Here is a 143,606-nt window from a genome sequence, read left to right on the forward strand (position 1 = left end):
AGTGGCGTTGATCGGTAGGCCAGAAGGCCTAGCCAGAAGTCGTGTCGTGCGTCTTGAGTCTTCTTCATTATCCGCTTGACAATTTGCACACCTTTTTCGGCAAGGACGTTAGACTGCGGGTAGTGTGGGCTAGACGTGACGTGCGCAAAATCATACTCTTTAGCGAAGGCTGCGAACTCTTGGCTTGAGAACTGTGGTCCATTATCAGTGCACAGTTCGATAGGAATGCCGTATCGAGCAAACATAGCACTGAGAGCCGCAACAACACTTCTTGCACTTGTGTCTGGAAGCCTCTCGACATCTGGGAAGTTGGAAAGAGCATCATATACGACAACGTAAGAATTTCCCCCAAAACAAAAGATGTCCGCTCCGACCCTGTACCACGCACACTGCGGCACCGGGCGCATTATCAGCGGTTCTTTGGCTTGCTGGTACGCGAACTTTCTGCATGTAGAACAGTTTTGGAGAAGCACTGCGATGTCGTTCAAGCCTGGCCAAAAAACGAGAAGTCTTGCTCTTTCTTTGGATTTGTTTAAACCAAGGTGGCCGGCATGAATTCTTGATAGCATTTCTTGCCTCATGCTTCTCGGTATGACAGCTTTTGTTCCTTTGAACAGAATTCCATTGATTACGGACAGTTCAGATGAAAACGGCTTCAGCTCACCTTGAATTGGTTTTCCTGCTGATAAGTTGCTGACGACAGTCTGCAAGTAGCAGTCACGAGCAGTTTCCTTTGCCAGTTTTTGCTGCGTTGTTGACCATGCCGTTCAGGAGCTGTAGTGCGTGAACTTCGACGTCTTCTGTGGCACCAGCATTGTCGACACCCCCGGGTGTAGTCGGTCGTGAGAGCATGTCTGCCAAGACCAGGTGCTTCCCTGGAACGTGCTGTAGAACATAGTCATATCTGAGAAGTCTTTAAAAAAATCTCTGCAATCGTGGGGGCATGTCACAAATTCCTTTAGCAGCGATTGACAGAAGTGGCTTGTGGTCGGTCTCGATAATGACCGTCTGTCCATACACAAACTGATGAAACTTCTCGCAACCGAACAGAATGCCCAGCGTCTCCTTTTCAATTTGCGCGTAACGCTGCTCCGGTGGTGTTAAGACTCGTGAAGCATATGCCACCGGTCGCCAGTGACCACCGTGACACTGTAAAAGCGCCGCCGACGCCGTCCTTGGACGCATCGCGTTATTTTTGTTTTCTTTTTGGGGTCAAATATTGCTAGCAAGGGTGATGTCGCAAGTGCCTGCGTGATGCATTTCCATTCCTTCGCGTGGTTTTCGGTCCACTCGAACTCGACTTGCGGTTTGATAAGCGCTCGCAGCATCGCTGTTCGTTCTGACAACACTGGCACGTATTTTCCGAGTAGTTGATCACTCCTAACATGCGCTGTAGATCGGTTTTGCTTTTTGGTGTTGGCATTTCCAACAGATTGCGCACAAGCTTCGGGTTCGGGGAAATTCCTTTTTGTCCGATAACGTCACCCAGAAAATGCACCTCTGTTAAACCGAACTTGCATTTTTCGGCGTTTAGTGTCAATCCTGCTGCTTCGGCAGCTTTCAGAACTGCTACTAGCAGTTCATCATGCTCTTGACGTGTAGTGTCCCACACCAAAATGTCGTCGATATACACGTGAACTCCTGGCAGCCCGTCAAACATCTGACTCAGCATTTTGTGAAAAACTTCCGGTGCCGATGAAATGCCAAACGGCAGGCGCAAGTAACGGTATCGACCGAAAGGAGTGGCAAAAGTGCAAATTTTTGATGTTGCGTCGTCGAGGGGTATCTGGTGAAATCCAGAGTTTGCATCTAGGCAACTAAAGTAGCAAGCGCCGGTCAATTCTGCTTCAATATCTTCTCGCCTGGGAAGCTGGTAGTGTTGCCTCTTTATATGCTCATTGATCCTTCTCGGGTCCATGCACACCCTAAGACTGCCGTCTTTCTTTTTGACCAAAACCAAAGGGCTTACCCAGTCGGTAGGTCCATCTTCTTTTGTGATGATACCAGCTCTCTCCATTCTTTCAAGCTCGTCGCGAAGCGGTTGGCGCAAAGACAGGAGCACCCGCCGCGCTGGCTGGACGACTGGGGTAGCATCTGGCTGTAGTACCATGCTGTATGGTTGCTTTAAGCATCCTAAACCCTCAAAGACGTGCCTGAAGTGCTTGATCGCTTCGTACTCAGCAGAAGTGCTGACAGTGTCCACTGTGCGCTGCACAAGGCCTATAGAGCTTCGCATGCGTGAAGCCCCAGTATTGCACGACGTCCATTTTTCACCACGTAGAATTTCACTGTAGTTGCAGTATCTCCAACGGTTATTTTTTGGACTGTTGTTCCGAAGTTGGTGATGATGCCTCCATTGTATGCTCGCAGCACAGAGCTCGTAGGATTCAGTTCGGCAGTTTTCAACTTGCGGTATATTGAAAATGGTAAGAGGCTTGCTTGTGCTCCGGTATCCACCTTGAATAATGCTTTACGACCCCCAACTTTGGCTTCGACAGTCCGATCACCAGTAATGCAGCTGTCGATGCAGACGTCAAGAGCATCAAACTCATCATTGAACTGTGCGCCGACTTCGTTGACGACCGCCCTGGCCGGACAACAAATCGCAAAGTGATGCAGCTTTCGACAAGTGTTGCATCTTTTTCCGTAAGCAGGACACTGCCTCGGCTCGTGCCGTCGGTTGCATTTCGTGCACCGGTACGAACTACCGTTTATTACACTGGTCTCTTGCCGGTCTACGCAGCGGTGGCACGATGCCCCACTGCGAGAGACGGAGTCAATGCTGTCACCGGGCCTGGCCCAGACCTGATTTCTTTGTGCCACTGATTCCGCTACCCTGCACATTTCTTCAGCCTTTAACAACGTTAAGCCCTTTTCCCGCAGCATTTTTTCACGCAGTTTGGAATTATTCGTCCCAAAAACGATCTGATCCCTGATCATTGAATCGTGCAGTCCTTCGAAGTTGCATTGCGCTGCTTGCTTCTTGAGGTCTCTAATAAATCTTTCGAACGGCTCTCCGTCTTCTTGTTTTCTCGAGCGAAAAACATACCGCTCATGCACTTCATTGCTTACCTCGGCACAGTATGCTTCAAACTTCCGGACCAGGGTGTCGGTAATCTTCCTTGTCTTCCTGCTCACCAAACGTAAACGTGTTGAAGACGTCAAGTGCTTCGTCTCCGGCAACGCTCAACAGGAGTGCAGCTTTCGCTGCTCCGCTTCTTGGGTCGTCCTTTGGCGTGGTCGCCTTGATGAAGAGTTCCAGTTTTTGCTTAAACCGCTTCCAATTCTGCGACAGGTTACCGGAGAGCTGCAAAGGTTCCGGGGGCTTCAGTAGGTCCATGGCGCTCCGAGCTACGCCTTGCCCAACTGCCCACTTCTGACACCATGTATCAGTTCGCAATGACGGCACTCGACATCATGAAGGCCAGAACAAGAAGAACAAAGTTTATTGCAGGGCATTGATATATATAGCCTTCGTGATAGCGCAGTTTACGCACTGCGCATGTCAGGCACATTGTTATCGTGTTATCATGCAAACCCGATACACTCTCTACCTCCCTCCCCCTCTGGCACCCTCCTATCCGATATGTACTCGGGCGGACCTAACCCCGATCTGGACCACTCCTTCACTCCCCAAGAGCTCGAATCGGCTCTGGCTGCGAATGCTACACGCTCGGCTCCCGGTGACGATGCCATTACATATACCCCACTTCGCAACCTTCCTGACTGCGCCAAAGAATTCCTCCTTCAAACCTACAATGAGGCCTGGAACAGCGGCTGCCTGCCGAGCTCCTGGACCTCCTCCCTCATTTCTATGATTCTAAAGCCGGGCAAACCTCCCTCTCTCTCTAACCTCCGCCCAATCTCCCTGACATCGTGTGTTGGTAAGACCCTTGAGCGAATGGCCTTGACTCGCCTCTCTAATTTTCTCGAGGCGAGGGAGTTCTTCCCCCAATCTCTCATCGGCTTCCGACGCCGCATCTGTGCACACGACATGTTTCTGATTCTCCAGCACACCTTCCTGTCACCTACCCCCCCTCAAATTCACGCACTTGTGATCGTCGATGTTCGCAAGGCCTTCGACAGTATTTGCCACGACCACATCCTTTCCCAACTCGACTCCCTAGACTGTGGCCCCCGCATGTACTCTTATATCCGTTCATTTCTCTCTAAACGTGTGGCTAGCTTTCGAGTAGATACCCACTTGTCTAACCCCCACCACCTCACCCGTGGCACTCCTCAAGGTGCTGTTCTCTCTCCTACCCTTTTCAATCTTGCTATGGACCCTCTCGCCTCCCAGCTAGCTGAAATTCCCGACCTGCATCATATATTTTACGCCGATGACGTCACTCTGTGGTGTTCGTCGGGCTCTCCCGGTCACGTACAGGACACCCTGCAACGTGGCCTAGATCTCATCGGCTCCTTTCTCACACCGAAGGTCTCTCTCCTGCTCCTAAGAAATCCGAGCTTCTCCTTCCCAACCATGCCTCTTACCAGCGCTCACGCAACCACTTCGTCTCTCTCCACCTTTCTGGCTCTCCCATTCCTGTCGTCACGCAGTGCAAAGTTCTCGGCTTTCCTTTGCATGCGGCCAAAACGTGCAAGCCCTCCACCGTGCTGTCACCACCTGCCACTCCGTAACTGACCTACTGCGGCGCGTGGTCACTCGGCGCTCAGGTCTCCACAAGGCTCACGCGTGTCGAGTTGCCCACACGCTGGCCCTCAACAAGGTCTTGTACTTTGCACCCTACATTTCCTTCAATCAGACTCAACTTAACCCTCTCAAGACTGCCCTTGTGGGCCCCTACAAGGCAGCTCTCAACCTCCCTATCACTACCTCTACCGCTAAGATCTTTGCCCCAGGCCTCTTTCATTCTCTCCGTTCTCTTCTCATTTCATTTCATTTCATTTTAATACCTTAAAGACCCACTGGGGGTATTACATAAGGGGTGGGTACATACAGTCACATGAACAAGTGTTATGTTGAAAAATGGTTGGTAACAGCTTCGGCGAATGTGGATGGGCATGAGATGGTAGCGATGTCATTGGAGAGGTCGTTCCAGTCTACAGAAACACGGTGAAAAAAAGAAGCGGCACAGGTAACAGTACGGGCACGGGGGCGAAACACTTGGAAAGGATGAAGAATGTGGTGGGATATGCCGGCTGGCAGGGCAATGTAGGGAGCGCAGCGCAGCGAACTATGTCTCCATCGTGACTCGCAGCTTGCCCGCCTTTCCCTTACCCGTCAGGGTCAGTGGTTACTGACTCATGCGGGTATCTCGCCCATTCCCATCGCCCCTTTTACCTCTCCTATTCCAACCCCGGCTCCCAATCTAGTAAGCATATCTGCGTGTTTATTTTCATAACTAGAACAGAACAAGGGCGCAATTTATTTATAAAGGAGCGCCGTGTTGAAAATCTTAGCTAATCTAACTAGAGGAACCATTCCCAGTTCACCCGCAGTGGTGGCTGAGTGGATATATGGCCTCGGCAGTCGATTTCGATGGAGGCAAAATTCTAGAGGCCCGTGTACTGTGCGATGTGAGTGGACATTAAAGAACCCAGGTGGTAGTAATTTCCGGAGCCCTTCACTATTTCATCCCTCATAGCCTGGATCGCTTTGGGACATTAGACCCTCGAAAATTATAAACCACAATTCCCAGTTCCACCACGGCGAACAAAGTGAGTTGAAATCACACGAGGCATACAAAAGCCGTCGAGACGCAGTGTTTTTGGCGCGGAAATGTTACTGTCGTGAAAATAAACGCTTCATCAGTCTTGAAATGTCGCTTTCTTTTTTTGGAAAACACGGCCGAATCTTGGACCGGAATGCCTGGGATCCGTCCCTGAAGCGAATGTGTCGAAGACAACCGTAGCCGCTGGTGTCCGCGGCTGAGCGGGCGTCCGAAGGTACGCGACGGCATGCATTCGCTAAAATTTGTACAATGGTGTCGAAGTGAAACTTTCCTGATTTCAACAGAATTGTCAGCGTCGCTGTTCTCACAGACCTCCTTGGACAGTGGTTTTTGCCACTTGTTGAACACATTTGCTTTCGCATCGAGGGATACGCGGCGCCGCGACGTTTTCTGCCGCGCGAATGTCGTCGAAAAAAACGTCGCATGTATCCCGGCGGCGTTGTAGAGGCGCAGTACAGCCTGCTGAGAAATCCCCTGGCCCCGGGCGGTGAGCTTGTGCACAGCGGCTGTAGTCCTCTTCATCTGCTGGCAGGCCCTGGTCGCCGCGGGGCGGAAGGAGGCGCTGGTCGATTTCCAGGCCGAGGTACCGCACGGAGCTCTTCCACGGCAGCGGCGTCCCAGCCAACGTCACAGGCGCCAGGCGGGCGCATCTGCGAGCTCCGCAGGCCACGGCTGCAGACTTCTCCGCGCAAAGCGCCAGGCCGAGGCCCCGCAACCGGTCGCCGATAGCGTCAAGGGACCCCTGGAGGCAGTCTCACACGCCGGAAGCCTCGCCCGGTGGTCCCAATCACCACAGAGCGATGTCGTCCGCGTATATGGAGATGTACACGCGGTGCCGGTTGCCTGTGGGCAGACAGCCCGGCACCACCGACATCGCCACATTGAACAGGAACGGGGACAACACGGACCCCTGCGGCACGGCTAGATCCACCGGGCGGGGCTGAGAGAGAGCCGCTCCCAAGGCCACGCGAATAGTGCGCGCGTTGAGGAACCCCTGCACATAACGCAGCAGACGACCCACTACGCCCGCCTCTTCCAGCCTCGCGGGAATTAACGCACGGTGGACGTTGTCAAACGCACTCGAAACGTCTAGCAGCAAGAGCAGTGCTACCTGCCGCGCCGCCACGGCGTGCTCGAGTGCGGAGACAACGTCGACGTCCGCACTCCTGTTTCGTCCATTGTTCCTGTTTCATCCTTTTTTTGGCGTACGACATTCTTTCAAGACGATGTACCAACTAACCCGTCAAAAAGTTCAAATACATGTCTTGCTCGAGTTCTTTGCCTCAATCTAACGTAAAGCTGAAACAGCTGATGAGTTGCACTCAAATTTCGCATTAGGGAGTAACGTAACCGTCGGCAGTTTTTTTACCCTTTCAGGTAGAGGCAGCAAGCATTTCTATCTCCGCTATACAACGTGACAGAGGAGGTTGAACGCGTCCGCGACTGTAGATACAGTGGGAGCAAGGCCACGAGCTTGCCGCGCTTTATTTATACGATGATCCATTGGGCTTGTACAGGTGAAAATATGGAGTGGGATTCCAAATGGTCCCACTTGTTTTCAAGTGGTTCAACTTCAAAGCAAGTGGTTTTACAAATGGTCCCACTTGCTTTCAAGCGGTCCCACTTGAAAGCAGGTGGTTTTGCAAATGGTCCCACGCTTTCAAGTGGCACCATTTGAAAGCAAGTGGTTTTTACGAATGGTCCCAGTTGCTTTCAAGTGGTGCCATTTAAGCAAGTGGTTTTCAAAGTGGGACCACTAGACTGCAATTGTGGCCACAGCTGGGCATCAAGTGGAACCACGATCTGTGTGAACATTTGCATATTAAACAAACAAGGCAGAACTATAATAGATTCTTAAAATAGAGCTGTTAGCAGTTCAGCCTAAATTGTATTCATCATTTGCTCAGTCACTGTGGTCGAAATTATATGAAATAACTGCGCTCAATAGGCAAGCGCCACTGGCCCCAGTATGAGAGTCTCACAAGTAGGGTATATCTATAGGAGCAACGCAAATGTTCTGTGAATGTGTACACATAAGCTACTGTTATCTGTGTGTCTTTCTACGGCAGATCGCCTGGCGGCTTGGGGCGTGGCCCCCTCCTCCCGATGTCCACAGTGCGGACTTGTAGAGACCTTGCCACACGCGATGTTTGAGTGTTCGGTAGCTAGGACATTTTGGGTCCTTATGTCGCGAATGTTCGGGGCGACCCTTGGCCCCAATTCAAGGTTCCGCGACCCTTTTGTGCGTATGCTTCTTTGTGTCGGGGCGTTCGTACTGTGGCGCCAGAGAGGTGCAGCGGCTCTACAAGGACTACCGTAGAGGGCCATGTACCCCATGTTGCGGCGGTTGCGTGCGCGCATGTTCGCCCAGCGGCCCCTGCCATATTAAGTGTGGCGCGCGTGTATGGCGCGCGTGTGTGGTGCGCGTTGTTCGTGCGCGGGTTTTTGTTTCAACCCGGCGTGCTTCCCCCGCGTATGGACCCACTAGAACTTTCTTGGACACTTACGCTCCCTGTGAGTGTGTGTGCATAGGGCGACATCAGTTGCCGCAATGTATCTTTGTTTTTGTAGAGGGACGGATGTCCCTTTTTGATCGAGAGTCCAAATAAACTTCTCTTATGTGTCTTTCTTCTGTGTGATGTATGCTCGTGTATGCGTCTTGTTTTCCATGACAGTATATACGATTATCAGTTTCAATTCTCCTGTGAATATGTTGGCACCAGGCTCAACGCCGCCCTGCAGTCCTCACAATTCTGTTTTCCTTTTGTACCTTAACAATATGCAAATGCACGACTGGAATCAATTTCAAAACCCAGTTGTAACCATCTGAAATATCGAATTTCATGGTTCTAATTAAAATTTCAAACAGTTTTTTAATGGTTCTGTTTGTCAAGTGGTTCCATTTGCTCAAGTGGTCCCACTTTGCCAAGTGGCCTCTGTCCAATAACCCACTTTAAGTGGCCCCACTTCCGAAATTTCCACCTGGGGCGCGTATATAGGTACAGGGCACGGAACTCAAGCCTGCATGTTAACGAGCAACTCTCCACCACAAAAAAAATTAGCTTCGGTTTACCTACTGTTGAACCTGGTAAGAGAACACAAGCTCTATCTATAAGCGGCTCTGCGCGTGTGACGTTGAGTGCGTTCCGGACACCGGATAGGCTGCACGCCAACTCTGCCACCTTGGCAGGTGGCAGTTAAATCGTGAGAGTTTGCTCACCCAATGGACGCTGCGGCCTATGCTGCAGTGCCGTGTATCTGCCACAACGTTCCCAGTAAACCATAAAACGTCACATAGACATCGGCGAGATATTTACGCTGAACATTAGACAACTCCATTAGACATTCCTTTTAGTACCGTTTACGAAAAATCTACGTACCTACAACATGAAAATTGTGGTCCAGTTCACGTTGTAAGTACGTACTGCAGACAGCACGCTCGACATTTATCAGATATTTGTGAACATGTAAGTACGCCCAGTCTACGTAGTCTAGACATCTATATAGAGAGAATATGACTATACATAGATCAATACCCAGGTGAAAATTTCTAACTGGTTCCAGTCCAACTGTTTTAAGGGACACATTTCCAGTTGTTGCAATCGGAAATTTGTTCCTTAAACCAGTTGCGACTGGAACCAGCTGCAATACGAGATGCAGCTGACACCAGTTACAATTCCAGATGGAACGGAGACCTACTGCATCCCAGCCACAGACTTCACTATGGAGTCGTCGGGACGTCCAAGCACTCCAGCTAGCTCAAATACAGTTGAGTAAGCGAGTACATGGCCATCACGGGAGCCCAAAATACTGCAGATGACTTCCGAGTGCGTCAGTGTTTTATTGCGCTCGGCGCTTTCACTGAATCTTCTCGTTGAGCATAATCATCAGGTTTACAGCTGGGGTGGCATCAATACTCTTCTGCCGAGTCCAATAAGTCAGGGTTGCTGCAAAAGAAAGCATAATTGCTCACTTTTATACGTGACAAGAGAATAGCACAGCAACCACAACAAACAAACCCAGTAATTTACGCCACTTTTACCGACGCAAGTCTATGAAGCGTCAAAGGTTGCCCTTGCAGCACTAAAAGGCAGTCGCGCTGAGCGGAGTGTGCTTGCACACGCACTTCGGCACACCATCCGAACGCATGCCCACATTTAGGTAGTAGAGGCCAGTTGCATACATCACCAGCCTTTGTTTCAATACACAGTCTGCAGAAGGAGGATCGACGGGATAGCGTGACAGGCAGTCTGCATCTTGATGGAGGCGACCGGACTTGTGAACCACGGAAAAGGTGTATTCTTGCAATCGCAATGCCCACCGGCCAAGACGGCCAGTAGGGTCCTTGAGAGAGGAGAGCCAACACAGGGCGTGGTGGTCGGTTATAACAGTGAATGGGCGGCCGAACAAGTATGTGCGGAATTTTCCAATGGCCCAAACAAGAGCCAGGCACTCGCGCTCTGTGATGGAGTAATTCTTCTCGGCGGAAGAAAGACGGCTGGCGTACGCAATCACGCAGTGCTGGCCGCGTTGTCGCTGAGCAAGGATGGTGCCAATTCCGTGACCACTTGCATCGGTGCGAAGTTCAGTCGGGGCAGACGGGTTGAAATGGGCCAATACAGGAGGGTTGGTGAGGATGGCGATAAGGCTGGAGAATGCAGTAGCCTGCTCTGGTCCCCAGGAAAAAGGAACGCCTTTCTGCAACAGATTGGTGAGAGGGCGAGCAACGGCTGCGAAGTTCGGGACGAACCGGAGAAAGTAGGAACAGAGACCGATGAAGCTGCGGACATCGCTGGGCGAGCGGGGACAGGGAAAAGCACTGACGGCACGAACTTTATCAGGGTCAGGTTTGTGGGGACGCCTTCGTCCCCTGCGTTCGCTTTCCCTCAACGCTCTAGTTCCCTGTAATTAGCTCTCCCGCAACAGACCCTTCTCAGTTTGGTTACTCTAACTAACAGGGGAGGGCGCTCGCGTCGCAGCGACACCAGCGCCACGGATGGCGTTTTGCTGCGCGCTCACGGGGAGCGACGGGGTCTCTTCTGCTCGGCACCGGGATAGCTCGCGGACGTTTCCGCGCGCCGCTCCGCTCTTCGCCGCGGGCGTCTTGTGGTTGGAACTTGCTCCCGCCACCCAGTCCCGTCGGGCCTCGGATCTTCCCTTTGCCCTACCGTGGGCGAACGTTCGCTCGTAACCGTGCTGGTGAGTCGGACATCCTCGATTCCTCAGTGTATTTTGTTGCTAGCTGGCGTTATTGTTGTTATAGCAATAAATGCCTTGTTGTGTCAGCCAGTGTGTCGTTCCTTTGTTCCCGTAGAGCAAGGCCCGCCGTGGTCGGCGTGCGCTCGGAAGCGTACGCGACCACGGGGTGTGGTCCGCGCGGTTTTGAACTATATCAGCCGCGGTTAAACGGGGGAACGCATTTATCTCCCCCATTTCAACCCCACATTTGGCGCCCAACGTGGGGCCTGCTCTTGGAACATTGGACGACTGTCAGTTCGGTTCGAGGAACGCTCTTTGTCCGTACTTGACAAGTGGTAGGCCTAGTGTGAATTTTGATCGCTAGGAGCTGCGGCATGCTTTCTTGAGTGCGAGGTGTATTGCGCTACAGCATGTTTGAACTTTTCGACATGCTCAGCATGTTTTTTTGTGAAGTTTTCTTCCTGGAGTTGCTTCAAGAACCATTTGGTCCGCATCGAGGGAGCGCGAGGCCTAGCGCCCGCGGAGTTGCCGAGCCCGAAGCGAGTGAGTACGGAAGCCGCGTGGGTGGTCCGAGTTTTCTGTATATATTTTCTCGCTGTCTCTTTTTCGACTCTCGGAGTCGCGGCTCCGGGAGCTGGGGCCACGGGTGCCGCTACGAGCTCGCTGGTATTGCAGCTCGGCACCGGGCGTTCCGACACCGTCCGATACGGTGGGCGCCGATCACTCAGAAGCTGCTTCGTGCAGTGAGTGGGGTAGGACCATCCCACAACGCTGATGCCTCCTCGCGGCTGCGCGCACGAAACCCGTTTCGGGTCCTTCTTTTGTTGGAGTTCGTCGACCGTCACTATGGTAGTGAGGCCTAAGGCTATTCATAGCTGCCTGCACCTTGTCAAAAGTGACACGACCACCGGACCGCGGTGTTGAGAGGGGGGCGCACTTTGCTGGCCGCCCGTTTTTTTTTAACCTCGCATGAACCGAGCATTCTCGTTCAACTCAAGAAAGGGCTTTGTTCACTCGAACTTTGTGTTGCACAGCCGCCCGACACGTTTTGCTAGCGAGTAGAGCATTGAGCCAAGGGGCCCTTGTGTACGCCGTTTCCCCTCCCGTGACCTACGTTAAAGGCATGCGGAGTGTGTTTCACAGATCTGGAGCCACTCCGGCTTGCTGTCCTGTGCACATCGTCTCGCTGCCGCCTGCTGCGACGGAGCGGCCTGTATCCTGTTCGCCGCCTCCATCCGGGGCAGCCGTGGCGGGACCAGACAGCAGCCACCTCAGGCTGCTGTTGCCCTGGCGACTACTGCGGAATCTTGGCCTGCAGTGGTCAACCGGCCCTCCTCTTCGCGGGCCTGCGGACACGTAGTCCGCGGGCCATGCGAGTCGTCCCAGCGGAGACCTTCACGCCGCCTTCGGAATACCGCAGAAGATTGCGTGCACGCCGTCGGCGTGACCTCCGCTGCACGACCTGCCTCAAGCGCATGAAGACCAGGAGACTCCTGCATAGCATGTAACTTGCAGGCGCGTGGGTTGGGGGGATGTGGGGACGCCTTCGTCCCCTGCGTTCGCTTTCCCTCAACGCTCTAGTTCCCTGTAGTTAGCTCTCCCGCAACAGACCCTTCTCAGTTTGGTTACTCTAACTAACAGGGGAGGGCGCTCGCGTCGCAGCGACACCAGCGCCACGGATGGCGTTTTGCTGCGCGCTCACGGGGAGCGACGGGGTCTCTTCTGCTCGGCACCGGAATAGCTCGCGGACGTTTCCGCGCGCCGCTCCGCTCTTCGCCACGGGCGTCTTGTGGTTGGAACTTGCTCCCTCCACCCCCCGTCGGGCCTCGGATCTTCCCTTTGCCCTACCGTGGGCGAACGTTCGCTCGTAACCGTGCTGGTGAGTCGGACATCCTCGATTCCTCAGTGTATTGGTTGCTAGCTGGCGTTATTGTTGTTATAGCAATAAATGCCTTGTTTGTGTCAGCCAGTGTGTCGTTCCTTTGTTCCCGTAGAGCAAGGCCCGCCGTGGTCGGCGTGCGCTCGGAAGCGTATACGCGACCACGGGGTGGGGTCCGCGCGGTTTTGAACTATGTCAGCCGCGGTTAAACGGGGGAACGCATTTATCTCCCCCTTTTAAACCCCACAGGTTGTATGCCACTCGCATTCACCAAATGGCCGAGGACTGAGTTCGCGGCGGCCGAAAGTACATTTTTTTTAGTTGAAGACCTGCGCGGCGGAAAAGTGCCAAGATGGACGAAAGGCGAAGCAGGTGGGTTTCAAAAGAGGGCGAGAAAACAATTACATCATCGAAGTAACAAAGACAGGTCGTCCACTTGAAGCCCTGGAGTAACGAGTCCATCATCCATTCAAATGTGGCAGTGGCGTGACAAAGGCCGAAGGGCATGACCTTAAATTGGTAAAGGCCATCAGAGGTGACGAAAGCTGTTTTCTCGCGGTCTCTTGCGTCAACAGAGATTTGCCAATACCCGCTACGAAGGTCGATGGAAGAAAAGTAGCGGGCGCCATGTAAACAGTCCAGGGCATCATCTATGCGCGGAAGGGGATAGACGTCTTTCTTCGTGACTGTTGAGATGACGATAGTCGACGCAAAACCGCCAACTTTGGTCTTTCTTTTTCACGAGCACGACAGGAGATGCCCAAGGGCTGTTTGAAGGCTCGATGATATCGTTGGCCAACATCTTGTCGACCTCCCGCTGGATGACCTGGCGCTCTGGTAGCGACACACGATAAGGCCTCCGGTGTATAGGTCTTGCATCGCCGGTGTCAATGCGGTGAGTCACTACCGATGTTTGACCCAGAGGAGCAGAAGCGAAGTCAAAAATGTCGGTGTAGGACACCAAAAAATTGTGAAGATCCTGCGCATGTTCGGGGCTCAGGTCAGAAGCAATCATCGCAGAAATGGATTGCGGAACGTTGGCCGGGATGTCGGGCGCTTGAGAGACAGTAGAAGGCGGTCCAGGTGAGAGAGCAGTGACGGTACAGTCGGTGAGAGAAGACAAAGTAGCAAGCGATATGCCTGCAGGAAGAACTTGAGGTGACAACCTGAAGTTGAGGACAGGAAGGTAGGTGCTATTCTTGGTGACGCTCACGATGAGGTGCGGAAGAACAACATTGCGGGAGAGAACGACATCGGCGAGTGGGCAGGCAAGATAATCCCCATCAGGAACCGCAGGCAATGGTGACATAGGCAGATAAACGGCAGAGTCGGGGGGCAGGCGAGCGTACTCGGTGGAGCGAAGGCGGGGCGTGGAGCTTGAGGGTGTGTCGGCTGAGCTGAGAGGCAGGTCCAATCGTAGAAGGCCGCTGGAGCAGTCGATAAGGGCAGAGTGAGCGGTTAGAAAGTCTAGACCAAGGATCACATTGTGAGGGCAGTGTTCGAGGACGGTGAACAAAACTGGGATATGATGATCGGCAAGCGTGACGCGGGCAGTGCACAGGCCAGTGACGGCAGCAGTGCTGCCATCGGCAACGCGAACGGTGGGCGAAGCGGCAGGGGTCTGGACTTTTTTGAGGCGACGGCAAAAGGATGAGCTAAGAACCGAGACTTGGGCACCAGTGTCAATGAGGGCAGAAACAGGAACACCGTCCACAAAAACATCGAGCAGATTACAGGGCTAAGGCTGGGTCAGTAGAGGATTTTCAGGTCGGGGCACCAATGCAGCATCTCCTCCGGGAGCTGCACTGGCTAGTTTCCCGCGAAGCGGCCTGCAGAGGACGGTGAGTAACTGTGGTGCGGAAGAGGTGAGCGGGAACGGTGGGTAGAAAGGGAACCAGCGAAAATAGACGCAAGACAAGAACAAAGAAGGCACACACCACAATACCAGCATTGTGGTGTGTGCCTTCTTTGTTCTTGTCTTGCGTCGAATATTTCGAGTTTGCACTCGGGAACGGTGGGCTGTCGGGGAGGGAGAGCGGCTGGTTGTACGAGGAGGCGGTGGGGACTCGGCGCTGGGTGGGTCATTCCGAGGCGTGAAGCGACGGGGTCCATAGTCATAACAGCGGCCAACGTAGGGCAAAGGTCGGGGAGGTGCGGACCAATGGCTGCGGCAGTGGCGAGAGATGTGGCCTACGCGCGAGCAGGTGAAGCAGATCGGCCGGTCGTCAGGGGTACGCCACTCATCTGGATTGCGATATCTTGTGTAACTTGGGACGAAGGTGTTGCGGGCCGTAGCGGTAGCGACCACGGGAGAGATGGGGCTCGCACTCCGAGGTTCGACGGGACGATGGCTGGAGGACATGCCCAAGTTGGCGACCTCCTGGCGGACGACAGCTTGAATAAGGGATATTGTGGCCAGGGTGTTGTCCGAGAATGGCGCGTTGGTCGTAACAGGATGCCAGGGCCTCCAGTTCACGGCGCACGATGCGAGTCACGTTGTCGGGGTTTGAAGGCTGCCTCAGTGTCGGCAGATCCACGCACGTGGAACTGGCAGCTGTGTTAGGCAGGCGGTCAAAGCGGTGTGCAATGCGCCGGTGCTTGGCCTGCTCGAAGCGTCGACACACCTGCAGAACGGAGTCAACCGTAGAGCAGTCCTGGAAGAGAAGGTGGAATTCGGCATCCTCGGCAATGCGTTTAAGAATGTGGTCTACCTTGTCGTCTTCGGTCATGTTGGGATCGACCTTTCGGCACAGTGCCAAGACGTCTTGAATGTATGTAATATATGATTCAGTGGCCGTTTGGGCGCGAGCTGCAAGTTCTTTTTTGGCAGCAAGCTGACGGCCAACTGGTTTCCCAAACAGGTCGCGGAGCTTCTGCTTGCAGGCATCCCACGTGGCAATCTCTTCTTCGTGGGTTTCGAACCAGACGCGTGCGGTGCCGGCCAGATAAAATATCACATTGGCCAGCATCAGCGTGGCGTCCCACCTGTTGTGCTGGCTAACATGCTCATAAAGCGAGAGCCAGTCCTCGACATCCACGCCATCTGTACCGCAGAATGTGCCCGGATCGCGAGGGTGGGCTACGACGACAGTTGGCGTGGCAGGCGCAGACGGAGGGGCCGGGTCGGTAGTCATTTCGCCGGTTCGGCCCGTCATCTCGCCGGCATGTCGGCTCGAACCCGCGACCTCCACCAAAAGATGTTACGGGGATGTTACGGCGGTAAGTCTATATTGGCGGCTGCTCTGAGATGGCCAGCACTCAGCTCAGACTCCGAGGGCCCAGCTACCCACTGTCAACGTCGACGTCGTTCAGCGCACCGCCACTTCTTCGTTCACGATTCGTCCGCTTATTTAGTAACCAGTTAACCGGTAACAATATGTTTAATACTCTTTTTATAGCGCCTATCAATGCCTATTTTTGGTGTCAGTGCCTATAAATGCCTACTTCCGACGTCGGTGCCTAAAAATGCCCTATTTTACAGAAAAGGGGCCAGAATACACTGTCGTTTTGCTTTCAGATTCTGTTAGCTTTCGAATCCATTTGGGTTTTGAGTAGAACACACTCGTGGCAACATTAGATGACCTCGTCACTTGACTGTGGTGAACACTGCACCTACGCCGGCTGTGTACACAATACCAACCACGTCAGCCGAAAATATCTAAGCAACCTTTTTCCCATTTTCTGCCATTTTACCGTGGCAGCTTATTGATGACTTTGGCTGTTAAAGTGGTAGTTGACCAGATGGCACCACATTTCGGAAAGTACACGGAGTAAGTTATCGGTTCGTCCAAATAATTCCAGTTGGTTCCAATTGAAACCAACTGTAAAATGTTCCATAAACCTGCTGGAAACAGTTTAACAGATTAAAATTTCCACCTGGGTAACCTGCTTTATTTTAGTTCCTTGTGCCCCAGATGGTGTTTGTCTGCTACTGCTGCCATAGCTTTAACAGTGATTTCTAGATGGATGATGTTTATTTTACCATGGATCCTCGTGGATGTACGTAGGCCCATGCAGAACTACGATTCTTTTCGGCATATTCCGCATCAAGCAGCACTGTGTGTCACATTTTCTAGCATCTCGTATTTATGGTTTCCAGACCCTTCTAATGGAAAGTACTATTTGATAGTCACGTGGCTCCAGACACGTGAAGCCACTAACTATAAAACACCGTTTACACAAATGACAACATATTTTTTAATGTTGAAGCATCGTGTATGACTGCAATAAATAAGTTTAATTCCTGTGTGAGCGAAGACTGAACTCATTTGTCAGATCCTTTGAATTGACAATGTTTCTATCAATTTCTAAATACATGGCCTCCTGTCAAGGTGTTCATTGCTTCTACTTTTGTACACGACAAGCGAATTGTTTGTTTCGAGGTAGACCAAAGTGTTTTAAAAGGTTTGGTAACTGTCCCTTTTGCTCTGCTGAAGCATGTGTATTGTACAAAAAGTTGCGCGACAGCCTTAAAAAAAAACGGCTTATAATGTTCGCATTTTGCTTAAGGTCCCAAATCATTCCTGCTGTGTTTTTGTTTTATTTTACTGCAGATATTGCGCGCTGAAGTTCGGAACTGTGTGCACTTTTGATAAAGTTTATAGTGCCAAAAGTTTATAGTGCCTATTTTTCTCCGTTAGGTGCCTAAAATGCAATTTTAGCCGCCTATTTATGGCGCCTAAAATGTGCTTTTTAGTGCCTAAAAATCTGGCCTCTAGCGATTAGACAAGATAGTCGACTGTACCATATGCTAAGTGAAGCCTTGGCTGAAATTCAAGAAAGAAGCACAGAAAGGCACTGAGGTTTAAGTTTTTCAGAACATTTTTCATTTTTGGGCAGATGTACAATGCGACAACTATTCCCTTCCTCCCGTGACTTTTATTTACTTAAAACTTACTGCAGTCATTGAAGACCAAGCAGTGATAAAATACCATATAAAGGTGTGTAAGAGCCACACCGTTTTCCCAAAGGAAATATTAAAAAAAAAAAGTGTAAGGGCCGCACCCGAACTTTCCACAACCAATGCGGGAATAGCCTACTAAATGCATGTGCCGTGGTCTCTGCGATTAGCTCTGGCTTCGAGCAACAGTGTGCTCGATAGTGGAGTTCGCGCACAGGAGCATCCAGGTGTTGCCGACGGATGGCGCCCGAGACCAAGGTCACCATCATCATCAACTTTTTCCTCTGCCCCCAGCTCCCACTAACCGTATCGGTATCACCAGCTATTGTGGCTGGGAGTTGTAACATTAACTGTGGCTTTGTGGCTTTTGTGTGTTGCTGCTGTGAGCGTAGCAGTTTTAGCCCGATGGGCAAGCACCTTAACACGGCTGGAAGTTTGCTCTCAAACATGGCAGGCGTGTGGGGGGGGGGGGGGGGGGCAGGAAATTTGACGTGCAGAGAAGTGCGTCCGATGAAAAAAATGCATTCAGAAACACAAGCTGCAAAAAGCGCACTTTTAGATGCAAGCCGTGCGAGTTTCCCGAACTGGAAGAAGCACTGTTCTGCTATGTGATGGAAGTGCGCAACAATGGCTACGCATTGACAGCGGACATGCTGTGTGACTTCCTGTGGGATGAGCTCGCGCACACCAGAGCACAGCACCAGCTTGGAGTCGGATTACTCCGCAAGTGACGATTCAATGTAGCATAAATGCCCCTCATTCCCCGATTGGTGTGTTTTTACTTCAAAAAATTTTTTTTTTTTCGCACATCGTGTATGGGCTGCACCCCGAAAATTGGACCCCAAATCTGGGAAAATAAAAGCGGCCCTCACACACGTTTATGTGGTATATAAAAGCAATGCAATGCGACCATGAGCAAGCAACAACAGGACCCTGTAAATAAGATTAGAAAAATTGAATCCAAACCGAGAGACAAAGTGCTGTTTTTCCCCCTAGCAATTTCTCACAAAACTTATTACTGCAAGATGTTGCACTTTCTTTTTTCATTATTGCTAAAATGCACTTATGCCGTGGAAGTCACTATGTGGAAGTAGCTTTTTTATTTTTACTATCCAGATGAGAGGAATGTTCTGCTCCAGTGACTATGGCCTGCGACGTATGTCTCTTGCTGCCTCTTGACTTTGTACAGTTTCTTTTTTTTCCGGTTCATAGTAAAAGTGTATTTTAATGTTTCCACAGAGAAAAGTGACCTCTTTTTGAGTCTTACCTGATGTATATGACAAATTCTGCCTCAATTTTTCTTTGTAATATTCTTGACCCCCACTTTCCACAGTATTGCCATGTTGGTCGTACGGTGTAGTGATAAATATAGTCAAACCTTGATATAACGATCACTGATATTACGAATTATTGGTTACACCGAACTTTACATAAATACTTTTGACAAATGCATGCAATTCCTACTTTATATTATATCGGAGGCGGTTGGCCATGAAATGGCTATACTGAACGCCCCACTGCCAAACTGTGCCCATTCGGATGGCAGGCTTAGCCGCAATGCATAAGTGACTGGTGGTGGTGCGGCAAGCGTTTGCGCCAAGGTTTGCACTTTCATCTGGCACTTTCATCGGCGTGTAGGGTTGCAGTGCGGCTGACAGCATGTGTTCACGCCCCTGGCATCCGTCGACAGCGCCCTGGAAGCAGCATAGGTGGTTGTAAGCTTGCACTAACAATCCTGCAATGTCAGGTGTCGCGGAGGGGGTGAAAACGGCGACAGCTTTTGCTCTGACGTACCACTTTCCACGTGACACGGCTGCGACGCGGAGAACCCACAGCAGCCGGCGCTTAACCTGCACTTGCGGTGCTGTGCGGTGGAGCCAACCTACCCTAACTGACGCTTGGTTTTTTGCGGTCTTCGACATAGCTGCGAGCGTCTTCAAAACGCCGCCAAAACCTGGGAAAACATCTATCCGCTTCTCTTGTAAAGATCGCCAGAATTGCTGTCCCTTCAATTGCGCTGCTGTTGCGCGCATTTCTGACTAAATTTTATATTACGAATTTCGGCTATAACGAACTATTTTACGGTTTTTTACTTGTTTGCTATAATGAGGTTTCACTTTAAATAAACGGGAGACACCGGGCCAGAGCAGAATAATGCGATTCAACAACGCTGCCAGCAGTGCTCCAGGATGCGCGACTTTTGGTGGAGGCGCATTGTTCAGGCACTGAGGGTACTGCAGTACTGCAGCCAGGTATTTTATTGCAAGCAGCAGTTGGTACACGCCACTCCTGCAGCTCAGAATAGCATTTGGGAAGGGTCGGCTGCGGGCATTTAATATTTAGCATTGTAAATGCTAAACCAGTGCCTTTACTCAACAGACAGGGACAGTACTGCTTCCAAAGAAAATTTCAAGAACAATTCTTGTGTTATGGAAGTCCAAGAGCATTGTTCATGTCAGTCCCATATTTTGTTTTTTGCAAACAATACTGTCCTTGCCCTTCTAGCAGTTCAGCAGCCCACCATTTTCACTTTGCAAAATGACATCTCCCAATACAACAATGCGTGTCAGTCTACACTATCAGCCTGAGGCCCCCTAAACAAGCCCATTTTGACGTGTCCTAAGCTTTGCAGCTGCTACAAGAAACAAACGTACGAGTACTTCCGTGCACGGCTCTAACCATAGCGGACTTGGATCAGCCAGACTCATCATAAGCTGATGGCACAGAGAGTCCAGCTAGTTGAGTGATTTCTAACACCCTGTGTCCGGTCGAAGGTGAGCTGGGCTTGTCAAAAGGAGTTTCTTGGTTTCCTCAGAGATGGCAGCAGGGTACTGAATGATGATCTTGGTACCATATTCGAAAAAAATTATGTCCATCTCGGGATTAAGCGCCACCATTTTATGGCAACACTTCAGGACATGACTGCTTCCTCGATTCGGCAATCCTCTTCCTTGTCGTCTTCACTCTCTGCAGGCACCGGCTTGGTCCGGTAAAACTCGGCCACGTCTGCTGGCATCTCCGCGTCTGCGATCAGGTCTGCAAGAGCGTTGCAGTGCACCGTCAGTGACCAGTGCAAGTCGCGCTGCACCAGACTAATCTGGTGTACTTTTGTGCACTTTGGTACGAAGGCCGACTGCCGCCTCAAAAGTCCGTGAAGAAAGCACGCCAGTAATTTGTCAAGCAGCAGATACAAATGAAGAAATGTGGTTGGCTCCAACATCAGCTGAAAACCCTTAAACCCAAACAGTGCCTCGTATGAAAAAAAATATGGCAGTGGGTTAACTCGGTTAGACCAATGGCAGAGCAATAGCTCCCATTTTTTTGCTTCACAATGATTTTACTTTCTTAAAGTGATTTGCTGATTCTTTTACATCTTGCTTGAACATTGGATTGAGCACTCGGTTTGCAAGTTACAATCACTTATTCCATCATGCATTCTTTTCCTTTCTCTATATGTACACATATTCTGGCAAACACTGTTGTGGTCCATGAAGTAATTGGCTATGGCCTGCAGATCAACTATGCTCATCTTGTTACAGCATGCACTCTTTTGAAGGCAAGATCTATTGCAGTGCCCCACTGCTTCGTGGAAACATCAGGGTCTGAACAGAGCACGAAACTGAGTTTTCTGATGGCGTTTATGAAATTGCAGTCACATTTGGCATTCTTGTGGCCTGATTTCGGTGCAAATCAGTCAAAGTCAAAATTTGGATATGGGGGCGGGGCAAGTTTGGAGACGACCATCGTGTTGCCCATGGTCAAATTATCATGGACACTGATTTTGGTCCAAATCAGAGGAAGTCAAATTTGGAGGTGGGCACGGGCCACATATGGTGTTGGGGTGGGTCAACCTGAAGGTCACCATCGTATTGAGCACATTCAAATTAGGCAGGTATCAATTTTGGTGAAAATCGGACAAGGTCAAATTTGGAGACCACCATCGTGTTACCCATGGTCAACTTATCATGGACACTGATTTTGGTCCAAATCAGAGGAAGTCAAATTTGGAGCTGGGCACGGGGCACATATGGTGTTGGGTGGGTCAACCTGAAGGTATCGTATTGAGCACATTCAAATTAGGCAGGTATGAATTTTGGTCAAAATCAGACAAGGTCAAATTTGGAGACCACCATCGTGTTACCCATGGTCAAATTATCATGGACACTGATTTTGGTCCAAATCAGAGGAAGTCAAATTTGGAGGTGGGCACGGGCCACATATGGTGTTGGGGTGGGTCAACCTGAAGGTCACCATCGTATTGAGCACATTCAAATTAGGCAGGTATCAATTTTGGTGAAAATCGGACAAGGTCAAATTTGGAGACCACCATCGTGTTACCCATGGTCAACTTATCATGGACACTGATTTTGGTCCAAATCAGAGGAAGTCAAATTTGTAGCTGGGCACGGGCCACATATGGTGTTGGGGTGGGTCAACCTGAAGGTCACCATCGTATTGAGCACATTCAAATTAGGCAGGTATCAATTTTGGTGAAAATCGGACAAGGTCAAATTTGGAGACCACCATCGTGTTACCCATGGTCAACTTATCATGGACACTGATTTTGGTCCAAATCAGAGGAAGTCAAATTTGGAGCTGGGCACGGGGCACATATGGTGTTGGGTGGGTCAACCTGAAGGTATCGTATTGAGCACATTCAAATTAGGCAGGTATGAATTTTGGTCAAAATCGGACAAGGTCAAATTTGGAGACCACCATCGTGTTACCCATGGTCAAATAATCATGGACACTGATTTTGGTCCAAATCAGAGGAAGCCAAATTTGGAGGTGGGCACGGGGCACATATGGTGTTGGGTGGGTCGACCTGAAGGTATCGTATTGAGCACATTCAAATTAGGCAGGTATGAATTTTGGTCAAAATCGGACAAGGTCAAATTTGGAGACCACCATCGTGTTACCCATGGTCAAATTATCATGGACACTGATTTTGGTCCAAATCAGAGGAAGTCAAATTTGGAGGTGGGCACGGCACACATATGAAATGGTGTTGGGGTATATCAATATATGGTGCTGGGGTATATCAACCAGGAGGTCACCATCGTATTGAGCACATTCAAATTAGGCAGGTATCAATTTTCGTTAAAATCGGACAAGGTCAAATTTGGAGACCACCATCATGTTACCCATGGTCAAATTATCATCGACACTGATTTTGGTCCAAATCAGAGGAGGCCAAATTTGGAGGTGGACCTGGGGCACATTTGGCGTTCGGGTGGGTCAATCTGGAGGTCATCATCTTATTGAGCACATTCAAATTAGGCAGGTATCAATTTTGGTCAAAATCGGACAAGGTCAAATTTGGAGACCACCATTGTGTTACCCATGGTCAAATTATCATGGACACTGATTTTGGTCCAAATCAGAGGAGGTCAAATTTGGAGGTGGGCATGGGGCACATTTGGTGTTGGGGTGGGTCAATCTGGAGGTCACCATCGTATTGAGCATATTCAAATTAGGCAGGTATCAATTTTGGTCAAAATCGAACAAGGTAAAATTTGGAGACCACCATCGTGTTACCCATGGTCAAATTATCATGGACACTGATTTTGGTCCAAATCAGAGGAGGCCAAATTTGGAGGTGGGCATGGGGCACATTTGGTGTTGGGGTGGGTCAATCTGGAGGTCACCATCGTATTGAGCACATTCAAATTAGGCAGGTATGAATTTTGGTCAAAATCGGACAAGGTCAAATTTGGAGACCACCATCGTGTTGCCCATGGTCAAATTAGCATGGACCAGTTATGTTCCAAATCCAAGGAGGCCAAATTTGATGGGGTGGTCCAAATTTTGGGGGTGGGGTGGATCACATCTTGGAAATAACCTGGGGCAAATTTGGAGGCCACCATTGTATTCATGATCATCATTATCATCAGCCTGACTACGCCCACTGCAGGGCAAAGGCCTCTCCCATGTCTCTCCAATTAACCCTGTCCTTCCCCAGTTGTGGCCACCGTATCCCCGCAAACTTCTTAATCTCATCCACCCACCTAACTTTCTGCCGTCCCCTGCTACGTTTGCTTTCTCTTGGAATCCACTCCGTTACCCTTAAGGACCAGCGGTTATCTTGCCTTCGCGTTACATGCCCTGCCCAAGCCCACTTCTTCCTCTTGATTTCAACTAGGATATCATTAACGCGAGTTTGTTCTCTTACCCACTCCGCCCGCTTCCGATCTCTTAACGTTACACCTATCATTTCTCTGTCCATAGCTCGCTGCCCTGCCCTCAACATAAGCTGAACCCTCTTTGTTAGCCTCCAAGTTGCTGCCCCATAGGTGAGTACCGGTAAGATACAGCTGTTGTATACATTCCTCTTGAGGGATATTGGTTAACTGCCATCCATGACCCAAGAAAATCTGCCATATGCGCTTCACCCCATTCTTATCCTTCTAGTTATTTCCCTCTCCTGATCCGGATCAGCGGTCAGTACCTGCCCTAAGTAGACATACAGTAATCCCTCGTTATAATGAAGTCAGCGGGACGGCGAAAAAATTCGTTATAAGCGATAATTCGATATAGGCGACCGCTCAAAAAAGCTAAAACAGTCGAGATTTAATTGCGCCACAACTGCGAGGAAGCTGGCGGATGACCTTGAGCCGTTGCCTAGCAACCGCTGCAGCTGGCGGACGCTAGGCAACGGCTCAAGGTCGGTCTCTGTGCCTCCTCGGAGCACTGCCACAGCGAAATCGCAAGTTCGTGGCCAATGTAGCTTTCACTACAAAATTTTCTCGTAGCACATTTGTTCTACCAGCAACTTAGTATTGGTCAGCGATCCTCAAATATGATACAGTTTTCAAATTGCTTATACCAGAGTTTATTATCTATATCAAGACCAAGCTTTAGCTCATTTTTGTGATCCAGACGGGATCCAGGCTGATCGACAGGCCGGCAGGCCACGGCCGGTCTCGACGCGCGCGAGCGAGCGAGCGCGCGTCGAGACCGGCCGTGGCTCAAAGGAGCGCGCCTTACATCATCATGACGCTGCCGCTCTCTGCGCTCGCGTTGGCTCCCGCTTCCCTTCATCGCGTTTGCCGCGGGCGGCCCGTCGTTGAATCTAGCAGGTTGGACGCAAGCGGCGCGCTGCGACCGGACGCTGCGGCGCCGTTAGCGACCTCGCGATTTAACGCGGCGCCGTTCGCAACCTCGCGCCGCGTTGAATTGCGCTCGCTTTTCGCACATGTGTTCCCGCCGTAACAACAAAATTCAGTGACCCTGACGCGCATTTAGACCGTCTGTCTAGTCGAATGGCGCGAATCAAGCATGACCGGTCACTTTTCCGCATTCAAGACACCGCGGTTTTCTGGCATCGCAAAGCGCGAGGAAAACTTTATTGAAGCGAAAAGCTTCACTAGGCTCGTCAACATCGCGCTTCGCGGGGGCCACCCGTGGGCGCCGCCGCGGCGCGCCCTTTCCCCTCCTCGCCACCGGTTTACCCTTCGCCGTTGCTAGCGGTTCTTATCGCGTTCTTATAGCGTTATCGCAAGGCGTTGTGATAACGCCCGAGCGGCAGCGGCGGACATAAAAGAGGCCGCGCGCCGCGTGCTCCATCGCCACTTCTCCTCCTCGTCACCGGTTTACCCCTTGCCGCTGCTGCGCGGTCTCGCCGCGGCCCCAAGAGAAGGTTCTTTCGCAAGGCGTTGCGGGAACGCACGTGTGAGCGGCGGCGGCGGCCGTAGAAGAGGCGCAGACATTCGCCATGGAAGGAAGAAAAGAAGACCCAGAAGTGGTAGCGAGGGAGTTGGCTCAAAATCTACACCGCTACCGTGGTGCTCCCAGTGCCTTGTGCGCAAACTGCAAAAGCCATGAGGTCAAACAAAGCATAAATGCAGCTTTTCGCTTGTATATCCAGGCTTAACCGGAGCTAAGCCACTGCCATTTTTTTTCGTGTGGATTCTGTCACGGGGAACACCAGGAATGCGCTTCCGACCGAGATTAACGGTTCTGGCGCGCTGCACCATGGAATTTGGTACCGCTGAGCACGGGACACTCGACACTCTCTTGGTGCCGGTTACTAGGCAGGTCATCGATCGTGGGTTTGGTACTTTTGTGGCCTGTTCTATGCCTGCATGAGTTTAATTCGTCGGCGGTATTAATTTCGCACTGCATGCGCAAAGGGTCGCCGCCACGGTGGCAATGCCTACGCTCGGCGGCGGCAATGCCTCTGCTCACCACTTCGCTCTAAGCGGGTCAAGCTCTTCGTGCGCTTCGAGTAATGTGGCTTAAAATGCAGGCGTTTGGGTCGGGACCAGAAGAAATTTCGAATAAAGCGATATTTCGAGTAAAGCGATTTCATTATAACGAGGGATTACTGTACTCTCTTACTACTTCCAGGACCTCGCTACCGATTGCGAACTGTTGTTCCCTTGCTAGCCTGTTCAACATTACTTTGGTTTTCTGCATGTTCATTGATCATGCTTTGCAGTTCATGTCGTGAGTGACATAGCAAGGCAATGTAGCCAGCGAATTGCAGATTACTTAGGTATTCTCCATTAACACTTATCCCCAACTGTTCCCAATCCAGGCCTTGGGACACCTCCTGTAAAGAGGCTGTGAATAGCACAGGTGAGATCGTGTCTCTTTGCCTGACACCATTCCTTATTAAAATTTTAATGCTGACTTAATGAAGGACCATAGTAGCTGTGCATTGGTTAGATATCATCTGTATTTTCATATAACACTCTTGCACACCCCGATTCTGCAATGCCTGTATGACAGCTGAGGTTTCCACTGAGTCAAATGCTCTCTCGTAATCAACGAGCGCTATATATAGGGGCTGGTTGTATACTGGGCATTTCTCTATCACCTGACTGATGGCGTGAATATGGTTCTACTGTTGACTATCCTTTACGAAAGCCCCCGTGATCACTTAGCTGACTGAGGTCTAAGGTTGCCCTGACTCCATTCGCGATTACCTTAGTAAATACCTTGCAGGCAACGGACAGCAAGCTGATTGTATTAGCCATAGTGAAATGAGGCTGGACACAGGCTGTTGCTATGCACTTGGTAAGTCTGGAGGCCATTTACACATTAATGGAAATAAGTGTTGTCCATGCTCACGTGCTGGGTCGTAATGGATGTGCGCCAGGTAGAGCCCACAGGCGGGCGCCACCCTCACTCCCCCCGGCCAGCTCTCCTTGCAGGGGTTGGCCAGCAGGCTGTGCACCAGGGCCAGGGAGTCTGCTGCGGGTGCCTGGGGGGACGCAGCGTGCAGCACCACGCTCACCATGCGACGCACCTGCGCCACACACAGGCCTGGCATCACTACACAATGGCAGCAACACACTGGCACGGCCAGAAAGAACGAATGCACTGAACCCATTTTCACTGGAGCATTCGAAGATGCCATCACCAGTGGAGCAAATGAATTTCAAATGCATCTCTCCCACATTGCAGACTTTCCACTGATGATCAAAGTCTGGATAAAAAAAAAAAGATTTAAGTAAATAACAGTTTTTGTTCATCTTCAGGTTCGAGGAACTAGCGGGTATTAAATGGGATATGTCATAGGGCTCAGTGAGGTTAGGACAGATGAGGCGTATACAGTACTAAGGAGCGGGCACACACTGTGCTACCGTGCATTAGCAGATAGGCGAGAACTAGGTGTGGGATTCCTCACCAATCAGATATAGCTGGCAACATAGAGGACAACTAAAGATTCTTGAGAGGCTAGTTGGCACATATTCATATTTGATAGGCTGTGCGGTGAAAAGACATTCACAGAAAAAAAAAGGATAAACATAACAGGAAAGAAGCGCACCTTTCCTGTCGTCTCTATCCTATTTCCTCTGAACGTCTTTTTAACACACAGCCTATCAAATATGAATATCACATAGAGGAGAGGGTGGTGTCAGCTATCGTAATTAGTCTTAATGGTACAAGCTGAAGGTGGTGCAGGCCTACGCGCCTACATCCAGCCATGATGACCAGATCACTGAAAGCTTCTATGAAGACGTGGAATCGCCAATGGACAAGGTAAAACCACAGTACACTGTACTGATGGACGACTTCAGTGCGAAGGCAGGCAAGAAGCAGAGACTACAGACCAGGCAGTAGGAGACTATGGCATAGGCTCCAGGAATAGCAGGGGAGAGTTATTGTAGAGTTCGCAGATAGAAATAATTTACGGATCATGAATAGTACCTTCTTCTGCAAACGAGAAAACAGAAAGTAGACATGGCAGAGCCCCAGTGGTGAGATTGAAAATGAAATACCGTATAAACGCGTGTAAGGGCCACACTTTCTACTCCAGATTCGGGGGCCAATTTTCGGGGTGCGGCCCATACACGCGATGTACGAAAAACATTTTTTTTTAAGTAAAAACACACCAACCAGGGAATGAGCGGCACTTATTATACGTTCAATTGTCACTCGCGGAGTATTTCGACTCTGAGCTGGTGCTGAGCTCCGGTGCATGCTCGTCTAAAAGAAGCCGCGCAGCATGTCCGCTGTCAACGCGTAGCCGTTGTTCCATACTTCCATCACATAGCAGAGCAGCTCTTCTTCCAGTTCGGGAAACTCGCACGGCTTGCCTCGAAAAGCGCGCTTTTTGCAGCTTATGTTTCTCAATGCACCTTTTTGGTTGCACGATCATCGGACGCACTTCTCGGCCACGTCAAATTCCCTGTCCGTCACACGCTTGCCGTGTTCGAGAGCTAACTCCCAGCCGTGTAGCTGATAAGGTGCTTGCCCATCGTGTTAAATCTAAGTTACTCGGCGGCAGCACGCGAAAGCCACAACCACCACAACTGCGATAAACGCTCGAACACGCCACAAAAGGCTGGAGCTGGCAATACTGATGCCGATGTAGATAGCGAAAAGTCGCGACGCATGAATGTCGTGGCGGAAAAAAAAAACAAAAAAAATGACGATGATGATGACTGCGGCCTTGGGCACTATCCATGGACGGTTTTTGGAAGCTCTTGTGCGCGTGCTTGGCCTCCGCAATCAAGCCCTCCGCGATCGAGCACTCCGTTGTTCGCAGCCGTAGCCGATCGCGGAGGCCACGGCGCGTGCATTTAGAAGGCTACAGTGGAACCTCGATTATACGTCCCCGGTCATGCGACGACCCGCATTTTACGATGAATTTGTGCGGTCCAGGCAAAACCCCCATAGAGACAATGCATTAAAAACCTCGGTTATACGAGGCAAATTTTAGAAGGACCCCGCTTCGTACGACGGCTGGCTCGTACCGTCCGTCAAAAAAGGTCGTCAGCAAACGCAGGCCGGGATGTACCGTATTTTCGCGATTCTAAGCACCCCCCCTATTTTCGGAAAAAAATTTCTGAAAAAAAAACTTTGCATGCGAATCTAAGCACCCCCGTTTTTGCGCGGAAGAGAGCGTTGCCGAGGCCGCCAAGTGCACTTGCTCTCTTTTTCGTCGAGCCTGTGCAGTCAGAGTCCCAAGGAGGCGCGGCCTGCGTGTTGTTGCAACTGAGAGAAGGATGAAAAGGAAAGCGCACGGGCCCGCCTACTGGCGTGAGCCAAGCCACCACCGCTGCCGAGGAGAGTTAAAAGATCAGAGGAAAGATAAAGAGAAAAGATAAGACGCGCGTCCCAGCAACAGATGCGTCCGCAGGAGCCGACGCTGATGAAAAAACAAATAAGCGGGCGAGGCCGCGCTCGCCCAAGCGAGGACAGCGGCGTCCACGGCGCTTTTTGTAATGGAAGTAATGGATGCTTGTGCCCCGCGATAAAACTTGCGAAGTGGACAACGATGCAGAGGTTTGCGCTCCCATTCCTAGTTACGCGGACGTGTTGCAGAGCATCGACAACATCTGGCGCTTTGCTTGCGCGCGCGACGATGTTGGCGACCTACTGCCGGACGTGGCAGCCCTTGAAAGAAAGTTGATGCGCCGAGGTTGGGCAAAGGTGCAAAAAAAAAAAATTACCGATTTTTTTTAAACGGTAATAAAGATTTTTTTGCAAATCTGTTTCAAACAAATGCTGGTTTTTGTCTTTTTTAATCTGATTGGCGTACCTGCCGCGGGCTTGAAGCCGGTCAACAGTTTTCGGCGCAAGGCCGAGCGCCACTGGCCGCATTCTTTGATTTTCAATTATACGACACCCGGATTATACGACGGTTTCGCGCGGTCCCCTGAACGTCGTATAATCGAGGTTCCACTGTATTCCCGCGTGAGTCATGGAAAGTTCGGGTGTGGCCCCAACACGGATTTATTTTTTTTTAAATATTTCCTTTGGGAAAGCGGGGTGCGGCCCATACACGGGTGTGGCCCTTACACGTGTTTATACGGTAGACTTCATACTGTGCGCTCGGCCTAGATCGCGCAGGATGTGGAGGTCTACGGAAAGGTCCGTTGTAGCGACCACAGATGAACACGAACACAAATTAACACAAACAGTTCAAAAAGAACAGTTTAAGAGGGTGCTTTCCGACAGTGAGACAGAAATGGTAATAGCGCTGCAATAAAACGCACACAAGAAAGACTGACACACGACATGCGCTAACTTCATCTGATTTTATTTACTGCAAAGCTAGCAAATATATAGAAAATTCAAGGCATGCGCAAAATACACAGGTACAGTAAAACCTCGTTAATTCGACCCTCGTTAATTCGGAAAATCGGATAATTCGGACAGCCCATCCGGTCCCGTCAACCACATATGGTTTTCTATGGCGTAAAACTCCCGTTAATTTGGAGAAATTTGGCCGTCCTTCGGTTAATTCGGACAGGAGGCGGAGGTTGCATGTGTACAGGGAGGCCATGAGCGCAGCGGAGGTGAGATGATGATGATAGCGAGAGCGGCGCTGGTGTGAAACCGAAATGTAGAGGCGCCATCCGCATCGCTGCAGACATCAGCCAAGGCAGAAGCCTCAAATCCAATCCAATCCAAGGATGGGTTTTCTTGTTTTTTTTTTCTTTTTGTTGTCGTTGCCCTGCCCTGCCGCGCCGCTGCGTCTCGCCATTTTTTTTTCCCCTTTGTGGAGCAACGCCGTGGAGCGAGGTGTGTGCGTGCTCAGCGTTTTTCTCCGCTACAATCTCGATAACGCTGCGTTTCTCGGCTCCTGCGATGGCTACCGAGGCCCCAGCGAAGCGGCCGAAGTATGTGACGAAGGACTTGGCACAGAAAGTTGAAATATTGAAGGCTGTCAAGGAGGGAATTCCGCGACAAGCCATCATGGCAAGATTTAACGTGAAGAGGAGCATGCTGAGCTCGTACGTCAAGAATGAAGCGCAAATTTTGCAAGCGTACGATGGGCAGCAGTTCTCCGACAAGTGGAAGAGACTCCGAACGGCAGCACATCCGAAGCTGGAAGAAGCACTGCTTCGATGGATTGCGGACGCGCGGAACTCCCAGCTGCCATTGAGCGGACCCCTCATCTGTGCACAAGCAGAAAAATACGCCCTAATGATGGACATTGGAGGTTTCAGTGCATCAGAAGGGTGGTTTGACCGCTTCAAGAAGAGGCATAATTTGGTCTTCCGCAGCGTCTGCGGCGAGAAAGGTGCTGTGGATGCAAGCGTGGAGAACGATTGGAGGAGTGAGCTTCCGAGGCGCCTCGCTGCTTATGAGCCTTGCAACGTATTCAATGCCGATGAGACGGCACTGTTCTACAAGGCCCTGCCAGATAAGACACTTGCTTTTAAGGGAGACCCTTGCGTCGGCGGCAAGCGAAGTAAGGATAGGGTGACAGTTTTGCTTGCTGCGAATATGACCGGCACGGAGCGGCTGCCGCTGCTGGTTATTGGAAAATCACAGAAACCGCGGTGCTTCAAAAATATAAAACAGCTTCCTGTGGACTACCGATCCAACAAAAAGGCTTGGATGACATCTGAAATATTTCAAGCCTGGCTACGCCAACTAGACCGCAGCTTTTGTGCAAAAAAACGCAAGGTACTGCTTGTAATCGACAATTGTAGTGCACACAACAACATGTCAGGGCTGGAGGACATCGAGCTGCTCTTTCTGCCGCCTAACACCACAGCTTCCCTCCAACCCTTGGACCAGGGAATAATTCAATATGTAAAGACCCGGTACCACAAGCAGGTGCTCGAACGCATGTTGTTGTGTTTAGAAGCAGGTAGAAAGTACGATATCACGCTTCTCAGCGCCGTGCATATATTAGTGCACGTGTGGCGCAATACACCACCTGCAGTTATTGCAAACTGCTTTAAACACAGTGGCTTCACTCAGAGCATCGGTCCCATCGATGTGGATGAACCTGATGCCAGCCGCGAGGAAGAGAGCGACTACGAAAGCATTCTGCCGCCGAATGTTGAGCTGTGCGATTATGTCGCTATCGACAGCAACGTTGCCGTTGCCGGCCATCTCACCGACAGTGAAATTGTGGAAGAAGCCTTAGGAAGTGAGCAGCCGAGTTCCGATGATGACGACGACACGCATGATGAACTGCCGCATCACACTATGACGGAGGCTGTTGATGCCCTAAGTGTTCTAGAAGACATATGTGCAGGTTCTGCAGACAGCGTGCGCGCACTGCATCATTTGGCAGAAGTGCGCAAAGTCGTCGTAGCGATGAAAGTTTCCCGCACAAGGCAGTCAACGATAACAGATTTTTTCAAAAAATAAAGGTATGTTGATGTGGGGCACTTTGTTGTTTTTTTTCTGGTCCTCTCGATAATTCGACATTCGGTTAATTCGGACATTTCTTCCGGTCCCGCGAAATCCGAATTAACCGGGTTTTACCAACAGGCATCAACAAAACCGTTCAAGATACGATATCTCAGTCTTGAAAAGGCGGACGAGGTATCACTCACACAATCTAATCCCCTGTCCCTAATGTGGAATGCTTCCAAAAGCTCCCGCACCTTCGTGTCTCCACTTCTGCCCAGAATGTTTATCTCCCGAAGCCGTGGCTCACACTTCTTGCATTGCTGGCATCTTTCTTGCCCCGGCCCATGTCCTGCTGCACGATTACACACGAAGCACTCAGCGCAGTGCTGCGAAAGATGTGCACCTCCTAGATTTGTTAGCGATCGTGCGTGCTCAGCCGTGCGGTCATTAACGCACCGCCCCGTTTGGCCCACATAGGCTTTTCGGGAGGTCAGTGGTATTTCATACACCACACCTGTGCAGCACTTCACCTACTGCTTGCCATGCTTTTTGTTGCAGGAGCTCTTTTTATCGCTCCCAATGCGCGCGCAAGCTTTCGGCCAAGCTTTCGTGGGGCAGAAAACACGACCAGCACGCCATGTCGCTTTGCCACTTTCTTCACATTGTGCGCGACCCTGTGCACATAAGGCACCACCGCTGGTCTCACGGACTGTTTGTTCGGCTCAGTCGACTTGTGAAACATCGCACACTTGATTTTTCTTAGGAGGGCTTCAGCAACTGCTGTGATAACCGTGCATGGGAACCCCGCCGAAACCAACCGATCAACTTGCCTATCAAAACTGGCCTGCATAGCATGGTGACACGACTTCATGAGAGCCGACTCAAGGCAGAGGCGAGCAATCGCACGTTTCACAGTTTTTGAATGTGCTGATGTGTAAGGCAATAGCTCCTTCTGGGCTCGAGGGGAGTAACGCCAACAAACATGATCCTCGCCCAGGGTAATATTAAGATCCAAAAACTGTAAGCACCCCCCTTTAAGTAGCTCGTGAGTGAACACTGACCCCCTCCCCTCTTTTTGGAAGTTGGCTAAAACTGTTCTTACAGCATCCGTGTAGGTCTTTTTGTTTTTTAAAAACAACTAGATAATCGTCAACATACCTAAATACTTTTAGTACTCCCTGCCCTGTTAAACTTAGTTCTAGGGCGTGGTCAATAAATGCTAGAAAAATGTCTCTTTTTCTAACATTTTTCTAGCATTTATTGACCACACCCTAGAACTAAGTTTAACGGGCCAATGCCGTCCCGCTGTTTAAGTCTGGTCTGGTCATTTCCACTTGTTGTAAGCCTCTCGAACACATTATTCACAAGCACATCATTCAGTACTTGACTCGTCACATTCTTCTCTCACAGCACCCACATGGATTTTGGACCGGTTTTTCAAAACACTATTCCACAGCTCATCCAATTTATGCACGACATACCTTCTGCACTAAATAACTATGATCAAATCGATGCCATTTTTAGAGATTATTCTAAAGCATTCAACATGGTCTATTCCTGTTTCCCTCTTCGTGCCTAGCCATTTGTGCAGTTAAAAATCAAATGCCAATGAAGACTGGTTTTTGAGGAAAGGAAATGGCGGACATAAAGCAAGGGAGGAAGGAATTTTGACCACAGCACACGGGCGCCTTTTGTATTACACTGCCATCGAAATGCGGCTGCCGTGGTCAATAACAATATGCGTTTAGGTGTGTCAGTTTTCACCACTGACTGTGCAATGCACAGAACATGCTGTTGTCTCGCTGCATTCACCGCAGCGACAGCGGCCTTTGCCCAGTCACCTGTCGGTAGAGGAAGGAACGGGAGCGGATGTGGAACTCCCAGAAGTCCAGTTCCTCGTAGAGTGGGTCATCGGAGTCGATGGGCCGCGCACACGGCTGCAGCCGGAAGTCGGTCACCTCACGCACCGTGCTGCGCTGTTCGTCCTCGGCCGTGCGGCTGGCGCCCTTGAAGGAGCGGAAGTCGTGCTCCCCGCTCAGCAGCTCCATCACCTCGTGCGCCCGGTCCAGCTCCAGGGGCCTGCACATTCGGCACACTGAGGGGCCGCTCTGAGGTTACCTTTGGGATGCCCTGGAACTCCATGGTCCCCAGGCAGCTCAACCCATACTTTCAAAAGAAAACCAATCCTCAACTGCAACCCAACAGGTTCACTTTAGTATGCCAGTGAGAAGAATTTGAAGCTGTGACATTTTTCGAAGCGCTAAAACAACAAGGACGCAGAGGGAACAGACAGGGACGAGCGCTCGTCCCTGTCTGTTCCCTCTGTGTCCTTGTTGTTTTAGCGCTTCAAAAAATGTCGAAACTGCACCAAGTAGCCCGATCCGCTACCCTTCTGAATTTGAAGCAATACAGGCCATGATGCACTCCAACAAAGCACTACAACGTCATCAGACGAGGTTGCCCTCCTGCGCAGCTCAACAACAACTGATATGCCCATTTGCGAAAACAACGTTACGGCCAGTTTCACAGCTCCATCAAAAAAAGGGTCCAAATGGCGGCCACACAAAACTAACAGTGCTGCAGTCGAGCCTTGCCTCCGGCCCAGCGCACCAGAGAGGCTGCGCACATGTGTGTTTCATTTGTGATACCACTGCTTTTCGAAATGATGCAGGCAAGTCGCAACTGCTTGTCCATGCTGTGTGGCAGGGTCAATAGGCATCAAGGTGTGCTAGAAAAGAACAGACAATAAAAACAGCCTCATAGTCATTACTGTAAACTGTCACAGCCTGAAAAACAAAAGAAAAGAGTTTGCTTCCCTTTTAGAATTGGTGAAGCTCCACGTGGTGATTGCTAATGAGTCATGGCTGGACAGCTCAACAAGTTCCAGAGAAATCTTTCCTCCTAATTACTCTGCATATATAGGATGGCACTCCCTTAAACCCAAAATAAACACTACATCTCTGCTTTATACCACTTTCTGTGAAACGACTGATGCCCACTGCCTATTCCAGTTTGTGGAATGCCCTACTAGAATAGTGCCAATGTACTTTTCTGCAATCATTGCACCATTCTATCACCATGTTGCCAGGTTTAAGCGACCATGAAACTGCACTGCAGAACGTTGCAGATATCTGCCACCATGCACTGTGCTTTAGTATGACAGGGGTGATTATGTTTCAATATCGCATGAACTCGATGCCTTTCTGCCAAAATTTGATTTCCAATCTTGATGTGCATTCCGCATGGCATCTGCTAAGAACAAAACTACTGTCTTTACTACAGGCACAAGTTCCATCATGTGTCATTTCGTCAAAACATCGAACGGATAAGCCTTGGATGAACAAAGCCATTCAAACTTTGCTAAACAAAAGATGCCGCTTACATCGCAGGTACTGTCAATCCCCTGAGCCTTCTCTGTACTGTAATTTGAAAGGGCTGAATAAGATCATAAAGCGAGAGATGCGGAGTGCAGACAGTGCCTATCTTGGCAACCTTGGTGAAAAGATTAAAAATAACCCTCAAGAAGTATGTAAAGAGCAAGCCATTCCCGATATTATAGATGACGTCAACTATAGCACTGGTTTGGAAGGAAAAGCTGAAAAATTTAATCAGCATCAATCTTCTCTTTCTCAGCTTGCCCTGCTAACGGCCTACAAACAGTAAATGAGTTTAAGGAAATGGCTGACATAAATTTTTCAGATCATGGAATAGTGTTGCTATTGCAGAAACTCAAGGTGAGTTTGGCACCTGGCCCAGATCATATGCCAAGTTGCACTCTAAAGAACTGCGCTGCTTCTGTTGCACCGTTTTTAGCAATGCTCTTCCAGATACCACTTGATACCGGCGCCTTACCTGAAGACTGGAAAAGCACCAATGTAGTCCCTTTTAATAAGAGTGGCAACAAAACAGAAACTGTAAACTACCGACCAATCTCTCTTACAAGTGTAATACGTAAATCGTTACAACACATTATTTACACCAGTTTAGTCAACCACCTTCAAGACAACTTTTTCTTCTCCATGCAGCATGGTTTTAGAAAGGGATTTTCTTGCGATACGCAATTGACAGAATTCACACATGAAGTTGCTGTGTCAATTAACAATGGTAATCAGGCTGACTGTGTGTTTTTGGATTTTCAAAAAGCTTTTGATTCGGTCGCACACAATGTGCTGTTACTGATGTTGTCTACACTCAAAATTCCACCTGTCCTGCTGAAATGGCTGGAAGCATATCTTGTCGGGAGACAGCAATGCATGATTACCAAAGGGGAACTCATCGGACGTTACAGTCTTATCGGGTGTCCCCCAAGGATCAGTTTTGGGCCCTCTTCTGTTTTTGATATTTATGAATGATACAGCTGGTCAGGTTTCTAGTCGTGTGAGACTGTATGCTGACGACTGTTGCATCTACCATGACGCCACTTCTGTCACCGACTCCCATCCATTGACCTCAACTCTGTCTTAGCATGGTGTAATGCATGGAACATGACATTAAACTTTTCAAAATACAATGCTGTTCAATTTACAAACAAAAGGCACACCTATAGCTACCAAACATTTTCTATCTAACAGAAAAATCTCAGTTGTTAAAAACTACCCGTACTTAGGCGTAATCTTTGCTAGCAATCTTTCCTGGAACGAATACGTTCACCACATCGCTGCTAAAGCTAGTGGTGTATTAAATTTTTTAAACAGCAATTTCAGGCAGGCGCCCTCTAAACTGAAAGAGACATTCGTTTTGACAAATGTCCGTCCCATTTTAGAATATGGCTGTGCGACTTGGGACCCTGAAACAAAAACGCTTATCAGCGAACTTGAATCGGTTCAGAAACATGTGGCACGATTTGTATCCGCAAACTACCATTTTACCCACAGCTCCTCTCAGATGTGCAGAATTACAGGACAAGACGGCTGAAGCTGCTCCACAGTCTCTTCAGCACTGAGAAGAATACATGTGCCGTATAAGTAATTTCAAGGTCCATTCTTTCCCAAGGATGACTGGAATAAACTGCCAGAGCAGGAGGCTGTATCAGCCCCACCATCTACTTTTGGCAACACTTTGGCATGTCTTTTGCTTAAATAGTATGTCTCTCGCTGCTATGAATTTTGCCCTACCGTGAAATTCCTAAACACAGTTTTTATTCATGATTAAACTGCGCAAAAAAAAACACGGACAGAGACAGAAAACATGTGCACACATAGAGCTCAGAACTACCAACTTTTATTCGAAAAAGGCTTCGAGCATTACCTTTTACGTATATGCTCTAAACAACCACCACCTGACACAGCCGGGATTAAAACAGATAAGTATTGACAGTTACGTGTCCATGATGCGCAGACCCGCCAGAGCGCCAATCTAAACAACACCAGTGTGTGCAAGCTTACGCACCTTTGATAACTTGATAAAAGGAGACGAGAAGATAAAGATCCTGAAAGTGAAGATAATACCAATGCCATGAATGAGGGCATCAACAAAAACACTGTACTACTAGCGAAACTTACTCAGCAAAATGGGATGAGACGCGGAACCAGCAGTAATAACAGTAAACGAAGAAGGTGCAAAGCCACTAAAAAACGTAAGCTGAAAAGAACTAAGAACTAAACTGAGAGTGAAAGATGGAGACAACAAAAAACAAAGGTAAAGGCGACACGAGCAATGAAAAGGCGAAACCAGGCTAAAATCTATGAAGGATGGAAAAAACAATTAACCAGAGTACGGGTGCAGGGTTAAAAAGGACAGCTTAAAGTGTACCTTTCTAAAAACGAGATTTCTTTACCAGAAAGCATAATGGGCGGTGTGCTCACACAATTCTTTGAATTCTTGGCGATCAGGAAGGCCTCAATTATCTCCCTTTCCGTTTTGGTTCTAGCCGTAGCGAGGAACTCTGTGCTTTCGAGAAACGGGAGACAATTGGTTTTTTCGCACTTCGTACAATGTAAAGCTAAATTTCCTCCTGAGTTGTTAGAAAGATTGCGAACACGTTCATCCGCCCTCTCCTTAAAACATCGCCCAGTTTGACTGATGTACATCTTTCCATAGGATAATGGCACCTGATAGATAACTTCTCTGGCACATTCAGTGTACTCAAGGCTGTCATTTGAGGTGCATCTTTGCTGGCTGTCATCTCGGTTCATGATTGCACACAGTTTAGCGAACTTACACGGCGCTGCAAACACGAGTTGGACGCCGTATCTTCCTGCAACTTTCTTTATATTGAGAGACACTCGGTGCAGGTAAGGCATGACACACACTGGTTTTCAGTCTTCGTTCGTTTGGCGGTTCGTATTCTTCATCCTCTGTAGCAGACTCTCACAAACACAGGCTATCAGTTGCGGCGGATACCCGGCAGCATACAACCTCTCAGTCTGACGATTAAGACTTGAACTCATTCTGTGCTCACACCACTTCTCTAGGGCTGAACGGCAGGCAAGGTGAACCATCGCTCTTTTAACCAACTTTGAATGCGCACTGTCAAAGGGTAGTAACTGCTTGTTCATTCTGGGGTTGTAGGACCAACAGATGTGTGAGGGCGTAAATTCCAGACTAATATCCAGAAAATGGATTTGGTTGCCTTTGGGCAATTCATGTGTAAAATTAGGCCCTTTTCCTTCACGCTTGAAAACATTTAAGGATAGTACTAACTGACTGAGGCAGACTAGAGTTAGAAGAGAGGTTTAACATCACGAGATAATCATCAACGTACCGAAAAATGCACACAATGCGTTGGTTGGAGAGACAACTTTTCAAGCGCTGGCCCAAAGAAGAGAGAAATATACCACATAAAACAGGTGCCACAGATGAGCCTATGCATATACCACTTTTCTGAAAGTAAAACTGTCCTTTGTGGCAAATTGCGGTCGACGCAAGGTAAAATTTCAACAGTTCAAGGAATTGTTCCAAAGACATGCTAACAGCGTTGCGGAAGCTGACTTCACCGTACTCTTCTACTTGCTGTATGAGGGCTGCAAACAAGGCTACATGTGGAATAGAGTAGAACAGGTCCTCTATGTCTATCGAGAACGCCATGGTGGCAGAGGTAATGTCACCTAGAGTGGTAAGAAATTCCTTCGAGCACTTCACTAAAAACGGGTCCGGTCCCACTACTTCGTTCAGGTCCTTCTTTAGAAAATCCCCTACCATTCGCTGCCAACTGTCCTTCTCTGACACAATGACGCGAAGAGGGCAATTCACCTTGTGGGTTTTTTCTGTGGGTTTTTCCTGGCATGTGATGACTGCAATGAGCGATGCACAAAAGGTTGCAGCTTGATCATTGCTCGCATCGCCTTTATTTACCTTTGATTTCTGTTGTCTCCATCTTTCACTCTGAGTTTCACAGTTTTAACCTCGGTGTTTTTCTTAGTTCTTAGTTCTTTTCAGCTTAAGTTTTTTAGTGGCTTTGCACCTTCATCGTTTACTGTTATTTCTGCTGGTTCCGCATCTCATCCCATTTTGCTGCGTAAGTTGCGCTAGTAGTTCAGCGTTTTTGTTGATGCCCTCATTCATGGCATTGGTATTATCTTCACTTTCAGGATCTTTATCTTCCCGTCTCCTTCTATCTAGGTATCAATGGTGCCTAAGCTTGCACACACTGGTGTAGTTTAGATTGGTGCACTGGCGGGTTGGCGCATCATGGACACGTAACTGTCTTCACTTATCTGTTTTGATCCCGGCTGTGTCAGGTGGTGGTTGCTTAGAGCGTATAAAAGGTAATGCCCGAAGCGTTTTTCGAATAAAAGTTGGAAGTTCTGCACTCTGTGTGTGCACGTGTTTGCTGTCTCTGTCCGTGTTTTTTTCGTGCAGTTTATTCATGAACTAGGCCGCCAGAAAACCCTTCTTGAACAGTTTTTATCCACGAGCGACATAGTACGGTCCCATTTGTAGTTGACTGTTTTCGGATAAGCCTGTACTACATTTGAGTTTTAATTGCTGGCGTATGACAACCTAACTTTACCTTCTTTTATTTTTTTTTTACCCTCTCTTAGTACTTGTTGTTCTCAGATTAGGATGCTTAGTTAGTTAGTTATATTGATTTTTATGGCGCAAAAGCAACTGAGGCTATGCTGCGCCAAACACAAGGTTAGAGTTTTTGTTAATGGTGAAGCTTTCTAAAAATACTAGAGTTTGTTTAAAACGTTGGCTTCCTTGAGAAACCTAAATATACATGAAATGTCAACCAGTGCTCGATCACCTAAGAGTAGCATGGGGTGTAATGGGATGCTTTCCCTGTAAAATGTTGTGAAATATTTCTTTCTTAGTTCTTCTAGTTTTATGCATGAAATTAAAATGTGGTTCACTGTGAGTTCAGCACCACACATTTCACAGAGAGGTTTGTTTTGTTTGGCTAGCAGAAAGTTGTGCGTGAGGTGGGTGTGTCCAATGCGGAGCCGACATAAAATAACTTCGGTAAAACGTTCTTGATGCCTACATGATTGCCATTCCCCTAAAATTGGTTTCACAGAATTTAATTTGTTGTTTTCGTGATCTTGCCATGCGGCCTGCCACTTATTTCTGAGTTTACTGTTGATAAACTTTAAGCAATCCCTGTGCGGTATGCTCACTTGTTTTATTTGGCCATTCCGGGCTTGTGCAGCGCATACATCTGCTTTTTCATTACCTACGATTCCAACATGGCTAGGAACCCAGCAGAATTTAATGTTATGTTTTTGTTTTGTGATTTTAACAATGTTATGTATGATGTTACCTATTATGGGTTCAGCAGCATTTCTGGAGTGCAGTGCTTTGAGCATACTCAGGGAATCGGTGTAAATGATGCTATTTTTGATATTCTCTCTTACTATTTTTTCCACAGCTACAAAGATGGCATAACACTCAGCAGTAAAAACCGATGCGAATTCTGGTAGTCGCATTAACTGTTTGTTTTTTCCTTGGATTACTGCACTTCCAACGTGACTTTCTGTTTTTGAGCCATCGGTATAAAATTCAATGTAAGTGTCATACTTTTCTTGTAGTGCAAAGAATTCCTGTAATATGTACTCATTTGGCGTTTGCTTTTTATCTAAATGTGTCATTGTGAGGTCACGTACTGAAGGCAGGCTGTACCATGGTGGTAAATATTCATTCCTTTGTGCAATATTCGGTAGGGCATCTAGTACTGTTAGCTCTTCACATTTATCTTCAAAGCGCAGCAGTAATGGTCTGATAGAATGTGGTTTGTTGATGAATAATCTTTTAGATGGGCACTTGGTGACAACTGGATGGCAGAGATGTTTCGGAAGAGAACGGATTTTTAAGACATATGAGCATGTAAGGGCGATTCTTCGATCCTCAAGAGCGGCTTCATTAGTTTCAACGTAAAGGCTAACTACTGGTGATGTTCTGTATGCTCCGGATGATAGGCGCAGACCAAGATTATGAATGGGGTCTAATCTTTTTAAGTAGGATGCTCTTGCCGAACCATATACTATGCACCCGTAGTCCAGCTTGGAGCGCACCAGAGAGCGATATATTTGTAAAAGGCTTGCTCTATCGGACCCCCACCGCTTCCGTGAGAGAACTTTTAAGATATTGAGGGCTTGAGAAGCTTTCTTTTTAAGGTTGTTAATATGTGGTAGAAACGTGAGTTTCTTGTCGAAAGTTACGCCTAAAAATTTGTGTTCTAGTTTAATTGGTAGCGCAGTGTGATTCAAGTATAGATTGGGATCGACCTGTAGGCCTCGTCGCAATGAAAAAAGAACAGCTACTGTTTTTTGAGGAGAAAATTTAAACCCATTTATGTCTGCCCAAGCACCTAGTTTATTTAGTGTGATTTGTATTTGTCTCTCACAGGTTGATATGCTGGAGGACGTGCATGCTATTTGTAGGTCATCTACATAGACTGAATACATTATGGACTTCGGTATTACTTTAGCTAAGGAATTCATTTTTACTATGAAGAGTGTCGTGCTTAGAATGCACCCCTGGGGTACGCCGTTCTCTTGGGTGAAAGTCATGGAGAGAGTTGCTCCTAGGCGGACTCGGAATGTGCGGTTAGCCAGGAAGTCGTTCAAGCAGTTCATCATCCTGCCGCGGATACCTAGCTCTGCTAGGTCCCGGAGGATGCCGAACTTCCACGTAGTATCGTAGGCCTTCTCCAAGTCGAAGAAGACCCCAATACAGTGCTGCTTGTGGATGAACGCCTCCCGGATGGTGTTTTCTAGACGGACAAGGTGATCTGTGGTCGAGCATGCTTTTTTGAACCCACATTGGTATGTATCTAATAGTTGCCGAGATTCAAGTATGAAGGTCAATCTAATGTTTATTACACTTTCGAAAGATTTAGCAATGCAGCTGGTGAGGGCTATTGGTCTGTAACTGCTAGGACTTGTTGGTGGTTTTCCGGGTTTGAGAAAAGGTATTATGACTGCTTTTTCCACTCGTCAGGTATATTGCCAGTTATCCAGATTTTATTAAAGAATTTTAACAGTGCCTCTACAGCAGCCTCGGAGAGATGTGCAAGCATAGCGTAATGCACGTTGTCTGGTCCCGGTGCTGTCTTTTTGCCAGAAGATAGTACCTTATTTAATTCTTGTAGTGTGAGAGGCTGGTTATAATCCTCATGAACACCTGCTCCAGATGGAAATTTTTGTTTCTCAGCTATTGCTTTGTGTTTTTGAAATGTGTTTGTGTAGTTGGATGAGCTTGAGATCTCAGCAAAATGCTCGCCCAGTATGTTGGCCTGTTGTTCTAAAGATGTTTGTGTCCCGGGTGCTGTCAAGAGAGGAAGTGTGAAAGGGGTATGGTCACCAGTAAATTTACGCACTTTTTCCCACATTTTCTTTGATGTTATTGAACTATTTATTGAGGAGACATATTTCTGCCAAGAGGTTTTCTCTGCATTTCTTCGCACATACCGCGCTCTGGCTTTTGCCTTCTTAACTCTTTCGCTACCGCGCCATAGGCGATCGTTCGCATATGATCGATTCAAATCGCCCGCGCAAAAAAGCTAATTTTGGAGCGTTGTGGACGTGCTTCGCCATCTAGTTAGCGAGCTCAACAACTGCTCTTTCGATTGCAGGCTTGGTTTCAGTGTTTTGACATGAGGGGGCGCCGTGAAAAATAAAACTTTGAACAGCCGCAGCACCGTCAGCCGGAGAAAATGGCGTCCGCGTCGCCGCGCGCTCCTCGGAAGCGAAAGCTGACACCGAGCACGTCGGCCGGTTTCGGTTCCGTTTTTTGCGACGAACGCAGCGGTTATTAGTCGGGCAACAATGTACAAACGTTGGATTTCGGTTTCGGCAGCGAGACTTCGCCTCGGGAGCCTGGAACGTCAGCACGTACTTGCATGTAAGTTCTGTTTTCGTTCACTGTGTGTTTTCTGCGGTGCATACGGTTTGTAATTGATGACAGTGGTTTATTTTTGTGCTTGAGGGTCTTGACAACGTATGGCGAAGACAGTTTGCCAAATGCTCAAGGTCGCGTCGCGTTTTTCAACCAAGACGACAGCTAGGTGTCCATATCGGCACATCGCTGCGGAGCGGCGCTCGGAGGTTCGCTCGAGTTCTCGACTTTTTTTTTATGCTCTTAACGGCGGAAATGATGAAGATCGTGTGCGGAAACACTAATAAGTATGCATGGATGAAGATTTTCAGCAAATTCGGCGTGACGGCTCATGGGAAGACGTGAATCTGTTGGAGATTCTTATGTTCATTGGAATCATCATATACATTGGAATTCTTGACCTGCCACGACTGTATCTCTACTGAAATACCAGAATAATCTATTCTGGCCCTCTGCCATCAAAAATGTTTTCTCAAAATTGGTTTTTCGCTTTTTTTGGTTTTGTTTTTTGCACGTAACGGACCCGGATGATTCAGTGGCAGCAGCTTCTATTGGCAACACTTGAAAAGTGTCCTGGCTTTTGAACCACATCGATAAAACTTATTTCATCGATCCTGATGTTTTAGAGCTTGCCTAAAATGCCAAATTTTATCAGCTGGCTTTCAGGGAGCAGCTCATTCAAGAAATCTTCGGGTATGATGAGGGAAAAGAAGTCCACGCCCCAATCCTCTCATAGAATCCATTCAACACCAACCGAAAAGAATGAGAAAAAGAAGAAACTACAAGCTCGACTATCAGAGAACAAGGGAGGAACAAAGATAAAACCTTATGTGAAGCACTTGTCAGTCTACCTCTACTTCACATCTTCACCTCTGACTGCTCTTCACAGTGGCACCACAGTCATGACCCCTGACTTGACAAGCCATGGAAAGTGCAGTAAATTTTTCTCATAGCTGAAACTGTGAATAATGACAGCTATAAACATGTGCAACAGTTTGTATATTCCAGTTTTCCTCTAATCAAGTTCGGGCTTAGTGCAGCCGGTAATTTTTGTTTTTGCTATTTACTTTTTTTGTGTTTTTAGCAAATTTCACAAATAAATGTTCATTTACTTTTGCACACACAACTCTGGTGTTTGTTTCATTCAGAAGTGCAACTAATAAGCTACAATTTCATGCATTGCAAAATGTGCTGGGTGTATTAGTTCTTGAGAAAAAAAAAATTCTTTCAGTACGCTCCAAATCGTGCATTTTTCCGCGGTAGCGAAAGAGTTAAAGGTGAGCAGGTTCTCTGCAGTGGGATATCGACGCAGAGCGCTCCAGGCTTTGTTTTGTTGTTTTTTTGCTAATGTGCATTCTTTTGTCCACCACACTTTGTGTTTCTTTTGTGAAAGTCCTGTTGTTTGTGGTATAGCGAGTGTTGCGGCCGATATTATGCATTCAGTAAACTTCTCATTAATTTCATCTGTGCTAAGGTCGTCACAAAATTCCTTTTCCAGAGTGGCATTTTTTGTAAAAAGTGACCAGTCGGCGAGCTGAATTTTCCAGCGCCGTGGCCCTGTGGGGATGATTGGAGTCGACGATGAGAGCCTGATGATGGTAGGTAAGTGATCACTGCCCATGGGGTCATTTAAAACATCCCATTTAAAATCGTTAAAAAGTAATGGTGATGCGAAAGCTAAATCGAGAGAGCTCATTTTTGCTGAGCTTGGACAGCAATATGTGGCTTTTCCCGTATTTAAAAGACAGATATTATTCGAAAGTATAAAATCTTCGATTGTTTGGCCTCTAGAGTCACAGCGTTCGCTTCCCCAAAACGGAGAGTGAGCGTTAAAATCGCCAACTACCAGAAATGGCTCCGGCAGTTCATCGATCAGGCCTTCTAGATCTTGGCATGTTAATGTGATGTGTGGGGGAAGATATACAGAACATATTGTAATGGTTTTGTAGCTGATGACGCTAACCGCAACCGCCTCAAGTTTTGTTTTCAGTTTGATTTCTTGAGCCGGGACGCCGCTTTGGATGATGATTGCGACGCCTCCCGAGAGTCTATTTGCATGTTCGCGATCACGTCTAAAAGTTTTATAATGTTTTAAGATATTTGAATGTTGTGGACCAAGATTGGTCTCCTGGAGACATAGGGCTAGAGGCATCACTGACCCTAGAATATGAGTTATATCACTGTAGTTCCTCAACATTCCTCTACAGTTCCATTGTATTATGAAAGCCATCTTAGTTTTGTGTTTGTACTGATTGAAGAGCTAGATCAAGTTGTTTATGGCCCCGTGACTCGGGGCCTGTCTTTTTTTGACCGATCCAGGGAGCTCCGCCGACCATCCGACGTGGATGGTGAGGGGCTGCCCGGGGTCGTGTCCATCGCCTCTGCAGAGGCACTGGACGACCGTGCAGGAGGCACATTGATTTTTGAGTTAGACCTCGACCTGTGGGAAGAGGTCTTTGGGCCCGCCGACCCGGGGGTCTGCGTCCCCTCCTTTGGGGTAGGCGGAGTAGCGTGAGCTACTCCACCAGACGGCGCGGATGGCCCCGCCACAGGCTCACTACGTGTGGCCTGGACAGGTGCCGAAGCCTGGTGTGGTGCGCCGCGCCCACGCACCACATCGGCGAAGTTTGTTTTTGCAGTGAAGGTGAATTTGTTTGTTTGAGAGTATTGCCTTCTTGCTTCTTTGAAAGAAATGTTTTGCGTAGTCTTGAGAGTAATGATTTCTTTCTCTTTTTTCCAGGACGGACAAGCCCTGGAGTAGGCAGCATGGTCGCCATCACAGTTTGCACACCGTAGGTTAGCAACACATTCTTCGGATTGGTGGTCCTTCGAAGAGCATTTTGCGCAAGTTTTGCGGCCGCGACAACTCTGGGAGCCGTGGCCAAATCTCTGGCAGTTGAAACATCTGCGTGGGTTGGGAATATACGGTCTTACATTTATTTTCAGGTAGCCTACTTCAATGGATTCGGGTAATGTGCTCATGTTGAATGTCAAGATCAGGTGTTTGGTGTCCACTTCTTTGCCATCCTTCCGGATCTTGATCCGGTGGACATCTATAACTTCTTGGTCAGTAAGTCCTTCGAGCATTTCCTTTTCAGAAAGGTGGACAGAATCTATTTCAGAGATGACGCCTCGTACAGTATTCAGAGACCGATGTGGGGTCACAGAGACAGGGATGTCCCCAATGGATACAATTGTTGCAACTTTTGAGTGTTGTATGCTGTCGCGCAGTTCAAGAAGTAAGTCGCCACTGGCCATTTTTGACACCTTGTAGCCAAGGCCTAAGGCATCCGTCAAGCGTTTTGAGACTTGGAATGGGGATATTATCCTTGCTTGTGTTTCTTCTGCTTTACTGTGAATGACATGAAATTTTGGAAAGGATACTTTTCTTTTCTGGAAAAAGTCATCTGCTTCGGTCCGCCCTCTCTTGAGAGAGCGATCAAGTTTTGAAAGGGGGGGAGCCATAAAAAAATGTAGTTTTTCGGTCATGGTGCCAGCCACCCACCATGGAGTCCAACAAGGGGACGCGACAGGTACTTGAAAGAAAGTCCTGCCCACGCCAGCTGTACACCTTAACTATAACCTAATATGACTCAACTCAGGGTAGTTGGTCACACACGGTTAACCCTCGCTGCCAGGAAAAAGAGAAAAAAACGAAGAAGAGAGGAGGATACAGGAAAGTTGTAAGAAAGGAAATAGGAAAGTGAAAGATAGAGGGGAGGACAGGAAAAGGCGACTGCCGATTTCCCCCGGTCGGGTCAGGCCGGAGGTGCCGTCTACAGGAAGCTGGGGCCAAAGTGGTGTGTTGCCTCCGCCGAGGGGCCTTAAGGGTCCAAACGCTCGGCATCGGCTCAACCACCAGGATCCCCTTTTCCCCGGACACGGCGATGCCACGCACGGCTAAGCGCGGATGCTCGGGTCCGTGGTGACGCATTGTTCACCATCATCCCCCTGAGGGGATGTCCCTGCGGATGCTCGGGTTAACCCCGTGGTGTCGCCACTCACCAACGTCTGCATGCTGCAGACGCCTCCCTGCGGGGACAGATTAGGATGCATTGTATTGTATTTTTGTTTGTATCGTTATTTTTTACATGTGTTCTTTTCCCCTTTTCTATATATTTCTATATATTGGCGCCGCCCGGGGACACCTGGCGGCAATATAGTGTGTCATCTCTGTGAAACTGTATTTTTCCCCTGGTATCCTCCCGACAATAATGCCCCCAACGGGCGCTGTAGGTATCAGAATAAATAAATAAATAAATGCAGATGCGATTCTCAAGCAGGCACCACAGCAGGAGGGGCACTGGCTCAGGTGAACTGCTGCCGGCGCGGCGTGTGGTAACTCGAGAGCGGCTGAGTCCCTACGCTCTGAGTTACGGTAGAGGTGCAAAAAGCGAATGCTGCTGAGAAAGCTGCACATATTCGGTCATTGTTCATTTACTACCGTAGAGAGATTCCTCTCGAAAGCACCATGACGTGAAATTAGCAGATTAGATTAATCTTACTGGCAGGCTGTCTGCAGGCGCACAAGTAAGTAAAGCAGTAAACGGAGCAATCTACCGTATAAACGCGTGTAAGGGCCACACTTTTTTTTCCAGATTCGGGGGCCAATTTTCGGGGTGCGGCCCATACACATGACGTACGAAAAAAATTTTTTTTTTAAGTAGAAACACACCAACCAGGGAATGAGCGGCATTTATTCTACATTCAGTCGCCACTCACGGAGTATTTCAACTCTGAGCTGGTGCTGTGCTCTGGTGCATGCTCATCCCAAAGAAGCCGCGCAGCATGTCCGCTGTCAACGCGTAGCGGTTGTTCCGCATTTCCATCACATAGCAGAGCAGCTCTTCCAGTTCAGGAAACTCGCACGGCTTGCCTCGGAAAGCGAGCTTTTCGCAGCTTGTTTTTTTCAATGCACCCTTTTGATTGCACGATCATCGGACGCGCTTCTCGGCCACGTCGAATTCCCTGTCCGGCGCACGCTTGCCGCATTCGAGCCGTGTAACTGATAAGGTGCTTGCCCATCGTGCTAAAACTGCATTACCCGGCGGCAGCACACGAAAGCCACAACTACGGTGAACGCGCTAACACGCCATAAAAGGCTGGAGCTGGCGATACTGATGCCGATGTAGATAACACATGGAGAAAGGAAAGAAAGATGCCGATGTAGATAACGCATGGAGGAAGGAAAGATAACGGGAAGTCACGGGGGAGAAAAAATTGCTGATGATGATGGCTGCGGCCTCGGGCTCCATCCATGGACGGTTTTTGGAAGCTCTTGTGCGCGTGCTTGGCCTCCGCGATCAAGCGCTCCCCGATCGAGCAAACCGTTGTCCACAGCCGGAGCCGATCGCGGAGGCCACGGCGCGTGCATTTAGAAGGCTATTCCCACCTGGGTCATGGAAAGTTCGGGTGCGGCCCTTACACGGATTTATTTTTTTTTTAAAGATTTCCTTCGGGAAAACGGGGTGCGGCCCATACACGGGTGCGGCCCTTACACGCATTTATACGGTATTCTCTCCCAAGTGAAATCACCAATTTCCCACCAGATATAAAGAAACAAAATTGTTTCACTAATCACACACATACCGCAGCTGGCAATAGCAACTTGTGAAGAAGCTTCGAAGGCGCTCCGTTTACTTTTATCTCCACCTGCACTGCCTAATGCTGTACTGCTACAGTGCCTTTTCGACAGTGCCACCCACTGCACGTAGTGGGGACGGCAGTCCAGCAAGCAGTAAGATGGTGAAAAGGGCTTCCAAATGAAACTCTTCATTTGGGCTGACACGTGCCCGCAGAGAAATGAATGACTCGGTAGTGGCTTAGCAACAAATGGCAGTCGCTGAAGAGAATGCCCGCCGCTCTGGGCCGTGCTCAGTTTAAAGCTGACAGTGAACTTTCGAGATATGGTGTGCAAAGTTACCACAACAGTCAGTGACAAGGTAGAATTTGCTCCGCCTGGATGTGATCAGTCGAGAGAAATCTGGTCACGCCTTGCATCACAAACAAAGTGATAAAGCCATGTGCTGCCAGCTTTGAAGAATGGACAAACGCACAGTGCAAAGATTCCCGGTAATATGTTCAACCAACCCTGTATTTGCCTTGTTTAGGACTGAGTTGATGTATCTTGAGCGCTTTGCACGAAGGGGCGTTATTTCACCGTCGTCGTCATCATCATCGTGAGTATGGCCATTGCACGGTGAAGACCCCCCTCCCATGTCTCTCCAATTAACCCTGTTCTCTGTCAGCTGCAGCTGCCTTATCCCCACAAGCTTCTTAAAGGTGCAGTGAAGAGGAATCTGAACTCGTCTTCTTGCAGCGGCAACTTGATCTACACGTTCCGGGCGTCCTTAGAAACTTCGAATGATTGCCCTGTGCAGCCGATATCCCTAATTTAAGTCAGATTAACATCCGGCTCCCACCTTTTTTTTATTCCCCGCATACATTGGGAGGAGTCAATCAATGCATGGAGTGCCTTTCAGGCAGTCACGTGGCGGCTTTGCTTTCGCTTTTATTTTGCTTTTAGGTTTCCGTGAATAAATAGATCTAGTCAGAGACTACATAGCTGCAAATTAGGCCCACGGAAATAAAAATATGCATGGACTCTTTGCTTTTGCCAATCACTACGTATCACTCCGTCAATGGCCGATCGGCAAGCTGCCACGGGACCAGTTGAAAGGTTGGCTCACTCATCCCACCGTCTGTGGGGAATTAAAAAAAAAATGCCGGAAGCCGGGACGTTTAATTGGATTTAAATTAGGGAAATCGGCCACACAGGGCAATAATTTGCAGTTTCTAAAAACGCTCGAAACGTGTAGATTGAGTTACAGCAGTAAAAATACAAGTTCAGATTCCTCTTCAGTGCACCTTTAATCTCGTCCGCCCACCTAACTTTCTGCCAGCTTCTGCTACGCTTGCCTTCTCTTGGAATCCACTCCGTTACCCTTAGGGACCAGCGGTTATCTTGCCTTCGCATTACATGCCCTGCCCAAGCCCATTTCTTCTTCTTGATTTCGACTAGGACATCATTAGCCTGCATTTGATTCCTGATGCTCTCCGGCCGCTTCCTGTCTCTTAACGCTACACCTATCATTTTGTTTCCATAGCTCGCTGCCCTGTCCCTATCTCAGGTTGAACCCCGTTTCTGCCCCATAGGTGAGTACCGGTAAGATTCTGCTGTTGTATACTTTTCTCCTGGAGTGTCAACAAAACAAGGATTTTGACAGCGAAAGCGCTCAAAAGGACAGGGACGACAGAAAAGGAAAGACATGCAAAGTGCTTTGTATGTCTTTCCTTTTCTGTCGTCCTTGTCCTTTTGAGCGCTATCACTGTCAAGATGTAAAACCAACTCGCCCACTCAATTCCATTAAAAAAAGGATGTGACAGGGACACAGGATGGGCGCTTGTCATGTCATGTCCTTATTTCACTCGTTCTAAGCCCCCCCTCCAGAAGCATTTCTTCCTGCCAGAGCAGCAGCATGAGCCTTCTGTCACAGAGCAGTTTCAAGAGCACCACAGCGGTGGTCAGTCGGAGGCGGGCATGCAGTCAACTTACTGCACGATGTGGCACCGGTTGAGTTCGGCCAGGGGCAGGAAGGCCCGGATGCAGTCGCCCCGCCAGGTGGCCTGCCTGGCCAGCGCACTCTCCCGGAGCACGGCCAGGCGGTAGCGGTAGCTGCGCCACTGGGCCAGGTGCCGGGCATGGAACCACTCGGGCACCTGCAACACCTCCCGGACACTGCAGACCCCCCCCCCCCCCCTGCTCACTCACTTCCATCCCGAATGCTTCTGTTGTTGTTGCGAATGCCAGAAGCAAACCCTTGGAAGCCCCATCAAGAGATGAGCCACAGACGGACCCCTGCCTGGGCTCTTGAACTCCTGACGGTATACGCCCAAAGTACTGTCACTTACTCACTCTGCAGCACGGCATGTGCTGCTGTTTCACTGGGCTGCTTGCCGCAACTTCCACCATATTTTGCAAGTGCAGATAACAAAAAAGTGTTGCTGCACTGCTCCAACACTGTGCTGAGACATGTGCCACAGGCATATGTACAAGGAGTGGCACTAGCTAGCAAGGAGAGACCTGCAGCACACCAGAGCATGCCCCAATCAACTTGGAGCAGCTGCAAAACTGCACGCACTCTGCTTTGGCTTTCATAGGGCCCTTTTGTTACGTAATTCATCTACCTACCACAGTAGAATCCCTCTACAGTAGACTCGGACCAGTAAAAATCTCTACTATATCTGGGTCTTCACTACTGTATCAGTTGCTAGCGATGGCATGGCTCTAAGGATGCTCTCTGGTAATCAACTCTCGCTACTCACTAAACACAGTGTTGATTTATAAAAGAGACATTCACAAGCACCGTCCATCCTGCTCTTACTTGTCCCATTATGTGGTACTTATTTATTTTCAGCCATCACATTTTCAATTTTGATTGTGTCCTCAGGAAGTACCTCATTTGCGCAAACACAGTGCGCCTACGAATTTAACGTGTCTGATTCCAACTGAAAACAAAAGTTCTGTGTGAACAAGGTGTCATTATCCGCAGCCTCAGTCTCGTTTAAGAGGCAACAGTTAAACGCGGGACACGGTCAGGGTACCACTTGCGCAGTGCCGCCTCTGCTTCCCTGCTGCGAATGTTAACCCTGTTCCCTTCACTGCGCTGTCTTTCCTTTCCCCGGCACCAGGTATTCTCAGCGACCTGCATCTACTTCTCTCTGCGTTAGTATCCAGCTTTAATTTTTTCTATGCGTGCTTTGCCTCACGACCCCAAAGACTTGGCTTCTATTCACATCTTCAGAGCTTGATGGTGAAGCTATCTAGAAAAGCACCATTCTATCATTTTTGGTAAGCAATCAGCCCCAAATGTCGGCCTCATGCGTGCTGCACTGTCACCATTCTACGGGAGGTACTCAGGTACATCACCACGGCCAGGTGCTCTTTACAGTAGCCGTTTTTTTTTTTCTTCACTTTGCTATATATCCAAGTTTACTACACCGGGGTTCTACTGTATTTTAGATGTCTTTCGCAGGACAGGTGGGTCCTGATGCGTAAAAAATAAAGCTGCCCCGCCGCCCATGGCAGAGCACGCTTGGTCCTCATGCATGAATGGGAACCATCTTCATTTTAGCGACGCAGGTGGAGAAAGGCGGAGCATGCCCTTATAAACGTAGGCCACCTATTTACCACGCTCTTTCTGGCGATGTTTGAATCCTGTTGCTGTTGCATCCTGACAATGCCCCCTCACACGACACACACAAAATAAAATTCAGAGTAGCATGAAGCCGTCCAGAATAACAGACTGTAGTATTTAAAAATTTAACACACAACCCCCCTGAAGATTGTGAAAGGCAATTGTTGAAACATTTCCTTGGTCATCCTTCAAGTTTACAGCCACTTGCACACTGACTTATGGTTTTGAATGTTGTGCAGAAAGCGGCCAGATTTGTCTGGAATGACTGCAGCTTCACTTGTGAACAAGGGCAAGAAGTTGTCACACTACAAGGACAGGCTGGCACTGTGGCGCTGACAAGTAGGATTCCAATTTTAAAGATGAAACACTGACGTCACACGATATCAAGAGTGAATAAATCTAGCAGCGCAATTTTGAACCGCTGCTAATGAGTGAATGAGATACGACTGGCGCGGTTTTAGACGGGCAAGGCGTATTCAAGTTTAAGCAAAACTAATGTCTTGTACGCAAGCAATTTAACACGTGGCGAGGCATTTTCGCAGGTGACGTTTCAAATTAGATGCCGAGATAGTGCACGCCAAGACAGATCGTGAGAAAGGGTACTTATCCAATTGGACCAGCTCTGGTGGGGTGTTAGCGTAAGGAAAGAGAAAAGAGCCGCGACGGCGCGAGAAGCACATGCATTCACATTTAGTAGCATCTCCAAATTGCCGCACCATTCTAGAACACTGTTCAGGCCATACTGCACAGCTGCTTGGTCATAGCCGTTGCTCATAGGACATTAGAGGAGACACAATGGGCTATGTTGGCCATCATCACCGTCAGCTGGCCCACTGCAGAACAAAACGCCTGTCTCAAACTAACCCTGTCCTATGCCAGCTGAGACATTCTATCCCCGCAAACTTTGTAATCTCATCTGCCCAACTAACTTTCTGCCGTCCCCTGCTACGCTTGCCTTCTCTTGGAATCCACTGCATTACTCTCAGGAACCAGCGGTTATCTTGCCTTCGCATTGCATGCCCTGCCCAAGCCCACGTCTTCCTCTTGATTTCAAATAGGATGTCATTAACCCGTGTTTGTTCCCTCACCCACTCCGCCCTCTTCCGATCTCTTAACATTACACCTATCATTTTTCTTTCCATAGCTCGCTGCGTTGTCCTCAACTTAAGCTGAACCCTCCTTGTTAGCCTCCACGTTTCTGCCCCACAGGTGAGTACTGTTAAGATACAGCTGTTGTATACTTTTCTCTTGAGGGGTATTGGTAAACTGCCATTCATGATCTGAGAGAACCTGCCATATGTGCTCCACCCCATTCTTATTCTAGTTATTTCCCTCTCATGATCCGGATCTGCGGTCACTACCTGCCCTAAGTAGACATATTCTCTTACTACTTCCAGCACCTCGCTACCAATTGCGAACTGCTGTTCCCTTGCTAGGCTGTTGAACATTACTTTGGTTTTCTGCATGTTAATTTTTAGCCCCACCGTTCTGCTCTGCCTGTCTAACTCATTGATCATGCTTTGCAGTTCATGTCCCGAGTGGCTTAGCAAGGCAATGTCATCAGCGAATCGCAAATTACTCAGGTATTCTCCATTAACTGTTATCCCCAACTGTTCCCACTGAAGGCCCCGGAATACCTCCTGTAAACAGGCGGTAAACAGCATAGACGAGATCGTGTCTCCCTGCCTGACACCTTTCCTTATTGCAATTTTATTTCTTTATTACCGCCTTGTCTCCAGCCTGCTTTTTACCTACCTTTGCATTAAAGTCGCCCTTCAGTACAGTGTACTGTGATTTTACTCTGTTCATTGCTGATTCCACAACTTCGTAGGAGCGTTCAATGACTTGGTCGTCATGGCTGGATGTAGGTGCGTAGGCCTGCACCACCTTCAGCTTGTACCTCTTATTAAGCCTGATTACGATAGCGCACTGATCAGTGAAACTGTACGATGGTGCAGCCCAGAGCTGTGTCCATGGCGATTGTTCTTTTAAAGCTGGCACATCTCTTGCTTTTGATGGCGATGTAGGCTCCCCAAGCTGTCCTGAGAAATGGCAGTTTGCATCCCAACGGTGATGCTGACAGGCATGACGATCATGTGTTCACGTCCAGTAAAGATTGGCACGCGGTCGCCCCATCTTGGCACAAGACAGTGCATCCCGAAGGTACATCCGATGACCCATCTGCAAGGGGGGCACTAAGCAGGAAGGCATGCTGGTGACCATCTGCACAGCAACAGCAAACTGTCCAGAGAACTGTACTGGTCACCCAGCTGCAAAATCTGTGTGCCCTTGAGCATCGTCGTTTGCTAGTGCCTAAAGTGTTCCACAGTGAAAGGTACACCACTCTGAGGTAACCATGGTGTCACCTACATTTCCAGTGCAACGAAACATTCTCCACACAGGCCACTCACAGGATGTCGTGCCCGTGGCGTGCGAGGAGCTTGTTGAGTCCCGCGGCAAGCAGCTCGGGCCGGAATGATTGGCAGGGGTTCATGGGCCGCAGGTCCACGTGCGCTGCATTCTCGGTGGCGTGCACGCCGGCGTCAGTGCGGCTCGCCGGCACCACCACCGGATCACCCAGGCAGCCCAGCTGGCACAGGGCGGCCTGCACACGTGCAGCGACATCAGCTGCCACAGTAGTAGTGCCCCACTGCAGCACTGCAGGGTGAGGGAACGCCATCGCAAACACACCACTCCACCTGACGCACGCCTCCAATGGGAAGGCATGTTTGGTAACATAGCGACGCTGCTGCAATGTAATTCAGTTGTGGGTTCACCATTTATTGAAATTCTTTTTGGCATAACTTATAAAACTGACAGTACTAGCAGAACTAGTAGCAGACAAACGTCAGTCAACTTGGTTTCGTTTGGTTTACGGGGTGTAACGTCCCATAGCGACTTAGGCTATGAGGGACGCCGTAGTGGAGGGCTCCGGAAATTTCGACCACCTGGGGTTCTTTAACGTGCACTGACATCGTCAGTCAACGTACCATAAAGGAGCTGAAACATACGGGTAAAGTCGCAATACTGGAATGTTTCGGGAGATTTGCACAGGAACAATGTGCAGCAGGTAGATATAGAGGGATCGTTGGCGCCTCGCAGGAGCGAGGCGAAAGTCAGTCGCAGCTGCACTAATGAGCCAGACACTGCCGCAGTACGTCGAGTGTTTCGAGCGCCTTTGGTTGATAGCGAGACGAAGCTTAGTTCCACAGGCAACAAAAGTTTGAAACACGCTGGCTAACTGCTGTGGAAATGCGCCCTCAGCTGTCTCAGATGAAGCGGCTCTGTGGTATCAAGGCATGCACAATCCGAAATGCCCGCTCGCTACAAAGGGCACAACTATCTCATCTCATCACTGGCGCGACATTGATGCCGGCCGAATGCAGGCCAAGCTGAGCAATGGGAGGGTTGCACTCGTTGGGGGTGTGCACATTCGCGTGGCGATAGTGAGCTTTTGCCCAGCTCGGCAAGGCGGCGCTGACACGCATTTTTTTGTGTGTGTGGTGCAATCCATTTCCTTCTGTATTACCGTTACCAGCTAGCCCCAATCAAGCTACTGTTACTACTGTCCGCAACTGTACAGCCGCTCGTGGCCAACGCCATAAGCAGTAGCCTCATTGCACCGCTGGAGAGTTGCAGCCAAGCTGGAATCAGGGTGCCTAGGGTGGAGACAACTGCATCGTCTGCCATGTTTCTGCCCACTCCTCTCAATGCCCACGCATGTGGGGGCTGAACGTGCTGCCTTGCAGAAATAATGTTTTGCTGATGGAGAGTGAAAATAAGTAGGAAAATGCAGCTGCTGACAAATGTTTCTGCGGAAGTAAAATATATCCACTTTTCAGGCTCATGAACAATCCCAGTAATAACCCTTGCGGTTGCACACACGTTAATGCTGCCACTGTGGCCGTGGTCTGGTCCCAAAGCTGGTCATCACATGCAGGCCTCCCCACCTCGATGGCGCCCTGGACGGTCCAGTGCTCGGTGCCCGGACGGCTGCTCTGGCGCTGGCTGCCACTGCAGGAGAGGAGAACAGCAGCCGGTAAAAAAGTGGCAGATATGATGTCTAGGAAATGCCTCTCAGTGCTCTTCAACAGGGCAATCACACGCGGAAGACTCAGCGCAGACCTCTGTTCAGCTGGTGCGCGTTCCTCTCTCCTCCTCCAGTTTTTTTCACACTGTGCTCCTGCCTCAGACGGGATGCCAAGCTTCATAGCAAATCTCACTGCTTCTTTTGAGCGCTCAACCTGTATGCCTATGAACACCCACGTCAAGAGCAGTAAAACACATTTAAAACGGGTTTGCGTGTTAAGCACAGCATGTTTGATGCCCTTTAATCTATGCAGGAGGCAGTGCATCATTCTGCGCAACTGAGACTGGATACGAATGAGTGCTTACATGTAGCATGTGCTAATGCTGCCAACATTTTACGCTCAATCCATTTACGTGGCCTCAGGGGGTGGGTAGCAAAATTTTGTCCTTTTGAAGTGTTTTCCATATGCGGTGCAAGTCGGTGTTCCTGTTCTCGAACTAGCTGCAGTCATGTGAGAGCAGCGGCACTACAGGTCGGTTGTGGGCTCCACACAAGCTAACCATTATCTTGTCCCTTTGCATAAGTTTCTGTGGAGATTTTATGTTGTATGCAACACTGTCATAATTTCGATAATGGAAGGCAAACAAAATGCTCCAGTGTCAGTTTGCAGTGGCTGAAAAGCGCTCTAAATGGTTGAGTTCAAGTATTAATGCAGGACTGGCAACGCACATGCTTTCAGAGCCTAAAGAAGACATCCAAACCTTACGAAGTTCAGTTTACTCAGTGGTGTCTGCAGCCACAGCACACTAAAGCTGACAATGCTACTGTGGCTACAACAAACCCCCAGAGGTAGCATCTACCTCTGACACATCCTTTTGGTGGCCCTCTTCAGTGGTTTCTGCGACACGGGTTTCCCCGCGATACCACAACTGACAGATGGCGACTTCCCTGTCAATCGAGCAGCCACCTTTAAGGTGCGCGCTACTTTTTACTGGACTGCTTGAGAGAATGACTCAACGTGAAGGGTGCAAAGGTAGCCTAACCAAATGCACTGGTGTGTGTGCCACCTTCCGCTCCCTTCTCAGTGGGAACAGGCCCACCAAGTCTTCCATTGTTTCACACAACTTCTGACAAAAATTATTGAGAAACAGACGCTGGCACACAAGGAGGACCACAAGTAACCACTGAAACTAGTAGCTGGCAGTTTAATTTGTAGGTGCCCCTGAAAACTGAATATCATTCCATCACCTCAGGTGGAGAACATTAGCCCCTACAGCAGCCATCATTAGAAGCTCCCTACACAATGAACTTTGCATTGCTAGTTGCTTATGAAGAAGGAACGTTCAATGAGTGCTTTTCTGGAACACATTTCTTTGTGTAGTGCATGCCTAAAAAAATTAGACGGTGTTTCTCTCATTCTTTTAAGCTGCCTCACTATAAAATATGGAGCCACTGCACTACATGTTGCAATATGCCTGAGAGATTACCTTCCCAGGGATTGGAAATATCCAGCAAAGAAGCCATGGACAGCGGCCTATCATCAGATCATATCATCAGAGGCTATCACTAGAGAACTGATTGAAGCGTTCTATATCAGTGAGAAAGGCAGTTCGTGTGTCAGTAAAACATCTGTTGCTCTGTATCAGGCGGAAAAAAAAGTTTTTTGAGCGTTCGTTATCTCACTGATACGTAGTTTTGCTCCTTGCGAAGGCGTTTTGCGCTGTTTTCCATCCTAGAAGTGGGTGCCAGAGTCAATACAAGACTTGAGAAATAGTGGCAGCCACTTGGCAAAGCAGCCCGTATGTAACTGCCCAGAGTCGGAACCGAGTCCTTTGAAGCCCGCACGAATAGGAAGAGAAGTGCGCGAGATCTTGCCTGTATCTGGTGCCAAGGTAGGAGAACCTGAGCAGGTACCTCAGTGAAGACATCACCAGGCTTCGTTGATGCTGGGCTCACAAGAACTAACAAATACTACAAGTTGACGCGCTTAAACTTGTCCACTTGAGACCACATGGAGCCAAGCGAGATTCACCGCCCGGCGCATAAATGCCACCGCCGGTCCACAGAGTGGATTGGCTTCGTTGCGAATTTGGCTTGATCGATGGTGTATTGTCGTTGCGAGAGTTGAATTAGATTTGCACCGAGCTGAATAACTGAGATACACTGTCTTTTCAGTACCAGGCACAAAATAGTTTATAGTTTGAGTGTTACAACATGCACCCTTGGAGTGTCGGTAGCGCTGCACGGCGGCCGCCAGCCGATCTGGCAGCCGGCCGCTCAGCCGCTCGCTAATCCTCCCGGTGTCGGTCATGTTCCGGAACGTAGGGGAGGCCTTGCGACGGACCGCGCTACGTGGCGTACTGCTACGCGCTGTGTAATCCCGCAATCGACCGTGTGCCAGGCGAGCCAGGGCCTCCAGACCCCGTGGGTGACACGCCAGTCTAAATTCAGGTGGGTCCGCCGGCAGGGGCGGCGTCACGACGGTGGTCGCTGTGCAGTGCGCTCCGTTTGTGGCCATTTTCCGCGCTGTGGCGGAAACAGGTGCTCTGCTAGCGGGGACATTTATCGCCGCCTTGTGTGTGTGCAGCCGGGCGCCTGCGGGGCCCACAGCCGGCACCATGATGGAAGGGAACGATTCGGTCCACCCGCAGCCCTCCTCCGTGGCCGTGTTCTTCAGGCGCGCCAGTCAGGTGGGTGCACCAAGGACCGTATGGCCGCTGGCACGTCCACCGGTCTCTCTCTTGCGCCGCGTGAGACATCGGAGCAGCAACGTGAAGCATCTCACCTCACACCTTGCCATGTTCGATTCACTGCGGCACATTCGCATCCCTCATGGGGGCGAACGGAGACGAAGTGGCGTTTGAATTGCGTTAGCCCCATTGCTTTTGATGTCTGCTCAGGCAACTTATTTCTGACCGCCGAATGGGTGTGGCATGCCACTGCACCAACGAGAGCTCTTTGTTCACAGTTCAGAGAAGCAGCAGCTTTGATACATGCTATGTCAGACCCTGTTGCATTTCACCACAGTGTGTACACTTAGCATGAAGACTGGGCCCGAATTATCATTCAGGATGACACCTGCCCAGAAACCAAAAGCAGTATGTGCAGTGCTGAAGAGCCGGGCTGCATCGTTTCCCGTCTTAATTACTCTAATCACCATGTGCCACTGTTGTCAAAAGTGCTCAGTCACCCCGGGAAGCATTGCACCCTCAGATACCAGTGCCGCGGTTGTTAACAAAATGTGCTGCCGTGCGTATCTTGTTGCAGTTTCATGTGGCATGTATTCGCAGCCTGTAGGGAGGTAATCCAACATGGCTGATGATGGCAGTGCTAGCCCTGTGAAGTGTTCTTGTGATTGCAGCTCTCAGTGCAGGCCCTGTTTTGTGCTGCTGTCAGCCTTCTGTGCGCAGATGTGGCTCGTCTGGTGGCAGTGCCGAGCGGCAGGTGCAAAACGTACCTGATTGCAGGAAGACAAGTGGCAGGGAAACATGCGCCGAGAGAAAACGTTTGCAGAGAAAATTTCCGCCTTTTATTCTATTCATGGTACTCACGGACGCCAGTGTTTCAAGGTGCTCGCAGTCAGTTTTCCACCTGATTTCGGCACATATGCCATCGCATCCCTAGACAAGCAAAAAATGATGGCCTAAATGCAAGAAGAAAGCAAGCATACAAAGTATCATTTCGATCCCACTGATTTATCTTGCAGCATTACAGGTAGGCAACGATTTTTACTCGCACAACTCGTAAATATTTTGCAGCAGCGATCGCTCGACAGCACCATTATAGAGAGAAGCCGTGCTACTAGTTCCTTGGTGCCGCAAAAGCTGCGGATGTAGCTTCATCTTGCCGTAAAGTTCAGCAGACTTAGATATTAATGTGCATTGGGCAAGTACTGATTACAAGCGTGGCACACATTGGATCATGCAAGAAACTTTTTTATTATTATTAGTTCTTAAAAAAGTACCTGTACGCTCAGGTAGTCACTCCTGAAAAGTGTTGCCTTCAAGGGTGCTCAGCAGTTTACGTCAGTCAAGCTCACTGCTCACCGGTGGTATATCAGAAGAAATAGTTGGGGCAGAAATGCATACTGAAAACTGGCTGTCTTGGTTACGGGTTTTGTTATGTGAACCTTGACTGTGCTGCAAATTTAAAGCCGCATGCCAAAACAGGAACGATTGAAAGACAGGACAGCTGCAGTGCTAGTCCTCGTTTGTTTCTTTGTTGTTGCCATGTGCTGCTTAAAATTTTCATGATGAATAACAGGCCTGCCCACACTGAGATTTTAACTTGATTATCCACTCCTTCTTGAGCTAAGAATTAGAGGGAGGTTTGCCAGACAGTTGAAGCACAGCAGTAGACAGAAAATGCGATTTCTTTGTTTTCTGCTCATATTGTCTACTTTACAGGCGCGCTTGGATGCTCCGCTAACGTATTGCTGTGGCTCTGTGAACAACGCCGCTCAAAACGCAATAAAACGCCAGAAGCGTGACAGAAATAGCAGCACAGGCATTGGCCCAAGCGGTTCGCCTTCCTTGCGCTGCTATCGTCTCTCCGGCAGTTCTGGAGGAGGCCGCCTGGGGGCGACACCGTACTTGCGAACAGGCAAAGCAGGGATTGTCTTCTCAGATGCTTTGCACAACAGCGTGGCCTGTGATTGGCCATTGTGCACTGATGCCTGGGGCTCATTCATTGCAAGCATAATTGGGCGGGAGGAGTGCTAGAGTTATCAAGGGCTGAACACAGTCCCCCATTATTGATTGGCGAGTGTCCAACCACAAAGGTGAGAGATGTGGTCAGGCATAGCAGCAGCTGCAGTCATTCTCGAATGGTGGGTAGGCTTATGGGCAACCACAGGGCTTTGAGGACATAAACTTTTGGTTGACCTTGTTGGTGGCCTTGTTAGACACAGCCATTTGGCGCATGTTTTGATGACAGAGCTACCAGCGGCTGCTGGACACGTGGACGCCCCACGCGGTGGCCCGGTGGCTGGGGGCCCTGTTCCTGCTGGCAGCCTTCCTGGGGCGCATCCTGTACCTGCAGGGCTGGTACATCATCACCTACGCGCTGGGCATCTACCACCTCAACCTCTTCATTGCGTTCCTCACGCCCAAGGTGGACCCCGCCCTGGGCGCCGACGACTACGGTCAGTCCACTTTGGGTTTACTTGACCCTGATGACATCATTGGGGAATTGCGTTAAGCAGGAAATCGCATGAGAGCCTAAATGTTTCCGAATTAATAAAAAATAAGAATGGAGATGTCCCCCATTCACAGTGAACTCCCGTCACTGCAACTTGTAAGCATGAACCACTTCGTGATGACATTGGTAAGGTGGCAGTGGCCCTTGCCTGTGGCAGGGAGAGGGGAGGAAGCAGCTGCCGGATGTGAACTCTTCACCTGGAACAGTGTCCCGTTCCTTCTTTGGTCATGACTGAAGCATGCGGTGCATCATGGCACACACCAAAGGAAGCCTCACGAGCGCTGACTTCGTATCCAACCTTGGGATGGAATGTGAGAAGATCGTGGCCAGCAGCCGGGATATGCATGTAATGATGCAGGTGTACTACCACAGCTCCTGGCAAGAGAGAGAAGAAAGAGCGTAGGGAGGACCCCAGAGGGTGGAGCCCCTATCTAGGGTGGCCAATCCTATCATATACTGGTCAAAGCATAGGTACCAGAAACCTGGACTGAGGACCCCACCCACAATCCGCTGTGGAGTAAAAGTTTATTCTCTCTCTTAATGCTCCTCCTGTCCCCGGAGGTCATGTGACCCTGCGACTTTATCACAACCTGGCCACCATGCTGTAAGGAAATTGCCCCCCGTGGCAGTTAAATTACTGACTGGTTGCTCGGGAAGGGCAGCCTGGGTCGCCCCACTGGTGGCAGCACCTGCCACCACAGCAGGGCAGTGGTGCAACCCCTGCGCGAGAAGTGGTACGAGGACTGCCAGCGATCTGTGAATGTAGAGCCGAGACATAGCATTTCCGGTTATTTGAGCATTAACCCATTAAAGCTATCACATCAAACAGTTTCTTTTTTCTTTTTTTGTAAGGGCCTTGTGTGTCGGAGAAATAAGATTTTGAAAGTGCCCCTTATGCCATTGAACCTTTTTGTGTGCCAGAAGTATTCGAAACACTATTCACTTCTAAATTATTTGAAGAAAATGACTGTTTTTCAAACCAAAGAATTACTATTCACACATGCCTAGCCAAAATATACTAGGTTAATGCCCCTTTAAGGCAGTTGTCTCCAAAAATGACACATGGTAAAAATCCATTGGCCTATTTGTGTAACAAAGAAAAAGGCTTGGCAGCCTGTTATGTATTGACAACCCCTTTCTGGTTTGAAATTGTGACGCTGTCTAGGACTATTTGAAGTGTTCACCTCATAACAACCGTTCCTACTCTCTGCCAAGTCTGCTTTCATGTGTCCAAAACTGTATCGACAAGTTTGGAGCCGTAGCTTTTATGATTGACACCGGGACGTCGGGCAGTGGCTTCTTAGATCTTAGTTTTTGCCTCCAGTCCACCTTTTGTTCAGTGCGAGAGGCAGCCAGTTTTCAGAAAGAGGAAATTTGTATTCTCCCTGTTCTTGTTGATTTATTTTTAGCTGGACTCGGCAGAGCCCTTTGCAACCACCTACCATGCTTTCACTACTGCATGCCAGTTTATCCGTGTACAATGCAGGAAGACAAACTTGTCAGGCTTGCAAAGATGCATCTGATGTTCCAGACCGCAGCTTTGATTCAGAAAACTTTAAAACTTTGCCCGCCTTCTATGTCCACGGCTGTCAGTTTTGTAGTATAATCTCATAATATAACCTTGTTTCTCCGGACACGAGCCCGAAGCAGCAGGAGCAGATGCAGGAGCCAGAGGCAACGATGCCGTCAGAGAGGAACAGGTGGATAAGCTTGAGGTGATAGCCTTACTGGATGGAACTGCTGTCGAAAGGCCACTTAGAATAATGGAAATTTGGCTTAGTGGGATTGATCGTAGCTGTGTTAGCACCTGTCTTATCCTCTTCTTCATTGTTTAGCACTGTGACGCATAGTGTCGGAGGGCGAACGGGAACCCTCGCCGTTGTTGTATGCGGAAGAACCACCTGCACGCAGTTGTGATATCCACGTGGACAGTTTGGTATCAAACGTCACTTGAACGTGTGCACCACAGGATGACTCCTACCTCAAATGAAGCTGTGTGCCTGAGAAGAACCTGAATCCAGATGGCCCATCTGGGAGATGCCTTTCTCAAGGAGCATGGCCCTATTGAGGCAGTGCCTCAAGATGTGCAAGAACTGCTCCTCCTAGCTCTGGCTCACCGTCGACTACTCCATCGGACTGCAGTGCACCCACGCGCTTCTTACCTGCTGCAGTGGAGTGGGCTTTTTCTTATTGAAATATCGAGCTTTTCTTATTGATTCAGCCCGTACAAATATGGTATAAAACAATTCTGCCAACCAAATGCCATTTCTCTGTGAAATGTGAGCTCGAACAGTCCACCGGTTCTGCTGTTGGGAGCATTCTACGGCGCGCGCTTAATTGCAGAACATGCTGCAGCTCAGTTGGACAGAGATGAACATCTCAAGTTGTAAGGGTTACTTATTTTTATTGGTTATATTTGCTTATGAGTACTGACATCATGGTACAGGATTATTGCAACAGGGAACAGCTCTGCCAAAATTCAACAATACTGGCATGCAAAAAACAAATGTATACATGCAGGCTCAACAAAGAAAATACTGCAGCAAGTTTAAGTAACCTTCAAATGAATAGATTGGTGGCTGCATCGCAGCATCATCAGTGAGACTGTTCCATTCAGTGATGGTTGTTGGAAAAAAAGAGTATTTAAAGAAGTTAACCAGTGAGTTAAGCACTGTTGCAAAAGAATGGTGATTTCTAGTGTGGTACCCATGGGCATTAGTGAAATAATTGGAGTCCACACTATGATTATTCCCCTTTTTAGTAGGGTAATGAACCCACTTTTTTCCAGAAAAGGTGATATAAGTTTGAGGGGCAGTTCTTTACATGGGGAAACAAAAACTCTGTGCAAGATTTTTTTATAAGACCAGATTTTATATCGCATGTTCGCCAGTCCATCCCGTAGCAAAAACTTGCGGTGGACAAGTTGAGGCCCTGTGCTACCCACGTTCAAAGTGTCGTTGGTGTTAACTTCTAAAGGTGTTTGTTGCATCACGGCTTTATCTGATGATTTTGTGACGCTACGACGAGATAAGGCGAACGCTCTGAGTGCTGAAAGTGAGGTGTGCATGACTTGTGAGAAACATTCTTACTGAGGGGTGGATTCGTTACTGGGGCACAGTTTCTGTGGAGAAGAGATGGCGAGCCACATCTTGTAAGGAGTGCGCCCACACTGTCTGTGTGTGTGTAAAGCTGATTGTTTTAATCCTGGACTGTTTGTGTTGTACGGAGGTTAGTTGGCAGAAGCTGTTTTGAGGCCAGTGCTTGAGTGGTGCCAGTGTGGGAGTCATGATGATTGGTGTTGTGGTTGTTGGCTGCAGAGGACGGCCCTGAGCTTCCCACCAAGATCAACGAGGAGTTTCGGCCGTTCATTCGTCGGTTACCAGAGTTCAAGTTCTGGTGAGTGCAGTCTCCCTCCGAGGCCTCTCTCCGCAGTGTCCATTCGACCCGTGCGAATTCAGAGAGCCAGACTGCCAGCGTGGTCCTGGCCAGTGTTCAGATGTGGGCTCTTGTTAACTCGGCCACAGCTTGGCTCACGTCACTTAATTCGGTGCCAGTTCAGGGCAGTGTTGAGAGGTGAGTGAAACTGTGAGGGATCGCTTATTGGCATGGTGCAGTGTTGATAGGCGCGATGAAGGGGACCATTGCCAAAAAATGGCCGCATAGTTTTGGCTTTGCATTTGGACGCCGGCACGGCACGCACTGGCCGGCCAAGCTGAGGTGTCTTGGCCAACAACAACCAAGTGTCTCGCCCTCTCCAGTTTCCTTTCCTGTGCACCACTTAAACATCAGAGCAGGCATTGATGCATTGATGTTCGCATCTGGGGGAACTGGGAAAAATCATTCACTTTTCATCTCAAAAACACCTGACTGGATTTTACGAAATAAATGTGAAATTCGTGAACTGTGCACGTCAAGTAAGTGTTGTCCACCATGCCGAATATGCGTAGCTGATGGGAGCTTGTCAAGCCACATGATGCGGCTTTTTACTCCCATTAGTTTCTCAAGCAGGTATCACTTGCTTGGAATTGAAGAAAATGTACAGAAGCTCGAAAGAACGAGGCCACGGTAAAACACACAACATGGGACAGACGCTGTCAATCAACTAGCCCAGACTAAAATCTTGATTAAAATTTACTGTGATGTGGACCACTCTTGGCAGCATCAGATGGATGCAGTGCCTTGAAGTCTGCATGTTTCACACATGCCTGCTGCAAGATTACGGCACCCAGTGTCAGCCCTGAGCCAGCAGAGCAGAATGGAGCAAAGATATTTCGGTGCATATCGAGGTCTCCTCCTCACTTTGGCTGCACTTTCTGTCGGGAATGGTCTCTCACCTGGTGTCCTTCACATCGGCCGCAGCAGGAAATGATGAGCTGCCTAGCTCCTACTTGGTGCACTGTTTCAGAGCTTGAATGAGTGTTAAGAGTGTTAAAATAAATTGTCCTGATAGAATGGTTTTTCACTCACTCAGCACAGCAAACCAGTCCTATCTGCATGGCGTGTCTGTTGAGAATTTCCCTGATCGTTTATTTCGGGCAGTGCCATGTCAGAGAAGACTTGCATAACAGGAGCGTTTCAGTCAACTTGCGCATCATGCACAGGCTGTCTCTGTGCGGCTAAATTCATGCGAGACAGCCATTACGAGCTCATATGTGTCAGTAGTATTTCCTTTGTGCTTGTCTCCTCTCTTTTGTCTAGCTGGAATTCAGGGCAAATGCTATGTGTGTATCCTTAAGTGTGAGTGTGTGTGTCATTTGATCCTTATCCTCATTGGCCGCCATGATGGCTCAGTGGTTATGGTGCTCAGCTGCTGACCCGAAAGACGCGGATTCGATCCTGGCAGCTTAATTTCGGTGGAGGCGAAATTCTTGAGGTCTGTGTGCTGTGCGATGTCAGTGCAGGTTAAAGGACCCCAGGTGGTAGAAATTTCCGGAGCCCTTCACCTCTCATAGCTTGAGTCACTTTGGGCCGTTAAATCCCAATAAACCAAACTAAACCGAACCTTATCTGATATGGCCAGTGCCTCCAGCTCTGTAATAAGTAAGTTAGACATGCCGCTCTGTCATCCTGAATGGAGTCAAATTACAATTATTTCCTTGCACTGACCCATGGGACCCATGGAAAAGCACAAACCTGTGCTCAGTACTAATGTAGTCGCAGAGTTGCTGTTTTGCTTACATTAGTAGCACTATTTGTTTTCTTGTGAGGTCCTAGAGAGGAATATCATTGTGTTGCATAAATTTCTAAGAGGAGGCTACAGAACAAGATCTTGCCCATTCCAAATGATTGGGAACATCATAATTTTCTGGTGTATTTGTATTCGTATTTGACAGCAGTTTGCTAAAATATGGCTAATTTTTTATGCATGCATAATTCAGACTTACACTTCTTATACCAGTGAATAGATAAGCGTCTTTTGCAGTAACAGTTGAGACAGCAAGGAGGCATTTTTACATTACAGTGACTGTGCATGGATTAATGAACATGTTCCAGAGTGAAGGCAAATGAATGCAAGTCAAAAACTGGAGTGTGCTACTTAGAATCATTGATGATTTGACCTTTGTCTTATCTTAGCTATTTGAGCAATAAATGTTAATTTCCTGGTTGCAATTACGAACGGTTGAGTAATGTACTGCTCACCTAGCTTGTTCTGGTCCGTCTCCTTGGCCCCGAGAAGTGCAATACGAATCGCGTCGTCGTTCTGAAATTGTTGTTGCACATTTGCTGATAGCATTACATTCATTCAGGGGACACTTCAGATATTAAGGGGCAAAAATCCTCGACCATTGTGAGAATGGCTGCATATTATATATGGGCAGTTCCTAGATAAGTCTAGCCGACTAGTGATGAAACAAGAAGTCGCACATGATCGGGGTGTGGTGCCTTCTTCACTTTCTGCAACAGAAGTAGTGGAGATGTTTATCATTTGTTGTAGATAGCGGTCAGCTGCAGTGTTGCAAAGTTTGTTGTCGTGGATTCATTCACAGTTTGGCTATGCCGCAATCCCAGTGGCAGTTTTCCCTTCAGCGAAAAACCTCTGTCTCGAGTGAGCTACAATCAGTGCGGGTATTTCTACTGCAGGATATCTGCAGGGGCAGGCGTGCCAATCAGAAGGCTAGAATCGTCTGCCTCGGTTGTAAGGAGCAACAAACCGATCGTACAACACCTCTTTATGCGCAGAGTCACAAGGATGCATCCGGCATGCAATGATTGTACGGTGGCTTTTAGTGCACTGTTTATTTTGCAAATGAAAATGTTATAACTTGAAACAGGGTATCCCAAGAAAATGCAACATTCCATTCACAGGAAAGAAAAAGGCAGCTGGGCAGCATGAACAAGGAAAAGGTTGCTGCTGAATAATTAATATGTGGAAATTGCCAGCACCCCTTCCAGGTTGCAGCAGCGCCTGTTTGTGCAACACAGAGAGGGCACTGGGCAGAAGACAAATGTCAGTTAACAAGGGAGTTGGCAACTGCTGTACACACGAAGTGCCCTGGAATTATCATGGAAGCCTTTGCTGCACGATGTGTGAGCAATGGTTGTGCACATCATAGGCTCAGCAGTTCAGTAGAGGAACTGCGTGCCAGCAGAGGCACTTGTGAAGGCTGCCTTGGCACTCTTCTGTTGCTGTTAGGGCAATTTTTCCCTGACTCACATTCACTCCCACAACAGTGGTTCTGTTCTCTAGAACACTGCACCATCTCAGAGCAGGAAAATCATATCGAGGGTGGCTTCGGCCAGAAACAAGTCTTACAGTAAACTATTACAAGGAGTGTCTATATACACGAGCCGTACCTGCTAGCGAAAGACACCAAGCGCTGCAGTTTTGCACGAAGACGGTGCCATTTATGAGGCAACGTCAGTTAATCGACACAGCTGTTTGTGCTGTGGTGATGGTTCCTGGTTGTGGCCAAACTGGAGACAGGAGGCACTACACTGTGCTACATGCCATCCCACTGGTTGATTGGCAGTCATGAAATTAGGAATGCAGCAAGAACTGTTTTCGTAGCCCCACTCCCATGGCACATAAATTTCCCTCTTAAAACAGCCAAAGGCTGGTTCATGAATCATACCTTTTCTTACACCGAACTGGGCTGGTCTTAGTGCTGGGCACAAATACAGCGACATCTCCAGTGCCACCACAGTTGATGGTACAGTCGTCCCACGAATGTGTTTTTGTTGCCCAACCTCGGCTGTCATTTTATCTCTTTCCCAAAGTGAGGGCATGCACTGTGCAGAGCAAATGAAGTAGCCGTGTTGATCTGGCACTACCTGGAGTTGTGAAGTAACGTTTGTTCATGCTGGTCGTTAGTTTCCTTTGCTTCCATTGAGAAATGCATTGCATGGCAATTCTTTTCAGCCCAAACGTTCTTACTGATTGCCCCTGCTCGAAATTTCTGATGAACACTTGGTAAATTTGTGTACTTCACTCATGTACAGCAAGGGGATTGACGAAAAAAAAATGCAGAGAAAATCGTTGAGATGAGCAGTTACTACAATATGGCACCCCTTTAGTGTCTTCGTACCCAGTCCAGTGAAGCCAGGGATGAATGTAACGAGGAAGTTGCGAGGAAGAAGTGTCTCCTGTGATTCCAGATGCCAAGGCGTATTCACCCACATACTTAAGGGGATCGCATATTCTAGGTCAACGAACACAAGCCAGAAATGTTCACACAATGGCACTGCGAGAAACTCGCTAAGGCCTTCATTTGTTGTGTGCCCTTCATTTCTTCCCGTTAATGTTCGTCCAGTGTCGCTTGTGTCGCACATTAACAGCAGTAAAATGCTTTGCGTGTGTGGACACACTCCAGTGCACTCTGAGCATAAGGGGATGGCTCGCTGACATTTGGTGTGGCAGGACTCACCTTTGTGTCTGAGAATATGTATCTTGTGCGGCTGTCTTTGCCAGGGTCTTGCCCAGGAGGGCGCTTATTGTTTGCTTGTCCCTCTCTGAGTGGTGGTGTGTGGGGGGTGTTGCAGGTATTCGGCCACCAAGGCCACGCTGGTGGCGATTGGGTGCACGTTCTTTGATGCCTTCAACGTGCCCGTCTTCTGGCCCATCCTGCTGCTCTACTTCATCACCCTCTTCTGCCTCACCATGAAGCGACAGATCAAGGTATAATATACACCATGGCCTCCTGCCCACTCAGCTCTCGGCTGTACATAATACTAGTCTTTCTTTTTTCACGCATTTGGCGGCCCTTGCCAAGCTTTTCGGTAAAATCTCTCCTACAACCACAGAGGCCCCAATCACATGTCCCCCTTTCAGGCAAATCCTTGAAATACACATAGTGCATTTCAAGTACAGATGATAGGAACCGCCGCACCCGACGACTGGTGCAAATTAACCGCCTGGAACAAAGAGGTTGCTATCAGTTACTGGCAGATTGGTAGCGAGGTGCTGGAAGTTGTAAAGGAGTATGTCTACTTAGGGCAGGCGGTGACCACCGATCCGGATCAGGAGAGGAAAATGACTCGAAGAATAAGAATGGGGTGGAGCGCATATGGCAGGTTGTCTTGGGTCATGAATGGCAGTTCACCAACATCCCTCAAGAGAAAAGTATACAGCAGCTGTATCTTATCGGTACTGACCTGTGGAGCAGGAACGTGGAGGCTAACAAAGAGGGGTCAGCTTAAATTAAGGGCGCAACGCAGCGAGCTATAGAAAGAAAAATCAGTGTAACGTCAAGAGATCTGAAGCGGGCGGAGTGCGTGAGGGAACAAATGGGGGTTAATGACATCCTAGTAGAGATCAGGAGGAAGAATTGGGCATGGATAGGGCACGTAATGCGAAGGCAAGATAACCGCTGGTCCTTAAGGGTAACGGAGTGGATTCCAAGAGAAGGCAAGCGTAGCAGGGGACAGCGGAAAGTTAGGTGGGCGGATGAGATTGAGAAGTTTGCGGGGATACAGTGGCCGCAGCTGGCAAAGGACAGGGCTAATTGGAGAGACATGGGGGGAGAGGCCTTTGCCCTGCAGTGGGCGCAGTCAGTCTGATGATGGTGATAACTGGCAAATGTTGTGTGATTCTATTTAGAGGCTTTTGGCACAGTAGAGACATTCTAGTGTAGACATGTTTGCCAGGTGTGCATTCGCTAGTGGCATCCATTTCATCTCGGTGGATGCATTCAGCCCACAGCAGTCAGCGCGTGGTGGCCTGTGCTTGGTCTGCTTTTTCACTGTCAGTGGCCTTGTGGAAATCAATTCTACATTCGTTTCAATGCTGGTAAGCTTGCAACAAGGTTACCCCTCTTGTGGCAGGCAGTCACTCGATGCAAAGCACTTTCGTTGCGGCTTCGACGTGAAGCATGCTAGGCCCACCAGCATCGGGTGTGCATTCGCAACTATACACGTATGGCATCGCAGTGACCGCCCAAACAACCACACAAGCGGCAGGTGTGAAGTGTGAAATTTCCCCGTTAAGCTGTGTTGGTAAACACTGTCTCCTTTGAGGCCGTTGAGCAGCCCTGACAGCTTTGTTGAGTGATGGCTCGAGATGATGGCTGTTGCTCTGGCGCAGCAGCCTATGAGAAATGGATGTCTGTTGTTGTGCAGCACATGCTGAAGTACCGGTACCTCCCGTGGACCCATGGCAAGACGCAGTACCGGGCCCGGGACATGGCTGGTGGCTCGATCGCCAAGTGAGGACTGCCCTCCTCTCTTGCCTCCTGCTGGTGAGGAGCAGCTTGGGGCACACACCTGATTATTAGTGTGTGCCAGTGCTCTGATGAGGCACTGTGTTTGCACGACTGTAGTGGTGTCTTTTGAGAACGCACCTTGCGTTGTATTAAGACATGAGCCTAACACAACTCCTGTTTTGCTGCTCATCAAGATGGCTCTGCCACCAAGCTCAGTTTTGGGGCCTCCGAACGAGGCAGGGAGAGTGGATGAAGGGGAAAAATGGGGCTGGGAAAGACAATGCACGGAGTAGCAGCAATGGCTTTGAACAGGTTAGGTGGACTTCAAGAGGAAGGCAATTCTGCTGTCAGAAGAAACCGGCAAATTGAGCGAGTCTACAGTGTGCGGGTGGCGGAGGAATCGCGACAGGATCCTCCGCTCAGCACCTCTCATGGACGTGCTGGAAGCGAAGCTGTCTGCACTTGTGCTCGAGCCAGTCAGTGCTCAACTTCTTCAGCTAAGGGCAAGCTCACTTGAAGCTGGCTTGCCTCACAAAGCTTTTAAAGCTTTTAAAGCACACGGGTGCTTCGCCTTCAGGCGTGGATTTGCCACAAGTTAGCGGCACAGCACAGGGAAAAAATGACTCTTTACGATAGGCCTCAGACAATTTTTTACTCCAAAATATGTGAGATGTAAAAAAAAATGCACGCGAAAATGGTGGCAATAGAATGAGCTTACTGGAGGCACTTATTTCAATGCCAATACTTGGTGCAAATATTATGAAAACCATTTACAGGCACAAAAAGTTGAAAATTGAGAAAAAAAAATTGTAATGCAAGGTGATGTCTATCTTTTACAGAAAAAAGAAATGATGGTCGATGTGAATTAGGTGCCAGTTTGGTTTTTTCTTCGGTTGTGGTGTTCATATCCAGTGTTCCCAGATGGCAGTTGCTTGGATGACGATAACTGGTAAATGTCCATATACTGTGAAACCTCGTTAGTATGTACCCGCTTACCAAGTAGTGTTGGCTAAAATGTAGTTGTGAGAATTCCCTGGCTTAGCCACCATTGAAACCCATGTGTTGGCTGACCGCTTAAGGCGTAGTGGCTCATGAAATGCCTACCACTTAATGCGTACTTGCCACCGCATTTTGTCAGGCGCCGTGCTGTGACACAGAATGGTTTCCGCCTTTCCGAAAAGCACTATCAATGTGCGGACTGCTGGCACTATACAACCGGCGATTCAATGCCATTTCGGCCATGTTCCGCAAGTACGGCGATGTCCATGTCAATGAGGAGCCCAGGAAGCATCGGCCGCTTCAGTGTTCTTGCGCACGAACATTGCTGAGTACCGTATAGTGCGGAATATAGCTCGAGGTTTTTTCCGAAAAATATTACCAAAAGGTCACCTCTCGACTTATATACCGGCATTTGGCACAAACTGAATAGTCATCTGGCAACATGTGGGAGCCGTGGACATTTTGGCATTCACATCGCTATCGCTTCCATGTTGGCGATTCTTTCCTTCCTCTTTGTCAACCGATGCGGCTAAACGTTTGCAGCGGCAATCGTTCTTGCCGTTGTAACGTATTAATTTCGCGACAGCCCGCAAAATGAGTACCGGTACTCGACGTCAGCTCACCGCGGCGTTTAAAAAAAAGTTATCGAATTCGCCGAAGAGTATGGGAACATGTCCGCCCAGCGACACTTTGGCGTCTCGGAGAAGAGCGTCCAGTACTGGCGAGCGCAGAAAATCGAGCTGTCTGCCTGCAACGCGCGGAAGACATGCTTTCGCGGGCATCGCGCGGTGCACCCTGAGCTCGAAGACAATGTGGCGGATTGCGTCCGCGAGCATCGTGACAGATCCTTGCCAGTGACAGCAGAGCTTATCCACATCAAAGCTCACCCGTGAATCCGGACTGTCCCAGGAGCAATTCAAGGGCTCTATTTACTGGGCTCGTCGCTTCATGCGACGCAAAGGATTTGCACTTCGCCGGCACACATCAATCTGCCAGAAGCTTCCAGAGACATACGAGGACAAGCTGGTCGAATTCCAGCGGTATGTTACCCGTCTCCGGCAGCAGCATGGCTACTTGCTGGGACAGATCGGCAACGCCGATGAAACGCCGGTGTGGTTCGACATGCCGTCGTCCACCACAGTGTGCGAACATGGCGCGAAGGAAGTTAAGCTTCTTTCGACAGGGAACGAGCATTCGCGCTTCACGGTAATGCTCGCGTGCACTGCAGGTGGCAGAAAGCTGCCCCCATGTACAGTAGAACCCCGTTCATACGTTTTTCACCGGACCGGGAAAAAAAAAACGTAACAGCCGGGAAAACACAACAGTGAGGAAAGCACCGAAAATTAATGAAAACAGTGCAGCTTTGACTTGAAACAATTAATTTCCGCAAATTGACCCTAGGACTTTAGAATGGTGGATTGCAGTTTCTTTCGCTCGCTGGAAAGAACAACGCGTTTCTCAATAGCAAAGGCCGCATTGCTGTCAGCGTCGCTTTGCGGTGCGGCCACACCGCACGCACGCAGCAGTGCTGTGCAGTTCACGCGCTCACTGCAGTCCACGCTGAAGCGACGTTGTGCACAGCGTCAAGCACTGAAATGTTCGTAGGCTGCTCGCCGCGCTGCTCCGCGTAAGCCGCCCTGGCTGCCTGTCGACTGCGTTTAGTACGTCCAGCTTTTCCTCAAGGGAAAGCCCCTTCCGCTTACTCAACGCTATCACGCCATCAAAGCACAATAAAGATGTTGTTGCGACTGAGAAGAATGAAAAGGAAATTGCACGGGCCCTGCCGACTGGCTCCAGCCGACTGGCTCCAGCCGAGCCACCACCGCTGTCACTTGCAGATAGAGGAGAGTTAAAAGATAAAAAGAAAGAGTGAAAGAAAAGACGCGCTGATAGGCGACCACAGCCGCGCGCCTCTTCCTCACCACTTCCCACGATAAAGATCGCGGCGTTCGGCGTGCACCACCGCTGTCACTTGCAGATAGAGGAGAGTTAAAAGATAAAAAGAAAGAGTGAAAGAAAAGACGCGCTAATAAGCGACCGCAGCCGCGCGCCTCTTCCTCACCACCTCCCACGATAAAGATCGCGGCGTTCGGCGTGCGAGGCAGATAGCCATCTAGTGGCGGCGGCCTCTCCAACTCGCGTGCGGCTTCTTGCAGCCAGTTCCGTAGCCAAGCCTGGCCAAGACTCGTCAAAAATCAAAATGCCAGTTGGCGCGCATTGCCCGGTTGGGTTCGGGGAGCCCGGTTGCGACGTATCATGCGGGATCGTTTCCTCGGCTACGACGTAACAGCGGGGTTCCCAATACATTGGATCCTGTGGAAGCTATGCCGGGACCCGAAGAAAACGACGTAACAGCCGGGAAAACGCAGCAGTGAGGAACGTAACAGCGGGGTTCTACTGTATAATCTTCAAGCGGAAGACGCTGCCGAAAGAAGCTTTCCCGCGGGACGTTATCGTTTGTGTGAACGAAAAGGGCTATATGGACGAGGCCCTCGTGGTCAACTGGATTAACACCGTCTGGAATCGCTGACCCGGTGCACTCCTGCAGTGTCCGAGCATGCTTGTTGTGTTGGATGCCTTTCGCGGGCACTTGACCGCCGATGTGAAGCAGGCGCTCCGCGATGGGAGGACGGAGCTCGTTGTCATTCCGGGAGGCATGCCTTCAACACTTCAGCCACTGGACGTCGTGCTGAATAAGCCCTTCAAAGACCGTGTGCTTGAACTCTACAATTAGTCGATGGCGGACGACAACCCTCCCACCGGCTGGCTGCGCAGGCCGCCTCTCGCCACTGTGGCCACCTGGGTGGCTCAGGCTTGGCGCTCGCTGCCCGACGATATGGTGGTGCGGGCGTTTAAGAAATGTTGCATTAGCAACTCGTTGGACGGTACAGAGTACGACATGCTGTGGGACGCAGCCAGCGCGAAGCAGTCGTCTTCGGACGAGAGCTCAGACAGCTTGGACGAATGAGAAGGCCACGAGTCTGGTGCCACCAGTGAATAAAACGAAGTTTTGTGCCTCATAATTTTTATGTTGACTTTTTTGCTTCAAGATAAGAGGGTTGACCTATATTCCGCATTATACGGTAATATCGTCGCCAGCCCTATCGCAGTAACCATCACCGTCCACCCTGCCCATGTGACCTTGCCAGCGAGCAGTGCCATGGTTGCATTGTGGATGTGTAGCAACGCGCGTTTTGTGGTGGCATCCTTTGTTCCGAGCTGGTGCTGTGCAAAGTGTAAAGCACTTGAACCTGTTACGGTACAGAATTGCTTCACACGGGCAAAATTCACAGCGCACAAACGATCCTGCCAATGACTGTGACACCCTTGTTGAGAGCGACAGGGCGGTGCGGACGCTGTCGACAGCAAGACTGTTGCCGCTGTTGTGCCAACACAGGGCGATGAGGGCACTGCTAACGTGGACAGTGGCGACGACTTGGCAGCAGAAGATTTCAGCCCTAGTGTGGCACAAGCTGCTGAAGCATTGGCGGTTACGAGGGCGTCCCAAACTAGGGGTGCGCCTATTATGCGAGTAAATACGGTATGTTTGCCTGTCCAAAATCTCCATCCATGCATACTTAGTATTTTCGCACATGGCCTTCATCACTACCGCCGTGAGTGCATCAAAAAAAAGTCGAGAGGTTGAGCGAATCTCCGAGCACCTCTCCGCAGCGATGCGCTGATATGGACACCTAGCTGTTGCCTTAGTTGAAAAACGCGACGCGACCTTGAGAATTTGACAAACTGTCTTCGCCATTCGTTGGAAGACCCTGAAGCACAAAAATAAACCACTGTCATCAATTACAAACTGCATGCACCGCAAAAAACAGGAAGCGGACGAAAACAGAACTTACATGCAAAAACGCGCTGACGTTCCAAGCCCCCGCGACGAAGTCTCGCTGTCGAAACCGAAATCCGTTGTTTGTACATCATTGCCCGTCTGATAACCACTGCTTTTGTCATAAAAAACGAAATTGAAGCTGGCTGAAGTGCTCGGTGTTGGCTTTCGCTTTTGTGGAGTATTTCAAAGTTTCATTTTTCAGAACGCCCCCTCGTGTCGAAACAACCAAAACTGAGATCAGAAAAGCAATTGTTGAGCACACAAACTGGGCAGCGGAGCACGTTTACGATGCTCTGGAATGAGCTTTTTGTGCGGGTGCTTTGAATCATTCAAATGTGAATGATGGCGTATGGCGCGGTAGCAAAAGAGTTTATTGCTTGGTAACTGTGGCGACTTTCTATTCCAGCTAGATTAGGTGTGCATTTCATCCTGCTGTTTGGCGGCTCCTTTGCAGTTTGCTGTGCAGAAAAGCAGTGTGCTTCTCAGGGGTGTTGTGGAGCTTGTGTGAGCAGGGACTTGAGGACAGGCTGCATAAGTGATCATATCCATTGGGCATCGACAAAAGAATGGTCCCAGAAATACACTAAACTACTTCGGAGATGAACTTGATGGAACCCTCAAAATTTGTTTGTCTTGGCAGACATGTGCCCTAAAAGTATACTGGAGCATGCAAGGAAGTGTTCCTGCTAAAAACTCCCCAAGAAGCTGCACTCGCACAGGGATCAGCTTTCTTCCACTGAGGCGCTTCTTTTTTTGTGTGTGTGTCTAAAGTCCTATGCAGATGCTGCGAAAGTTTGCCTTAATTTCGGAACACACAAAGCAGTTTGTCGGAAGGGGAGTCTACCGTAATCGTAATTGATGGTTGGCATCTGTGGAGAACACTCTGCCTTGTTTTTCAGTGCGTATGCAGACAGTAATGAGAAGGGCTCATTGTTTCTTCTTGTTTCCTTGCAGCAGCAGCAGCACCGTGCAGGAGCTGTGAGAGGAGGCCGTGGAGGACATTTTCCATTACGCCCTGTTGTGTGGTCAATTAAATGGAGCGCATCTCCGCGCTCCCGCTTTGTCTCGCCCTCTCTTCAGCATGCTGCGCTGGGCATCGCAGCTGTCACTGAAATGCGTGCACGGCAATTCTGTGGCTCATGCAGCTCACCTGCAGTGTTCTACCTGGAGGGACGTGCCTGCTTGGGAAGATTTGCTTGCAAAGTTTGTTGCTTTCTTGAGGCGAGCATGTTAATTCCAGTAAACCTGACAGGGTCCACATCTCTTCTTACGTCCTGTCTAGCATCGCACTTGAACTGGCCCCCCTGTATTTTATTTCTGCTGTATAGAGCCCTGTTTTGTGTGGCTGCACACTCAGCAACAAGTGTGGCTATTTTTTTTTGTCTCAGCATTTGCCTGCAGGGTGCTTTAATGGCTTTCCTTTCCTGTTCAATGAGAGACTGGCAAGGAATTGCAAAGTTTTTGTACGTGGGATGCTGGAGTGAGGTTCCAGATCCTAGTGACAGAGTTCGTTTACTCAAATGTGGCATGGACTTCCTTAGGCCTTTAGCTGAAGTTTCGGAACTGACCAGCCGGTGGCTGAGTGGTTATGGCACTTGGCTGCTGGCCCGAAAGACGTGGGTTTGGTCCCAGCCGCAGCGGTCGAATTTCGATGGAGGTGGAATTCTAGGGGCCCGTGTACTGTGCGATGTCAGTGCACGTTAAAGGACCCCAGGTGGTCAAAATTTCCGGAGCCTTTCACTACGGCATCCCTCATAGCCTGAGTTGCTTTGGGACGTTAAACCCCAAAAAACCAATAAACCAGTTGCAGGCTTTCTGCTCAAACAAGGGCTCTAATTTTGTCTGGAAGTGTCAGTCAGCAAGCTTGAGCCACGCACTACGGAGGCAGTGCTGCCATCAAAACGAGGTCGATGTTTTCCGCAAGAACTGTCCAGCTGTTGTTGCTCACGATTTTCGGAAGCATCCTCTTGGACAAAGGAGGCGGCTTTTGCCATGTTGCCAAGCAATCAGTTCCATGCAAAGGCAGCAAAGAGGTAGGCTGCCGTGGCTGTTCTTCAGGCGCAAGCTAGTGAAAGGTATAGGAGTTTTTATTTTTTTTACATCCAAAGCGACTCTGGCTTCGAGGGATGCCATAGTGAAGGACTGCGAATAATTTTGACCACCTGGGGCTCTTTAACGTGCACTGACATCACACAGTACACGGGCCTCCAGAATTTCGCCTCCATCGAAATCCGACCGCCACGGAAGGCTATGCATAAAGGCAGATGCAGTGCCTGTTTTTTCTGGCAGAGACTTGCTAGGATCTGTGCCCACTACAAACAAGCAGGAGCTATTCTACTGTTTCGCATGGCAAGTCCACAAGCCTCGTGTTTTCAGCAGGGGATGAGCCTTGAAACCCTCAAGGCACTAGAGAGTAGCTTCTTAACCCGTGAAGGTACTTGAAAAGTCTTGTTCCAAAGATGGAAGTCTCGATTTACGCTGCCTTTGCATGAAATCGGCCGTTTGTGGGGAAGAAAAAAAACTGAAGGAACGTCCGGCGACGGCCTTGAAGCCAATCATAAAAAGTAAAGACGGTCGGTCTCTCCGTGAACACGCCGCGTGATAGCGTGCGGTGATATCTAGCCCCGCTGCGCGTGCGGATCAGCGCGGCAAACTGACTGTAGATAGACCTTGCTGTAGACGCGCGGACTAAAGCGGCATCTCGGTGAACACTTGGGCGTACTTGCGGAGCGCCGCGACGGGCATCGAAAGGGGCATGATCTCCATGCTATTGGTGCTGGCTCCAAGGGCGCCCGCAGAACTTTTCCCGGGGGGGGGGGGGGGAACGCCCATGGCTGGCTCGCTCCCCCTCTCGAGCCGACTGAAAGAACGTCAAGCCGTGAACAAAAGATGGGAGCTGCAAGGATTCCAACAAAACTTGGGGGAACCTGAAAGCGCCTCAAAGCCATGAAGAAAACAGTCCGAGAGAGCCCCGCGGTCCTCCTCCTGCTGTTTGTTCCCCGCTTCCGACGCACGCGCTAGCGCCCTCGAGGCACCCTGGAGCGCCCGTGCGCAGGCGCTGGTATCTGCGCCCCGCATACTCCAGCGCACACCCGTGCGCCCAGAATGTGGCCATCGAGTTAGCCCTTAAAGCATACCAGAAGCAAAACAAAGGACTGACTGGGAGAGCGAAAAACGGGGGAGGGAGCGGCTTTTTCACAAGCACGTGGCTCGCGAAGGCTGGCCGCTTGGCGTCGCGCTCCCTCCTCAGTTTTTTGAAGCGAAAAGCTTCACTAGACTCGTCAACACCGCGCTTCGCGTGAGCCACCCCTCGGCGCCGCCGCGGCGCGCGCTACGTCGCCACTTCTCGCCACCGGTTTGCCACTGCCGCGCGGTCGCCGTCCCAAGAGAAGGTTCTTTCGCAAGGCGTTGCGAGAACGCGTGAGCGGCGACGGCAGCCGTAGAAGAGGCGCAGCCATTCGCCATGGAAGGAGGAAAAGAAGACCCAGAAGTGGTAGCGAGGGAGTTGGCTACTGCGCGCTCGCTTCCTCGCCACCGTTTGCCCTTTCGTTGCAGCCGCGTGTTTACCACAGTTGCTGCGCATGCGGAAGGAGGGCTAATAGCGCGCTTGCCTACATCGTTATCGTGGTGCTCTCAGTGCATTGTGCGCGAACTGCGACAGCCATGACGTCAAACGAAGCATAACTGCAGCTTTTCGCTTGTATATCCAGGCTTAATCAGAGCTCAGCCACTGCCAATTTTTTTTCCTCCCCGTCCAACTTCCTCCATCCCGTTCAAAAAGGTGCTTTCCAAAAAGGGCTCCCTGGGCACTGCCATATTGTTCCCTGGACTGCAGTGGGCACCTTGCGCTAGCACGGTGGAAGCGGCGAAACGCCTCCTCTCTGGACTGCTGGAAACCGGTCCCGCCGCCGCTTCCACCCTGCTAGCACAGTGCCTACTGCAGTCCAGGGAACAATATGGCAGCGCCCAGGTTGGAAAGGTGTCACCGCCATGTTGCTTCGGAAAGGCGGTGTCCGTGCGTTCTCTGCGGTTCTCCGTGTTTACTGTATGCGGCTGCTTAACTGTAGTAGCCCGATTTGAGTGTATGTGCGATTAAAGCTGAAACGAGGTATTCGGGAAACCACTGCGCAGTCGTCTGCTGTCCAAACAACTACAGGAAGCGAAGTCGGCTTGAAGCGGAGCAGTGTGAAGAACACCGAGAGCCACGGCGGCAGTGCGGTTTCGGGCTGTTTCAGCTACACATACCTTACACGCGAGCACCTACTGCTGATGTCTTTAAGATATATGTCGTCTGTGACCCTTGCAAAATCAAAACATAAGTAATAATTTGGGTAAATGATGCAGCAGCACTGCGGGTTACGTGAAACACTTCTGTTATAACTGCCGACAGTGGCGACTGATTATTAACGACAACGGCATTGTAAACATAGCTATTTGACAGTACTTGACAGCCATGATGCATTGCACAAATTCCACAGCTGTTTGCTTGCAGTAAATATCCGATAAACCAGCAAGACTTAAAAAACTGAAGGCCGCAGCTTTGACTTGTCCACCTTGCATCGTGACACCTCATGCTTCGACCAAATACTATTTTCAACTGATGCCATAATGCAAAGTGACGATTTTTAAAAAAAAAATGTGCCTATTAGGGATGTGCAATCAGCAGGCAAGCAGTGCCCACCCAACCACGCGCACGCGCTTTCTCACTCTTTCGGCATTAAGCAGCGGCCGCACCCGAGACGGACCAAGCAGATACGCCCCTCAGGAACTGTCAGAGCAGGTGAACCAGTTTCGAGTGTATAAATTACATCCCGTTCGAAGGCCAGACGCCTCTCTACTACTTCTTTTTCCGAGTTTAGCGAAAATTCAGACGACGCGAAGCTCCAAATCCAGTTCCCTCTGTTCCTGCGACACTGCTTCAAAGCGCGGCGCCGACGGATGCACTGGCGCTCCGAAGAGCGCTGCCACACACTCGCATGTTCACGCCAAGAGTGGACCACCCTACATTTGCACGTTTCACCAGTTATTTTACCGTTAGTACGAAGTAATCGAAATTTATGCAAAGCCAAAAGCCGCAACAGAATTCTGTGCGCTTATGCGCTCCTGCGGTGTCTTCTCCATGTAGCACTACAGAAAGTACCGTTTTTTAGGAAAGTGCAGAGGGAAAATGTAGTGAAAGACGCGGTCGAACGCAGTTTCAATCTGTTCGTGTCACCGGAGCAACGCAGAGCAGAGCGCTTGACAGCAACACTGCTGTTAGCTCGGAAGGGAGCGGTTTTTCTTTTATAATTATAACTACAACATAGAAGCACTCAGCAAGTTTCGTGCTCGCATTAATAAATGTCTCCATTATGGATACCAGAAAACCGTTAAAAGAATTGCGCACACTTGCGTAGAAGCGCACCTCCAATGTCGGTTTTCGGCTCAACTTGCAGGGAAACATCCGCGTCGCCGCTCGCCGAAGCACGGGCCATTTTGTTCACAGTTGCTCAGCGCATACAGTGCCACACTTTGCAGGTCAAAATCATGCAAAAATCAACACTGGGATAAGGCTGAAACAGCGCGGCGAGTACTCGCTGCCTGTACCCAGTAAACCATAAAACGTACCATAGACATCAGCAACCCAGCAAACCACAAACCTCCCATAGATGTCCAGATTAAGTCTGAACGTCTATGTACCAAACCAAAATCTCTCAGACGTCTTATCTACCAACCTTTTTTCGTGGAAAAGCTGCAGACGTACCCACGACATCATATCTGCCTTAACCTAGACTTCTCGTAGATATTACTTGTCAAGTCCTGGGTATGTAAGCGAGATATATAATTTAAGAATTCCATATTTTTCAATCGTTCGATATTTCGTGTTGCCTTACTGCATTTAAAGTTTGAAATCGCTGTTGACTACAAATTGGAGGCATGACCAGCGCTGCCTGTGTTTTTGTGTTTTTTCGTGCTCGCTTCACGGCAACATTATCCTGCCTAGAAAGAAGAAAAATACGGGAAGTAGTAAAGACAAATCTGAATGCACACGCATCAGGTTTCTGACTCATCTGTACGCAGTTGGTTTGAAATGCCAGTCACTTTGGTCAGGATTCGCATTGTTATTTCATTACTATTCTTACATTCAATTTATACCTTGTGCTACAGCCTGCAAGCTATCTCAACCACACTGAAAAGTGAGGACACACTAAAAAACTTGTTTGTTATTTAGCAGCCAGGACTATATAATAACCATTTTTTCTGATTAAGCATGTTTTATTCAACTTATCCAACTATTTAAAATACAAGAATTGGTTCAGTTCAATTTTTGGGAGTTATTTTTTTTTTTCAAAAATGTCTTAAATCTGCTAATCGCGCTATCAATGATAACTATTGGAATGTTGAGCTGAGGAAAGCTTAGGCATTTGTGTTGCTGAATGTGTGACCTCATATTTCTTGAGAATAAACTTCTTGAGTCCCGCTTTTTATCATCATGTCAACACTGTAATCATGTCCAGTGCAGGCCAAAAATTTCTCCAGTTAACCCTGTGCAAGCGGCGGCCCCCTTATCCCAGCAAACTTCCGTACCTCATCTGCCCACCTGCCCTGATCCTCTCTGCTGTGCTTGCATTCTCTCTGAATCCAGCCCGTTACCCTAATGATAATTGGTCATCTTGCCTTCATGCTACATGCGCTGCCCATATGCCTGTTCTATGCTGCGGACAGGCGGCGGCGGGGAAAGTGCGGTGAATTGTGAAGCCGCCATCGCGTTGCAGTTCGTATCGTATTTTATCATTAATAGCGCAAATTGCGCATGGCGATTGCAGCTGTGAAAAAAGTAATATGCTACAATTTAAAAATAATTAACTTATTTTTCATGCCACACCAAGCCTGCTACTAAGTACAAAAAAGAGACGATACAAAATATGTGACAGTTTCGCACATCCGCACGAGGCTAGGTTCAGCCATGGCGGCAGTGGTAGAGCGCAGGGCGTGTGCGATTTCAATCGTGTTCCGTGGGAACATTGTATTTGAAGAACCTCGACACAGAATTAATTATTCCCTTATTATTGCTGGCGAGATTGTTCAACCGTTCTTTCCTTGATGGAGCTGAAGGAAGACAGTTTGCTTGCTTTTACTACTCGGCGAAGTGGACCCGTCAGTACGAATTAGGACTACAAGTCGTTTTCACCGGCTGGGATCGTGACCTTTCTTGGTGCGTACTCAGTCTCAGTTTACTCATTGAAGTGTATTTTATGCTATTTTTGCGTTCGTAATGAAAAAATTCTAACGCATTTATCGGCACGTTATATTTTTACGCTCACTCGTTTGGCTGTTTTGCCAAACTCGCTGTGTATTGAAACAAAGGCTGGTGATGTATGCAACTGGCCTCTACTACCGAAATGTGGGCATGCGTTCGGATGGTGTGCCGAAGTGCGTGTGCAAGCACACTCCGCTCAGCACGACTGCCTTTTAGTGCTGCAAGGGCAACCTTTCACGCTTCATAGACTTGCGTCGGTAAAAGTGGCGTAAATTACTGGGTTTGTTTGTTGTGGTTGCTGTGCCATTCTCTTGTCACCTGTAAAAGTGAACAATTATGCTTTCTTTTGCAGCAACCCTGGCCTATTGGGCTCGGCTGAAGAGTATTGATGGCACCGCAGCTGTTAACCTGACGATTATGCTCAACGAGAAGATTCAGTGAAAGCGCCGAGCGCAATAAAATACTGACGCACTAGGAAGTCATCTGCAGTGTTTTGGGCTCCCATGATGGCCATGTACTCGCTTACTCAACTGTATTTGAGCTAGCTGGAGTGCTTGGACGTCCCGACGACTCCATAGGGAAGTCTGTGGCTGGGATGCAGTAGGTCTCCGTTCCATCTGGAATTGTAACAGGTGTCAGCTGCATCTCGTATTGCAGCTGGTTCCAGTCTGGAAATGTGTCTCTTAAAACAGTAGGACTGGAACCAGTTAGAAATTTTCACCTGGATATTGATCTATGTATAGTCATATTCGCTTTATATAGACGTCTAGGCTACGTAGACTGGGCGTACTTACATGTTCACAAATATCTGATAAATGTAGAGCGTGATGTCTGCAGTACGTACCTACAACGTGAACTGGACCCCAATTTTCATGTTGCAGGTACGTAGATTTTTCGTAAACGGTACTAATATGGATGTCTAATGGAGGTGTCTAATGTCCAGCGTAAATATCTTGCTGATGTCTATGGTACGTTTTATGGTTTACTGGGAAGATATTTACGCTGGACATTAGACACCTCCATTAGACATCCATATTAGTACCGTTTACGAAAAATCTACGTACCTACAACATGAAAATTGGGGTCCATTTCACGTTGTAGGTACGTACTGCAGACATCACGCTCTACATTTATCAGATATTTGTGAACATGTAAGTACGCCCAGTCTACGTAGCCTAGACGTCTATATAAAGAGAATATGACTATACATAGATCAATATCCAGGTGAAAATTTCTAACTGGTTCCAGTCCTACTGTTTTAAGAGACATTTCCAGACTGGAACCAGCTGCAATACGAGATGCAGCTGACACCTGTTACAATTCCAGATGGAATGGAGACCTACTGCAGCCCAGCCACAGACTTCCCTATGGAGTCGTCGGGACGTCCAAGCACTCCAGCTAGCTCAAATACAATTGAGTAAGCGAGTACATGGCCATCATATGGGAGCCCAAAACACTGCAGATGACTTCCTAGTGCGTCAGTATTTTATTGCGCTCGGCGCTTTCACTGAATCTTCTCGTTGAGCATAATCGTCAGGTTAACAGCTGCGGTGCCCAGTAAACCATAAAACGTACCATAGACATCAGCAAGATATTTACGCTGGACATTAGACACCTCCATTAGACATTCATATTAGTACCGTTTACGAAAAATCTACGTACCTACAACATGAAAATTGGGGTCCAGTTCACGTTGTAGGTACGTACTGCAGACATCACGCTCTACATTTATCAGATATTTGTGAACATGTAAGTATGCCCAGTCTACGTAGCCTAGACGTCTATATAAAGAGAATATGACTTGTAAACGCAGAGCCCAACGAGCGAGGCGGCCAGATGGATCTTTGAGTGACGACAGCCAACAAAGGGCATGGTGATCTGTAATGACATTGAACGGGCGCCCATATAAGTAAGGACGAAATTTTGCGATCGCCCAAATAATCGCCAAACATTCTTTTTCAGTGACGGAATAGTTAGTCTCCGTTTTTGTGAGCGCACGGCTGGCGTAGGCAACGACGTACTCATTGAAACCAGGATTCCGCTGAGCTAGAACGGCACCGAGACCAATGCCGCTGGCGTCTGTGTGCAGTTCTGTAGGCGCGGAAGGGTCGAAATGGCGCAAGATCGGAGGAGAGGTGAGGAGCTGGCGCAGCGTTGCAAAAGCTTCGTCACATGCAGGGGACCAAGCCGACAGGTCGTGGCTACCAGCGAGAAGTTGCGTCAGCGGGGCGATAACGGCAGCAAAATTCTTGACGAACCGGCGAAAGTAAGAACAAAGGCCAAGAAAGCTTCTGAGTTCTTTCAGGGATGTGGGCTTTGGGAAATCAGCAACTGCGCGGAGCTTGGCAGGGTCCGGGAGTACACCATCCTTGGACACGACGTGGCCTAGGATAGTCAGCTGTCGAGCGCCGAAGCGACACTTTTTCAAGTTCAGCTGCAGGCCAGCGTCACTGAGGCAGCGAAGAACACTCTCCAGGCGAAGAAGATGAGACGGAAAATTCTGGGAGAAGATGACAACATCGTCCAAGTAGCAGAGGCATGTCTGCCATTTAAGCCCACGGAGGATGTTGTCCATCATACGCTCAAAAGTGGCAGGCGCGTTGCACAGACCGAAGGGCATCACATTAAATTCATACAGCCCATCAGGCGTGATGAAAGCTGTTTTCGGGCGATCGACGTCGGCCATCGGCACCTGCCAGTACCCAGAGCGCAGATCCAACGAAGAAAAGTACTCCGCTCCCTGCAGGCAATCCAGCGCGTCATCTATACGAGGCAGTGGGTAGACGTCCTTCCGAGTAATTTTGTTTAGCCGGCGGTAGTCTACGCAGAATCGAATGGAGCCGTCCTTTTTCTTGACGAGCACGACTGGAGAAGCCCACGGACTGTGAGAGGGCTGGATCACGCCGCGGTTCAGCATGTCGGTCACCTGTTCATCAATGATGCGGCGCTCGGCGGAGGAGACGCGATAGGGCCGTTGGCGCAAGGGTCCATGGGTGCCAGTGTCGATATGGTGGCGAACAGCGGTTGCACGACCCAACGGTGCTTGATGAGAGTCGAAGGATGCGCGGAAGCGCTGCAGCAAAGCTATCAGCTGGGCGCGTTGGTGAGGTGGTAGAGCGGCGTCGACAGAATGGGAAAACATATCCGTGGAGGACGGGTCGGCGACGTCGGCGGGAGGGGTGAGGGCGTTGATGTCATGGGCATCAGGGTCATCAAGGACAGGAGAAGCGTCGTCGAGATCGATGACATCAACCGTGCCGAGCGATTCTCCCCGATGTAAAGTGGTGGGGAAAGGCAACGGGTTCGCGACGTACAGAGCGCCACAACCACCAGAAAGGGTGAGCACGGCATGAGGGAGCAAAACAGACTTGCGGTGCGCACAAAGAGAAGAGGGTGAATAAAGAACAGTATCGTCAGAGAGGGCAGCACAAGTCAGCGGCACAAGAACAGAAGAGAAAGCTGGCACGTCGACGTCGTCAGCGGCGAGAATAGGCGCGGCGGTAACAGGGGAGGCGTCCACAAGAGCATCACACAGCGGCGACAAATCAATTTGAGCACGTGCACAGTCAATGATGGCGCGATGCGCGGACAGAAAGTCCCACCCGAGGATGATGTCATGAGAGGAGCGGGCGAGAACGACGAACTCAATGGTGTAGGAGAGACCTTGAATGACGAGGCGGGCAGTGCACGCTGCGAGAGGGCGAATGGGGTCAGCGCTGGCGGTCCGAAGCGAAAGGTCAGAAAGCGGCGTCATCACTTTTTTTAATTTGCGGCACAAGTTGCGACTAATGATGGACACGGCAGCACCAGTGTCAATAAGCGCGTCAACAGGAAGACCTTCAACGATCACTTCAATAACGTTCATAGGAGCGGCGATAGGGCTTGAGACGGTCGTTGACGGCGCAGTTCTTGCCTCCGGAACTGCGGCGCCTAGTTTTCCGCTTGAAGTGGTGGGGACCGGCGGCGCATAGGAGAGGGCGAACGGCGTCGAGGAGACGGTGACCGATGGCTTCGGTTGTAGGAGTCGGCGCGAGGCAGAGAGGGATTCGGAGGCGGCAGAGGAGAAGAGACAGGGACGGAGGGCAATGGAGCGTCGTACGTTGGCGAGCGCCCGTAGTCGTAAGGACCGGAGCCGCGCGTGCGGCACCAGCGGGCCACATGACCAGCGAGACCGCAGGCGTAGCATATCGGCCGGTTATCTGGGGTGCGCCACGGATTGATAGGGCGGGGACCGGTGCGAGTCAAAGGATGGTGAGTGCGTGGCAGCGCAGGGGCGAGCTGCTGCTGAGGATACACGTTGACAGGTGGCGCATAAGTGGGGACAACCGGCTGAGGTCGTGGCCGGATGAGTGCTTCCGCATATGTCAGCGGTGCAGTGACCAGAGGGGGTGGATTAGTGGGCGGCAGGACCTCTGCTACCTGCTCCTGGATGACACGCTGAATTGAAGGCGACAGCGATGGCGAAGGGGCGGGTTGGGAGGTAACCAGCGATAACTGACGAGCCACCTCCTCCCGCACAAACTGCTTGATGCGCTCAAGAAGTGTCGGCTGATCGTGGGCAGGACTGCCTGCTTCCAAGCTCGAAATGGTGGCGTCCGAGCAAGTGGTACGGCGGGTGACATGTCGCTGTTTGCGGAGCTCGTCGTAGCTCTGGCACAAAGACACGACGTCGGTGATGGTTTGGGGGTCTTTAGACACCAACATTTGAAACGCATCGTCCTCAATCCCTTTCAGAATGTGTCGGATTTTGTCAGCCTCGCCCATAGATGGATTGAGCCGCTTACACAAATCAACGACGTCCTCGATATAACTTGTGAAGTTCTCGCCGTTCTGTTGGGCACGACTGCGCAACCGTTGTTCAGCGCGAAGTTTTCGGACAGCGGGGCGGCCGAAAACGTCAGTCAGGCTGCTTTTTAGAGCCGCCCAGGTAGTAAAATCCGCCTCGTGGTTGCGGAACCATAAGTTGGCGACGTCGGTCAAGTAGAAGATGACGTTCGTGAGCTTAACGACGTCATCCCATTTGTTGTATGCGCTCACGCGTTCGTAGGAGGCGAGCCAATCTTCTACGTCAGTGTCGTCAGTGCCGCTGAAGATCGCCGGGTCGCGCTGACGGACGGCACCAGAACAGAGGACAGGCTGGGCAAGTTGGACCGAGGTGTCGGACGTCGTGGTAGAGCCTTGTAGCCTGGGCATCGTGGCGTAGGTCCACGGGGAGAACAAGCAGCACCTCCACCAAGTGTAATGTGGAAACTCGCACAGTTAGCGTGGACGGGCACAGTCCTTGTCCCAGCGGTGCCGCTCAGCAGGCCAGCGTTCGCAAGCGCAAAACCCGAACTTCGTCGGCTTCGCCTATCTTCTTCCTCGCCTTCGTCGGCGCTAGCTGCTGGGGCATCGAACTCCAACTCTCTTCCTTACAATACATAGATCAATATCCAGGTGAAAATTTCTAACTGGTTCCAGTCCTACTGTTTTAAGAGACACATTTCCAGACTGGAACCAGCTGCAATACGAGATGCAGCTGACACCTGTTACAATTCCAGATGGAACGGACACCTACTGCATCCCAGCCACAGACTTCCCTATGGAGTCGTCGGGACGTCCAAGCACTCCAGCTAGCTCAAATACAGTTGAGTAAGCGAGTACATGGCCATCATGGGAGCCCAAAACACTGCAGATGACTTCCTAGTGCGTCAGTATTTTATTGCGCTCGGCGCTTTCACTGAATCTTCTCGTTGAGCATAATCGTCAGGTTAACAGCTGCGGTGGCATCAATACTCTTCTGCCAAGCCCAATAAGCCAGGGTTGCTGCAAAATAAAGCATAATTGTTCACTTTTACAGGTGACAAGAGAATGGCACAGCAACCACAACAAACAAACCCAGTAATTTACGCCACTTTTACCGGCGCAAGTCTATGAAGCGTGAAAGGTTGCCCTTGCAGCACTAAAAGGCAGTCGTGCTGAGCGGAGTGTGCTTGCACACGCACTTCGGCACACCATCCGAACGCATGCCCACATTTCGGTAGTAGAGGCCAGTTGCATACATCACCAGCCTTTGTTTCAATACACAGCGAGTTTGGCAAAACAGCCAAACGAGTGAGCGTAAAAATATAACGCGCCGATAAATGCGTTAGAATTTCTTCATTACGAACGCAAAAATAGCATAAAATACACTTCAATGAGTAAACTGAGACTGAGTACGCACCAAGAAAGGTCACGATCCCAGCCGGTGAAAACGACTTGTAGTCCTAATTCGTACTGACGGGTCCACTTCGCCGAGTAGTAAAAGCAAGCAAACTGTCTTCCTTCAGCTCCATCAAGGAAAGAACGGTTGAACAATCTCGCCAGCAATAATAAGGGAATAATTAATTCTGTGTCGAGGTTCTTCAAACACAATGTTCCCACGGAACACGATTGAAATCGCACACGCGCTGCGCTCTACCACTCATGCTACCACTGCCGCCATGGCTGAACCTAGTCTCGTGCGGATGTGCGAAACTGTCACATATTTTGTATCGTCTCTTTTTTGTACTTAGTAGCAGGCTTGGTGTGGCATGAAAAATAAGTTAATTATTTTTAAATTGTAGCATATTACTTTTTTCACAGCTGCAATCGCCATGCGCAATTTGCGCTATTAATGATAAAATACGATACGAACTACAACGCGATGGCGGCTTACACAATTCACCGCACTTTCCCCGCCGCCGCCTGTCCGCAGCATAGAACAGGCATATGGGCAGCGCATGTAGCATGAAGGCAAGATGACCAATTATCATTAGGGTAACGGGCTGGATTCAGAGAGAATGCAAGCACAGCAGAGAGGATCAGGGCAGGTGGGCAGATGAGGTTCGGAAGTTTGCTGGGATAAGGGGGCCGCCGCTTGCACAGGGTTAACTGGAGAAATTTTTGGCCTGCACTGGACATGATTACAGTGTTGACATGATGATAAAAAGCGGGACTCAAGAAGTTTATTCTCAAGAAATATGAGGTCACACATTCAGCAACACAAATGCCTAAGCTTTCCTCAGCTCAACATTCCAATAGTTATCATTGCTAGCGCGATTAGCAGATTTAAGACATTATTGAAAAAAAAATAACTCCTAAAAATTGAACTGAACCAATTATTGTATTTTAAATAGTTGGATAAGTTGAATAAAGCATGCTTAATCAGAAAAAATGGTTATTATATAGTCCTGGCTGCTAAATAACAAACAAGTTTTTTAGTGTGTCCTCACTTTTCAGTGTGGTTGAGATAGCTTGCAGGCTGTAGCACAAGGTATAAATTGAATGTAAGAATAGTAATGAAATAACAATGCGAATCCTGACCAAAGTGACTGGCATTTCAAACCAACTGCGTACAGTTGAGTCAGAAACCTGATGCGTGTGCATTCAGATTTGTCTTTACTACTTCCCGTATTTTTCTTCTTTCTAGGCAGGATAATGTTGCCGTGAAGCGAGCACGAAAAAACACAAAAACACAGGCAGCGCTGGTCATGCCTCCAATTTGTAGTCAACAGCGATTTCAAACTTTAAATGCAGTAAGGCAACACGAAATATCGAACGATTGAAAAATATGGAATTCTTAAATTATATATCTCGCTTACATACCCAGGACGTGACAAGTAATATCTACGAGAAGTCTAGGTTAAGGCAGATATGATGTCGTGGGTACGTCTGCAGCTTTTCCACGAAAAAAGGTTGGTAGATAAGACGTCTGAGAGATTTTGGTTTGGTACATAGACGTTCAGACTTAATCTGGACATCTATGGGAGGTTTGTGGTTTGCTGGGTATTGCAGCGGCGGCCACCCAAGCCAACATGGCGGAGAAATCGGCCATACGCAAGACGGCGCTGCTGTCGAAAGATGGCCGCGCCGCCACCGACTTGTCTTGCTTTTCGCATGCGTTGACGCGAAGAGCGCACAGACAAGCTTTCATATCTGCATGTGAATGCAACAGAGTGCAAAAGAATGCCTGGAAAGTGTAAATTTAAAAGCGCGCGGCTGATCCACAGGCGATTACAAGTACTGGGTGGCACCGGATGCAACAAATTCGCACCGAGCACAATGCAGACCATGTGGGAAATCCCTCGACCTGGTTGCCAAGGGAGAGTCTGCCTAGGAAAGGCATACGAAGAGTCGGAAGCGCAGCGCAAGTATGAAGAGAGCGGCGGCGAATATTTTGCTGCTAGCACGAACCTGCGAGCCGTCGATACACCGTAGCGGTCATCTGACGTCGACAGCGCTTGCAAGATCAACGAGCTGTTGAAAGAAGCAGAAATTTTGTGGACGCAGAAGTTGATGAACTACTTGTGCGGCAACTAATCCACGTCAACCACTGGAAGCTGCGCATTATTTTCTCGTGTCTATGGCAGGTGTGCTGAATATTTTTGCGGGCTATCAGCAGGTGTAACCGATTCCCTGTATCTATATTAAGCATCGGTTTTGGTAGAACCATCTCAGGATGTCCATTTCTCAATGCTAGCTTTCGTGTTGTCCCCTCAGAACGCGCACAGCTACCTGGCTCATCAATAATGTGTCGTTTAGTTTCACATGCGGCCAGCGGAGGAGCGGCATCGAGAATACACTGCCGAGTAAGCATTGCACAAGAAACCATGGAATGAACCACAGGACACGCAATGGTGGCAGTGCACAGGTCATACAGATTTCCATCACAACTGACCCAGTATAGGTGGTTCAAGTTCTGTTAGCCTGCTCATATGCCCGTATAGCCTCATATCGCCTCCCATATAAAGTACACTTGCTCCCCTATTCCCCATAGGAAGTGATATCAGTGCTCTTTGGGACACACATGGCTTCGTGCGTGTTCCATAGGACTTCATGTGTCCCACATGATTGATTGATTTATGGGGGTTTAACGTCCCAAAGCAACTCGGGCTATGAGGGACGCCGCAGTGAAGGGCTCCGGAAATTTCGACCACCTGGTGTTCTTTAACGCGCACTGACACCGCACAGTACACGGGCCTCTAGAATTTCACCTCCATTGAAATTCGGCCGCCGCGGCTGGGATCGAACCCGCGTCTTTCGGGTCAGCAGCCGACCGCTGTAACCACTGAGCCACCACATGAATTCACATGGGAATATGTGATTTTTTATGGGACACGTATGAATTCATATGCTTGTGTTTTAAGCCGCATGAGGCGAAAATTCGCGGCGACACGCCGCGCGATGAGCTGAGGGCCGCCGAACCATGTCGCTCATCGCGTCGCCTAGTTTCTGGGCTTGCAGAAAATTTCGCCTATCGCCCGGAAATGCCGTGCGAGACTAGCCAATGGCGGTAGGTCTTGCGGGTACGTAACTTCCGATCCGTTTTGCGCGCGAAAGTCGTTAGTTTTTTTCAGTGGAGCAGCAGCCGACGTACCCCTCAACATGGCAGGTATGCAAGAATTTAATGAAAGGTTCATTAATGAGGTTGAAGAGAAAATGGTGCTGTGGGATATGTCCTACACGCACTATAAGTCGCAAGAGCGCACGAATGTCGCCTAGCTGGCGCCGCATCGCAGCGTCCCTCGGGTCCACCAGTGAGTCACAAACCTTACGCTGTCATTGTCGCTTCTTTCACGTGAACTTCGTGCGCTGACGTTTGTTGATCCTGCGTGATTACGTGCCTATATTTATTGAGATTCATAATTGGAACGTTGCCAGCGTGTTTTCCTTCATGATGCTAAGTGGATTGAGAAAATATGGAGTCTTTCGGGTGGTGGCAATTCGTGAAATGTATGCGAGCGCTTGGCAACGATTCAGCGAGTAGCGTGCTTTTATCGCCCGCAGTCACGGCATTGAACTTGATTACATCCTGAAGCTGGACTATAGCCAGACATGACGGAGAACAGCGCGTGGACGCGGGACAAGTACGTTACGGCACCGAAACGGCAACCGGTGCGTATGCAGTTGCGGATAGTCATATATTCTGGCTTTTGTATTGCAATCATTGCTTCCTAACTGCAATTAATGCACGAAGCATTGCCTGTTGGAGCATATACTTGCGTGGTTATAAGTATAATTTACACTTGGGCGTTCCGTGACAGGTAACGATGCTGAGGAGGCCGGCATCAGACGGAAAAACCGCGCGCTTTTCTGTCGCGTGACTTTGCGTATTAGACAAAAATAAAATTATTGCCCACATATATTTTTGTCAATGTTTTTACTGTGTTTCATCTTGTATGGAGCCCTAGGAACGTTGTTCTACGCGTTAATGAACGCAAAATGCCTGAACTCTGAAATGGCAGCAATCGAGCAGCACTGAAGACGCGCCTCTCCGACGCTGTAGTGCCTTCTATACCGACGCTGAGTCCCGTCGCTTCGTGCTGTTTGCGCCGGCGACAGCGGTGGGCGACCGCGTCGTCATCGCGCGACGCATCGCGAAGGAATATCGCCGCACGCGATTACCGCTTTATGGGGGTTTAACGTCCCAAAGCGACTCAGGCTATGAGGGACGCCATAGTTAAGGGCTCCGGAAATTTCGACCACATGGGGTGAATTCACTTGTGTCCCATATAAAATCATATGAGACTTTTTGAATAGGGATAGCTTTTCACGTCAGCCTACTTTTTCATCCTTTGCGTTGTCCTCAAATGATCATGTACTATCGCGAAAATAAAAAGTGATTTTTCTTTTTTTAAAGCAACTCTGCGGCCGGGTGCAAGTTCACATGTATGGGGTAGAAGTTTTGACACATATCATCCGTTCGCAGTTGCTGTCTTTGTCGCTCGGCTCATGGGTGCCCTCAGTAAAGCCCACCAGACTACGTCGATCCCTGGTCACGAGGAACTAGAGGGAAATGAAAGGGCGCACACCTTAGTTCGAGCAGCAGTTAACCGAGTGGGGCCATCCAGTGCATTCCAATCCCTCCACGTACAACGAACGCTTAGAGTTCCGGCGCCGAAAATTTCTCCTCCTCACAAAAAGTTACATTGCCAGGACACTATCTCCTGGCGTCAGATCCAAACGAACACTTTCCCTCATTTCCACAAACACACCCATAACTATACCCTGACACATGCCCATGGTGAAATCCAAGGTTTGTCGAAATCTCGTCTGGTCGGGTGAATACATGTTAATAATAAAGAGGCACCGACCAAAGAGGTGTAGTCAATATGACAGACGTTTCGGCTTCCACACGGAAGCCTTGTTCACTGAAGGAAAAAATTTCCAACATAGAGCTTAAGTACGCTGCACTAATCGCCGCAGGCATCTAGCGTACGCGGGCGGCAGATTACCGATGTCACGATTCAGCGTGTGATCTGTTGTCTGTATAAACAAGGACTCCAGAGAAGGACTCCATACGACCGTCGTAGCATGATGAAATCCAAGGTGCACAGAAAAGACACGCACACAGGCCGGTATCTTCATTTTAACTCGGTCCACCCTACTTGCCACAAGCGCTCCATCGTTTCTACCCTCGTCCCACGTGCGGAAAGAATATGCTCGGAGCCTCAGGATAAAGCCTCTGACCTATGCCAAGTACGCCACGAGCTCAACGAATGTGGCTACCCAAACCACTTTGTGGATGCTGCTATACGCCAAACAGCCAGGTCATCTCAGCCCGCTCGTATTCCTTGCTGTTGTTATGCCGGGAAACCCGCCCGGATTCCAATTCTGCAGGTCGCAAACTTTCTGCTGCGAACGTCCCTTTGACAGGCCCTGGTGCTGCGCCGCAAGGCAACGCGCCCTAACGCTCCCTTGACAAGCCACGATGCTGCGCCGTAAGTCAGCGGTGTCTAAGGAGAAGCATCGGCGAGCAACGTGCCTGGACACGTCGCTGGGTGCCAGACAGCGAGGCGCCAGATTCCTTCTCTCCCGGACGCCACCGCGCGCGGCAAAATTTGAAGCGGTTGGCCCGCGCGATCGCTGATTGGTCCTTTCGGACTGCCGTCGAGTGCTGCCTTTGGATTGGCCAGTTCTGAGGGGCCACCGTTCCTGAGGCTATATAAGCGCCACCGCTGCCGCTTGGATAGCAGCTACAACTGACGGAGTGACCGAGTGACCGACCCACCGTGAGTCGAGTGCTGCTCACGAGTGGAGTCGGATGGTGTGACGTGCTGGTATCTCGCTGATCGTCGCTGTGCGAGAACAGTCGCGTTGTATAGCTCTCGGCCCCCGTGCCGATGTTGAACTATATTATGCCCTGTACATAATGTATAAAGCATTTTCTTAGTCTCACCGACGCCTGACTCGGAGTCTTCGCTACCGCTAAGAGAGCTGGCAACGCTCAGTCACGAAACGGGTGGCGAGCGCAACGGGACCACCTCTATGGCACAACATTGGTGGCAGCGGTGGGATGCCCAAAGTCACAACATTGGATGGCAGCTATGGGATCGACCGACATCAGCTACCTCGGCGCGGTGAGTGCCTGAAGTTTTCCTCAAACGCCAGACTTTCTCTAACACAGGTCATGGTAGCTTAGAGAAAGATTTGGTGTAGCATTGTGTTAACCTTGTGTGTTTCAAGCCTAGGAAGAGTGTTTTGAAAACCAAGGGATGCTGAAGGGGTAAACAAGGCAGTGTGTGAAATTCTGGCGCGTACCGAACTAGTAGCGATATAGTAGTGTACGGCAAGTAGTTTCTAAAAGGGCAAACAGCAAGAGGCAGTGTGAACGATGGAGAGTTACAAGGTTAAAGAACTTCTCCAAATTTGTGAAGAGTTGGGCATTGATTTGGGCTCAACAAAAAGAAAGAATGTGATCCTTGAGGTCATGAGGACTGCGGACGTGACGGCTGAGGAAGCCGAAGAGGCCTGGGCTGATATCAATGAAAGGCGTGAACGGGAGGAAAAGAGAGAAAAGGAACGTCAACGTCGCGAGGAGGAAAGGGAAGAAGAGGAGAGGCGGGAGCGCCAGGCGCTTAGAGAGCACGAGGTAAGAATGATGGAGCTGGAGCTCCTCGAAACCTCGCCAACGCCTATTCTTGCTTCTACGACAGTTCCCTCTAACGGGCCAAGAATAAGCGACCAACTGCCGCCCGTGGTCGTCGGCGAGGATATGGATAGATACCTCGAGAAATTTGAGCACGTGTGCGAGGGTAATCACATTGAGGCTCTAATCTGCGGCCCAGAGCGTGGCTGTGACTCACATGACGGTGACTTTGAAGCGCCAAGCCAGAGCGCAGCGTTAGCTGTAAAGTGCTATGCTACAGAGATTACCGCTGCGATCCTGAAAGATGAAGGCGTAGCGCCAAGATGTAGGCCACAGGAGAGCGAGCAGCTGTTCTCTGCGGAAATTGATACAGGTCGCTCTGAGTTCGCTACGGGCAGTGGCGCACCGATAGCGCCAACTGAGAGTTCGATCGTAGGCGAGGAATGCCGCTCAGCGCTGCATCGAGACAAAGATCAGCTCAGTGAATGTCAAACTTCAGCGTCTTGTGATAGACTGCCGGAAAACGAGCTATTGTGCTCAAAGGAAACAGCACCGAACGGTTCGTCAGGTGAACCGTCGCCTGACACTGCTAGAAAAGCGCAGGTTTTGTGGCTGCGCGAGGAAAGTCTTGCTCGGGACGAGTGCATGAATTCTTCAAGACCAGATTTTGCTGGTCAGACGAAGGCTGGTAGCTTGAAGGATGAGGGCACTGAAATAACCGGAGAATCGCACAACAGATCCGCTAGGGCAGTTCCCAAAAAGCGGCGGCGTAGAAGAAAAACCAATGTGAATGGTTGCGCTAAAAAGGGAAAAGTGCGGAAGAAGCTTGTACGATCGAGGGCCGGCAATGTGCGTAAGAGCCCGAAATTGTCACCTTGGAGCCCAAGAGTTCGTAGGCGTCGCGTAAAAGGAAAGCCGACTCACCAGGCGCAGCCTGGTCTAAAGCGTACTACGCCGCTGTGGAAGAACCGCAGAAGAATTCCTAGGATTCGGGACGGGCGTGATGGAGAGAAGGGTGCGCGGTCGCCACACAAAAGAGCGCCACAGTGCACGCGCTAGTCAGAAAGGGAAACGACATGACTGGGATCGAGAAATGAGGAAGCGCCCCTCTCGCTTTCGGCCTTCCAAGCGCTGCCTAGGCTTTGGATGCATGTCGCGGAGAGGCGTGACTAATCAATCCCACAGGTTCTGTGAAGGGCAGGCTGGTCGAGCGGCCGTCCGGCCGCGACCGCGCAGGGCGCGGCTGAAGTTTGTCGATTCCAAAGAATAATCTTTCTTGTATTTAGTGTTTGTTTTTTTGGTCATTCACTCAGCTGTAAAAGGAAAGATGGAGGCAAACCAAAATTTGAGCTTCGGACTTAGAAACTGGCCCTATTGTTTCTCTAGCCTGATGGGCAGAGTGATTCATGGTTTCGGAGGGTTAGCATTGCAATCGGAGCCCGCTAAGGTGACGTGAGACTCGAAGAAAGAGAATGCGTTCCAAATGTTGAAACAAGCCTTGAGCCATAAGCCGGTTCTAACGGCACCAGACTTTCCGAAAGGTTTCATCTTTGAATGTTACGCGAGCGACCGCGGAATGGGAGCGGTGCTATGCCAAGAAGATGCTAGTGGTCATGAACGACCAATTTTGTATTTGAGTTGCAAACTAAGTTGCAGGGAAGAGGCATACAGCACCTCTGAAAAAAGTGCGCCTGCCTTGTGCGGGCAGTTCAGAAGCTGGGTTGTTATGTCTCCGGTTCAGAGTTTGTTGTGGAAACGGACCATTTCCCCCTAACCTGGTTAAGTAACATGTCGTCTAAAAGCGGCCGTTTGCTGAGGTGGAGCATGGCCCTCCAGCAGCACAATCTGGTTGTCCGCTATAAGAAGGGAAGGTTGAACGCGAACGCCGATGCTCTAAGTCGTGCATTCTAGGCCTCGCTTCTTTCAGTGACCTCCTCGTTACTTACCTTCTCTCGCTTTGCAGCAAACTATCATGTTCGAAGGAAGAAAGGGGCAAAAATGAATGACCTCATTTGCTTCCTCAGTAGTGTGTTTTCGGTCCAAATGATTTCAAGGGGACCAATCTTATTTTCATTATTATTGTTGATTATTAAGTGCTCCTGCTATTTTGATGTGTTGATACTTTGCAAAATGGTTGTTTGAACCTTGTGTACCAGATCGTACACATGCCTCTTGTTGCAGCGGGAATAAATGGGGACATCAATTTAGTTAGGTTAATTTGGATTATGGCTTTGTCTGGTGTTTGACGGGAGACAGAGGGCACTTGCTCGTGTTGGGTGTTGCCTTTTGCCGGTCGGTTTTGTAGTCTGCAGAACGACCAACCTTGACCAGTGGCGAGAAGCAAAGGGAATCGGAACGACCTCAGCGAAGCTGGTCGAGGTGCCTTGGAGACAACGAGTAGAACAGAGCTCCGGGCCTGCGAGTGGGACCTGGTGCTCGTGAAGTTACCTGGACGTGAACTTGGAAGAGCCTGACGAAGATGCGCGCCAGGCATCCGAGCCACGTGGAAGCAGCTCGTCTTCCCGGCGCCTTATCTGATGGCGGGGGTGCTGTTATGCCGGGAAACCCGCCCGGATTCCAATTCTGCAGGTCGCAAACTTTCTGCTGCGAACGTCCCTTTGACAGGCCCTGGTGCTGCGCCGCAAGGCAACGCGCCCTAACGCTCCCTTGACAAGCCACGATGCTGCGCCGTAAGTCAGCGGTGTCTAAGGAGAAGCATCGGCGAGCAACGTGCCTGGACACGTCGCTGGGTGCCAGACAGCGAGGCGCCAGATTCCTTTTCTCCCGGACGCCACCGCGCGCGGCAAAATTTGAAGCGGTTGGCCCGCGCGATCGCTGATTGGTCCTTTCGGACTGCCGTCGAGTGCTGCCTTTGGATTGGCCAGTTCTGAGGGGCCACCGTTCCTGAGGCTATATAAGCGCCACCGCTGCCGCTTGGATAGCAGCTACAACTGACGGAGTGACCGAGTGACCGACCCACCGTGAGTCGAGTGCTGCTCACGAGTGGAGTCGGATGGTGTGACGTGCTGGTATCTCGCTGATCGTCGCTGTGCGAGAACAGTCGCGTTGTATAGCTCTCGGCCCCCGTGCCGATGTTGAACTATATTATGCCCTGTACATAATGTATAAAGCATTTTCTTAGTCTCACCGACGCCTGACTCGGAGTCTTCGCTACCGCTAAGAGAGCTGGCAACGCTCAGTCACGAAACGGGTGGCGAGCGCAACGGGACCACCTCTATGGCACAACATTGGTGGCAGCGGTGGGATGCCCAAAGTCACAACACTGTGCACGAGCTGCCATCCCTTACGTGCCAGGCGTGAGTGAGTCATTGGCTTGCACTTTTCGCACATATGATGTGCATATAGCCCACGTTCCTGCGTGCAAGCTTCGTCATGAGGTGGTGGCCGTAAAAGACAAGATGAAGAAGGAAAGATTTCCCGGCGTAATTCATAAAATCCCCTGCTCAGACTGCGATTATTCCTACATAGGGGAAAGCGGAAACTTCGAGAGACGGCTGAAAGATCACAAGAATGACGTCAGAAACAAGAAGGTGGCTTCCAGCGCACTTGCTGACCATGCCGAAAGCGCGAAGCACAGTATCGCTTGGGAAGAGGCCGCAGTTATCGGCCGTGAGAATAACTGGACGTCACGCCAATATCTGCCGGTAATATCGGTAATCTGCCGCCCGCTTACGCTAGATGCCTGCGGCGATTAGTGCAGCGGACTTAAGCTCTATGTTGGAAATTTTTTCCTTCAGTGAACAAGGCTTCCGTGTGGAAGCCGAAACGTCTGTCATATTGACTACACCTTTTTGGTCGGTGTCTCTTTATTTTTAACATGCCCATGGTGCCCGGCCCGCCCAACACTCTTCCACATTTCGTGGGGATGCGGGGTGAAATGGAACCACTTAGTGACACAGTACACGCAGTTTGAACGATGGGGGAGGCGATGCTGGCCAGCGATCGTATCGAGGACCAAAGAGCCCTCATAAAACAGGTCGTCTGACAGCTCAAGTGAGTGGAGCCCTGGAACCCCACCCACAAACCTCAAGAAACATTCCCCTGATTTTGATCATTAAAGTTTACGTACAGCCCCCGTCAAAAGTATACAGCCCAAGGGGTTTGCTTGTAAGCTGTTTAGCGGGGCTCCTTAGCAAATCGAGGAGTCGAAGGCTTGGGAGGATTGAGTACGTGAAGCCATTGCTCTTTCTTGAGATTACGGTCGCTGAGAATGCATAACGAGGCACACAGCAGGCACACAGCATGCCCCTTGGGCCGTATACTTTTGTGTACCTACCTTGTTGTAGAGCGGAAGCTTTTGTGTTGCTTTTTTTATGTTAAAGATATTGCAAATAGCCGCGATTTTTTCGTGCGATTTTTTTTTACAGTAAATTCCTTTACGAATCAAGTCCTCGGGAGTTCTGTATGCACTGGTATTTTTGTGTAAATGTTACAGGGAATGAAACAACTAACCCTTCGGCTTTAATAAGGTAGGAAAATGACTAAGATATTGTTTGAGAGTAGGCTGTTTTTTCTTTACCGGCGGCGTATAACAGCCCTCGAAAAATATTTCTGGCTTCGCCACTGAGAAGATAATACACACCTGTGATTATGGGGCATTCGACGGCAGGCGACATCCAAGAAAAACTGTTGAGTGGCCCAGAGACTACACGAGGTCCGAGGGATATCCCAATCATAGCCAAATATCCTAACACTTTTCAGTACTTGCGAGGGATGTCCGTGGCAAGTCATTGTTCTTTATATTCTGACACGTTATCCGGTGGATGTCCCATTCGGGTGATATTGTAGACATTGATTTGATATGGATTCGTTCTGTAGAGATGTCCTGACATGTTATTTCCTGGATATCTCATTCGGGTGATATTACAGTGATTTACTTGAATTATGTATCATTACGTGTGCATAATGTTCGCAACAAAGATGGCAAAGTGGACGCTTATTTTTTTCCTAATAGAAGATATCTGCAGCATGGTCCACTCATTTTTATTGGTCATCACAGATTCATAATTGATTTAAATAATGTTTCTTAACGTGCAAGAAGAACTGGCTACAAAAGGATGGCAGATTACAAGTGCATAAGCTCGTGGAAATTCTTCGTTCAGTGGATATATTGTCACGTAGTGGTGACTGCAGTCCGCTGAGCAGGAAGGGAGACTACTAAACAAAAAATGACTACTAAACAAAACTCTTTGTTTGGGCTGACTCGTGCCCGCAAAGAACTGAATGAGTCGGCGGCGGCGTAGCAACAAGCGTGCTGGGTGGTCGTCGAACCGCATGCCCGCCGCTCTCGGCCGAGCATTTAAAGCTGCTAGGAAACTTTGGAGATAAAGCGTGCAAAGTTACTAGACCATTCTGTAACGTAGAAGCGGCATCGCCTGGATGCGATCATCGAGATAAATCTGGTCGCTTCTTGCATTACAAAGGGATAAAGCAGCGCGCCGGCAGCTCTGAAATATGAACAAATACTTCAAAGATTCGCGGCAATAGTCTCAGTATGTTGGGGCGACATGACTTCTCATTTTTAGCGTTTATGCAGCCTGATCTGTGTTTCGCATATGCTTGTTGTTTGCCGTGACAGCATGTGACGCTGTGCAGATGTTACCCGTTAAGATGTCGGCACTGGGTCAAGCAACTACACCATTGTAATCAGCTGCAGTAATTTCTTTATTCACGCCTAAATCGCAGAAAGTGTAAATTAGGCTTCCGACTATTTTTCACGTTGGACGAGCAAGTTTTTATAGCGCAGCTCTTTGGCGCCCGATCCTGCGTTTCACGGCGTCGCCGTTGTCCCTCGTAACTAGCTCCGCAGCCGGGGCAGCGCGCTGCTCTAGTTTCGCGCGCTCCTGGCGCCATCTCACGTGGCCTCCCGATAACTTAATTGCTCTCTTCGCTCCTTCTTCAATGCCACCCCCGGGCGGCGACAATCAGAGCGCCGGATTGGTGGTGGCGGATCTGGCAGCGCGCTGCTCTTGTTGCGCTCGCTCCTGGCGCAATCTCCCGCGACCTCCTGATAACTTAATTGCTCTCTTCGCTCCTTCTTCAATGCCACCCCCGTGCGGCGACAATCAGAGCGCCGGATCGGTGGTGGCGGATCTGGCAGCGCGCTGCTCTTGTTGCGCTCGCTCCTGGCGCCATCTCCCGCGACCTCCTGATAACTTAATTGCTCTCTTCGCTCCTTCTTCAATGCCACCCCCGTGCGGCGGCAATCAGAGCGCCGGATCGGTGGTGGCGGATCTGGTAGCGCGCTGCTCTTGTTGCGCTCGCTCCTGGCGCCATCTCCCGCGACCTCCTGATAACTTAATTGCTCTCTTCGCTCCTTCTTCAATGCCACCCCCGTGCGGCGACAATCAGAGCGCCGGATCGGTGGTGGCGGATCTGGCAGCGCGCTGCTCTTGTTGCGCTCGCTCCTGGCGCCATCTCCCGCGACCTCCTGATAACTTAATTGGTCTCTTCGCTCCTTCTTCAATGCCACCCCCGTGCGGCGACAATCAGAGCGCCGGATTGGTGGTGGCGGATCTGGCAGCGCGCTGCTCTTGTTGCGCTCGCTCCTGGCGCCATCTCCCGCGACCTCCTGATAACTTAATTGCTCTCTTCGCTCCTTCTTCAATGCCACCCCCGTGCGGCGATAATCAAAGCGCCGGATCGGTGGTGGCGGATCTGGCAGCGTGCTGCTCTTGTTGCGCTCGCTCCTGGCGCCATCTCCCGCGACCTCCTGATAACTTAATTGCTCTCTTCGCTCCTTCTTCAATGCCACCCCCGTGCGGCGACAATCAGAGCGCCGGATCGGTGGTGGCGGATCTGGCAGCGCGCTGCTCTTGTTGCGCTCGCTCCTGGCGCCATCTCCCGCGACCTCTTGATAACTTAATTGCTCTCTTCGCTCCTTCTTCAATGCCACCCCCTGCGGCGCCGGATCGGTGGCGGCGGATCTGGCAGCGCGCTGCTCTAGTTGCGCGCGCTCCTGGCGCCACCTCCCGCGACCTCCCGATAACTTAAAGAAGGGAATTGCGCTAAAAAGACACTGACGAGAAAACCATAACTGCGCGCATGCAAGAACTGTTTGACGTAATCAATGCAAAATTTGAGCATGTGACTAGCAATCAGAGGAGACTGGGTGGCATACAGGTACGCTTAGAAAAACGTATGCGACTGCTGGAGAAGCGACTAACGCTCTGTAAAAACCATGGCTCCTCAAAAACGAAATAAAACAACTATCTGGCAGTGGAACTGTAGAGGATACACGCGGAAAAGGGCAGTATTAGAATTACTCCTTACAGCGGGAGATCGGCCGGAGGTACTCGCCCTACAAGAAACAGGGGAGGGCTCAAAATTAGCCGGCTATAGGGCGTACACCTGCGGTAGGGAGAAATCGCGGGTGACCACCTTTATAAGAAGAAATGTTACGGCCGTACAACACGACACAGGGTACACACACACAGATCACGTGCTGGTAGAGCTTGTGCCGGACAAACGGCAGGAAACGGGCGTCTTCATACTCAATCTATATAGCAATCCAAGACAGTCCAGGTGCACATTCGGAGAGCTATTTGGACTTGCAAAAAGGAAAGCGAAGTCCAGTCCACTTCTTATCCTGGGGGACTTCAATGCGCGTCACCAGGTGTGGGGGTATAAAACTGCGAACGCGAAGGGGAATAGGCTTTGGGAGGATATTCAAAAGTACAGCCTAGACCTTATTACAGATTCATACCTTCCAACGAGACGCGGTAACAGTATATCAGCCGACACAACACCAGACCTTACGATGGTCACAGAGGGTACCAATGCTACGTGGTGCAACACTCAGGAAAATCTAGGATGCGATCACAACATCATAGAAATTGTTGTTAATGGAGGACCAACCACATGGCAAACAAGCAAGGTCAAGTTCATAAATTGGGACAGATTCCGGGAATGCCGAGACCCCGGGGATGGAATAGAGGATATAAGTGCTTGGGGTCGCGAAATAATACGGGACGTGGAGGCGGCTACCGATGAGATTGAGGCTGAGCAAAACACATGCGCGGTAGACCGTCGGCTGGCAAACACGTGGCACAAAAAGAAAAACTTGGAGGACCGTCTCGCAACTAGAAAATGGGATAGACGTCTGCGGAAGCAGATAGCTGGACTCAGTATGGAGATCGAACAATATGCGCTCGAGCTCACACGCCAGAACTGGCACAGCGTGTGCGATAACTTAGACCGCAACATGGGTACTGCCCGAACATGGCAGTTGTTTCGCCACTTGATAGACCCAGACAACAGCAAAGCGGCGGCAAAACAACAGCTTCACAAAGCGATACACAGCTACTCGGGAACGGACGACCAACTACTGGACGAGGTTCAGGCTAGGTATATTGCCTCGACACAAGCAACCCAGCTCCCGGAATACCGTGGATGGGTAAATGAGACACTAGATGCCCCAATTACCGTAGCTGAGGTCAGGGCCGAAATTAATAGGTTAAAAACGAAGTCTGCAGCGGGTCCAGATCGGGTCAGCAACAAAATGCTTCGAAATTTAGATAGCAGGTCGATAAGTAACCTGGCAGCATACATGCAGGACTGTTGGGAAAAGCGCGCAATCCCACATGAATGGAAGTTAGCTAATGTAGTATTTATACCCAAACCCGGGAAGAAATTGTGGTTAGAAAATTTAAGGCCCATTTCACTTACGTCATGCGTGGGCAAGCTCATGGAGCACGTGGTGCAAACTCGCCTTAACAGATTTCTAGAAGAGAACGAGCTGTATCCCGACACGATGATAGGATTTCGAGCGGGGCTATCTGTAACCGATGTCATGCTACAGCTGAAACATCAGATAATAGAGGCACAAACAAAAGATACGAGAATAGTGGTAGGCCTTGATGTGGCGAAGGCCTTTGATAACGTCCGCTACGACGCTATCCTGGACAACCTCACTTCGCTGGGGGTCGGAAGCCTAACCTACAGTTATATTAAAGATTTTCTAACGAACAGAACAGCTGACATCAGCATTGACAATTGTAGACGGAAAGGGATTCGACTTGGAGCCCGTGGGACACCACAGGGATCTGTGCTCTCACCCATCTTATTTAACATAGCCATGATTGGTTTACCAAGCAAGCTGGCATAGATAGAGGGACTCCATCATAGTATCTATGCGGACGACATCACGCTCTGGATGAACCACGGAAGCGATGGCTTTATAGAGGAAGCTTTGCAGACGGCGGTGCATGCGATAGAAGACTACTTGCAAAGTAAGGGACTTCGGTGCTCTGCTGAAAAATCAAAAATCCTTGTGATGACGGCACAAGCCCGGAAAAAGAAGTAAAATCCGAACATCACTGTTAAGGTAGGTGGACAGGCAATCCCACGGGTGGACTGCATGCGCATACTGGGGCTATACGTGCAGTCGACAAGATGTAACTCCCAAGCATTAGAAAGAATCCAACGTAGCGCGCAGCACACCAGTAGGCTTATTCGACGAGTCGCCAACAAGCAGGCAGGCGTAAAGGAGGCCAATCTGCTTAGGCTACTACAAGCCTTTGTAATAAGCAGGATTGTGTTTGCTGTGCCGTATCTAAAACTCACCGTCTCCGACCGTAAGGGCTTAGAGTTAATCATAAGAAAAAGTGTCAAGGTAGCTCTGGGACTTCAGCAATGGGCTCCGACAAAAAGACTGCAGGCCTTAGGAGTATCAAATACCATAGACGAGCTTATAGAAGCTGCGCTCACTGCGCAGTTTAATCGATTAACGACCACGAAGACGGGTAGGTATATTCTAAGGCAGCTGGGATACTCTCCCACGCAGACAAAAGACCTTGAGGTGGGAATTCCTGCTGAAGTGAGGCAGAAAATAATAATCCCCCCTATGCCACGGAATATGCATCCCGATTTTCATGAGGCACGTAGGAAAGGCAGGGCAGAAATGTTGCATCGCAAATATGCCGGGCGCCAGGACGTCGTGTATACTGATGCGGCGGAGTACCACGGACGAACAGCGAAGGTAGCGGTGGTCGCAAAGGAGGGCGCCCGGTTAGTAAGCAGCTGCACAGTCAGAAGAGCTACGGTCACTACGGCAGAAGAGACGGCCATCGCGCTCGCGCTCACACAAAAAGACATAAAGGTGGTCATCAGCGACTCAAAGGAAGCGATACGCAATTTTGATTTAGGCAGAATATCAGCAGCGGCAGCACGCATACTGTCGAACGGAAAAATTGAGAGTCCAATCCTGTTGCTTTGGACGCCTGCGCACCAAACCCTTCAAGGCAATGAGGGAGCCCACGAGCTCGCCCGAGGACTGACCTTCCGGCCGATCTCACCGACTCCGTCCGAGGATGGGCACATTTAAAAAAACGAGCGGTTATACTCTTTCCGCGATATCACACAGTTCTACATGCTTAGTCGAAGAGAATACTCCGCACCGGACAAGAAGCTGAGCAAGAAGAAGGAAGTAGCATGGCGGCAGTTGCAGGTGGGCACTTTTCCGAATCCAGCCGCGCTGAGTAGGTTCATGCCCGTCTTCAATGACGGGCCTGTGGAGAACGAGCCACCTTAGCCCAACCAGTTAGCAGCAGCGGTTGCGGCCGGGAGCACGCATTCTGAACTGTTTCTTTCCGCCTGTACAGATCACAGCTGCAAGGAACTACCGGCAAGAAAACTTCATCTACCCTGGCAGCAGCGCTTATCGCCCCAAGAAAAAGCATCGTGGCGGTGGCCGTGTCTACTGCCTACTGTCTACCACAGCGCGCCTGCGCGGGACACCAAGCCCGTTGGTTAAAAAGCCCTGCAAGAAGCACCTTCGCATCAGTTGGCAGCAGCGGTTGCGGCCGGGAGCACGCATTCTGAACTGTTTCTTTCCGCCTGTACAGGTTGGTGATTTCTATGCCCTCTTAAATAGTCGGAGAAACACTCGGCCGTAGCTTCTGCTGCCATATTCCTGTTCATGCACATACATTGTTTTTGTGTGTTCCCGTGCGGACTGTTTCACTCGCGATCTTGTTTTCGCTTATCTCCGTGTTGCACCACGCTCTGGTGGTAGCAATGACAGGAAAGCAAGAGCTCGCTAAACTTTTCGAAGACCTTAAACGTGAGTTCAAGAATGAATTTAGAGAACTGCGCGAATGCCTGGAAAGAGACTTAAGGAAAGAAATCAGAGAAATGAAGGGATTTTTGGAATTTGCGAACAAGAGCTATGAGGAAATGAAAACATCTGTTAGTGAGCTGAAAAACGAAATTCTGATCTAAGAGACGCATTGCAGGGTCTGGAAAAGGACCGAGATGCCCTGCTCGCAAAACTTAAGGATCAAGAAGTAAGGTTGATGCAAAATGAACAGCATGCCAGGTGTTTCAACATAGAAATCAAAGGTGTACCAACGGAGCCAGCAGAAAACACCCTGGATATAACCAGAAAACTTGCAGATGCACTTGATGTACCTTTAGAGGATTCTGATGTTGAAATTTGCCACCGGGTTAGGACAAGTGGAAACGCTGATAGTCCTAATATTGTGGTGCAGTTCAAACATAGAGCCAAGCGTGACTGTTTCCTAGAGAAAGCAAGAAAAAAACGGCTGACAACAGAAGATATACAGTTAGAGTTGCAGCCCAGTACTCCGATTTACATCAATGAACACTTATCTCCTCCCATGAAACGCTTGTTTGGAGCGGTCAACAGCAAAAAGAAAGAACTCGGCTGGAAGTATGCCTGGTATCGAAACGGCAAGATTTTCGCCCGGAAATCAGAAGGCAGTCTCATTGTCCCCATTTGCCATCTTGATGATTTGCAGAAAATGACTTAGGAACAACAAATGTGTTCATCTTTTCTGGTGGCTCCTTATTTAAAATATGGGTTATCTGCCGTCCGAGGTAAAAGATTTTATATCAGATAAAAAACCAGCAATGACATTTTTTCATCAAAATGTTCGATCGCTTGCACATAAGACAGATAAACTGACCATGTTAATACATAGCTTTAGGATACCGATTACAGTCATAATGTTAACCGAAACTTGGTTAACGCCTACATCACAATTGTTCCGGCTTTCTGGTTATCAGTCGTTCTTCTGTAGTCGACATGATAAGCGAGGGGGCGGTGTAGCGCTTTTGCTCAAAGATGATATTGTTGCTGAACCAGTCGACGATTTCACCGCTATAACTTCTGATTATGAGGTATTAACACTACAAAACCGTACAAACTTGTTCTCTGTTGTGTACAGACCACCATCAGGCGATGCTACCCGCTTTCTTGCTTTCGTTGAAAAGCTTTTTAGTTATGCAACAGAAGAAAAAATGAATCTAGTTTTAGGAGGTGACGTCAATATAAACATGCTGTCATCTTCTCCGCTGCAAAAGGATTTCCAGACTCTAATTACAACTTGCGGTTTTTCGAATACAATTTCTACAGCAACACGCGTGACTGTTGACAGTGCCTCCTTATTGGATGTATTCATATCAAATATTAATATTCATTCGTTAAAGGCCGACGTTCTGTACACTGATATCAGTGACCATCTAGGCATCATTTTACTAGTAAGTAAGATCAATCATTTGATTCAGAAAATTAAGGAACCAGTTTATGTTCAGTCAATCACGCCATCAAATCAGGAGGCTTTCCGCCACGCCATTGCTCAGCAAACTTGGGATAGCCTTTATTGCGCACAAGACAGTGACTCTGCATATTCCGCTTTTATTAATATTTTTAAACCATTATATGATACACACTTTCCACGCAAAAAAATTACAAGGCCATCAAAAGCGCGGAAACCTTGGCTGACCCCTGAGCTTCTTGACATGATTAAACAAAAACATTTTTTATATGCCAAATTTGTAAAATCTAGGGATGAAGCCTTACTTAAGAAGTTTAAGAAATACAGAAACAGTTTAACAAAAAAACTTAGAGCAGCCAAAGATGCTTATTTTTTAGCAATATTTAGTGACCCTGCTAACCAGCGAAGTGATGTACTTTGGCGCAAATTGAATGCTTTGTTACAGCCTAGCTCCTACTCAGCTATGCCTGATATATTTAAACATGATCGGCAGCAAATTTCTGGAGATGCAGTACCAGACGCATTTAATGACGTTTTTACTCAAGCACCGCTACAGGACTTAGAACACAGCCTCAATAATGGCTGCGTTTGGGCGAGTTGGTTAGACATGTTAAACCTGGAAAGCACATAAAAACAACGGACACAGACAGACAGAACGTGTGTCTGTCTCTTTCTGTGTCCGTTGTTTTTATGCGCTTTCCAGGTTTAACACAGCCTCACTAACTACGCTCAGTTTCTTCCAGTAAACAGGAATGGAGCATCGCTTTTCCTTGCTCCCACTACCTCTCTTGAAGTTTTTTCATGTATCAGAGCTACAAGCAATAGCAAGTCACTAGATGCCGATGGTATCCAGATTCGCCCTGTAAAGTTTGTGCTCGATATTATAAGCCCTATTCTTGCCCATGTGTATAACATAATATTATCAACAGGTACCTTTTCTAAGAGGATGCAAATCACCCGCGTTGTTCCCGTCTTCAAGCGCGGTGATAAAACTGCACTGAATAATTATCGGCCTATATCAATAGTTCCAGTATTTTCTAAGGGCATTGAGAAGATAATGCATGAGCGATTACTCTCATTCTTCAACCGCCACCATTTGATTGCAGACTTTCAACATGGTTTTAGAAAGCATCGCTCTACGGAAACAGCCCTCCTGAGCCAAAAAGAAATAATTTTAGACACGTTCAGGTGTAAGCATATGGCGTTAGGCATATATATAGACTTCTCTAAGGCTTTTGATTTAATTAATCATCCCATTCTTCTTAACAAATTAGAAATGTATGGTGTGCGTGGAATCGCCCACTCACTTTTGTCATCTTATCTGTCCCACAGGTCACAGTTTGTAGATGCCAATAACGCAATATCTTCACGGAAGGCAGTTACCACTGGTGTGCCGCAAGGAAGCATTTTGGGCCCACTTTTATTCTTAATTTACATAAATGACATTGCGAGCTGCACAGATAATGCTACATTCGTTTCGTATGCCGATGACACAACCATTTTTATTACAGGCAACGTGGAAACAGATTTAGAAATAAAGGCTAATAAGACGCTGTCTGACTTAGAACGCTGGTCCGCGATAAACTGCTTAAAAATCAACCCGATGAAAACAAAAGTAATTTTGTACACGCCTAGAGGTAAGATGTTGACAACTAATATGAATTTGTGTCTGGGCAGTGAGCAGTTAGAGATAGTCGACTCCGTTAACATCCTTGGGGTGCATTTTTCAAAGCACCTTACCTGGAATGAGCATGTTGATCACCTACAATCAAAATTGTCATCTGCCATTGGTGTCATTGCTCGTCTGCGTCGCATTCTCCCGACCAAGGTAAAATTAATGTTGTACAATGCACTGGTGGTATCTGTCATGCAGTATTGCATTGTGGTGTGGGGCACAACTGGCGTGACAAACTTGCAGAAACTACATTTGCTACAAAAAAGAGCGGTACGTTACATAGCTGATGTCCATTATACATACTCCACAAAACCACTTTTTCCAAAATATGAAATTCTTCCTGTGTCTTGTTTTTATAATTACAGGTTGATGTTGTGCTACAAAGGTTTTGTAAAGTTTGGCATTGATTACATAACTCATCTGGCAAAACTCCAAGAAAACACAAATATTCGTCAGACCCGACATAAAGAAATGTGGTTTGTACACACCCCGAGAACCTCCTGTGATGAACAATCTCTATCTTATACATTACCTTCGCTGTTAAACTTACTAGACCGACAAAATTTTGATCCCTCCAGAAACCGAAACTGTCGCATTAAACGTTTTTGTCAACTTCTTCATTTGCAAGACTAAACCATGCCTTCCTATTCGCCTAATTTTGTTCACTAATGTTGCTTATGTGTGTTGATTTATCTGTATTACCTTTTGTTGCTTCTCCGATTGATTGCCGTCTTGTTTCATTCTGTATTACCCGTTGCTTTGTGATATTTTTTCATTTTTGTGTAAGACTGGCCGTCATCCTGCTGTCATGCCAACTAACAAGGGGTCGGGACCTCGTCAAGCTGCTCGAGTTTTTAGTCCCGTACTCCTCCTTTTCTAAGGAAATAAAATGATTGATTGATTGATTGATTGATTGATATGATGTGGGCGTGCGCCCAATCCACACCTTTAGTGAATTGCAAGGAGTCATGGGAGGTTTTGCTACGCAGCCAGGACCTCCAAGAACAAAAAGAGACCATCAGATATGCCTTCGAAGCCGCCCGGTCCCAAGGGATTTCGGCCGTCTGACAAGGACGGGACGGCGAGGCCGCCGTCCTGATTATCTGATATAATAAAGTTTTTCTAAGCCTAAGCTAAGCTAAGCCTAAGAAAGGAAATGGTCGGGCGTGGCACCGGTACTGGCTAACATTTTCTTGGCCAGCATCGATCGTGATCTGGTGTGTTATTTGGACGACATAGTTATTGGAGTTTTTAGATACGTGGACGATTAATTGGCGTTTTTTAAGAAGCAACCCGGTTTGACGCACACGGTCACCGTGCAAGAGACCTTATCTGTCTTTAAACGACACGGGAGGGGTCTAACATTCACCCACAAATTACCTGAAGAAGATAGATTGCAGGTTTTAGATATTAACATCACTTTAACACCAGATCACACGTGTTGGTTGTACTCACCAGGAGCCCGGAAAGACCTGTTGCCATTTGAGCCTGCTCATTCTAAGACGGTAAAACGCGCCATTGTTATGCTGTGCCTGAAAGAAGCCTTGCAGAAATCATGTGTTCACCTGGTAAATGACAGCCTCAACAATCAGGTTGGCAGGTTACAGAAAGCTGGTTTTCCCGTTTCAGTCGTGGCTGCTGTGGCAGGTGGCGGTCAACCGAAGACCAGACCGGCGGTTGTCCCCTATATTCATAGGGTGTCCCACAACCTAAAAAATATAGCCAATCGCTACGGTGTGCAGGTGGTATTTTCTTCCCCTCGCAAGTTGGCCTCTTTGTGCCCCCGGATTGTCTCCGGCGAGGAATGCGTGCGAGACTGCACCAAGCGTCACGCCACCCAGTTTGCCAGGTGTTCTGTCGGGGCTGTGTATGAAATTCCCCTGACATGTGGAAAAGTTTACATCGGCCAGACGGGCCGTTGTATAAATTAACGACTAAGGGAACATCGGCTTTCTATGAATAACGGAAAAGGGTAAAATTTGCCCACACATTGCGGCGCATGCCCTTTGGCTACGCCTGATAAAGCATGCCAGCATTTGCTGGCTAGGACCAAAATTTTAAGGCGCAGTCGTAACCAGGTAGCACGCGAACTCGCAGAGGCTTTTTTCACTGATAAGTCAGGTGATGAATGCGTAAGCGATTCTAGTATCAATTTGTATAAGAAAGAGAAGAGAAAATCAGACGCGAGTTTGCGCCCGTCCATGTCCTTTCTCCTCCGTGTCTTTTTAGCGCAATTCCCTTCTATGTACGACGAGTATGTACGACCGACTCGCCCAACAACGTGCTCTCTTGATTCCCGATAACTTAATTGCTCTCTTCGCTCCTTCTTCAATGCCACCCCCGTGCGGCGGCAATCAGAGCGCCGGATCGGTTGCTGCGGATCTGGCAGCGCATTGCTCTAGTTGCACGCGCTCCTGGCGCCATCTCCCGCGACCTCCCGATAACTTAATTGCTCTCTCCGCTCCTTCTTCAATGTCACCCCGTGCGGCGGCAATCAGAGCGCCAGATCGGTGGCAGCGGATCTGGCAGCGCGCTGCTCTATCGAAGGCAAACAGCGCAACGACGCAGAGTGGAAGAAAACACAGGACAAGCGCTGACTCGCAACTGAAATTTATTCAAGGAAAGCAGTACATTTTATAAAAAAAGTGGCCAACTTATCAGCTAGTAGTTTTCTTCCATTCTGTCAGCGTCGTTGCGCTGTTTGCCTTCAATATGTACCACCAACTCGCCCGTTCGGCTATAGCGCTGCTCTAGTTGCACGCGCTCCTGGCGCCATGTCCCGCGACATCCCGATAACTTAATTGCTCTCTTGGCTCCTCCTCCAATGCCGCCCCCGTGCGGCGGCAATCAGAGCGCCGGATCGGTGGCGGCGGATCTCGATATGTACACCACCTGAGTAGAAACGCATAGCCGCCGCCGTTGGCCACTGCGAACCGCCTGCCTATATATAAGGTTTATTCCCTGCCAGGTCTTTCTGTGTCATGAGAGAGCCAACCGGTGGAAGTTCTTCATCTGCCGCTGCTACTAAACATTATGCATAGGCCCAGCGCCGTCGCCGCCAGAATCCAGAGGTGCGTGCCGCCGAAGCAGAAACTTACCGTCTACGCCGTCGAATTATTTGCCTCAATTTATCGAAAAGCTGATGAGCTGCGATCAACTTTCGCATTAGGAAGTAATGTAATCGTCTGCATTTTTTTTCCTCTTGCGCCCATAAAAATTCTCAGAGAAATGTGCCGTTAATTGACCAACACCCAACATGTCCTCGTTAAGGTCTATGAAAAACGTCGGGGACTTCCTACGGACCTGCCTTTGATACAGAAAAATGCGGCCAAAAGATGTGAGGGATGTCCGCGGGAGTTTCTCCGCACTTCCTGGGGATATCCTCATGTCCTTACAAGGTTTCGCAGGGACATCTCTTGGATGTCAGTGTTGTCACTGGGCTAGAACCTTTGCCACTGGCGAAGATTCTTCTAATATCTACGGATGGACCCAATGTGAACCTCAAGTTCTTCAAGATGTTGCAATCTCACCTACAGGAAAATTATCAAGTGCAGTGTCTTGACTTAGGCAATTGTGGCCTCCGCACAATCCACAATGCCTACAAAGCACGACTCACAGCGAGTAAGTGGGGACTTGAGACTGTTTTTTCTAGTCTGTGTGCACTATTTCACCTGGATGCCTCAGAAAGGAGACAGGATTTTTCAGCAGTCACTGGGCAGGTAAAGTTCCCCCTAAAATGTGTTGCCCATCGCTGGGCTGAGAATGCGGCTGTCATTGAAAGAGTACGGCAAAACAGCGCTGACGGACGGGACGGAAGAAGAGACAAACACATGCGACATGAACCAACCAGCCCGACTCAGCCCTCTCCTTGAATTCATTGAAAGAGCTCTGGAACTCTGGGGTGATGTGCAGAAATGCGTAGAGTCAGCAAAAAAGTAGGTAAACCTGCCAAAGTGCGTATATTTTCAGAACATTGTTGAATCCAACCGGGACACGTTAGTAGTGGCAAGGCTGAACTTTTCTCTTAGTGCTGCTGCCTCACTGAAACCTTTATTGATGGCGTCTCAAACAGACAAGCCCGCGTTATTTCTTCTGACAAGTATCGTAGAAACCATTGTCAGGAAGTTAATGACAAAGTTTATCAAGTGCTCAACATTCTCCTCAGCTACAGGAATTACCGGCTGAAGTGATACAGAGGACCCGAAAAATTACGCGCCACTCGAAAAAGCGGAGCTCGATTACACTGTCGAAGAAATTGTGAAGAGCAAAGCAAGTGCAAAATATTTCAGCTCATGATGGAATGCAAGCAGTTCCTAATCGCCGTGCAAAGAAGGTCCTTGATGAGAGCACCTTGAGGTTCCAAGCGGGTAGAGGTCTTCGCTTCACTCGCGGCAAATGTGCTGCAGGCCTCAAGAAACTGTTGGAAGCCCTCACAGCACTGAGATCGACAGACCAGCATCGAGGCACAGTACTTAGCTGAGCTGTTGCAAGTGCAGTGCACCATCAACTGCGACTTTTCTAGAAAGCCACTAGTTTAGGCACATTTTTTAGTAAGCTTTTGCTGTTCAGTGCTTACGCAGAACTGTGAAAGATTGCAAAATTGTTGCTTGTGTTGAACCATGGTCAGGCAACTGTTGAGAGAGGCTTCACTGTAAACCGCCAGATGTGAGAATATGTCTACTTAGGGCAGGTAGTGACCGCAGATCCGGATCATGATCCGGATCAATCTCGCTCCTTCCACCGGAACTTTTCCAGACCAAATGAAAATCGCTAAGGTTGTGGCTATATATAAGGGTGGTGCGAAAACAGAACTGTCCAATTATAGACACATTTCAGTTCTTCCTGTACTGTCCAAGGGCTTAGAAAAAGTTATTTATACCAGAATAACCAAATTTTTAGGAAAACATTCCGTGCTTTCTGACTGTCAATACGGATTCAGGCAAGGGACGTCAACAGAAATCGCGCTTAGTAAACAAAAGGAACTGATCATAAATTCTTTTGAGGACCGAAAAATCGTTCTTGGAATTTATATTGATTTTACAAAGGCGTTTGACTTAGTCCACCATCGTCTGCTACTGCATAAGTTGCTCCATTATGGAATCAGAGGAATAGGTTCATCCTTAATGGAATCCTACCTAGAAAACCGCATACAAATGGTTTTCAATGACCGCACATCGTCAACATTAAAACCTATTTTTTCTGGAGTCCCACAGGGCAGCATTTTAGGCCCCTTACTCTTCAATATCTATATTAATGATATATTTTACATGCCCTTACCTGTGACTTTAATAGCTTACGCCGATGATCTCACAATGCTTTTGCCCGATGTTAATGAAAGAAATCTTTTACTGTATGGAAACCAATTTTTGGAATATTTGCGCGAATGGTCGAGAAAGAATTGCTTAAGAGTAAATGCTAAGAAAACTAATGCCATTATCTTCTGTCCAAAGAACAAGCCTATCTCCATGAGTTTTGATCTCATGCTGGGTGACACTAGAATTGAAGTTGTAGACACTATAAAATGCCTTGGTGTGGTGCTCACGGAAACCCTGAGTTGGGACAAACATATAAACACTATCCGCAAGAAAATGAACCGAGTCAATGGTGCCCTGGGTCGACATAGGTACACACTTCCAACAAAGATAAAGATTCTTATATATAATGCATACTTACTTCCAATCATTACCTACTGTATAAGTGTCTGGGGTACCACAACGAAACATAACAAACACAAGATCTTAGTTGCACAGAAGCGTGCTGTCAGATTGATTGCAAATGTACCATGGAATTCCCATGCGTTTCCTTACTTTAAGCAATAATGCCACGTATCATTGCAGTGTGTGTTCGTTCACGCTCAAGGCAGCAGGAAAGGGTCGTTATCACTTTTGTTCGTGGCGCGAGAAGCGACCAGACTAATCTCGATTGTTCGCAGCCATGAAAGGCTGCATCTAGGTTTTTCCAGATTACCGTAGATGATCTTGACCTGTTATCTGGAAGTTTCCTTGCCGGCTTTAAATTGAGCGATGCCGCGAGCGGCGGACATTCGTAGTTCGACGACCGACGAGCACGTTTGTTGCTTACGCCGCCGCCGAGTGATTCAGTTCTTTTGTGGGCGCAAGTCAGCCCAAATAAAGAGCTTCGTTTCCAAGACTGGTTGGTGTCTTCCTGACCGCTGGACTGCCGTCACTACAACGTGACATCTGGTGGAGGTGCTGGGTAGCCTCCCATGTTCCGGACACCCCCTACAAGTCGAGACGCCAGCCCTCTGAGTCATCTACCGCAGGACCTGAGTCCAGTCCACCGCGCAAGCCGACGCCTGCAAGGGGACGAACCTGAGTTCGGGATTCTGTCGGACCCTACCCGGAAGCGAAAGCCAGCAGCAACATCTACCATGAGCTTGCCCCAGACGATGACTCCAATCATTCTTCAGCAGCCCCGGGTGCCACCAACCTTCGACGCTTCGCCTGGCGCCGACCCCGAAGAATGGCTGGAGCAGTTCGACCGTGTGGCTATCTTCAACAACTGGGACGATGCCACGAAACTTAGGTACGTGTTCTTCGCCTTGGAGGGACCAGCAAAAGTCTGGTTTGAGAATGAGGAAGCTAACCTCACGAACTGGGAAACCTTCAAGGAGCAGCTTCTAAAGACCTTCACGAACGTCGTGCGAAAGGAGAGAGCCCAGCAGCTGCTACAGTCTCGCATACAACACCCAAACGAGACCGTTGCTGTGTACACTGAGGAAATGAAGCGTCTCTTCCGGCGTACCGACGCAAACATGAAGGAAGAAGAAAAAGTAAAGCTGCTTATGCGAGGAGTTAAAGAGCAGCTCTTTGCCGGCCTCGTCCGCAACCCACCGAAAACTGTCGCGGAATTTGTAGAAGAGGCATCCACGATGGAAAAAACTCTTGATGCCCGAGCCCGCCAGTATGACCGCCAGCAGCGCGTTTTCTCAGCAAGCTGCCTGGACACCGCTAACAGCAATGACCTGCGGGAGGTTATACGTCAAGTTGTGCGAGAGGAGCTCCGACGATTGCTGCCAACGGGAACGCAGCCGCAACCTTCATCGCTCACTGACGTCATCCGGGACGAGGTTCAACAAGCCTTGGGTGTGACGCCGACACCCATGCAGCCTATGCAGCCCCCAGCCATGACTTACGCCGCAGCTGTGCGCCGTCCTGCACCTCGACGACGGGACCCAAGCCCCTATCACCCTCAGCCAGCTGCGTTGGACCGCCGCCCACTCGCCCCAACCCGCCCGTCCTACGAGCGACGCGCGCAGCCGAGGAAATGCGACGAGTGGAGAACTCCCGACCAGCGCCGCCCACTATGCTTCCACTGTGGCGAAGCCGGTCACGTCCTCCGGTACTGCCCATACAGAAGACTGGGCATCCGAGGGTTCTCTTACGACGCTCCACGACCCCGACCCGGCCAGCGACCAGCCGAAATCGAGGAGTTTTTGCGTCGGGAAGAATACTCATCGCCGAGCCGCCTATCACGTTCCCCGTCGCCATCGTCTCCGCGCTTTGTATCTCCTAGCCGAGGTTACGCCATGCGTGAACGCTCCCCCAGCCCCCGAAGGTTAAACTAAATAAAGCAGCCTCTGGAGGTGAGGATGCTTCTAAGCGCAATGATAAATATTCTCCATCGACGAGTACTCAAGACCATGCCTCAACTACGACGACAACACCGACGACGACAACACCGACGACGACAACACCGACGACGACAACACCGACGACGACAACACCGACGACGACAGCTCCGACGACGACAGCTCCGACGACGACGACGCGGCCAGACTTGAAGCTTTTACCGTTGCCCAGTGAAGTAACGTCGCAGTACGCCCACCGCAGCCTCACTACTCGACGAAGCCGAGATCGTACACTGAAGACAACGTGCAACGCGAAAACGCGAACAAGTGACCTTGAAGTTATGATCGACGATCACGCGGTTACTGCCTTGGTGGACACCGGAGCTGACTACTCCGTCATGAGTGGGCCACTCGCTGTCCGACTCAGGAAGGTAACAACAACTTGGGATGGCCCGCTGATCCGCACCGCAGGTGGTAACCTGATTACACCGTCAGGACGCTGTACCGCGAGAGTGACTGTAAATGGGAGAACCTACGCGACAACCTTCCTGATCCTACAGCAATGCTCGCGAGACGTGATTTTAGGAATGGACTTCCTGAATGAACATCGGGCGATCATCGACCTTCGATCCAAGTCGATCAAGCTTTCCACGGACAAAGCCATATCTGCAGCGACGACAGCGATTCATCGCGTTGCCTTAAACGTCCTCGACGAAGCATTGAGCGTGCCGCCCCGATCGAGTGTCCTTGCCGGCATAGGTACTAGAGACATCGAAACTGTGACAATATGGTATTTTGTCTGTTGATATATTGCACCCGTTCATATTGTTATGTGCATACAAAAATGCAGTTAAAACAAACAATGAACTGTTCCTTGCAGCCTTTAATCTACATCAATACACACCAGTGTACAATACCCGATGTCTTTTACCTTGGCTTGTACCCTTTTGCCGTACTTTGTACTGTAAACAGTCCTTATCCTATAACCTAGGAAATTGCCTCAACACATTAGCAGCAAATAATGTTTCTATAGAAGACATCTCAAAGAAACAGTTATTATCTGTCATGTGCATTTTCGAATCTATTGTGGCATCAATGTAAATCGGTTTGGTGTATTATATTGTCTATTGTTCCTATTATTTATGTGCATCTCGGTTGTGTACGCGGTCAGGGTTACACTATTGTTGTTCTTTTTCTTTGTTTGTTTTGATGGGGATATTCAGCTCAACTTCAACCTGATGTTCGCGAAACACACTGCTATCGTTGTATTCATCGGGCACTGGGTGCTACTTCAAGCTGCATTATGCAGATTTTTGCCCAGTGTCCCCTTTTCCACTGTAATGTGTGTGGAGAAATAAATTTTCAATTTCAAAAAAAAGAAATAAGTAGAAGAATAAGAATGGGGTGGAGCGCATATGGCAGGTTCTCTCAGATCATGAATGGTAGCTTACCAATATCCCTGAAGAGAAAAGTATACAACAGCTGTATCCTACCGGTACTCACCTATGGGGCAGAAACGTGGAGGCTAACAAAGAGGGTTCAGCTTAAGTTAAGAACAACGCAGCGAGCTATGGAAAGGAAAATGGTAGGTGTAACGTTAAGAGATCGAAAACGGGCGGAGTGGGTGAGGGAACAAACGCGGGTTAATGACATCTTAGTTGAAATCAAGAGGAAGAAATGGGCTTGGGCAGGGCATGTAATGCGAAGGCAAGATAACCGCTGGTCCTTAAGGGTAACGGAGTGGATTCCAAGAGAAAGCAAACGTAGCAGGAGACGGCAGAAAGTTAGGTGGGCGGATGAGATTAAGAAGTTTGCGGGGATACAGTGGCGGCAACTGACAAGGAACAGGGTTAATTGGAGAGACATGGGAGAGGCCTTTGCCCTGCAGTGGGTGTAGTCAGGCTGATGATGATGGTGATGTGCGTTGAGAATTTGAAAGGCCTGTTTTACATCTCGTAAGGAATAGAGTGCGATGTAGTGGGAATAGCAGGCGATATTTTTAATGATTTCATCACAAAAGGCTTGAGGAAGGCCGTATTAGCTGCAAGACATTATTGTGGTGCTTATTTTGAAGTCCAGAAGAAGCAGGGACAAGAAAAATGCGCTGCACTGAAAACCAGCTTGAGTCTCAACAAAAAGAAGATCCTCGAAGCAGCTGTTAGTGACCTGACTGCATCAGCAGATGACTATGCTGAAAAGGCGGAAACAGCTAATGACCTCGCTTTCATAATCAAATCGAACTCCATGAGAAAAGCGGCGAAGTCTAAAGGTGAATAACTGATATATCTGGTCGAAGAGACTGAGGCAAAGCTTCAGGAGGTCTCGAACTTTCCTTGGCACCATAGTTGCCGACTGCGGGCTGGCTGGAGGGCTCGCTATCCAGTATCGGCAATATCGGCTGTGCAGATCGTCACACAATATATTTCAAACACCATATTTAGGGTACCTAAAGCCGGGAATCATTTTCGATGTCCATCTGTGTTACGACGCTATACAGTTTTAAAATCTGAAAAAAAGAAGGAAAATTTTGGTGCAACATGAACTGGTGGGCGAGTTGGTCAGTGTGATGTGCACGCGGAATCGTCGGGGGATTTTTGAACGCGGTGCGTCGACAGTGGTGCGTCGGACAGCCGAGCGCCGCGAGTGCCAGCCCCGCGTTGCAGGTGTGCACGTGCGAATGGTGTGTGCGAGGCGCGCACGAGCAACACCACCTTGACTTGACAAGGCCTTTTCATGTCCTCCTCTCCAGACATGGCACCACGCCAAAAATTTGAAATTTTGCAATGGAACTGCAGAGGCTTCCGCCGCAAGCGGGCCCACTTGCAGCTCCACATCCAACAAGCACCGTCTGTTCCAACCCCAGACGTGATTGCATTGCAAGAAGCTAGCGGCAGGGCTACACTGCCAGGCTATAAAGCATATCTGCCACCTCATTATGATACTAGTAACGCAGCCGGCTCCTTCACAGCCACTCTGGTGCATAGAAATATCACCGCGCCGCCGCGGTGGCTCAGTGGCTATGGTGCTCGGCTGCTGACCCAAAAGACGCGGGTTCGATCCCGGCCGCGGCGGCTAGAATTTCTTTGGAGGAGAAATTCTAGAGGCCCGTGTACTGTGCGATGTCAGTGCACGTTAAAGAACCCCAGGTGGTCGAAATTTCCGGAGCCCTCCACTACGGCGTCTCTCATAGCCTTAGTCGCTTTGGGACGTTAAACCCCACAAAACCAAAACCAAACCAACCAAATATCACCGCAATTCAACATTTTATAAATGATTCGGAAGAAGATTACACCCTACTTGAAATAGTACCAAGGCAAAAAGGAGACTCAAATCTCTTCATCCTTAATGTATACAACCCGCCCAGAAACAAAGGCAATGGACTCCCACACTTGTTGATAAACACAGTAAAGTTGGCTGCTAGGGCTCAACTAATAATTGTGGGAGACTTCAACGCTCAACACCCAGCATGGGGATATACCAAAGCAACTCCGAAAGGGAACCTGCTCTGGCAAATCATACAGTCACTAGGGCTCACAACGCTAAACAACCCGAGCGACCACACACGCATGGGTAACAGTGTATGTGTAGACACATCTCCAGACTTATCCCTCTCTAAAAACGTCAAGGACGCAAAGTGGGTCAACACCGGGCAAAACCTTGGTAGTGATCACTTCATCCTTAGCATCACCTTCCCCACGACAAAACTTAAAAACAAAGCAAAAGAAATACGAACCACGGATTGGGACAAGTTCAGGCAACTTCGCGACAAAACAGCTCCAAAGGAGATCTCTAACCTTAGCGACTGGGTTATCTCCCTGAATGAGGATGTCAGCTCCACTAGCGTTGTGGTGCCAGTTGAGAAGGAGGAGCAGATTGCAGACTCAAAGCTGTTACACCTGTGGCAGGCACAAAAAGGCCTCCAAAAACGCTGGAAGAAGCAAAAACACAACAAGCGACTACGCAAAAAGATCGCTGAAATCGAGAGGCGAATCGAGGAACATACACTTACTCTCCAAACACAAGAATGGAACCAAATATGTGAAAGCGTCAATGGACAGCTCGGAAATAAGAAGACATGGCATCTTCTAAGACACCTGCTCGACCCAGAACAAACACGTCCCGTGCAACAAAGTCAACTGTACAGACTCATACATAAATATGAGGGTACAACTGAAGACCTAATCAAAGAGCTAGCAGAACGTTATCTAAACACGGATGATGGTACCACACAACCAGACTACCGGGGGACTCCTAATCCAAATTTAGACGCAGACATCACAGACGCAGAGGTCTGGTACGCAATTGGAAAACTGCGGACAACATCTGCGGCAGGACCAGACAAAGTAACAAATAAGACTCTCAGGAACTTAGACGCAATGCCGATCGCGGCGGTTACAGACCTTATGAACAAATACTGGCATGCAGGTAACATACCACCAGAGTGGAAACACGCGAAAATCACTTTTATTCCTAAAGCGGGTAAGAAACTCAGCACTGAGAATCTACGCCCAATTTCATTAACATCATGCCTAGGCAAACTCATGGAGCATGTCATCCTCAATAGGCTCCAAAACTATGCGGAGGACATGGCCCTCCTACCTGAAACAATGTTAGGATTCAGGGCCCAACTATCTACCCAGGACATACTCTTGCAGCTTAACAAGGACATAATTGAAGCTGACGAGGGAACAGGAACGAAAGCAATATTGGGTTTAGACCTTGTTAAAGCTTTCGACAACGTCACCCACAAAGCCATTTTGACAAGCTTGTCAGAAATCAACCCCGGAGAAAGGACGTACAACTACATCCGATCCTTCCTCACTAACAGAACAGCAGTGATAACGGTCGGAACAATAGAGTCTGCCCCAATCACACTAGGAAGTAAAGGAACGCCACAGGGCTCCGTCCTGTCCCCTTTCCTTTTTAACCTCTCCCTCATCAAAATTCCCCCCAAACTGGCACAAATACCAGACCTACATCACACGTTCTATGCAGATGACATCACACTTTGGGTAACCAAAGGATGCGAAGGCTACATAGAAGACACACTCCAAGCAGCAGTGGACATCATTGAGGCATGCGCATGGGAATCCGGCCTTACTTGTTCTGAGCAAAAATCTGAACTCTTCGTGATCCGTCGTGAACAAAGAGGTAGGCGTACCACGACATCCCCCCCGCAAATAAACGTCTATGTTAATGGACGATCTGTCAAAGAGGTACAGACCATGAGAATACTGGGGTTGTATTTACAAACAAATGGAAAGAATACTGACACACTCACTAAGCTAAAACGCACGGTAGAAGCGACGGCGCGATTAATCCGCCGCATAGCTAACCGCAGACAAGGGGTGAGGGAAAGAGATTTATGCCGCCTAGTGCAGGCCTTTGCGCTAAGCAGGATACTCTATGCCACCCCTTATCTCAAATTTTCGAAAGCAGAAAAGGACAAATTGGATAGCATGATACGGCAGGCCTATAAGGCTGCGTTAGGACTCCCACTAAATGCCTCAACCGAAAGGCTTATGAGGTTAGGAATACATAACACCCACAATGAACTGAAAGAAGCCCATTTAATGGCTCAAACAGCGCGATTAGCCAATTCCAGAACTGGAAGGAGTATTCTTACCAGGCTCGGAATTAACTTTCAACCTACGAATAACGATGCTAAAGTAGACTTACCCCGCGACTATAGGACGGCCCTACTAATCAAACCACTCCCCAAAAACATGCACCCCTTACACCATGAGGGTAGAAGACAAGCACGAGCCAAAGCCTTACATAAGAAATACAGACAGTGCGCTGCAACACTTTATGTAGATGCGGCAGAATACAAAAATACCAATGCCTTTGCAATTGTGGTTGTGAACGAGAATGGTGACCACATCGTCTCGGCGACAATCAAAACGAAATCCTCTGAAACGGCAGAAGAGGCGGCTATAGCCCTCGCCCTAGCACATACCCAAGGGAGCATCATCCTCAGCGATTGCAAAATGGGTATCAATAATTTCGCTAAAGGGCGAATTACAAACACCTCCCTTAGAATCCTTAACGCAACCAAATTCTCACCAAATTATTCCGAATTGATATGGGTCCCAGCCCATTCGGGGAATCCGGGGAACGAGGCAGCCCACAATAAAGCCCGAGGTTTCGTCGACCGGGCAGTGGATGAGTCTGGCTCCCTGAATTTCACGAAGGACTCAATGATCACATATCATGATCTCACCAATCATTTTAAATTAGAGAGGAGAATTTTCCCCCCTCCAGACAAAAGACTTACTAAAGAACAAGAGGTTACGTGGCGTCGTCTACAGACGAGATCGATACGCACCCCATCACTCCTCGCGCACATTTATCCAGATCTTTACAACCCAAACTGCAAACACTGTGGCCAACGTGCTACCTACGATCACATCCTGTGGGACTGCAAAATAGAGCCACCTCCGGGTGATCTAGTTACAGCTCCTCTCGAGCGGTGGGAGACAGTGCTGGCTAGCTCTGACCCCAGAATGCAAGTTTTGGCGGTGGAGTGGGCTGACAAAGTCGTCGAGGGCTATGTACTCTCGACCACTTAACGCGACCTCTTGCCAAGCTCTTCCCGGCGAATAAAATGTTTTACAATCAAATCAATCTCCAGACTGCCTACGTCACGCTAGTTGCCCGATTCTCCTTTTGCCGGCGGGCGCCTTCACGACGGGGGGGACGGGGCGAGTCAAAAATTTTGGACAAGTCGGAACAAGTCGCTAGTCCTTGCTTCCTCTGGTTAGGTTCGGTGCTGCGTTGCACTGCGTTGACATTCTTTTTGCGCTCTTTTCGTTTTTGGTGAAGTCGTATTTTACTTTCTTTGCGTTTGTGTGCGATCGTGAGTGTGTGTCTGTGTGCAGAATAGTTGCGGAAGCGTTGCGTGAAACAATCCTATGGCGTTGAGCATAAGCAAACGCCTCACTTTGTGCAACCACGGCCGGTCTCGACGCGCGCGTCGAGACCGGCCGTGATGCAACATGGGACGGTTTTTTGTTCCGGGATGCCGCGGCAATTACGACAATGGGCCCAAAGTGCGGGTTTTCTCTTTCCCCAAGAATGAAAGTCCTAGGCAATCCTGGATTAGGGTCAGGGACGCCGGAACAGGGGGGGAGGGGGCAGCGGGGACCAGAGCCCCCCCCCCCCCCAAGTATTCTCATGAGTGGGCTGAGCCCCTCCCCCCATCTGAATTCCTGCCTTGTGCAGATTTTTTTTTTTTGCTGTAACCTAGCTTACGACCTCCGCGTTCCCATGACGTCCCAGTAGGAAACTACGCGTTGAAGACACCCCCCAAGTCTCTGGAACAGGCATGAATTAAAGTGCTAGCCCTCCTTTTGGTTTTCATAGAAAAGCAGTTTTAACAATAAAAACACTCTGGCGCAGGTATCACTCTTAGCGCCACTTGCTCGCTAGTTTCATTCTGCGCTAAAATGCAATAAGGTAGTAGAATATCTCATGACCTTCATGTAGAAAACCCTTTATGTTCAATGCAAGGTTGCGGCACCAACTGCCTCCCTTCTTCAGGAGTGACTGGAATTCGCAGTTTGCGAAGGGAAGTTTTCCCGCAGTCCCAATCACCGTCGTCTTTGTGAGTCGGATGTGTCATCGCTAAGCGTGGCACACGAAAAGGGTCTTTGTCGTCGCGCAGTGGCTGATGGGCTGTACGGCTGTTCATTCTTCTGGTACCCGTTCAGCAATATGTGCAAAGTAACCGAACCAGCGCGCGCCGAGGCTACCTCGAGGCTACATTTCAGCGGCTTCCCTTGAGCTGAGGGGGTTGGTACGGTTGGTAGAGGTACGGAGGTGTGAAGGGAGAAATCATATTTGCTAGCGCTTAGTAAACAGTGTGTTTACTAAGCGCTAGCAAATATGATTTCAAACGCTTTCCAACTAGCCCAAGTTTCCGCCTTAATAAGTGTCATTTCTAGTACAATGGGCCCTTTCTTTCATCCTGTACTACCTCTGTTTGTTTACTAAGCGCTAGCAAATATGATTTCAAACGCTTTCCAACTAGCCCAAGTTTCCGCCTTAATAAGGGAGAAAGTTGGCGCGACGGTGCGGGTCAGTCTAATTTGTTCAGCAGAAACTTTTAAGAAAGTTTATTATGAGCAGAGTTCCTGTGTGAGGTAGCCCACTCCTGCCGTAACGGAAGCAAAGCCCGTTTCCTTGCATTTCCTGCCTAACCTCTACTGCGGCGCTACAGGAGGTTGACAGCGGTTCCCCCTCTCTAGGGGCCGTCTTGAAGTCGAATGGCGATATTCCAGAAGTTACTGTGAAGGGGAACCCGACTGTACAAAGAATGCGAGAGTGTCGTCTCGGAACGAGACCTTTTGGTTGGAAAACAAGCTTTGCAGAAAGCTTACAGATTTCCCCAAATGGTCCATTATTGTGCACGAGTTTGTGGCGTCGAGGAGACGTCGTGGAAAAGCACGTTCAGATGTCGGACTTTATATTAGGCACGTATTTGAGTATGCGATTATGTTCGCTCTTTTTTTTTTTTGCTTTTCCTGGCGGTCGGCGAGTCGGCGCTGCTGCACTGAGCTTTCCGTAACCCTCGGTGTTCTAGTTTTGCTTACCGAGCGTCCGCCCCATCACATCGCAGTTATGTGAGCAGCGATTGAAAACTAAGTGCATTTTTTAATTGATTCCAGCCTTACACGTAATGTCTGGCTCCCAAAAAAAGATAAACAGTTTCTTCTTACCAGCTCCAAAGCGTACATGCCTAAGAGAAGCATCTCATTATCCCGACTGCCATTTGTGTCAATGCATCCGTCCAACCACACTTTTTGCTCCTTCGCTTTTCCCGGTCGCTACCAGACGGCGCTACTTCTGCAGATATTAGTCCAGCCCGTCCCGACTGCACGAACGCCGTTGATGCTCAACCATTCGGCGATGACTGTAGCCGTCATTCCGAGCTGCCCCTACCATTCGCAGACTGCTCCGCGGGAAAGTATTTTCAGTGTTTGCAACCAAAAGAAAAGCCGCCTCTTTTATGCTAATGATAACGCATTGTTATGTATTGATTCGGGAAAATGCTGATGAAACTTGATTTCGCTTGTTAAAAACCATTCACTGAGAATACGAGAAGGAGCCCGTTGTGAAAAGCAAAATGTGACCATACGTCTTTGATTAAATGTGTAGAAGCTCCAACACCGGAGCCTTCACGCCGAACAGCAGGAGGTACCAGCTTTGATGAAGCAAGCAATGTGAATTCGTCAATTGCCTTCACGAATTCAATAACCAGATCGAGGGAGGACGAGTCAGCGCTGTACGCATGTCGGTCACTTCCAGCCGAAACGTACAAGTTCCCCAGAAACCGATGCGGTAGATAGTGCCAATGTGATTGGTTTGTGCGATTTCCTTGGCTTTTTTATGAAAGCAAGAGCGACGCAGTCTTGTGTCACGAGTGCCGTCGACATTTCCATGAAAGAGGAGACAGTGCTGCATGTATGGAACCAGCTTGTGTTAAGGCTGGTTTAAACAATTCGAAAAAAGTTATCGAGAAGTTCCAGTCACATGAAAAGAGCAAATTTCACTTGGCCTCCGTGAGCCGAAACTTGTCATGCCAGGCAAGCATTCCTGTTTTGCGTCTCCTTTCGCAGCAATACAACAAACAGCGGGAGGAGGCCAAGGCAGCACTTCGTGTCATAATTAGCTCTGTGCGCTACCTTTGCCGCACAGGTCAAGCTCTTCGAGGACGAGGTAAATGTGATGGAAATTTGGTCGATTTGCTCGACGAGAGATCGGAGGATGTCCCGGTCCGTAAGACGCGGATGACTAAGAGAAATAAATGGGTGAGCGGTGACGTGCAGAATGAGCTTATAGAGATTATGGCCCATAGTGTGCAACGAGAAATTGTAGAGGACGTGAAGTCTAGTCCATTTTTTGGTATCATTGCTGATGGAAGAACCGATGTAAATGGTGACGAGCAGTTCACCTTTTGCCTGCGGTGGGTGCAGAGCGATAATCTCCAAGTTTGGGAAGAGTACTTCGGCCTGTATAACGCGCCTGACAGTAGATCTGAGACCCTGTACTCGGCCATCAAGGACATGATTTTGCGCTTTGGCCTAGACTTCCACTGTGTACGTGGCCACTGCTTTGATGGGGCGGCGAATATGTCCGTTCGTTTTTCGGGTGTGCAAAAAAGACTTCGTGACTGTGAGCCATGGTCATTGTATGTCCATTGCAGTAATCACTATTCAGATCTGGTACTGCAAGAGGCTATAGTCGGATACAACTTAAGTCTGCAGTGAAGCTCCTCCCACATTCAGCCTCCGCGCACAGAATTCCTCCACGACGAAAAAGTAGTCCGCTGGTGAAACGTTTCTTGTCACGTAAATAAAAAGCTTACCACTAGAAAAAGATTATGAGCTCTATAATTTTGACACCTGGATTGTTTGATATAGTCAAACATTAAAAAGCTCATTTCGCTTACTGCTGCGATTGGCCAGCGGAGTAATACAGAACGCCGCGGACCGCGGCCCAGTGTTAGCAGCTGCTGTTTTTTTAAGTTGTATCCTACTATAGCAGGAGTTGCGACATAATTGGGGACGCTCTTAGCACTGTTAAGGACGTTTCCAACGCATTCCTCAACTGCAAGAGCGCAGAAGTGTTTACGCTAACATGCGAGTCAGCTGTGGAGATTGGATCAAGGACAAATAACTTACCGCCGCTTTGCCCGACGCGATGGACCGTTAGAGTCAAGTCGATGCAGATTCGTTGAGAATTACGCCAGAGTCCAAGAGACACTCAAGGAGCTCTTGCAGACACCAGGTTCAGTGACCGAAAGCAGCAAGGCTATTTTTAGAGGTTACGATCGGCTTTTGCAGAAATTTGAAACCTTGTTGCGCTTGTCCTTGTCTTCCTTCTCTGTTCTTGTTCCTAGTCGCAGCGCTGGTGAAATTTGAAACCTTGTTAGGTGTCCACATTTCCGTAGCCTTCTTTGGGCCTTGTGAAGAACTTGCAATGGCTCTCCAGAGCTCAACATATTGCGGCGCAGGTGCAAAGAAGGCAGCACAGGCTCTCTGCGAGGCGATCTTCCAGTTGCGCTCTGAAACGATGTTTGAGAAGCTGTGGCAGCACACGAGCACAGCAGCAGCGCGCCAAGGCCTCAAGGAACTTCGTATGTCAAGGCCGACAAAACCTCCTGCGAGGTATGAGACGACTGATAGACCTGTCCAGCCAGTTGCACTTGACGTTAAGGCCGCGCTGCGCAAGGACTATTTCGCTGCCGCCGAACGAATCACAAGTGAAACAAAACAGCGTTGTGAGCAGCCGGGCATGGAACAGCTCGTAAAACTAGAAGACATATTAACCAGTGCCGCTGGAGGTAGTCAGTATACAGCAGATGAACTAGAGGCAGCTTTGGGAGTGCATGCAGTTGATTTTGACTTGTGCAGACTCTCGGCGCAGTTTATGCTATTACCAACTCTTCTAAACGGTGCTGATTCCATTACAACTCTGGACATTTTGTAGATACTACAAAGGCAATCGCAAAACATGCGCGAGTTGATGGATCAGGTCGTGAGGTATGTTCAGCTTCTGTTTTCCATACCAGCGTCTGTCGCTTCTGGGGAACGCTCTTTTAGCGCTCTGAGCAGAATAAAAAGGTATTTGCGCAACCGAACGACTCAAAAGGAATTATCGCATCTTTTGATTTTGCATATACACAAAGAAAGAACGGCACTCCTAAGTTGAGGCGACGTCGTCAGGGAGTTTGTGAGCAGAACAGCGGAGCAACCAGCAACCTTTGGTCCCGCCTGAGTACGCAGAAAGCGCAGCACTGTCCGAAATGTCTCCTGCTTGCGTGCACCATTGGTAACTGTATACACGTATTGTAGCGCGTTTGCTAGTACTGTGGTATTAAACTGTTGTTTTATGTTATGTTTTTGTTCATGCGCGAGTGCTTAAATATGTAAATTTGTCAAATGTCAATAAATATGTGCGCACTGAAAATTCATTTTGTAGTTTTTTTCTGGTTAATGCTTTATAATATTGTCATCGGACGCCGGTAGAACGTTCTCCCTGGGCAACACTTGTTGTTGGGCTAGTTGGTAATATATACTTCTGAAGGAACCAGCGCACAAAACACAACGGACAAGAAAAAGGCGGTACACGACGGACAGGAGCGCTGAACTTACAACTTTATTTCGGAAGTAAAGATGCAACGTATATATACAGCCATGTCAGGGGAGCGTACCACACAAGGAAAGCAAGAACAAGTGGAATCTACAAGGTCATGAAGAGACAAGCGGCACAAGCAAACCAAAGATCTTAACTAATATAACATGTTAAGGTGAGGAGTTTTAATGGAGGCAAGAAAAACAACAGGGAAAAAAAGAAGGGAAAAAACGCCAGACCTCGTGAAGATGAAAATTGATACTGATAACAAAAACCGATAAAAACAAAAAGCAATAAAAGCGATAAAAGCAATAAAGTTAACAGGCAATGGAAATGAAAAAGATAAGATGCCAACAAGTAACACGGCAAAAATACTAACAGCTAAAATTAAGAAAACATCGCGGAAAAACTAACAGCTAAAAGGTAAAACCCACAAAAACATAAGGTTAAGTCTTGTGTATCAAACAGCGGAATAAAGTTGGCGGGAAAAAAGACGGTTGCATAAGGTGGGAAGTTAAAATGTTAGTGCCTCGAATTTTGTGCCAGATAGGCGAGTTCTTTCTCAGATAGCGACACTGAAGGCTGGCTAATGCACTTTTCTTTTAACGACGCTATCGTGATTGCCTCAACTATTTCACGGGGCCTCGTGTTTCTGATTGTGGCTATTACCCGAGTTTTTCAAAAGTGTGGCAAACATCCTGTTTCTACATCTTTGCAATCCCGACAATGAATACCAATGTGACGACACTTTTGAACATTTGCGTTGTAATCATGTTCTTTTAGTCTTTCATTTAAACAACGCCCTGTCTGTCCAATATACTGCTTCCCACAGGACAGAGGGATGGAATAGACAACTGAATCGGTACACTGCACAAAATTCTTCTGGTGCCTGATATTGCATATACTCTCTTTTTTTTTATACGGGTTTCATTGACTTTTCTGCAAAGCTGGGAAAGTCGCTTTGGGGCACTAAAGACGACTTCAACTGCAACACGTTTCCCAATTTTCTTCATGTTGTGCGAAATGCGATGCAAGTAGGGCATAACAGAGACTTCCTTTCTATTGGCGTTGTCACTCGGGGCAGTCGAATCGGGTCGTTTTGATTTTTTAAGCATTCCTTCAGCGACTGAGGCTAAAAGCTTAGTGGGGTAGCCAGCATTCTCTAATCTAATTGTTTGCGCTAAAAAACTGCTCTCAATTTGGTGTTCACACGATCTCACCAGCGCATTTCTAAAGATTCCTTGAACTACATTCCTTTTAACCAACTTAGAGTGGGCTGAGTCAAAAGGAAGTACCGGCTTCGGCCCCTTGGCTCATTAGACCAGCATAGGTGATCACACTTGAAATGAAGGCCCAATTCTAAAAATCTCAAGGACCCATTATTTGGAAGTTCATGTGTAATGGTTAAAGGAGATAAGCATTCTAAGAAAATGGCCAATGTTTTCGAGACATCAACTTGGAAGGTATCCTGATTGCAATCTTTACTTCCGAAATAAAGTTGTAAGTTCAGCGCTCCTGTCCGTCGTGTACCGCCTTTTTCTTGTCCGTTGTGTTTTGTGCGCTGGTTCCTTCAGAAGTTCTCCCTGGCAGATAAGTACTTGGCGAGCACACTGGGCAGAGCGCAGCCGGCCGACCCTAGAACCGAGCAGAAGAGGACGAAGTCGACATAGGACGAAGACAGACGCAGGGGGGCGCCGGTAGAGTGGTGTCGAAAATAAGTGTGGCATTGCCCCTCCCCTCTGGAAAGGCATCGACTCGATGCCTGAAAGTGAGGGGGAGCCACGTGTGGGCGTGAACAGAGTCCCAGGCACTGAAAGTGGCGAGAGTTGTCCTAGCGGGCATGGTATGGCTTGAGTCTTGCGACGTGCACAATTTCGGATGTCGGCAGGCGTCTTGCAGAACGAACACTCCCTTGCGGGCGCACTTCATACGTAACGTCGCTGAGTTTGCGGAGTACCTCGTAGGGGCCGAAGTAACGGCGCAAAAGCTTCTCGGAGCGACCGCGCAGACGGATGGGGCTCCAAACCCACACTTGATCGCCAGGCTGGAAAATGACTTCGCGATGACGAAGGTTATAGCGGTGAGCATCGACTTCTTGCCGCACGCAGGTTCGTTGCCGAGCCAGCCGGTGGGCAGCCTCTGCATGGCGAACGAATGCATCAGCGTCGGCAACGGACGGGTGCGCAATATCGGGCAACAAGTCCAACATAGTCACGACTTCACGACCGTGTACCAAACGAAATGGCGTGAACCCCGTCGTCTCTTGAAGCGCAGTGTTGTAGGCAACGTGACATACGGAAGTATTTCGTCCCAGTTCTTGTGGTCATCGTCGACGTACATAGAAATCATATCAGCGATAGTCTTATTGAGGCGTTCGGTTAGGCCGTTGGTTTGAGGATTGTAAGCTGTGGTCTTACGATGACTTGTGCCACTGAGCCGCATAACTTCCTGAGTAAGCGTGGACGTGAACGCTGTGCCTCGGTCAGTTAAAACAACATAAGGGGCGCCATGGCGGAGGACTATGCTGATGTTGAAAAAGTCAGCAATTTCAGCAGCAGTGCCGCGGGGAAGGGCTTTCGTCTCACAATACCGGGTGAGGTAGTCGGTGGCAACCGCAATATACCGGTTACCCAATGATGACGTCGGAAATGGGCCCAGCAAGTCCATGCCGACTTGGTGGAAAGAGATTCTCGGCGGAGCAATGGGTTGGAGCAAGCCAGCCGGCTTGAAAGGTGGTTTCTTCCGACGTTGACACTCGCGGCAAGTGCGTACATAACGCTTGACAGCCGCAAAAAACCTGGGCCAGTAATAACGGTGACGAACTCGTGCCATCGTGCGAGAAAATCCGAGGTGGCCGGAAGGAAGATCGTCGTGGCACGCCTGCAAAACGTCAGTGCGGAGCGCCGTTGGAACCACGAGCGGGTAACCAGAGTCCGTCGGGCCGTAATTTCGTTTGTAGAGGACGCCATCCCGCAAGCAAAACGACGACAAGCCACGCGCGAATAGACGAGGTGGTAACGAGGCGGTACCCTCGAGATAATCGATTAGTGGCCGCAATTCCGTGTCATCCCTCCGTTGTTGAGCGAGGGTAGACGTGGCCCGAGCACCAATAAATAGAGGGTCATCTTCGAGGTCATCAGAGCTGGACTTGATAGGAGCACGGAATAAGCAGTCTGCATCGCTGTGTTTGTTGCCCAACTCGTAGACAACTGTAACATCAAATTCTTGCAAGCGAAGGCTCCAACGAGCTAGCCGGCCCGAGGGGTCTTTAAGATTCGCGAGCCAGCACAGTGAGTGGTGGTCACTCAGGACCCGAAACGGGTGACCATACAAGTAGGGCCGAAACTTCGCTATCGCCCACACAACAGCTAGGCACTCCTTTTCGGTAGTTGAGTAATTCACCTCGGACCGTGACAGCGTGCGGCTGCCGTAAGCAATCACGCGCTCAACACCATCTTGCCACTGGACGAGGACTGCACCGAGGCCAAAGTTGCTGGCATCGCTGTGAAGTTCTGTGTCCGCCTCCTCGTCAAAATGGGCAAAAATGGGCATTGTTTGTAGGCGTTTGCGCAGCTTTTCGAAGGCGTCCTGCTGTTCATGTGCCCAGACGAAAGGCTGATCGTCTTTTGTCAGCCGTGTGAGAGGCTCAGCCAGCCTGGAGAAGTCTTGCACGAAGCGTCTGTAATATGCGCAGAGGCCAAGAAACCGGCGCACAGCTCGCTTATCAGTGGGAGTCGGGAACGCAGCTACAGCGGCCGTCTTGTCGGGGTCGGGGCTGACGCCCTCAGGGGTCACAACATGGCCCAAAAACTTCAGCCGTTGGTACACGAAGTGGGTTTTAGAGATAGACCGGCTGATCGGATTGCCGTCAATACTGCACTCAAGCGTTTGAGATGTTCTTCGTAGGGCGCAGCGAAAATAACCACATCATCAAGATAGACGAGACACGACTGCCACTTGAGGCCAACCAGGACAGTGTCCATCATTCTTTGAAAGGTGGCAGGAGCGGTACACAGGCCAAAGGGGAGAACCTTGAACTCGTACAAACCGTCGGGGGTTATGAACGCGGTCTTTTCACGGTCACGTTCATCGACTTCGATCTGCCAGTACCCACTGCGTAGATCAAGAGAGGAAAAGCACCGGGCATGACGCAGGCGATCGAATGAGTCATCAATTCGGGGCAACGGATAAACGTCCTTTTTAGTAATCTTGTTGAGGCGAGGATAGTCGACGCAGGATCGGAGAGTGCCATCCTTCTTGGCGACCAGCACAACGGGCGAAGCCCACGGGCTTGTTGACGGCTGGATAACCTCGTCGCGGAGCATTTCCTCAACCTGCTTCCTAATCACCTCCCGTTCTTTCGCAGACACTCGATAGAGGCCTCTCGCCTTCGTCAACTACAATGCGATATTTAGCGACTGAGGTTTGCCGGACTTCAGAAGCGGTCGCAAAGCAGTCACGAAAAGAGTCGAGGATCATGTGGAGGCGGTGTTTCTGATCGGCGGTTAGGTCGGGGTTCACGTCAGTCAGAACGGGGGCGTCAGACGTCGATTCATGGGTATCGTTGATGGACAAGGCGCAGTGGGAGACTGAGTCACTAATTTCATCGAAATAGGCTATGGCTGTTGCTTGCGGCAAGTGGCGGTATTCGGCGCTAAAGTTGGTAACAAAAAGCTGCGTTCGCATTCCGCCGAGGGAAGTAACACCCCGCGCAACGCAGACTTGTTGACTCAGCAGTAACGACAGGTTGCCTTCTGCAATCCCGTGAGGCGTGCGTGCGTTGGAGCATTCCACCGTAATAAACAAACTGGAGCGTGGTGGTAGCCTGACATTGCCGTCACACACGCGAAAAACAGGCCTGTCGGGCTCGCTGCTGTCGGCTATGGCACACTGAGGTGAGAACGTCACGACAAGTTCGCGGAGGTTGATTATCGCACCGTGTTCTCGAAGAAAATCAAACCCGAGGATGAGGTCCTTCGAGCAATGAGCCAACACAGCGAAGCAGGCAATGAAGGTTACACCGCGAATCTCCATTCTAGCGGTGCAGACACCAAGCGGTGTCACCAGATGGCCTCCAGCTGTCCGGATGTGCGTTCCAGGCCAAGGTGTCAGTACTTTCCTCAGGACAGTCGCCAGACCACGACTCATGACGGAGCAATTGACGCCGGTATCTACGAGAGCAGTCACGCGGCGGCCATCAACGATGATCGGGATTTCAGCCGAAGCTTGATAACCTTCAGAAGAACGCTGTGCGAGGGAGGTCGGACTAGGGGATCGTTCTCGCGGTCGAGTTGGGGCGTCAAGTGGAAGCGTTTCTGTTCGTCGAAAAGTCGTCGGACTTAAGGGTCGTTCAGATTGTCCAATTGAAGCGCCAAGCGAAGGCGTCTCTGTGCGTCGAAAGGTCGTCGCGGCGTGGGGTCGGAGGTCGGGTCGCATGCTAACGTCGGTGAACGGAGGATGTTCGTCATTATGTCCGGTGACGGCGGCCCTACCTCCGGGGGTCGCCGTCCTCAGTTTTCCCGGCGCGGACTGGAGGACTGCCGGACGTAGGACTGGCGGGCTGGTGAAGACAACCCTCGAGGCGTCGGTGACCTGGAGTGACGTTGAGCAGTGGGTGCAGGTGGGACGTTGGCCGCTAGGTACTGATCGATCGCGCGGGGTCGTTCACCATAACGTGGCGGGGGTGCGTCTGGCGAAAAGCCGCGCAGGCCAATCCGGCGGTACGGGCAGTGACGACGGATGTGGCCTGCTTCGCCGCAGTGAAAGCACAGGGGCCTGTTCGGCGTGCGCCACGTGTTTGCCTTCGTGACGGGTGGGCGGTCGTCTGGCAGCGCTGCCGTATACGGGAATCGGTGGGACGGCGCGGTAGGGGCAGGAGAGTAGAACGCCGGCGGTGGTGGCGCAGGACTTCGCAATGTCTCGCTGTATGTAATCACATACAGCGCTGGCGGTTGGGGAGGTGGAATGGGCTGCACCGTGCGGCGTATCTCGTCACGGACAGCATTCGAGATGGCGGTGACACTAGGAGGCTGCTCCACAGAGCGAAGCTTCTGCAGCTCTTCGCGAACGATGCTCCTGATGAGCTCTCGGAGGGAGATGTTCTGATCACTTCGGCATGTGGCACTCCACAGCAGTGATGTTTGATGGACGGCCGTAGTGCGCAAACCGCTGTTGCAGGGCGCGCTGCATGCCTGCCGATTCCTTTGCAAAATCGGCGACTGTAGCCGGAGGATCGCGCACGAGCCCGACGAAGAGCTGCTCCTTCACTCCCCGCATCAAATGGCGCACCTTCTTGGCTTGCGACATCGAAGGATCAGCGCGGTTGAAAAGGCAGGTCATGTCCTCCACGAACATCGCCACGCTCTCGTTTGGCTGCTGCGCTCTCGATTGCAGGGCCAATTCAGCACGCTCCCTCCGTTCGTTGCTGCTGAACGTATCCAGCAACTGCCGCCGGAAGTCTTACCAGGTGTGGATGGCGGACTCGTGGTTTTCGAACCACGTCTTGGCGGCGTCCTGGAGGGCAAAGTAGACGTTCCGAAGCTTGCGGTCCTCGTCCCACAAATTAAATTCAGCGACCCTGTCATACCCGTCCAACCAGTCCTCCACATCCTCAAGTCACCATGAAACGACGCGGGCGTACGAGGCGTATGAAGTAGCGGTGGCGAACTCACAGATTGCTGGGAGGTCTGGCTGGCCACCGTAGAGGTCATCGTGCGGGATGGCGCGGTGAGGGAATTGTATTCGGGGGCTAAGCCTCTCAAGCGACGGCTTTACTTGTGGACAGGTGCCGTGTCCAGGAGGTGTGGCTGAGCGCTAGAGGTTCCTGGGACCTCTTCGTACATGGATCGTACATCGCACCTCCACCAAAATGTCACCGGACGCCGGTAGAACGTTCTCCCTGGCAGATAAATACATGGCGAGCACACTGGGCAGAGCGCAGCCGGCCGACCCTCGAACCGAGCAGAAGAGGACGAAGTCCGGCGCACGACATAGGACGAAGACAGACGCACGGGGGCGCCGGTAGTGTGGTGTCTAAAATAAGTGTGGCCATATGCACCATCTAGCGATCAAAGAAACATTGCGTAAGCAAAGAAATTTATTTTCACACAGTTAATTATTTTCTCTTTAGCCAAACTTGGATTGTAACATATGAAAAATCTAAGTACATAAACAAAAAAACAAGTAAAAAGAAACTTGTTCGAGCCCCCCACTGAAAATATACTTCCGGCGTCCCTGCAGAGCTATTGAAGGTGCGCATGGTAGCCGACATAAGGAAGTTTAATATGGAGAAAATCGAGCATGCTCTAAAGAACGGAGGTAGCCTCAAAGCAGTGAAGAGAAATCTAAGCATAGGTAAAAACCGGATGTATGCGCTAAAAGACAAAGACGGTATGCACTGGTGCCCAGCCGCGCCGCGGCGCTGCGCCGTCGCCGGCCGCCATGATTGAGGTGCCCGTAGCAGACGCACTCCTGCTCCGCGAGCATGTTTTCTTCTCGTGTCACGTTCAGACTGCCGTTTAGAACCCGCGTGCATCGCAGATAGATGCGGCCGGTAGCCGCTGGGCGCTATAGTCGCACGTAACTACGTCGTAAACGGACGTCACTTCGACTGGGCAGCTGTGCTTGAAAGGTAAAAACGTAGCGCAACGAAACAAGGACACAGAAAGACAGACAACACACGGCGGTAACTTCCAACACTGGTTTATTTCAGAAAGGAAAGGTGGTTTTATGTCGACATTAAGACCAACACGCCGTCAAACCATGCGCTAGCAAAGTGTATCTTTTATGTCGACATTAAGACCAACACGCCATCAAACCATGCGCTAGCAAAGTGTATCAGCCAGATATGCGAGCTCTTTTGCCAGCAATGAAACAGAGGAGCTACTAACACAATCACCTTTCAAAAGTGATATCCATTCCGCTTCTATGATTTCTCGTGATTTCTCGTCTGTTTCTCTGTTTCTCTCGGCTGAGCTTTTTGGCAGCAGCGGCGGCAGCAGCCAAGTCGACCAACTGTGAACGCTGTTCTACTGCATTTTTGCAGGGCCGACAGATGTGTAGTACATCGATGTTCGTGTGATCAGCTACCGCACTGTGATTCAAGAGAAGAAAGAGGGCAAATCTTGACGATACCGGCCGACGCCCTGCCTGCAGCTGCGCAACATCCCTCGGAGCATCGTGACGTCAACGTGACCAAGCATGTCGCTGCCAAGCGTTTAAGAAGGACGGAACCACCCTCGGCTGAGCTTTTTGGCAGCAGCGGCGGCAGCAGCCAAGTCGACCAACTGTGAACGCTGTTCTACTGCATTTTTGCAGGGCCGACAGATGTGTAGTACATCGATGTTCGTGTGATCAGCTACCGCACTGTGATTCAAGAGAAGAAAGAGGGCAAATCTTGACGATACCGGCCGACGCCCTGCCTGCAGCTGCGCAACATCCCTCGGAGCATCGTGACGTCAACGTGACCAAGCATGTCGCTGCCAAGCGTATAAGAAGGACGGAACCACCCTCGGCTGAGCTTTTTGGCAGCAGCGGCGGCAGCAGCCAAGTCGACCAACTGTGAACGCTGTTCTACTGCATTTTTGCAGGGCCGACAGATGTGTAGTACATCGATGTTCGTGTGATCAGCTACCGCACTGTGATTCAAGAGAAGAAAGAGGGCAAATCTTGACGATACCGGCCGACGCCCTGCCTGCAGCTGCGCAGCATCCCTCGGAGCATCGTGACGTCAACGTGACCAAGCATGTCGCTGCCAAGCGTATAAGAAGGACGGAACCACCCTCGGCTGAGCTTTTTGGCAGCAGCGGCGGCAGCAGCCAAGTCGACCAACTGTGAACGCTGTTCTACTGCATTTTTGCAGGGCCGACAGATGTGTAGTACATCGATGTTCGTGTGATCAGCTACCGCACTGTGATTCAAGAGAAGAAAGAGAGCAAATCTTGACGATACCGGCCGACGCCCTGCCTGCAGCTGCGCAACATCCCTCGGAGCATCGTGACGTCAACGTGACCAAGCATGTCGCTGCCAAGCGTATAAGAAGGACGGAACCACCCTCGGCTGAGCTTTTTGGCAGCAGCGGCGGCAGCAGCCAAGTCGACCAACTGTGAACGCTGTTCTACTGCATTTTTGCAGGGCCGACAGATGTGTAGTACATCGATGTTCGTGTGATCAGCTACCGCACTGTGATTCAAGAGAAGAAAGAGGGCAAATCTTGACGATACCGGCCGACGCCCTGCCTGCAGCTGCGCAACATCCCTCGGAGCATCGTGACGTCAACGTGACCAAGCATGTCGCTGCCAAGCGTATAAGAAGGACGGAACCACCCTCGGCTGAGCTTTTTGGCAGCAGCGGCGGCAGCAGCCAAGTCGACCAACTGTGAACGCTGTTCTACTGCATTTTTGCAGGGCCGACAGATGTGTAGTACATCGATGTTCGTGTGATCAGCTACCGCACTGTGATTCAAGAGAAGAAAGAGGGCAAATCTTGACGATACCGGCCGACGCCCTGCCTGCAGCTGCGCAACATCCCTCGGAGCATCGTGACGTCAACGTGACCAAGCATGTCGCTGCCAAGCGTATAAGAAGGACGGAACCACCCTCGGCTGAGCTTTTTGGCAGCAGCGGCGGCAGCAGCCAAGTCGACCAACTGTGAACGCTGTTCTACTGCATTTTTGCAGGGCCGACAGATGTGTAGTACATCGATGTTCGTGTGATCAGCTACCGCACTGTGATTCAAGAGAAGAAAGAGGGCAAATCTTGACGATACCGGCCGACGCCCTGCCTGCAGCTGCGCAACATCCCTCGGAGCATCGTGACGTCAACGTGACCAAGCATGTCGCTGCCAAGCGTATAAGAAGGACGGAACCACCCTCGGCTGAGCTTTTTGGCAGCAGCGGCGGCAGCAGCCAAGTCGACCAACTGTGAACGCTGTTCTACTGCATTTTTGCAGGGCCGACAGATGTGTAGTACATCGATGTTCGTGTGATCAGCTACCGCACTGTGATTCAAGAGAAGAAAGAAGGCAAATCTTGACGATACCGGCCGACGCCCTGCCTGCAGCTGCGCAACATCCCTCGGAGCATCGTGACGTCAACGTGACCAAGCATGTCGCTGCCAAGCGTATAAGAAGGACGGAACCACCCTCGGCTGAGCTTTTTGGCAGCAGCGGCGGCAGCAGCCAAGTCGACCAACTGTGAACGCTGTTCTACTGCATTTTTGCAGGGCCGACAGATGTGTAGTACATCGATGTTCGTGTGATCAGCTACCGCACTGTGATTCAAGAGAAGAAAGAGGGCAAATCTTGACGATACCGGCCGACGCCCTGCCTGCAGCTGCGCAACATCCCTCGGAGCATCGTGACGTCAACGTGACCAAGCATGTCGCTGCCAAGCGTATAAGGACGGAACCACGCTCGGCTGAGCTTTTTGGCAGCGGCGGCGGCAGCAGCCAAGTCGACCAACTGTGAACGCTGTTCTACTGCATTTTTGCAGGGCCGACAGATGTGTAGTACATCGATGTTCGTGTTATCAGCTACCGCACTGTGATTCAAGAGAAGAAAGAGGGCAAATCTTGACGATACCGGCCGACGCCCTGCCTGCAGCTGCGCGACATCCCTCGGAGCATCGTGACGTCAACGTGACCAAGCATGTCGCTGCCAAGCGTATAAGAAGGACGGAAACACCCTCGGCAGAGCTTTTTGGCAGCAGCGGCGGCAGCAGCCAAGTCGACCAACTGTGAACGCTGTTCTACTGCATTTTTGCAGGGCCGACAGATGTGTAGTACATCGATGTTCGTGTGATCAGCTACCGCACTGTGATTGAAGAGAAGAAAGAGGGCAAATCTTGACGATACCGGCCGACGCCCTGCCTGCAGCTGCGCAACATCCCTCGGAGCATCGTGACATCAACGTGACCAAGCATGTCGCTGCCAAGCGTATAAGAAGGACGGAACCACCCTCGGCTGAGCTTTTTGGCAGCAGCGGCGGCAGCAGCCAAGTCGACCAACTGTGAACGCTGTTCTACTGCATTTTTGCAGGGCCGACAGATGTGTAGTACATCGATGTTCGTGTGATCAGCTACCGCACTGTGATTCAAGAGAAGAAAGAGGGCAAATCTTGACGATACCGGCCGACGCCCTGCCTGCAGCTGCGCAACATCCCTCGGAGCATCGTGACGTCAACGTGACCAAGCATGTCGCTGCCAAGCGTATAAGAAGGACGGAACCACCCTCGGCTGAGCTTTTTGGCAGCGGCGGCGGCAGCAGCCAAGTCGACGAACTGTGAACGCTGTTCTACTGCATTTTTGCAGTGCCGACAGATGTGTAGTACATCGATGTTCGTGTGATCAGCTACCTCACTGTGATTCAAGAGAAGAAAGAGGGCAAATCTTGACGATACCGGCCGACGCCCTGCCTGCAGCTGCGCAACATCCCTCGGAGCATCGTGACGTCAACGTGACCAAGCATGTCGCTGCCAAGCGTATAAGAAGGACGGAACCACCCTCGGCTGAGCTTTTTGGCAGCAGCGGCGGCAGCAGCCAAGTCGACCAACTGTGAACGCTGTTCTACTGCATTTTTGCAGGTTGGTCGAAAATTCCTCTGTATTATTCTTACCTTTCTTCGTTGCTGCTGCTACTGCTGCTGCTGCTGCTGCTGCTGATCTGTCGTTGTTATTTGATCTGTTTCTCTCGTAGTTCGCGGCTAAATACGCGTGTGTGAAATTGTGCTTGTATGCTGCCATGGCTGCGGAGGTGTGTTCGGCCTGTAATGACGATTGCCGAGATGACGAGGGCTTTCCATGTGTGGATTGCACTTATATGTATCACTTCGGAAAGTGCTCAGGAGTTGCTGAATCAACGTACAGGTCAAAGGGTGAAGCATGGCGTAATGCGTGGCGCTGTCCAACATGTCGGCATGCAGGCGCAAGGGGCAGCCAAAGTGGCAGGTCGAACACGGAGCAGGAAACTCATTATGTCAGCTTGTTTATGAGCATAAATGACAAACTGGAACAGATTATGACATTGAAGTGCACGGTGGAGAACATTAAGCAGTCGGTGCAAACAATGTCAGATAAGTGGTGGTGGTGGTGAAAACTTTTATATTGTAAAAAAAAGAGTTTGGGAGCCACAGAGTGGCCCCGCTACATGGTCGGCGTCCCTAGTCCGGGACACCGCACGACGAGGCCCCGTCTCTCGCCCGTTTCACCAGAGCCCTTTGGGACTCAAGCGAGGAGCAGTTGAGGAGGGCAGTCTCCCATGCCTCTCTGGAAGGGGTAGGGGAAGGGGGGAGGTGGGGATTTTGAGTACATGCCCACACCATGTGGAAGATATCACAGGTCTCCCCACAGTGTGGGCATCGCCCATCCGTGTTAGGATCGTAATGTTTTATTATTGCAGGACAGAGTAGAGTACCTGTCTGCAGGCGCCTTAAAGTTCGCTCCTCCGTCTTACTCAGCCCTTTTGCAGGGGCCGGGAAAAGGCGGTGGTTGTCGCTATAATGTGTTAATATTTCCCGGAATCGCAGCAGCGGCTGGTTAGTCTCCGAGCCAGAAGAGCTGGGATGAGGAGCCCGGTGAGTAAGCGCTCGGGCAGCCGCGTCAGCGGCCTCATTACCTCGTAAGCCCTGGTGGCCAGGAGCCCAAATTATTCGTTTGGGTGTTGGATCAGTGGCAGTCCGTCGTAGAATACAAGCAGCTAAGGGGGAGATCTCCCCTGCCAAGTAATGTTCACATGCTTTTCGGGAGTCCGTGATGATTATTCTCGAATTGGCGTGGGCGGCAGCAAGCGCTATCGCTACTTCCTCGGCCCGCATTGAATTCGGGGCTCGAAAGGAGAGTCCATCAACGTGCATTTCCTGGTGAACGACAGCGGCCGAGTAAAATCCCGTGGGCGATGGCCCTGCTACGTCTACATAATATACACCGGGTCGGGAGCCGTGTTGTCTCTCAAGAGCCCGAGCCCGCGCTTGTCGTCTGTTTTCATGCATGTCGGTGTCCATGTTACGGGGGAGCGGGGAGACCCAGAGCATATGGCGCCATAGTACTGGGATACGCTCCGCCTCCTCTGGAGTGCAGTCGTGTTGGATGTGTAAGCGGTTTAGCAGGCGGCGCCCAGGAGCCGTCTGCGTGAGCCGCGTGTATTGGTTCACGAGGT

General features: G+C 49.5%; 2 protein-coding genes, 1 long non-coding RNA gene and 3 pseudogenes across 11 annotated transcripts; 2 read left to right on the forward strand and 4 right to left on the reverse strand.

Moving 5' to 3' along the window:
- The window catches only part of LOC149325745 (uncharacterized), a 2,683-nt pseudogene extending 573 nt beyond the window's left edge, over positions 1-2,110 (reverse strand).
- A 110-nt stretch (positions 2,111-2,220) lies between these two features.
- Positions 2,221-3,340, reverse strand: LOC149325746 (uncharacterized; annotated as a pseudogene).
- A 17,217-nt stretch (positions 3,341-20,557) lies between these two features.
- LOC149325747 (tRNA pseudouridine synthase-like 1) lies at positions 20,558-59,002 on the reverse strand. 2 transcript variants are annotated; one of them, XM_089563822.1, is made up of 7 exons: positions 58,607-59,002; positions 56,585-56,715; positions 55,113-55,359; positions 51,060-51,242; positions 34,069-34,306; positions 26,750-26,927; positions 20,558-20,710 (listed from the first exon to the last, which is right to left on the reverse strand). In XM_089563822.1, the coding sequence occupies exons 1-7, from the start codon at positions 58,657-58,659 to the stop codon at positions 20,586-20,588; spliced, it is 1,155 nt and encodes a 384-aa protein (XP_089419948.1). In that variant the 5' UTR covers positions 58,660-59,002; the 3' UTR covers positions 20,558-20,585. The 2 variants fall into 2 exon arrangements, with proteins under 2 accessions (XP_089419948.1, XP_089419949.1); XM_089563823.1 differs by having other exon boundaries at positions 55,113-55,306; positions 56,652-56,715; positions 58,607-58,998.
- LOC149325748 (protein RER1) lies at positions 58,984-77,472 on the forward strand. Of its 8 annotated transcripts, none has more exons than XM_089563824.1 (7): positions 58,984-59,182; positions 59,319-59,421; positions 61,667-61,874; positions 65,248-65,326; positions 69,911-70,046; positions 71,486-71,571; positions 77,363-77,472. In XM_089563824.1, the coding sequence occupies exons 2-7, from the start codon at positions 59,350-59,352 to the stop codon at positions 77,388-77,390; spliced, it is 609 nt and encodes a 202-aa protein (XP_089419950.1). In that variant the 5' UTR covers positions 58,984-59,182; positions 59,319-59,349; the 3' UTR covers positions 77,391-77,472. The 8 variants fall into 8 exon arrangements, with proteins under 8 accessions (XP_089419950.1, XP_089419951.1, XP_089419952.1 ...); XM_089563825.1 differs by having other exon boundaries at positions 77,366-77,472; XM_089563826.1 differs by having other exon boundaries at positions 77,369-77,472.
- An 11,851-nt stretch (positions 77,473-89,323) lies between these two features.
- On the reverse strand, positions 89,324-90,101 carry LOC149325749 (uncharacterized). The gene is made up of 2 exons (XR_016286348.1): positions 89,851-90,101; positions 89,324-89,453 (listed from the first exon to the last, which is right to left on the reverse strand). It is a non-coding gene; the product is annotated as an uncharacterized LOC149325749 (long non-coding RNA).
- Positions 90,102-128,724: 38,623 nt separating this feature from the next.
- Positions 128,725-130,281, forward strand: LOC149325750 (uncharacterized; annotated as a pseudogene).
- Positions 130,282-143,606: the final 13,325 nt, after the last annotated feature.

The sequence above is a fragment of the Amblyomma mixtum genome, chromosome 10 (assembly GCF_055824585.1).
Source record: "Amblyomma mixtum isolate Tamu chromosome 10, ASM5582458v1, whole genome shotgun sequence".
NCBI classification, from domain to species: Eukaryota; Metazoa; Arthropoda; class Arachnida; order Ixodida; family Ixodidae; genus Amblyomma; species Amblyomma mixtum.

Coding starts and splice junctions, on each gene's coding strand:
- LOC149325747 (XM_089563822.1), bottom strand. CDS start 58,659: ATGTCTTCACTGAGGTACCTGCTCAGGTTCTCCTACCTTGGCACCAGA. Junction 56,716..58,606: donor TACCTTGGCACCAGATACAG/GCAAGATCTCGC, acceptor CCTCTCCTGCAG/TGGCAGCCAGCGCCAGAGCA. Junction 51,243..55,112: donor CGCCACGGGCACGACATCCT/GTGAGTGGCCTG, acceptor GGGGGTCTGCAG/TGTCCGGGAGGTGTTGCAGG.
- LOC149325748 (XM_089563824.1), top strand. CDS start 59,350: ATGATGGAAGGGAACGATTCGGTCCACCCGCAGCCCTCCTCCGTGGCC. Junction 70,047..71,485: donor CCATGAAGCGACAGATCAAG/GTATAATATACA, acceptor GTTGTTGTGCAG/CACATGCTGAAGTACCGGTA. Junction 71,572..77,362: donor GCTGGTGGCTCGATCGCCAA/GTGAGGACTGCC, acceptor GTTTCCTTGCAG/CAGCAGCAGCACCGTGCAGG.